Below are 144179 nucleotides of genomic sequence, written 5' to 3'. Positions count from 1 at the left end.
CATCCGCCATCGGGATTGTCATTATGCATCTACCGTCCGGATCAGTCACTGTGGCATCCGCCATCATGATCGTCATTATGCATCTGCCGTCCGGATCTATCACTGTGACATCCGCAATCATGATCGTCATTATGTATCTACCGTCCGGATCCGTCACTGTGGCATCTGCCATCATGACCGTCATTATGCATCTACCGTCCGGATCCGTCACTGTGGCATCCGCCATCATGATCGTCATTGTGCATCTACCGTCCGGATCTATCACTGTGGCATCCACCATCATGATCGTCATTATGCATCTACCATCCGGATCCATCACTGTGGCATCCGCCATCGGGATTGTCATTATGCATCTACCGTCCGGATCAGTCACTGTGGCATTCGCCATCGGGATCATTATGCATCTGACATCAGCATCTGTCACTGTGGCATCCGTCATCCAGACACGAAATTGTGGTTTCTGCCATCCGTATCTGTGACTGTGATATGCAACAACCGGATCAGTCATTGTGGCATCTGAATGAGAACAAACAGATGCTGGATGCACTACAATATGGCTAGTAACAATCACTAAACGTACAAGGTGCCACTAGATGCATAGAAGTAATACTGCTAACCACATGCAAAAGATGCCTGACGAAGCCGCAGTGCGGCCGCGATACGCGTGGGGCTCTCCTGTGCTCTGCTCCTTTGCCTCCCGCCCCCTTATTGGGTGTCTTCTCAATCGGTACCTCACTTTGGTAATCCCATTCAGGACATTTCATCCATATGAGAGGTTCACCTCTAGTTTCCTTTTTGGGGAGATTCTCTTGCACGTGGTTGCATTTTATATACATAATTTTTCATCTTGGCCACCACAGCCCTCCTTTTGTTGCCAGTGAGAATTGGGGAGGGGGATTGCTCAGTGCCTTCACAGATCTAGTTTCCTCTCAAGCTGGTCAGCTGCTGTCTCTGGGGACGCCCTCGACAGCTATATATGCATTTATATATACATAGAGATATGGTTATTTGATTGAGAGGTGTGTATTATACGAGGTTATTTTGCATATCTGTATCTTTTGCACATAAGGTAATATTTCCAGTTGTCCCCAATTGGACACGAGCACGGACAGTTGGTTTTGTCTTTAATCCTTGAGTGCTTTTTTGTGAGATTATTAAAATGATGTTTATAGATATATATGTGCACTAGTCATTTGGCATGTGGTTCATTGTGGCATCTGTCATCCATTTCCTTAGTTGTGGCATCCATTTCCGTCTTTCCATTTCTTAAAGAAATTATTAATCGTACCTGTAGCCAAAAGGTAAAGGTGTACTGTATTGCGAGGGAATATTCACGATATGTCATAAATGTATGGTCGATGCTGGTCCCACCACTGGGACGGTTAGGGGGATCAATGAGTGGAACAGGCTGCCACGGGAGGTGGTGAGTTCTCCTTCAATAGAAGTCTTCAAACAGAGGCTGGACAGACATGTCTGGGATGATTTAGCGAATCCTGCTTTGAGCAGGGGGTTGGACCCGATGGCCCAGGAGGTCCCTTCCAAATCTACCATTCTATGATTCTAAAATTATGTTAAAACCAGGGCGCACCGCTATTGCAGCTTGTGCTGTTTCTGGAGGCCAAGATGCTGGTGTGAACGGAGCTTGATTCCAGCTGTGCCATCTCTGTATCTCATTAGCTCTCCTGCTTGAGTCTCACACTTCTGCCTTCAGTTTCTGGCACGGGAAATAGCTGCCTGATCGTCGCCGCCTGATCGTTGCCGCTGTCCACCAGACTAGCCTTCATGGGGTTATTTTCTACGTCATCAAGTCTTCATTCTGGCAGCTCTCCCTGGCAATCGCACTGCAGACACATAAATGATGAGAAATATGACCTGGTGTCACTGAGGGAGGAAGTAGCTAGTTTCTTTTCCCGTGAAAATCAGAACATAACTGGATGAGAAAAAATAAGACAAGTACTCGATAACAAAAAAATTGGCAATTTTATTGTTGCATCATACATAGTTTTCTGTAAAGCTCTGTCACTTTGTACCATTAAGGTTAGCATTACATGCAAAGGCTGAAAATTAGTGACTCACACGACATTGGTCCCACGGTCACGGAAGTAGTCAGTGGCCACCAGTCGGGAGCCTCGCGAACCACCTCCCGCCAACCTTAGATCCTTTTCTAAAATAGTAGGTCCAGGGCGACGTCAGGCGTAGGAACCACCGGACAAGCGATATTGGCGGAGGATGAAGATGCAGATGAGGCCGGACTCCGGGCCCAGACGTCTCACCTGTACAGACACATTCTAACAATGGCGGATTGTTTGTATATTTGGGTGTGAATAGGTGAGGGGAAACCTCATTGTCATGCGTGGGACATGAATCTCACAGGGACTTGTGTATGGAATGCAAAAACCTGAGCACCGGCCCTCGGGGTGCGGAGGAAGGGGCCAGGGATGAAAACTGCTGCTCGTATGGGGGGATTTCAGGGGGACGGGTATGAAGACCACTTTTATTTTACCATTGTAAATGAATAGTATTTTCCTTCAGCTCATCAGGGTCCTCAGGGATGACATAAAAAATAGCCATACGTCACCTGTCGCATCACCCGCTGCTCTGCCATCAGTTTACATTTCACGTAAGCGCTGCAGTAAATCACTGGGCTAGGCATGTATGGCACGTAATCACTGCAGCCAATCACTGGGCTCAGCAATATGTCACATAACCACTGCAGCTGATCATCGGGCTCAGCTTATATGTAATGTAAACGCTGCAACCAATCATTGGGCTCAGCATATACAGTGGGGAAAAAAGTATTTAGTCAGTCAGCAATAGTGCAAGTTCCACCACTTAAAAAGATGAGAGGCGTCTGTAATTTACATCATAGGTAGACCTCAACTATGGGAGACAAACTGAGAAAAAAAAATCCAGAAAATCACATTGTCTGTTTTTTTTTTCATTTTATTTGCATATTATGGTGGAAAATAAGTATTTGGTCAGAAACAAGCAATCAAGATTTCTGGCACTCACAGACCTGTAACTTCTTCTTTAAGAGTCTCCTCTTTCCTCCACTCATTACCTGTAGTAATGGCACCTGTTTAAACTTGTTATCAGTATAAAAAGACACCTGTGCACACCCTCAAACAGTCTGACTCCAAACTCCACTATGGTGAAGACCAAAGAGCTGTCTAAGGACACCAGAAACAAAACTGTAGCCCTGCATCAGGCTGGGAAGACTGAATCTGCAATAGCCAACCAGCTTGGAGTGAAGAAATCAACTGTGGGAGCAATAATTAGAAAATGGAAGACATACAAGACCACTGATAATCTCCCTCGATCTGGTGCTCCACGCAAAATCCCACCCCGTGGGGTCAGAATGATCACAAGAACGGTGAGCAAAAATCCCAGAACCACGCGGGGGGACATAGTGAATGAACTGCAGAGAGCTGGGACCAATGTAACAAGGCCTACCATAAGTAACACACTACGCCACCATGGACTCAGATCCTGCAGTGCCAGACGTGTCCCACTGCTTAAGCCTGTAGATGTCCGGGCCCGTCTGAAGTTTGCTAGAGAGCATTTGGATGATCTAGAGGAGTTTTGGGAGAATGTCCTATGGTCTGATGAAACCAAACTGGAACTGTTTGGTAGAAACACAACTTGTCGTGTTTGGAGGAAAAAGAATACTGAGTTGCATCCATCAAACACCATACCTACTGTAAAGCATGGTGGTGGAAACATCATGCTTTGGGGCTGTTTCTCTGCAAAGGGGCCAGGACGACTGATCCGGGTACATGAAAGAATGAATGGGGCCATGTATCGTGAGATTTTGAGTGCAAACCTCCTTCCATCAGCAAGGGCATTGAAGATGAAACGTGGCTGGGTCTTTCAACATGACAATGATCCAAAGCACACCGCCAGGGCAACGAAGGAGTGGCTTCGTAAGAAGCATTTCAAGGTCCTGGAGTGGCCTAGCCAGTCTCCAGATCTCAACCCTATAGAAAACCTTTGGAGGGAGTTGAAAGTCCATGTTGCCAAGCGAAAAGCCAAAAACATCACTGCTCTAGAGGAGATCTGCATGGAGGAATGGGCCAACATACCAACAACAGTGTGTGGCAACCTTGTGAAGACTTACAGAAAACGTTTGACCTCTGTCATTGCCAACAAAGGATATATCACAAAGTATTGAGATGAAATTTTGTTTCCGACCAAATACTTATTTTCCACCATAATATGCAAATAAAATGAAAAAAAAAACAGACAATGTGATTTTCTGGATTTTTTTTTCTCAGTTTGTCTCCCATAGTTGAGGTCTACCTATGATGTAAATTACAGATGCCTCTCATCTTTTTAAGTGGTGGAACTTGCACTATTGCTGACTGACTAAATACTTTTTTTCCCCACTGTATGGCATGTAAACACTGCAGCCAATCATCGGGCTCAGCTTATATGGCATGTAAATTCTGCAGCCAATCATCGGACTCAGCTTATATGGCATGTAAATGCTGCAGCCAATCATCGAACTCAGAATATATGGCACATAAACGCTGCAGCCAATATCAGGCTCAGCATATATGGCATGTAAACACTGTAGCCAATCATCGGGCTCAGCATATATGGCACGTAAACGCTGCAGCCAATCATCAGGCTCAGCATATATGGCATGTAAACGCTGCAGCCAATCATCAGGCTCAGCATATATGGCACGTAAATGCTGCAGCCAATCATCGGGCTCAGCATATATGGCACGTAAATGCTGCAGCCAATCATCAGGCTCAGCATATATGGCATATAAACACTGCAATCAATCATCAGGCTCAGCATATATGGCACGTAAATGCTGCAGCCAATCATCGGGCTCAGCAGATATGGCACGTAAACGCTGCAGTCAATCATCAGGCTCAGCAAATATGGCATGTAAACACTGCAGCCAATCATCGGGCTCAACTTATATGGCATGTAAATGCTGCAGCCAGTCATCGGACTCAGAAAATAAGGCATATAAACACTGCAGCCAATCATCGGGCTCAGCATATATGGCATGTAAATGCTGCAGCCAATCATCAAGCTCAGCATATATGGCACGTAAATGCTGCAGCCAATCATCGGGCTCAGCATATATGGCACGCAAACGCTGCAGCCAATCATCAGGCTTAGCATATATGGCACGTAAATGCTGCAGCCAATCATCGGGCTCAGCATATATTGCACGTAAACGCTGCAGCCAATCATCGGGCTCAGCATATATGGCACGTAAACGCTGCAGCCAATCATCAGGCTCAGCATATATGTCACGTAAATGCTGCATATATATGTAAACACTGCAGCCAATCATCGGGCTCAGAATATATGGCATGTAAACACTGCAGCCAATCATCGGGCTCAGCATATATGGCACGTAAACGCTGCAGCCAATCATCGGGCTCAGCATATATGGCACGTAAACGCTGCAGCCAATCATCGGGCTCAGCATATATGGCACGTAAACGCTGCAGCCAATCATCAGGCTCAGCATATATGGCACGTAAACGCTGCAGCCAATCATCGGGCTCAGCATATATGGCACGTAAACGCTGCAGCCAATCATTGGGCTCAGCATATATGGCATGTAAACACAGCTGAACGTTCACATATCAGTATTTGTAGCCAAAACCAGCAGTGGGTGATGAATCCAGAAGTGGTGACGGGTTTCTCTTAGACTTTTCCTCTGATTGTTCCTCTCCTGTTTTGGCTACAGACACTGATGTAAAATACTGACCAAATACTGACTGTGTGAACGTGTCCTAATATTAATGCTTTATCCTTTAGTATCAGATCACTGGTGGTCTCACGTCCGGTACCCCAGGCAATCAGCAAACTTATTTGATCTGCAAGCACAGCAACCCTTCTTAGTAACTGTGGCAGTAAATTAACATTTCCTCAAAACGAGGATGAAATGTGGTCAATTCTCAGCCATTTTCCTGCAAGAATAGGTCTCCCGTGGATCCGGCCTTGGGCTCTGTGCACACTGTGGTATTTGAGGCATTCAAAAACAGAATTTTTCAAGTGGAAACCACTTCAGGAAATGCTTCTTTCTTGGTATGTTGATCACACGACAGCTTTTTCAAGGGGATTCTGCCTCGGAAACCGCCTGAAAAACCTATCGGATATTGCAGAAAAGAATGAACATCTGCTTCTGTGTATGTAAAAATGCCTTGGTGTCCAAATATTCAGACTTAGGAAGACCTTTTACCCAATTCAGGTACAGTGACCGGGCCAAGGAGCAGTGTGGGCTTTTCACTTCCCTGAAGCCGTTTTTGAAGATTTTTCTTTCCTCCGAAACCTTCTTTGCATCCTTTTGATTGGATGCTGCCTTGTCTGGAGAGGATCCCATCAGGATCTGTGACATGAACGTTCTTTTCGTTCCACCAGGTGTTTTTCAAAACCTCTTAATATAGAAAAAAAAGCCAAAATAGAAATGAAGAGGAAAGGTTTTCCAAGCTTTTTTTAAAAAGTTTTTTGGGCAGATCCTCTCCCGAGTCCTCGAGGGCGTGCGCACACTTCAGGAAACCGCCGGCGTACTTTGTCGTAAAGAGGCTTCACGACCATCACTTATCGGAGCGGCCCCCCGTCACTGGCGTCTTTTCTATTACTGAATCCTGAAGCAATTCACAGAGAGAAAGACGGAACGTACGGACAGAAATGTTTTTACAATCACGGGCACGAGGTTCATTTTTGTGGCGATTTTGCAGCAATTTTTCATGTGGTTTCCAGGTAAAGAGTATTTCAAGGAGTCTCTCCAAATCTCCCTCAAAAACCGTTTTTCCGGAGTTTTGGAGTTTCCGTCCAGTTTCTGCTCTGAAAACTCAGCCAATAGACTGTGCACAAAGACTAAGGGCGACGTCATTTACACTCAGACGACCCGACGAGTATTTCTAGAAAAAGACACTTTAGGATACTCGGGTGTTTTTTCTTCCTGAAGGGTCCTGTTTTGTTTTCAGTAACTGTGTTTTTTCAACTTTTTATTTATATATACATTATATCTGTATAGGAGGACGAAAACAAAAAGCACTGGGAGCCAAACTGTGGTATATCCCTCAGATCTGGACGATACGGTCACTGTGGCGTGTCATCACCCACACGTAGGCACCTAAAGCCCCAAAAACTGATGTGGTCACGTTATCTCACCGGTGACAATGAGACCCCGCGCTGCACATCAGGTCACTATTAGACCCCGCTCTGCACATCAGGTCACTATGAGACCCCACATTGCACATCAGGTCACGATGAGACCCCACGTTGCACATCAGGTCACGATGAGACCCCACATTGCACATCAGGTCACGATGAGACCCCACATTGCACATCAGGTCACGATGAGACCCCGCGCTGCACATCAGGTCACGATGAGACCCCACGTTGCACATCAGGTCACGATGAGACCCCACATTGCACATCAGGTCACGATGAGACCCCACATTGCACATCAGGTCACGATGAGACCCCACATTGCACATCAGGTCACGATGAGACCCCACATTGCACATCAGGTCACGATGAGACCCCGCGCTGCACATCAGGTCACGATGAGACCCCACATTGCACATCAGGTCACGATGAGACCCCACGTTGCACATCAGGTCACGATGAGACCCCACATTGCACATCAGGTCACGATGAGACCCCACATTGCACATCAGGTCACGATGAGACCCCGCGCTGCACATCAGGTCACGATGAGACCCCACGTTGCACATCAGGTCACGATGAGACCCCACATTGCACATCAGGTCACGATGAGACCCCACATTGCACATCAGGTCACGATGAGACCCCACGTTGCACATCAGGTCACGATGAGACCCCACATTGCACATCAGGTCACGATGAGACCCCACATTGCACATCAGGTCACGATGAGACCCCGCGCTGCACATCAGGTCACGATGAGACCCCACGTTGCACATCAGGTCACGATGAGACCCCAAGCTGCATATCAGGACACTGGGAGACCCTGCGCTGCACATCCGGTCACTATGAGACCCCACATTGCACATCAGGTCACGATGAGACCCCAAGTTGCACATCAGGTCATGATGAGACCCCACATTGCACATCAGGTCACGATGAGACCCCACGTTGCACATCAGGTCACGATGAGACCCCACATTGCACATCAGGTCACGATGAGACCCCACATTGCACATCAGGTCACGATGAGACCCCGCGCTGCACATCAGGTCACGATGAGACCCCACGTTGCACATCAGGTCACGATGAGACCCCACATTGCACATCAGGTCACGATGAGACCCCACATTGCACATCAGGTCACGATGAGACCCCACGTTGCACATCAGGTCACGATGAGACCCCACATTGCACATCAGGTCACGATGAGACCCCACATTGCACATCAGGTCACGATGAGACCCCGCGCTGCACATCAGGTCACGATGAGACCCCACGTTGCACATCAGGTCACGATGAGACCCCAAGCTGCATATCAGGACACTGGGAGACCCTGCGCTGCACATCCGGTCACTATGAGACCCCACATTGCACATCAGGTCACGATGAGACCCCAAGTTGCACATCAGGTCATGATGAGACCCCACGTTGCACATCAGGTCATGATAAGACCCCACGTTGCACATCCGGTCAAGATGAGACCCCACGTTGCACATCAGGTCACTATGAGTCCCCACGTTGCACATCCGGTCACGATGAGACCCCGAGCTACACATCAGGACACGGGGAGACCCTGCGCTGCACATCTGGACACTATGAGATCCTGTGCTGCACATCAGGTCACTGAGACCCCGCTCTGCACATCTGGACACTGAGACCCCGCGCTGCACATCAGGTCACTGAGACCCCGCGCTGCACATCTGGAAACTGAGACCCCGCTCTGCACATCTGGACACTGAGACCCTGCGCTGCACATTAGGTCACTATGAGACTCCGCGCTGCACATCTGGCCACGTTGCCGCCATTAGGCTATGTGCCCACGTTGCAGAAATGTCCGCATTTCCACAGCTCCCTGCTGCGGGTAAAACGCATGTGGAATTCGCATGCGTTTTCCAGCAAAACACAAGCATTTTTATCTTGCAGAATTCTTGAGCTTTCTAAGCAGCTTGGAAAAGTGATTGACAGGTTGGTCACACAAGCAGAGTGCTTGACAAGTGTGACCAACTTTTTACTATTGATGCGGCCTATGCTGCATCAATAGTAAAAGAATGTTCAAAATAATAAAAAAAAAATTAAAAATGTTTATTCTCACCTTCTGACGGCCCCCGATGTCCTCAGTGACGCTCCCGGTGTGTTCCGTTCCCAGGCGTGCTTTGCGTGAACGACCTTTGTGACGTCTCGCTTGCGAGACCGCAACGTCATCAGAGGTTATTCGCACAATGCATCCCTGGGAACGGAAGTTGCCGGCAGCGTCGCTGAGAGCCGGGACGACTCCGGGGGCCGACAGAGGGCGAGTATATCACTATTTTTTACAGGATTATGGCACCCAGGAGGAGTCTCCTCTCCCCCAGACCCTGGGTGCCATCCGCACATGAAGCGCTCACTTTACGCCTGGTGGGGCATAGCCACATGTGTAACGTGAGCGTCTCAGTGCAATCCTATGGCGGTGGAATCCCCGCGTTTCCGCAGCATTGGCTCAGCAACTGCAGAATCCCATAGGATTGCATGGGGGGGTGCGGTTTTTTTGTTTCCGCTGTGGGAAAAACGCGGAGGAAACGCTTAATAAACGCACCATGTGCACACGGCCTTGCAGGTCAGGATCCCCGCGATCCGGCCGTCGCTGTGCTCGGCACCGTACAGACAGGCGACTGTGAACATCTGATAATCCAGCGCTGACGCCGGATTACCGGATTTTGTCACTTTATCGCCGCTCCCGCGTATCACCCCAGTGATTGCGATGTTTTGGCGAATGAGTCCGATCAATAACGGAACGATGATTTATCGCTGACGGATCGTGACGTCACATGAAAGGCGCACGCCGTGTTCTCGCTCAGGTTCTGGTAGGAATTAGGCCTGGCCCCACGGTCTCCCTCCGGGAGGTAGGAGGAGCCGTGCCCTTGGTCACGTCCCACAGCTCTGAGGACACTCCGCGTCCCGGACGCCACCACCTGAAGATTTGGTTTCGTGACGTCACTCCTGGCGCAAGCTGCCGCCATTTTGTAGCCCCTCCCCTTCCCTCTCCTCCTCTTTCTGTGGAAGAGCCGCCGCCAGGTAGGCAGCCGTGATCCCGCCCTCATTCACAGACGACGATTGCTATTGGCCGCCTGGTCCCTCTTTCTCGTCGTCCTATTGGCCACCTACTCAGTGGAAGCCCCGCCCTTCCTCTTCTTGCCGCGCGCTGAGGCCTCCGCTCTAGTCCATTGGCCGGCACGGGTCAGCTGCTGCAGAGCTGATTGGTCGAGCTGTAGCTCCGCCTTTCCCCTAAGTCGGGCTGTTGCTATTCGTCGCCGGGAGTTCACGTACAGTCGGCGGCAGTCGCGGTTGGAGCGAGTGTGAGGCGAGCCTCCGTTCTCCCGGCAGGCCCTCCTCCTCCTTCCGCTCGGTTACGCGTTCTCCCGCCAGTGACGGAGCTCGTTATTCCTTTGGTCCTACTATGCTGAAGCAGCCGCAGTCCTCTCAGGCCACCCGCAAACCTGCCACCACAGCAGCGGCCATGGCTGTGTCCACGCCAGGAGGCGGCTCTCCCGGGAGCCCCAACGGCAGCCTCCCCCCGGCCGGGAGCCGGAGCCAGGAGAGGCCTGGAGCGGGCAGGTAAGAGCCGCCAGTGCCGGTAACGGAAAAGGCTGCGGGTGAGTGACGCGCGCCCCGGCCAATAGCGCGGGAGATGGGGCGTGTCCGGGCGTCACGTGGTGCGAGCTGAGGCTTCCCCGTTACCGGCTGTACGCATGCGCCGACATCCTCGGGCCTCCGTCACGGATCCCGGTCCCGATCGCCGCCGGTGCGGAGGCCTGGGCTGCTGGGGGGCTCTGCCTGCACCGGGTCGGATCGGCCGCACATTACCGGTACATTATACCAACCCCATAATGAAGCCTGATTCCAGGGGCTCTGTAGTGGATCCCGTGCTGGATTGTTTGCAGCCTGCAGTGTAAAGCATGGCGCCCCCCCCCCCCCTTTCTAGCCATCCGGATCCTGTCTGTGCTGCAGTCCAGGTGGATTAGGAGAAGGCGGATCCAAGACTTTACCAGCGATCCTCCATCCTTTACACTGCAGGCTGCATCCTGAGGACAGGGACAGTGAGTTGGGTGGGGTCCAGCAGACGGTGTCCGGGGGGCTTCCAGTAGTGTGGACCTTGATTTAGTAAGCCGGTGGGCCCTCGACTGCTGCAGGGTCACCCCCGGGCTGACGTCACCTGTACGTGGGCCTCAGCGGTCATCAGCCCACACTGTCCGCCATAGTTCCCTGCAGATCACTAGCTCTCACCTGCGCTACTGACCGGTGGATGATGGGGGCAGGAGATCTCCAGGAGTTGGCGCATCGTACCCACGTGTGCTGGGTTGGGGGCACTAATCTCAGACGTTTCTCTCCGGCCTCCTCCTCTTCTCTCCCGGTGCATTGTGCTGTTATTGACTCTCTTCTTCTGATTGCAGGGGTCGGAGCATAGTGAAGGGGCTTCAGCCTCCGGTGAGTCGCAGGGAAATGATTGCAGCTGCTTATGTCCTGGTGTCCATGTCTGATCACAGATTCCGGCAATCGTCCTTTATTTTATTATCTCAGTTGGTAACTGCAAGAATGAATGGGACAAATCTGCCAAGTGTGCGTGTACCTGATGTTAAGGAGAAAGCGTCAGTACCAACACACCCCCCCCCCCCCCCCCCCCCCCCGAGACGTCCACATGGGGGCACAGGGCGTAGAAAGCTGAATAAAATGACAACTTGATCTCTGCAATCTGATGTCTTGTTCAGAGAAATTCACAATTTTATTAATATGTAAATTACTCTCTGGAGGCGGAGTCTTGGGGAGATCTTTGACCAGCCCATAGATCTTACCACCTAATTTACATAATAGAAAATTGTGGATTTTTCTCTTGCAGATTTATATCTCCAGCATGTCAACACGTTTATGCTGCAGATTCCACCCAGTAATGAGTGGGGAAGAATCTGCACCAGAACTGTATGAAACACTGCGTTTTCCCCCTCCAAGAGACGCACAAATTTCTGCAGCAAAAGCTAAACGTGTGCGCAACCTCCTAAAGCTCCTTCACATATCCTGAGATCTCCGACACTGGAAAACCCAGTACAGGTGCTGTCAGTATGTACTATACATGTGGCATCAGTGTGCTCCTACGGGAATAGAAATGACAATGTTTAGGTGTTAGCTGTGCAAAGAGATAGAAAGATGTCCATGAGATCTATAATTAATGCCGTGCATGCGTAATTTACTGTACATGTATTTAGCTCGAGAGTCACGTGGGGTGCCCCTATTTTTAATAACCAGCTAAGGGAAAGCAGCCAGCTGAGGGTTGGTTTTAATGTTATCCACTACTTGCATAGCCCCTTCTTATTCTCCACTCCTGGCGCTGCTAAAATAAAAAGCTTATACACCTCTCCTGTGCTAGTGTCAGCACTTGCGTTTCTGGTGCACCTATGTGGTTATGACACAAGTCCGGTGCCCAATCAGCGCTGGTGTCACTGGCCCCACCTTCGGACAAATTGAGTATCAAGATGAAGTCATGGTTGTGGCTGCCATCAATTCTCCATTTGTCCCAAGTGGGGGCCAGTGATGCCAGCGCTGATTTGGCACCGAGCTCGCGTGTCAACAACCACACAACTGCCAACACCGCTGGGACGGGCTGTGAGTATAAGGGTTTTTTTTTATAATTGGTGTCAAACATTTTAGATCAAGAAGGGGTCGCCCTAATAGTAGGCAAACCCCCTTGATAGTCTGGGAAAGGGCCAATAACCATGGAGCTTTCAAGCCTATTGGTATCGGCTCCCAGCTGTCTCCTTTACCTTGGCTGGTTATTAAGAGTGGGAGACCATAAAAAAGACGTGGGGTCCCCTCTTTTAACCAGCAAAGGTACAGTAGACGACTGTGGGCTGGTATCAATCTGACAAGTTTCATGGTTATTGTCCCCTTTCCAGCCCTTGGCTGCCCCAGAAATGGCGCATTCGTTGCATACATAACTTTTGGCGCTTTGCCTCTGCTCTTCCAGATTGCCTTGGGGATTGTGGGGTAGATGTGAGCTGCTGTTGCTGACCTCAGTCCCTGGCGTTAGTAATGGAGAGGCATCTGTCAAATGGCCATTGCTAACCCCCTAGTCAAAATGAGCACACAAGTCTGCAAAAATCACTCCCATCAAATCTCCCTCTATCAACCATTTAAAAAAAAAAAAATCCACACTGGTCCGGCATAATCTAAATGGAGGTCCCACGACGAGCGCTGTTCAGTGAACGCAGCTCCATACACTGGAGCATCAGTCACCACTGCCTGTTCTTGCGCTGCACACTGTGAGATCCCGGCTGCTGTGACGTCGGTAAGGTTATCGCAGTTTACAGCCACCGGATCTCGCGAGGGCGCATGAGAGCTGGTATGATGAGTGGTGAGGTCAGCGCTCATTATTCCGACTCTTGACCTGACAGCTGTGAACTCCTATAACCTTACTGACGTCAGGGGCCAGGATCAAGACGACCGGGATCGTCGTGGGACCTCTGTTTGAATTATATTAATTTTTTTTTTTTTTTTTTATTTATTTTTTTTGTGAAAGAGGAAAATTTTGTTGCAGAAATTTTTTACAAATCAAGGACTCTTGTGTCTGTTTCTTTTGACTACGGGCCTATTAATGGGGGAGGCTGACAGATGCTTCTCCATTATTAACCCCAGGGCTTGATGTCAGTGACAGCTGTTGATATCGGCCCCAGAAACCCATTACCCTGATTACCAATGCAGCAGGGCAGTCAAATGGATGTTCCATTTCTGGGCTGGTCTTATTAGGCAGGGGAGAGGCGGATATCCATGGACCTTCCCAGCCTATTAATAGCAGCCTGCAGCTCTGTTTTCCCTTTGCTGGTTATTGAAAATGAGGGACCCCTTTTTTTTTTTTTTCCTTCTTAATACATGTGCAGTAAAATACACACGGCACTAATCTTTCTATCTTGATTTTATTTTTTTTCCACATCTTTACAACCTAAACATCTGTCACTTGTATTCTGCATTCTGTTTCGGTACGCGTTACACGGATGATACTTTTGTCGTGTGCAGGATATATTTACGTCCATGCTGTCTTGGGGTGGGAGTGGGACACGGACGTGTGCGGGCCCATAGACTAATGGATGTGCGGGTATCGGTGTTTGCAGTACGTGTGAAAACTGTTAGCACAAGTACTGGAAGCACAGACATGTGAAGGAGCCAATAACGGATTGCAGATGTCAAGGTATAAATTTTTTTTCACTTTTCTGTGACCTGTGCCCATATAGATGACTCAGGAGGGACAATCCTACTGACTGATTCCCTTTAATGGGTGCTGGGGCAGCGCGTGTAGATACCATCACCATACTGGGTTCACAAGGCTTCTCTGGTGCCGTCCTCAGGCTATGACTAATCGGCGTTTCCGCTTTTTCTCTGCAGGTCTTCGAAGGCATTTATAATAACTCCAGGATGCTGCATTTTTTAACTGCTGTAGTGGTAAGTAATGTGGGTAGAGGGGTAAGTGACCGTAGTCGGCCTGGATGGCACCAGCACTGCTTCCATGTGATGCTGCAAAGTCCAAGGGGGACATGCCCCTCGGCCGCACGTGGCTATCTCGCCCCCTGTATGCTCACTGCTCTGTGTATAATGCTGTGATGTTCCCAAACCTACAGATGCATTATAATAAAATACTTTTTCTTTTTTCTTTAGGGCTCGACGTGTGATGTGAAGGTGAAGAACGGGACCACGTACCAAGGCATCTTCAAAACCTTGAGCTCTAAGGTAAGAGGACCTGGTGATTCTTGTTGCGTGAGCAAGAAGGCGGCCATCAATACACAATTTACTTACAGCTTTCTCCCCCACAGTTTGAGCTGGCCATCGACGCTGTGCACAAAAAGACGAGCGAGCAGGTGCCAGGGCCGAAGCGCGAGGAGATTGTGGACACCATGATTTTCAAGCACTCGGACGTGATGCTGATCCACTTCCACAATGTGGATTTTAGCTACGCTACGAAAGGTAGGAGCTGCCTGTTCACACAAGATCCGCTCATCCTGAGCCTAAGGCGAAGTGCCCACGTTGCAGAAATGCTGCGAAATTGAACGCAGCATTTTCGCAACTCCCTGCCGCTGGAAAAATGCATGTGGAATTCGCATGCTTTTTCCTGCAAAACGCAAGCGTTTTTGGCTTGCAGAATGTTTGCACTTTCTAAGCAATTTGAAGCATCGCTTGTAAAGTGACAGGTTGGTCACACAAGCATAGTGCTTGACAAGTGTGACCAACTTTTTACTATTGATGCTGCCTATCCAGCATGAATAGTAAAAGATAGGATGTTAAAAATGATAAAAATAAAATGGGGATATACTCGCCTTCTGGCGGCCCCCAGAGTCGTCCCGCCCCTCAGCGACGCTGTCGGCAACTTCTGTTCCCAGGGATGCCTTGCGACATTGACCTCTGATGTAGCATCTTGCGAGACCACTATGTCAGCAGAGGTCATTCGCGTAATGCATCCCTGGGAACGGAAGATGCTGGCAGCGTGGCTGAGAGGCGGGATGACTCTGGGGGCCGCCAGAAGGCGAGTATTCTATATTATTTTTTTTTTTTTTTTTTTTTTCAGGGATATGGTACCCTGGGTACCATTCGCATATGAAGCGCTCACTTTACTCATGGTGGGCATAGGGTTTCAATGCAATCTTATGGTGGTGGAATCGCAGCGATTCCGCAGAAATAATGAACATGCTGCTGATTTTACTACTATGCGATTCCGCAGCGGTAAAATCCACAGCATTAGCACAGCAACTGCAGAATCCCATAGGATTGCATGGGGATGCGTTTTATTAGCGTTTCCGCTGCGGCAAAAATGCGGCGGAAACGCAGAAAAAAAACGCAACGTGAGCACATAGCCTAATGGTGCTCTATTACAGGCATGTCCTCCCCAGTAAGCAGGAGGCATCTGACTGTTTGTGAACTGCTCTTTCATGTCCATAGCTCGTTGCAATCATGGATGCGTCCTCTTCAGTTCAGTAGCTTCCAGAAAAGGTTTGACTTTCTTCCTGTTGTGATCATCCTTTGCAGATAAGTTCACGGATTCTGCCATCGCCATGAACTCCAAGGTGAATGGGGAACACAAAGACAAGGTTCTGATGCGCTGGGACGGAGGAGAAAACAGCGACGACTACGACCTCGACTCTGATGTAGTAAGTGCTTTGTTATAGGCACAAGACGCTCTGACTACCGGGGAGTCTTGGTCTACAACGAGACAACAAGAAAAGGGATGTCCCCTGACAACTAGCTAGCAAGCGGCACTCTGTAGGCGGCCATTGCCCTCTCTCCGAGCGGCAGCTTTTAAAATAAAATTTTATGTAGTGGAAAGAGCAGGGTCCTCTGCAGCACAGAGTATTTGAGGAGATGAGTAAGACACAAATGTAAACGTTCTTCCTCCTTTGCAGTCCAATGGCTGGGATGCCAACGAGATGTTCAAGATTAATGAGGACATTTATGGGGTGAAGACGACGTATGACAGCAGTCTGTCCTCATACACGTGAGTTGTGGTGCTTGTGTAGGTGGCTCCCGTCGCCTTCGTACCTCGTGTACTACCTCCACCCTCATCTTACAGAGTACCTCTAGAAAAAGACAACTCTGAGGAGTTCAGGCAGCGGGAGGCACGGGCAACTCTCCTGGCCCGAGAGATCGAGTCCAGCCCACAGTACAGAGCGCGGATCGCCATTGAGAACGACGAATGCCGGACAGAGGAGGAGAAGCACAGCGCGGTGCAGAGGCCCAGCTCCGACCGAGACAGCCCCAGCTTCGGCTCCAGGTCAGTGTGATCGTCTGCAGCATGGGGGCAAATATGGTGGCCTCTGTGATCTAAGCGTTGGTCAGTGCTGTGGTCTCTTTTATGTTCATGATCGATTCTTATTTTTCCTCTACCAGGGATGGCAAGTACAATCCTCTACCACAGCGGGTCCGAGATGGATCACGAGGAGCCCTACGAACAAACTCCTCCAGAGGAGGCAGGTCTGGGATGGGGATGACGTCCCGTGCACCCCCTCAGCATTATCCTGATGCGAGCTCCAGCCCCATCCCTGAGCAGCGGGGCATAAATGGTGGTAAGACCTAACAAATGGATACAGAATGGGATGTGCACATGGAGTGTTTCTTCACGCAGATTTACGTATTTGTCCCACACTGAAATCCGTGTGCTAATCATATAGATGCGAATACCGTGCAGAATGCACAGTGGTAGCCACATGGGCAAGTGCCCCATTGATTTTGGCAAACCCACATGGGCCCAGACTGCAGCCACACACCCAAAATGAGGTCACTGCAACCGCAGAATGTTTCCTGAATTGTCTTCTCTTTTGTAGGGCCCTCAAGGATGTCCCCCAAATCACAGCGTCCTATCCCCCGATCCACCAAGCCTATGTCCTCTCCGTCCAGCCGCCCTATAGAAGTTTCTACCTCCCCATCAGGTTCATGTTTTGCTTATGAGCTGTATTACATTGTTGCGTTTTATAATGATTCCTGATTGCTAAATTTTTTTTTTTTTTTTTTTCTTGACCAGGTTCCTCCCGTGTCTACACCCCCCTGTCTCCAAAATCTGCCTCCTCTGTTAGCTCCATGGATTCCTCTTCTCAGTCTTCAACCCCAGACCCTCGGCCTGCAGCGGAGACTAGTATCTCCACCAAACCCGCATCTCCGAAGAACATTGCTCCCGTCTTGGAAGGTGAGGAAAGCTTGCCGGCTCGTGAACCGGGGAGGTCTCCTCGACCTCGTGTGTGGGGCTGGAGAAGAAAGTGATAATGGAGGCGGCTATGGTGTGATATTCTACATGACCATGTATAGCCCATAGATTATATCGCACACCTGATGACACTGTGACACACCTGTGTAGATAGTATATGCCTGTATTTTATGCCTTTTTGGTGCTGTGCCAGAGTCACTTTGCCACTGTTTGATCTGTATTACAGTTTTTATATGTAGATTATGAAGCAAATAAAACCTGAAATTGTTTTTCTTCTGCCACCCGAGTACTGATCCGCGGCTCCTGGGCAACATACAAAGAGCAAATGTGGTCAGTATACAAGTTTCCAGAAATCCGGATGGCTTTCTGGTGACTTGTAGGGACCCCCAACTTTCAGCGCTACTAAATTTGCTTTTCTTATATTGCAGTGTAGTCTTGTTACTGTGGTGGGCTGAAATCCGTCCAAAAGAACTAATTCTTTCCACAAACTTGTACCCATGTCTATTTGCGGTACCAGACACAGCCTGTACACGGCAGTGGTGCTGTTTGGGGAAAGAAAAGGGGGTGAATTGTGTGTGAAGGTAATCACCTGGTTGAGATGGTATTAAGCACAGGAGGTGGTCTATAACAACCGACAGGTGGCACTCTATTGTAGAGATGCAGTTGGCGCTTGTAGCTCACCGCCTGTGTCTGGGGGTTACAGCCCCCTCTAGTAATTGCTAGAGACTAGTCAGGCTGACGTCCAGGTGCGGTAATTGTTGGTCTCCAAGAATCCCGACTTGTTGCTTTCGTTTTTCCGCTGAGCTTTCAGTCTGGGAGGAGAATAGCGCTGGGCCGAGCACTTTGCCCCCTCGATACAGCATGGCTCTTCTCAATACTTAAAGGGCATTTAAGCTGACTAAATACAGCGCTTATTTGCAAAGAATGAATGTAGGGTATCCCAATGACCGGGGGCTGTCAATTTTGGGATTCTTCAGGTGTAATTTTTATTTTTTTGCCAGATAGCGGTGTTAAAGATAGAATTTCTCTGACCTCATTCTTCCTGTCTAATGCGTTCATGGTTTGTGTTAGGTAAAGATGCTCAAGTGACCGTGAAAGAGCCGAGCCGGGCGATGGAGCTGAGCTCCCCGTGTGAGATTGCCAAGCCGCCATGTAAAGGTCTGTGCACAGTGCCTTGCACGGCCGTTCCCCGGCGCTGTGGGTTTCTGTACTGATCTTTCTTCCTCCCTGCAGTGCTTCAGACTGAGCAGAAGAGGAACCAGCTGGATGAACTGCGCAAATTTGGAGCCGAATTTCGGGTAAGTTATTTTTGCATGGGAAGGAGGTGAGATGTGAAGCTGAGGAGACCACATGTCTGACAGATGTTGCTCCTACCTCCGGGGCCGGTGTCGTAATGTGATCGCCATCTTTATGTCTACGCAACTTACAGACCATGCTGTGACTTATTTCTTTGCCAAGCCGACACTCTGAATAATGTCCTTTCCTCTTCAGCTTCAGGCGACTCCATGTCCAGACGCTTCAATAGATTCTTTCTCCTCAAGACAAAGGGAACAACTAGAAAGTAAAATGGCCCCACTGGATCCTGTTCACTTGGAGATCCCTGAATCGCGCGACCTGGGGCACAAAATCCCCGAGTCGGTTGAAGAGACCAAGGAGGAGCAGCGTATATGTGAGAGTAACGAGCGCCAAGAAGAGGCAGCCAGTCCTGCCATCAAAGCAGACGCTGAGGAGAAAGAGGAGCAAGTGGTGTGCGAGTACGTATACCGGGGGTAAGGTCCAGGACAGCAGGGTGAGGAGCCGCGGCAGAGCTGCAGGCGTGTAGTCCGTGTGCCGTCTAGAACCGTGCCACTTGGCAGCAGCCATACTGAGAACCTTCACTTTCATTTTATTAGGTTTTCTGTCTTTTTAATTCATGGTGTTTTTTACTTTTTTAGCCAAGTGAAAAAATCCACTCTGAATCCCAACGCAAAGGAGTTTAATCCCACCAAGATCCTCCTGGCAGTGGTGAGTACGGCGCTCCGCTATCTTCTATTGGTGCACATGATCGATGGCCACGGGCCCCCCCCCATTTTAGTGTCTGGTGGATATGTGATAAGTTGTGATTTTGGGACCCCCTAACTTTTCATTCTTCAGCCCTGATGACAAGTCTTCCTCACGTATTTCTTCCAGAACAAAGCGACTAGCACGCCTACATCGCCCGGTCCCCGAAGCCATTCCTCCACTACCACCATCCCAATGCTGACGGCCGGCCAGAGCGGGGTGTACAGCCCGTACATCTCCTACATCAATCCGCTTCACATGAGCCCGGCCGTGCAGGTGAGACCCCTGCTCTATAACTGGCCCTTCTGTCAGCACAGGACTAATCTGCAGGAGTTTAATGATCTCTTCTGTCTTCAGGCTCCTCAGATGTATCCGTACGCCGTATCTAACTCTGTGCCAGGCCAGCAAGGAAAATTCAGAACAAAAGGTAAGCGGTCCTCGCCTGCGACAGCCTTTCCCGGTGGTGCCCTGCTCCGCCGCACCTCGTCTCTCATCTGGCTTTTGTCTCACAGGTCCTCCTCAGCGATCTGACCAGCAGAACTCTGCCACCTCCCTCATGCAGGCAGCGGCTGCGGCCGGACCTCCCCTGGTGGCTGCTACACCCTATCCTTCCTATATCTCCTATAGCCCCCAGCAGTTCCCCGGACAGCCCACCATGATGCAGCCCATGGCTCACTACCCCTCACAGGTGAGGGGGACAGAAAACGTGCACGTGTATTGATGCTGCTTTCTTCATGTTTCATTAAAAAAAATTTTCTTTAACCCCCTTTTTCAGCCTGTATTTGCTCAGATGCTGCAGGGAAATCCTCGCATGATCGCATCTGGGAGTCATCCACAAGCCTTAGTTTCTTCCTCCAACCCGCAGTACCAACCCACAGAGCAGCCCACCCCGCAGACACTATATGGTGAGCGACAGGACCTGGAGTTTGGGGGTTCAGCTGCCTCGTTCCATGTCTGATACCTGTCAAATGCTTGTCGTTCCAGCAACTGTGCACCAGTCGTACTCCCACCACGCACCTCAGCTGCACCCCCAGCCGGCCAGCACCCCTACCCAAAGCCCGCAGCAGTCTCAGCATGCCAATCCCAGCCCTGTGCAGGTGAGTATTGGCGCATCCTCCATCTCCACAGCCCATCAGATGAATATTGGTGTCTGAGCCTGGTTTCCTTCTCTCTAGCACCAGGCTGGCCAACCTCCACACCTCGGCAGCGCTCAACCCCAGCAGAATCTGTACCACACAGCTGCCTTGACGGGAACGCCACCCTCCATGACTCCTGGACCCACAGCACAGTCCCCGCAGAACAGCTACCCACAGCAGGCCGTGTATGCCATCCATGCCCACCAGCAGCTGCAGCACGGCTATGCAAACATGTCTCACGTCGCCCAGGTAATGCAAGGACCCTGCAGAGTTAAAGGGTTTATCCAGAATGGGAATAGCCCTCCAAATACCTGTTTTTGTCTCCAGGCACATTTACAGACTGGAGTTACTGGAGCACCTCCCCACCCCGGAGCTCCTCACCCATCACATCCCGGTGCCCCCCACCCTACACCCGTCATGCTCCTGCATCCCTCACAGACACACGGTGGCCCCCCACAAGCGGCAGTTTCACAGACCGGGGTATCTACCCCTTCTCCATATACCTATATACCACATCCCCAAGGTGAGTAGAGCGAGAAGAGCTGGAACGCCCCCCAGCGTCTTGGAGCCGGACAGTCTTGTATCTTGGGGATTCTGCTCAGTTTAGGACGCATGTGTCTCCATGGTAACAGACTACAGACAGGCGTTATGTAGTCAGATCTGGCAGGCTTTGTCCATCACTCCTTGTTGGCCCCAGGGATGGAGTGACAGCAGGACCAGACTGTAGTCTGTTACTGTGGAAACACAGAAGTCTTCATAAAAGCTGTATACCTTTTTTTTTTTTTTTTTTTTCTTTTTTTTTTTCTTTTACCACTAAAACACACTGGTGATGGGCTCTTAGCTCCGACCTTCTTGTAATTCCTGTGGAAATTATGATTAACGATATTTGTTATATATTAATATAATTGTATTTTTCTTCCAGTTCAGTCTCATCCGTCCCAGCAGCTTCCATTTCATCCTCCCGGTAACTGATCTTCCTAAGCTGTGACTCCGACTTCCACAGTCATAACCCTATAGCCAGTCCTGCCTCCGGGGCCCGGCACGGAGACCTCCTGACGCGGTGATTCTGAGGGCCCTGCGGGGGTCTGCGCACCCAGGTCGTGCGACAAAGGAGGGGACGACTGCAGCCACATGGAGGGTTCACCAGAGGCGGATGGTGGAGGCAGTCCGTCCCCTTATTGGCACCGGGAGAATGTTTTAGTTTTTGGTTATTAATTCAGCGGAGGGGGGAGGCGCAGCCCCTCTCTCCATAGAGACTGGAAAAAAAAGACAAGATTTTATTTTTTATTTATAACTATAAAAATCGGGCAGTTTTGAGATGGTCCACTTTCATCTCCCACCCTTATCCTTCATCTCCCCCAGTTCTCCCCCCCCCCCCCCCCCTCCCCTTAACTTGAACGGCGTGATGGACTACTTTTACTTTTTATTGAATAAAATATTTAAAAAAAAAAAAAATTTAAAAAGCCGTACAAAAAAAATACAAAATACAAAAAACACCAAAAATAAAGTTTTAAACTAAAACTCTTGATCTGGTGGATGATTATTCCAGTAGGCGAGTGATGGAGAGTAGCTGGCGTCACTCTGCGCCCCTTGGTCCTTGCTGTGGGGGGGGGGGTCTGTACATGCAGAAGGTGCCACCAGCAAGGACTAGATTCGGCCAGCCGCCTGCGCAGACTTTTCTGGTTTATGAGCGTTATGGGGCAACGTCATCAGCCTAAAGGTGCCAGAACTGTGGTGTTACTGCATCGGGGAGAAAGCCTCATGGCGTACACCACATCGTGTTACTGACCATGGCGGCACAACTCCGGTGCAGTGTACCAAACTCATTAAGCTCGGTGACAAATCTGTCCTATCAAAGAATTCCACCATATTGGTTAATCTTCCCCTACGTCCTCTATTAAAGTGGGGTGGTCTCAGGCCCCTATTATGGTGTGATGTCCCCAAAGCCTAATATTACACGTGCAGTAAGAATGCACTTCAAACTCCTTCATCCCCAGGCCATTTTTGTGTTTTTTTTTTTTGTTCCCCTTCTTCCCAGAGCCATAACTTTTTATTTTTCCATCAATATGGCCATGTCAGGGCTTGTTTTTTTTGCAGGACAAGTTCTACTTTTGAACAACACCATTGGTTTTAACATATTGTGTATTAAATAATTAGGAAAAAATTCCAGGTGCGGTGATATTGCAAAAAAAGTGCAATTCCGCAATTGTGTTTTGGAATTTTTTTTTTTTTTTTTTACCATGTTCACTAAATGCTAAAACTGACCTGCCATTATAATTGTCCAGGTCATTACGAGTTCATAGACACCAAACTAGTTTTTTTTTTGTTTTTTTTTTTGCCGCGAAAACGCAAAAAAACAGCATCCCATGCATTCCTATGGGATTCCTCAATGCTGTGCTAATGCTGATTTTCCCGTGGCGGAATCGCATCGCAGAAAAATACGCAGCATGCTCATTATTTTTGTGGAATCGCGGCGATTCCGCCCACATAGGAATGCATTTTTCTGCTTTCTTCCTGCATGTGGCTGTGCCCAGCATGTGAAAAGTAAGCAGAACATTTGCGGATGGTGCCTAGGGGGTGGAGGAGAGGAGACCATATCCCTGTAAAAAATAGAATTAAAAAAAAAAAAATTGGTGTTCTATTCACCTTCCGGCGTCCCGCGCAGCTTTCCCGGGCCTCAGCGATGCTTGCGAGACCTTTGACGTTGCGGTCTCACGATACTGTAGTCCCTATTCCTCGCGAGATCGCTACGGTATCGCGAGACCATGACATCAAAGGTCTCGCAAGGCATTACTGGGAACGGGAGCATCGCTGAGGCGTGGGACGCCGGTAGGTGAATATAACCCTATTAATTTTATTTTTTTTTACATTCTATCTTTTACTATTGATGCCGCATAGGCAGCCTCAATTGTAAAAAGTTGGTCACATTCGTCAAACAATCAGTTCTCCAAGCGATGCTACAGATCGTTTGGAAAACGCTAGCATTCTGCAAGCTAATTACGCTTGCAAAACGCTAGCTTTTCCGTGGGAATTTAAAATGCCATTTTTCCCACAGAATGGAATCCGGAATTCTCGCAGAAGTTATCGTGGGAATTCCGCAACGTGTGCACATAGCCTAAGTGGTGAAAAAAAAATTCCAAAATTTGTTAAAAAAAAAAACCCATTGCGTCATTTCCAATTCCTGTAACATCTTCATTTTTTGTGATCTCGGGTTGGGTGAGGACTCATTTTTTTTTTTAGTTCTGAGCTGATGTTCTTAATCATACCATTTTGGTGCAGATAAGATCTTTTGATCGCCCGTAACTGCATTTTAATGTAATGTTGTGACCAAAAAAAAACGTATTTCTGGCGTTTTGACTCTTTTCTATGCCGTTTACAAATCGGGTTAATTATTTACATTGATCGGGCGACTCAATGTGGTGATGCCAAATGTGTTTTGACGTTTTTTTTTTTTCTTGTTTTTGAATGAGGCTAAGGAGGCAATTTGAACTTTTTATATTAACCCCCTTTCGCCATCTGACCTACTGTACCATCCAGGTGACCATACACAACTTGACCAAGGACGGGATAGTACGTCAGCGATGGGCCGTGCGCATGGGAGGTGTGCGGCCAGGTGTCAGCTGCTTCTCACAGCTGACACCCGGCAATAGGGGCCAGGAGCCGTCGCAGACCACTCCCGGCTCTTTAACACCCCCCCCCCCCAATGTGATGTAGGGTCCTGATCACTGCCATGGTGACCCAATGTCTTCATGACTAGATCAGGGTTACCAGAGTGAGAAACTTCCTGTCATTCGCACTGTTGATCAGGAAGTCTCTCAGGTCAGTGTACACTGCTGGCGGCCTCTATAGCATGAGGATGCTGCATGCCATATAAGCGATTATCCCGCAAAACAATGATTGTCCCATAGTGGGACAAAGTAAAAAAAACAAATTTTAAAAATATTATAAAAATCAATTTTTTTATCGCTATAGACATTTGAATCCAAAAAAATCTAAACAATAAAAGTACACATTTGGTATGGCTGTGTCCATAATAACCTGACCTATAAACCCATCCCACTAGTTAACCCCTTTAGTGAACATCATAAAAAAACAATGCTTTATCATCATACCGCCGAACAAAAAGTGGAATAACGTGCGCTCAAAAAGACGCATATAAATATCCATGGTACCGCTGAAAACGTCAACTTGTCCCGCAAAAAAACGAGCCGTCATCAGCGAAAAAAGTGATAGCACTCAGAATAAAGCGATGCGAAAATAATTATATAAAATAGATTTTATTGTATAAAAGTGCCAAAACATAAAAAGATAAAATGGGGTCACGTGTGAGGAGTTCTGCTGTTCTGGCCCCTCATGGGCGCTACCAGTGGGTCATATCTGCAAACCATAACAGTAAAATCTGGCACTCCTTGCCTTCTGAGCTCTGCCATGCACCCAAACAGTGGTTTACCCCCACATATGGGGTATCAGCGTACTCAGGACAAATTGCACAACAACTATTGTCCAATTTCACCTGTTACCCTTGGGAAAATAAAAAAAAAAATGGATCCAAAGTAAATTTTGTGAAAAAAAAGTTAAATTTTTTTTTTTTTTTTAAACATTCCAAAAATTCCTGTGAAGCACCGGACAGGTTAATAAACTTCTTGAATGTGCTTTTGAGCACCTTGAGGGGTGCAGTTTTTAGAATTCTTCAATAGTCGCCGTGGAAGATTAGAGGCTGCCCTAACCTGATCGGCTCTGCTACATACAGGTGATGATCAGATCACTTGTATGTATCAGAAATGCTCACTTGTTATGAGCTGTTCAAAAACAGCTGACATGTGCCGGGAAAGATGCCGGCTCACCGCCGGAACCCACGTCAAAGGGAGGGAGTGTGACATCGGCGCACTATGATGCCCAATGTTGGAAAGGGGTTAAATGGTGAAGGAAAAATTCCAAAATTTTTTTCTTATGGAGGACTTAGTACTATTTTCATTAAAAAAAAAAAAGTAAAAGCCGTCCCACCACGATGAGGTATAATCCCTGGGCGGCCCCGTCCTGTCCCGAGGAGCGCGTCCTGCTGCTATTATGGCTTTTAGGCTTTTCTTTATCTAAATTCACCTGGCATTTTTTATGCTAATTAAAAGCTGTGTTTTACATCACCGGCAAAAGCCGAGATATCGGAAATCTCATGCACGCGGTTGGTAGTGGGGTTTTTTTCCTGACTGTATTGGAAGCCTGCAGCCGGTCACTTGTGCTTTCACCCATAGAAAGCAATGAGCGCAAACACGCCGGGATCCGGCTTTGGGGCTGAAAACTCAAACGGGCACTAAACTGTATCCGCACACGAGAGACAAATGGACCCGGAAAACACGGCAGGGTTTATTTTTATGGTCAGGTTTTGTCTGCAGCAATAACGCACTGTGAATACAGCCTTAAAAGTAAAACTATTCCCCCCCACAGGCTGTTGCTTCCTGATAGGGAACGTCGGTCTACTGACTGCGGCCACGTGGGCTAACGAAATTTGGACTTTGATTTTTGAGTATTTTACTCAAATGCAACTTTTCATAAAGTTGGAAATGAATATGAATAAAAAACTGATGCTGCGTCCGCTCCACACAGGGTAGTCCGAGCGTCGGGACCAATATGAGGAGACGGGGCAGCTCTGGACTTGGTGCTAATGGAGGTTCCCCTAAATAGGGGTACGGGAGACCGGGCCTAGAATATAGCTACAACGAGAACGCTGTTCATACACATGGACCCAAACTATGCTGTCGTGTGTGATCGCGGCCTAAATATGAGGCTGCTGGGTGTAAGAGACTGTCAGATGTGCTGGATGAGGCAGTCTATCTTCTGAGACCTGTACACTCGCCCCCGCCATGTTCTGAGACCTGAACTCTCACGCTCGCCATGTACCTGTACACTCGCCCCCCGCCATGTTCTAAGACCTGCACACTCACCCCGCCATATTCTGAGACCTGAACACTCACGCCCTCCATGTTCTGAGACCTGTACACTCACGCCCTCAATGTTCTGAGACCTGTACACTTGTGCCCGCCATGTTCTGAGAACTGTACACTCTCGCCCGCCATGTTCTGAGACCTCTACACTCGTGCCCGCCATGTTCTGAGACCTCTACACATGCCCGCCATGTTCTGAGACCTCTACACTCGTGCCCGCCATGTTCTGAGACCTGTACACTCGCCCCGCCATGTTCTGAGACCTGTACACTCGCACCTGCCATGTTCTGAGACCTGTACACTCACGCCTGCCATGTTCTGAGACCTGTACACACGCCCCCGCCATGTTCTGAGACCTGTACACACGCCCCCGCCATGTTCTGAGACCTGTACACTCACGGCCGCCATGTTCTGAGACCTGTACACTCACGGCCGCCATGTTCTGAGACCTGTACACTCACCCCCGCCATGTTCTGAGACCTGTACACTCACGCCCGCCATGTTCTGAGACCTGTACACTCGCGCCTGCCATGTTCTGAGACCTGTACACTCGCCCCGCCATGTTCTGAGACCTGTACACTCGCCCCCGCCATGTTCTGAGACCTGTACACTCTCCCCCGCCATGTTCTGAGACTTGTACACTCGCCCCCGGCATGTTCTGAGACTTGTACACTCGCCCCCGTCATGTTCTGAGACGTGTACACTCGCCCCGCCATGTTCTGAGACTTGTACACTCGCCCCCGCCATGTTCTGAGACGTGTACACTCGCCCCGCCATGTTCTGAGACTTGTACACTCGCCCCCGTCATGTTCTGAGACGTGTACACTCGCCCCGCCATGTTCTGAGACGTGTACACTCGCCCCATGTTCTGAGACTTGTACTCTCGCCCCCGTCATGTTCTGAGACGTGTACACTCGCCCCGCCATGTTCTGAGACTTGTACACTCGCCCCCGCCATGTTCTGAGACGTGTACACTCGCGCCAGCCATGTTCTGAGACCTGTACACTCGCGCCCGCCATGTTCTGAGACCTGTACACTTGCGCCCGCCATGTTCTGAGACCTGTACACTCTCCCCCGCCATGTTCTGAGACTTGTACACTCGCCCCCATGTTTTGAGACCTGTACACTCGCCCCCGCCATGTTCTGAGATCTGTACACTCGCCCCCGCCATGTTCTGAGACCTGTACACTCGCCCCCGCCATGTTCTGAGATCTGTACACTCGCCCTCGCCATGTTCTGAGATCTGTACACTCGCCCCCGCCATGTTCTGAGACCTGTACACTCGCCCCCGCCATGTTCTGAGACCTGTACACTCGCCCCCGCCATGTTCTGAGACGTGTACACTCGCGCCCGCCATGTTCTGAGACCCGTACACTCGCCCCTGCCATGTTCTGAGACTTCAAGAAAGGCACATCCAGCCCATAAACGGCAGCGCTTCCCAGGACTCACATCCAAAGATGATATTCCATATTTTTTTTATTTCATAGGTTAAAAAAAGAGATACAACGCGTTTCGGATACAGTGTATATCCTTCATCAGGTATCATAAAAACACAGTACAAATCCTAATAGTATAAAATTCAGTTACACTTATATATAGTAGCAATCTTTTAACCCAGTCTCAGAAACTTGATTTAGGGTGTGGAGCAAGTTCAGGAACACACCCACTGATTGATCCAACCTTGACAACATGGATGCAAGACAGAAAAGAAAAAAAAAAAAAACCCAAAAGGAAAAAAAACCCAGAGAGAAAGAAAAAAAAAAAAAGCAACGTTCAAACTCTCTCTGATATCAGTCAATCCATTTGGATATAATGTTCCCGGACAATATATCCAAAACGTTTCTTTCCGGTTTAAAAGAGCATTCCTATTTGCAACACCAGAGGGGATCTGCTCCACCGGAGTTACTTTTATGTTAAAAATTTTGTTATGTTTAATTAGTAGATGCCTTGAGAGACTGTGTTTTAAAAAGCCGTTTTTTGCTCTATTTCTGTGACCATTAATGCGGGACCGCAGTGTCTGCACAGTGCGTCCCACATATTGCAAACCGCAACTGCATGTGATTACATACACAACAAAATCACTGTTACAGCTGAGTCTTTGTGAAATCTCAAAGACCTCACCAGTACTATTACATTTGATGGTTTTAGCCCCGTGATCTAGGATCCCACAGGTACAACATTTTTTAGAGGAGCATTTAAAAACTGCGGTTCCTTGAGAAACACCACATAAAATTTGATCCGTACTTTTTTTTTTTATAGTTTTTTCCTTTTGAATCCAACTGTTTTTTTAATTTACTGGGGGCCACCAAATTTTTCAAAGTTTTCCCCCTTCTATATGTAATCCCTGGTTTATCAGGGAGATGTTTTCCCAAAACAGGGTCACGCTTCAAGATATACCAATATTTTGAAAGCACAGTTCTTATTACTTTATTTCCTCTATTGAATGTGGTCACAAAATTCAATTTCCAGCAATCATCACTTTTTTCTTTACCAATGGTCAGATTATCCCCCTTCCTATTAAACATTCCTCCTGTGTTTTTACTTTGTTATCCCTATATGCACTAATTATCACGTTTTTTGGGTATCTTTTTTCCTTAAATTTTCTTTTTAGAATTTTAGACTGAGCTACATAATCAGATTCTCTCGTACAATTCTTTCTTATATGAAAAAATTGGCTGTGGGGTATATTAACCTTCCACTTCTTGTAATGTGCACTGTTAAAATCTAAAAAGCCGTTTGAATCCACCTTTTTGAAGTGGGTTTTTGTAATAATTTTTTTCCCTCTATGGCTGATCTCTAGATCAAGAAACACCATTTTTTCTTTATTGATTTGTGATGTAAAGGTAATCCCCCAGGTGTTATTATTGAGCTCCTTTAACTGTACCGCTTCCTCCTCTGTCCCCTTCCATATAATAATCAGATCATCAATGAAGCCCTTATAAAGCCTTATTTTGTCATTGAAAAACAGGCTTAGAGAGTGACGATGAGGACTCGAATCGCCCCATGAATAAGTTTGCGAAACTTGGTGCGACCCGAGTCCCCATCGCGGTGCCGAGCAACTGTAGATACAGTATGCCTTCAAAAATGAACACATTGTGTTCAAGAATGAATTTGAGACCCTTTAACAGAAAATCTCTTGGTTCAGGGAGCATCTCTGTCTCTGCTAAATAAAAACCCACCGCATTTACCCCCATTTCGTGATCTATGTTGGAATATAATGAATTTACATCCAACGAGATAAAGGAATAGTTTTCTTCCCATTCAATATCCCTCAGTTCCTCGATTAATTGTGTGGAATCTCTCAAATATGAAGGAAGAGACTTTACCAGATCTTGTAAAAACAAGTCAATATAGTGAGAAAGGTGACAAGTCAAAGACCCAATTCCTGATATAATCGGTCTGCCAGGTGGTTTTTCAGGGTTCTTATGCAGTTTTGGTAAATGATAAAATAACGCCATGGTTGGCGCAGGATTTGTTAAAAACTTTTTTTCTGTTTTATTAAGAATATTTCTCTCATAGGCTTCCTTGAACATATGGTGATAGTCCCGGACAAAGCATTGTGTGGGATCTTCTTTTAAAATTTTGTAATATCTCATATCAGACAATATGTTCAAAGCTTCCTCAATATAGTCAGATCTGTTTTGCACAACTAATCCCCCCCCCTTTATCAGCTTGTCTTATTACTATATCTGTGTTTTTTCTCAAATTCTCCAATGCCACTTTTTCTCTTTTAGAGATATTGTTCTCCTTTTTTACCTTGTTTTTTTTCCCAATTCCATGCTTTTCAATTTTATTTTTATTATTATTTTCCCACTTCCTAAATTCTTCAGATACTAATGAAAAAAAAGAGTCTATATTTGGTCCTCTGTGTTGATGAGGATTAAATAGAGATTTTGGGTGTACCTCCTTGTGGATATATTCACTTTCTTTCTTTGTCTCTGTTGGGATCGGTATTTTTTTGAGATCCCCAATGTCCCCATTTTTTTCAGTCAACAAGAAATGCCTTTTAAGAGTAAGTTTGCGAGTGTGTGCATTTAAATCGAGAAAAAGATCAAATGCATTCATATCTTGAGCAGGGCAGAAATTTAGTCCCCTACTTCAAATTTCCATTTCTGAAAAGGATAAAATGTGGGATGATAAATTAAATATTTTAACCAGAGGCAGATTTGATTGTTTATTAGTTTCTGGGTTCCTTGTTTTTTTATATATTCTCAGATTTCTGTTAGATCCCTTTCCTCTTTTTCCTCTTGCTCTACTTTTCTTTTTTTTGACCTTGATGTTACAGCCGGTGCGAAGTAATTTGTAATGTGATTCTTTTGTATTGGATTTAAAATTTGGGCTGTTTGTGAGGAGCTGATTAGTGGTGGTAAAATTATTTCTGAAACACTTGGACGTGTGGGACCTATCTCTAAAAAAGAGATGTTGGATATTACTGAGGATGGAGATGGTGTAGGCGCTTGTATTACTGTGGTGAATGTAGATGAGGATTCTGTATTGTCATGGATAGTTAGTTCATTGATATCAAATTCAACATTTCCAACCTGTGGGGAGCAGTTGGAAATTCCAGTGGGGGAAGTCCTGGATTGGGGGGAGGTAATGTTGGAGCATTTTTCATTACAATGATCCTGGGCTCTAGTGGAATTGTTTTTTCAATGGGTGGAGGTTTTTTCTTTTGTACATTTCTATTGAGTATAGTATGAGGATTTTCAGGGGTAGACGTATTAAGAGGTAACTTAATTTGAGAGATAGTGGTTTCAACATCATGTATATTTTTTATATTTGAATTGGTTATAATCCTTGTTTGTTTTACACCCAATTCTTGTTGGACCAGGGCTTCTGTTCTTAAATTGCCAAGGTTTTTCTTTGTAGGTTCATTGATACCTATCAGGTTTTTATTCCTGATTGGTTCCTTTGACATTGGTTTAGTTTTAAAAGTGTCCCTGCAAAATTTTTTTATTTTTACATCTACTAGTTCATTTTCAAATACTTTTGAGTTTCCTAGTAATGTCATCATTCACCAAATTAAAAAAATGTAAACTTTTGAACCTTTCAAGTTCAAGTAATTTTTTCTCACAGATCATTGCGGCTTTGCTGGCTAGCTCAGAACACTTTTCCACTAACAAACTCATAAGACTATAAGAACAATCATTTAAAATATTATTCCACTTATTGGTAAAATTACTGTCATCTAGAAAAGTACTATTAAAATGTATCTTCAAACCATTTGGAACTATTTTTTGATCAATACAAATACCTAGAAATTCTGCATCGATCTGATGTCTTATTTCCATCTTCATACTATCTCGCAAACTTATTCATGGGGCGATTCAAGTCCTCATCGTCACTCTCTAAGCCTGTTTTCAATGACAAAATAAGGCTTTATAAGCGCTTCATTGATGATCTGATTATTATATGGAAGGGGACAGAGGAGGAAGCGGTACAGTTAATAAAGGAGCTCAATAATAACACCTGGGGGATTACCTTTACATCACAAATCAATAAAGAAAAAATGGTGATAAAAACCAGGGATTACATATAGAAGGGGGAAAACTTTGAAAATTTTGGTGGCCCCCAGTAAATTAAAAAAACAGTTGGATTTAAAAGGAAAAAACTATAAAAAAAAAGAGTGGATCAAATTTTATGTGGTGTTTCTCAAGGAACCGGAGTTTTTAAATGCTCCTCTAACATAAAAGTAGCTCCGGTGGAGCAGATACCCTCTGGTGTTGCAAATAGGAATGCTCTTTTAAACCGGAAAGAAACGTTTTGGATATATTGTCCAGGAACATTATATCCAAATGGATTGACTGATATCATAGAGAGAGTTTGAATGTTGCTTTTTTTTTTTTTTCTCTCTGGGTTTTTTTTCCTTTTGGGTTTGTTTTTTTTTCTTTTCTGTCTTGCATCCATGTTGTCAAGGTTGGATCAATAAGTGGGTGTGTTCCTGAACTTGGTCCACACCCTAAATCAAGTTTCTGAGACTGGGTTAAAAGGTTGCTACTATATATAAGTGTAACTGAATTTTATACTATTAGGATTTGTACTGTGTTTTTATGATACCTGATGAAGGATGTTCTGAGACCTGTACACTCGCGCCCGCCATGTTCTGAGACCTGTACACTCGACCCCGCCATGTTCTGAGACCTGTACACTCGCCCCCGCCATGTTCTAAGACCTGTACACTCCACCCCGCCATGTTCTAAGACCTGTACACTCGACCCCGCCATGTTCTAAGACCTGTACACTCGCGCCCGCCATGTTCTGAGACCTGTACACTCGCGCCCGCCATGTTCTGAGACCTGTACACTCGACCCCGCCATGTTCTGAGACCTGTACACTCGACCCCGCCATGTTCTAAGACCTGTACACTCGACCCCGACATGTTCTGAGACCTGTACACTCGACCCTGCCATGTTCTAAGACCTGTACACTCGACCCCGACATGTTCTGAGACCTGTACACTCGAGCCCGCCATGTTCTGAGACCTGTACACTCGACCCCGCCATGTTCTAAGACCTGTACACTCGACCCCGACATGTTCTGAGACCTGTACACTCGACCCCGCCATGTTCTAAGACCTGTACACTCGACCCCGACATGTTCTGAGACCTGTACACTTGCGCCCACCATGTTCTGAGACCTGTACACTCGACCCCGCCATGTTCTAAGACCTGTACACTCGACCCCGACATGTTCTGAGACCTGTACACTCGCGCTCGCCATGTTCTGAGACCTGTACACTCGAGCCCGCCATGTTCTGAGACCTGTACACTTGCGCCCGCCATGTTCTAAGACCTGTACACTCGACCCCGCCATATTCTAAGACCTGTACACTCGACCCCGACATGTTCTGAGACCTGTACACTCGCGCCCGCCATGTTCTGAGACCTGTACACTCGAGCCCGCCATGTTCTGAGACCTGTACACTCGAGCCCGCCATGTTCTCAGACCTGTACACTCGACCCCGCCATGTTCTAAGACCTGTACACTCGACCCCGACATGTTCTGAGACCTGTACACTCGACCCCGCCATGTTCTAAGACCTGTACACTCGACCCCGACATGTTCTGAGACCTGTACACTTGCGCCCGCCATGTTCTGAGACCTGTACACTCGACCCCGCCATGTTCTAAGACCTGTACACTCGACCCCGACATGTTCGGAGACCTGTACACTCGCGCTCGCCATGTTCTGAGACCTGTACACTCGAGCCCGCCATGTTCTGAGACCTGTACACTCGCGCCCGCCATGTTCTAAGACCTGTACACTCGACCCCGCCATGTTCTAAGACCTGTACACTCGACCCCGACATGTTCTGAGACCTGTAGACTCGCGCCCGCCATGTTCTCAGACCTGTACACTCGACCCCGCCATGTTCTAAGACCTGTACACTCGACCCCGACATGTTCTGAGACCTGTACACTCGCGCCCGCCATGTTCTGAGACCTGTACACTCGAGCCCGCCATGTTCTGAGACCTGTACACTCGCGCCTGCCATGTTCTAAGACCTGTACACTCGACCCCGCCATGTTCTAAGACCTGTACACTCGACCCCGACATGTTCTGAGACCTGTACACTCGCGCCCGCCATGTTCTGAGACCTGTACACTCGACCCCGCCATGTTCTAAGACCTGTACACTCGACCCCGACATGTTCTGAGACCTGTACACTCGACCCCGCCATGTTCTGAGACCTGTACACTCGCGCCCGCCATGTTCTGAGACCTGTACACTCGCGCCCACTCGCTGCGATATTCCTACTCGCATGCCCGTCCCATCTTGTGACCCATGACGGCAAGATCAGACTATACACCGTGGTCTTGGGGCTCAGTCGGCCGTATGAATCAGACCACAGTGCGCGGACTGTCCGACAGCTCTCCCAAGCGTGACTGCTGTAAAGAAATACATGAAGTTGTCCCGCTGGGGTGGGGAGAGCTGCCGGCCAGTCCGTGCATTACAACGTCACTTACAGTGAAGTGGGCATCGCAGTCTGTGAAGTCGGCCCAGTCTTGCACCAGACCATCTAATGCGGCCTCGTTCACAGGAGGCACATTGTCTCTGCTGAGGATCAGAAAACATGGCTTCTTTCTTCAATAAGCAGCGCCACCCCTGACCCTGGTGTAGTATTGCAGCTCTGTGCATTCAAAGTGATTGGTAATAAGCTGCAAACCCGGACAGAACCTGTGCACAGGAGGGGCGCTGTTTTTTTTTTGGACATTGCTTATTGTGGGCTTTGTATAGATATGGGGCTCCGCTCATAGTGATGACACATAGCAACAATTATAAGGATAAATCAATATGTGACACACCGGCCCTTATCTAGTAATATTTCTAAGGGAACAAATTATTGTCCACAGTAACCAATCAGATCTACTCTGTCATTTTAAAGTAAGCTTTGGGAAGGTGTAAGCTGCAAACTAATTGGTTGATGCTGACAGTGCTGTTTCATTGGTTTCTAAGGAAATGTATTGCACATAAGAAGAACCAATCAGATCTCCTCTTTCAGTTTAGACCACGCTTTGGGGTTGCTACAAGCTCCCCTCTGATTGGTTGTTACTGACAGCGCAGTTGTTATCACTGATGGACCAGTCTTCTATTGGCTTATTATATACAGACTACATCCCTGACCGTAAAACAAACATCGCTTTGAGGGAGGAGGCAGGTGCCGTGCAACTATTAATTCTGAAAAGAGACATTGCCACCGCCAAGATGGCGTCTGATGTCAACCTCCCAGCTGCGGCCATATTTCTAGTGGACTGACTCGATGTATTTCCGGTTCCGGCTCGTCACTTCCGCAGTCTACCAAGATGGCGGCGCGTGTGGTGCTGTCGGCGTGCAGATCTGCCGGTGAGGAGGTGACCGGGTATAATCAAGCCCCGGGGAAGGGGCGAGGGCCGGGCGCCCCCTGGTGGCCGCTGACGGTCCTGTGACTGTAGGAGTCACGTGTGGTGCAGCAGTGACCCCTCCTGTGACCTCTGACCCCAGAGTCTGACCTCTGCTCTGTGCCCCTGGATTAACCTCTTCGGTTGCTAAGATTAAATGCGTTTCTGCCGCTGTCACCGCCCACTTGTCTGCCAGGCTCCGCCCAGAGCACATACATGGCGGCGTATCCCCGCGTCCCGCCTTGCTGGATCCTCACCTCTCTCCTCTTCTCTCCGCAGTTTTCTGTCGGCTCCACAGTTCGCGCATCGCGGTGAGTAAATGGCGGCGAGGACGAGCCGCGAGGCTCCAGGGCTCTCAGCACCTCTGCTTGCCGCCATCGTCTGCACCTGTGACGAACCCTCAGCTGTGAGCGGTTGTGGGTCAGGCGCTGATGACGGCAAGCAGAGAATCCTGGGGGTGACGACGACACAGCAGAGATTAGTGACCGCGGTCTCCTTACAGACGTGGACCAGCCCCGCCGCCCGCTACTGCCCCCTGCTGTACAGGAGCTACGCGGTGGAGGCAAAGAAGACCTACTCCCGGGAGAAGCCGCACATCAACATCGGAACCATAGGGCACGTCGATCACGGCAAGACCACGCTGACGGCCGCCATTACCAAGAGTGAGTGATCGGGGAGGGGACGCGACGCCCCACAGCTCATGAGGCTCCGACCCCTCAGACACCACGTTCCTACCCGACCCTGCCAGCTTTATTGAGGCTGCTCCTTCTTGGTACTAATGGCTGTCTTGCCTCTTCCCCTTATGTCCATAAAAAAAGCTGTTTCTGGCCCCTCCTCTTTGTCTATAAGAAGCTCTCCTGGCCACTCCCCTCTTTTAATAAGTCTACCCTCCTTGCTCCTCCCTTTTATTAAGGCCGCGCCCCTTTGTATCTAAAAGGCTGGCCTTTCTCCTTTATTGATGAAAGGCTGCTCTCTTGGCCACACCCCTCTATATAAAAAGACCTCTCTCCTGGCCACACCCCTTTGTATATAAAAGGCTATCCCTCCAGGCCACTCTTTTTGTCCATAAAAAGCTGTTGTCCTGGCCCCTCCTCCTTGACTATGAAAGGCTGCTCTCCTGGCCACTCCCCTCTGTCTATAAAAGACTATCCCTCCAGGCCACTCCTTTTTTGACCGGCCCCTTCCTCCTTCACTATGAAAGGTTGCTCTCCTGGCCACACCCCTTTGTATATAAAAAGCTCTCTTGGCCACTCTCCTCTGTCTATAAAAGGCTATTCCTCCAGGCCACTCCTTTTTTGTCCTGGCCCCTCCACCTTGATTGTGAAAGGCTGCTCATCTTTATTGATGGAAGTCTGCTCTCCTCCCAGTTGTCTAAAATCTCTCATGACCTCTCTTTGTCTATAAAGGCTGCTGTCTCTCCTCTGTCTGCGCTCACATCCCCTCCTACCTTACTGAGGCCACGCCCCCTCTTCAGGCTCCTCCCGTTTTGTCCCTGTGGCTTTCTGCTGAGTTTGGGTTGATACAGAGCTGCAGTGTAAAGCATGGTGGCCATTTCTGGAGTTTGAGTCTCTGAACAGAGGATCTGAGACAGCAGTAGACAATGTGAGCGCCACCACTGGACCCTGCGTTGCCCATACTTTACACTGCTCTCTAGTGACGCTGATGTCTCTTTTTTTTCTTCTATATTCCAGTTCTGGCCGAGGCCGGAGGGGCGCAGTTTAAGAAATATGAAGAAATTGACAACGCCCCTGAAGAGAAGGCGCGAGGTATCACCATAAACGCATCACACGTGGAGTACACCACCGCCAATCGCCACTACGCACACACGGACTGCCCGGGGCATGCGGACTACGTTAAGGTGGGTGCTGCATGTGGTGCAGAGCTGGTTGGGGGTTGCTGTGTGCGCAGTGCAGGGCGGGTCAGGGTTGCTGCGTGCGCGATGCAGAGCGGGGTCGGGGTTGCTGCGTGCGAGATGCTGAGCAGGGCGGGGTCGGGGTTGCTGCGTGCGCGATGCTGAGCAGGGCGGGGTCGGGGTTGCTGCGTGCGCGATGCTGAGCAGGTCGGGGACGGGGTTGCTGCGTGCGCGATGCTGAGCAGGTCGGGGTTGCTGTGTGCGCGATGCTGAGCAGGTCGGGGTTGCTGCGTCGGGGTTGCTGCGCGCGCGGTGCAGGGCGGGTCGGGGTTGCTCCGTGCGCGGTGCTGGGCGGGTCGGGGTTGCTCCGTGCGCGGTGCTGGGCGGGTCGGGGTTGCTGCGCGCGCGCGGGGTGCTGGGCGGGTCGGGGTTGCTGCGCGCGCGCGGGGTGCTGGGCGGGTCGGGGTTGCTGCGCGCGCGCGGGGTGCTGGGCGGGTCGGGGTTGCTGCGCGCGTGCTGAGCAGGGCGGGTCGGGGTTGCTGCGCGCGTGCTGAGCAGGGCGGGTCGGGGTTGCTGCGCGCGTGCTGAGCAGGGCGGGTCGGGGTTGCTGCGCGCGTGCTGAGCAGGGCGGGTCGGGGTTGCTGCGCGCGTGCTGAGCAGGGCGGGTCGGGGTTGCTGCGCGCGTGCTGGGCGGGTCGGGGTTGCGGCGCGCGCGCGGTGCTGGGCAGTATTGCGGTGCAGGGCGGGGTCGGGGTTGCTGCGCGCGCGGTGCAGGGTGGGTCGGGGTTGCTGCGCGCGGTGCGGGGCAGTGTTGCGGTGCAGGGTGGGTCAGGGTTGCTGCGTGCGCGGTGCTGGGCGGGTCGGGGTTGCTACGCGCTCGGTGCGGGGTGTGAGTGGTGTTGCTGCGCACGTGGGGCAGGCCGGGGTGCACATCGCTCTCCAGGTTACAAGACGACGTTCCTCTCCGCAGAACATGATCACAGGGACGTCCCAGATGGACGGCTGCATCCTGGTCGTGGCCGCCACAGACGGACAGATGCCGCAGACTCGGGAGCACCTGCTGCTGGCCAAACAGGTAAGACTGCGCTCGGGGAGGTGTCATTCTCGGGGCACCCGGCCTCCTTCTCTGGCCATTATTAACCCCCCGCCGTCCTGCCGCAGATCGGGGTGAAGCACATTGTTGTCTACATCAACAAGGCCGATGCCGTGGATGACAAGGAGATGCTGGACCTGGTGGAGCTGGAGATCCGAGAGCTGCTTTCTGAGTTTGGCTACGATGGTGAGAGCACCCCGGTCGTGGTTGGATCGGCTCTGTGTGCTCTCGAGGTAAGAACCTGTGAGGAGGGTCTGAGATCTGCAGGGTTAATCTGCGGTTCAGTGGTGATTGCTAGATGTGCTTAAAGGGAAACTCGTAAGAGGATAGAATTCTCTATTAGGGGCACATGTACTCGTTTGGTGATGCTCTGCTCCTCGGTTTGTTCCTCAGGGCCCACATGGCTTCATCAGACGTGTAATGAGCTGGTTGTATGTACAAACTCAGGGACTGAGGGTCTGCTGGTGGGCACTGTGCTTTACACTGCAGCTTCTCTTTATGGGCCTGTTCACAGACATGTCTGCAGTGTGTTCCTATTGTACAAAACTTTTACTCTAGCAAACATGTTGGTGTATAATATTACTATAGCGCCATTTATCCCATGGCGCTTTACATGTGAGGAGGGGTGTACATAATAAGAAAACAAAATACAACAAATCACTTATTAAGCCGGATAAGCAAAACGGGAATCAGAGTATTTTAGGCTAAAATATTAAATTTTATTAACAAAATGTATTTAAAATGTAAACAGAGCATCACTGCTAGAAGCCTCCTGAGGAAGCTGCGGCGTAACGTGCGTCTGGGCGGCAGGCCAGGGCAGCCAACACTACACAGAATGTGAGTTATTACACAGTACTGGCACTTTATTATTGTGTTTACTGAAGCATTTACTTAGCAGCAGCACTATATACACTTAGCACTTTATCCCGTTTCCTCACTAGAGGTTTATTTTCCTTTAGTGGGTTAAATAGGGGGTTGGTTATGCTTATGTATGATACATGCCATTGGTAACAAGATTTTTTTTAAGGTGCTTTTTCTGTTGTGTCCTTATGCCCTGTGTTTCCTGCATTAGCAGTGATGCTCTGTTTTCATTTTAAATATATTTTGTTAATAAAATTTAATATTTTGGCCTAAAATACTCTGATTCCAGTCTTGCTTAATAAGGGATTTGTTGTATTCTGTTGATATTTCGGTTGTGCCTACTCATTTTCATTCCAGTGTATAGGGAATTTTTTGTAAATAATAAAAAACAAGTACACGACTGGTCCAGGAGGAGAGGACCCTGCCCGCGAGGGCTCACAATCTACAAGGGATGGGTGAGGATACAGTAGGCGAGGGTAGAGCTGGTCATGCAGCGGTTTGGTCGATCGGTGGTTACTGCAGGTTGTAGGCTTGTCGGAAGAGGTCGGTCTTCAGGATCTTTTTGAAGGTTTCAATGGTAGGTGAGAGTCTGATATGTTGTGGTAGAGAGTTCCAGAGTAGAGGGGATGCGCGAGAGAAGTCTTGTATGTGATTGTGGGAAGAGGAGATAAGAGGGGAGTACAGAAGGGAGATCTTGCGAGGATCGGCGGTTTCGTGCAGGTAAGTACCGGGAGACGAGGTCACAGATGTATGGAGGACTCAGGTTGTGGATGGCTTTGTATGTCATGGTTAGGGCTTTGAACTGGAGTCTCTGGGTAATGAGGAGCCAATGAAGGGATTGACAGAGGGGAGAGGCTGGGGAATAGCGGGGGGACAGGTGGATGATTGACAGTGGGGAGAGACCGGGGAATAGCGGGGGGGGGGGGGAAGAGGTGGATGATTGACAGAAGGGAGAGGCCGGGGAATAGCGGGGGGACAGGTGGATGATTGACAGAAGGGAGAGGCCGGGGAATAGCGGGGGGACAGGTGGATGATTGACAGAAGGGAGAGGCCGGGGAATAGCGGGGGGACAGGTGGATGATTGACAGAAGGGAGAGGCCGGGGAATAGCGGGGGGACAGGTGGATGATTGACAGAAGGGAGAGGCCGGGGAATAGCGGGGGGACAGGTGGATGACTGACAGAGGGGAGAGGCTGGGGAATAGCGGGGGGACAGGTGGATGATTGACAGGGGAGAGACTGGGGAATAGCGGGGGGGGGGGACTGGTGGATGATTGACAGAGGGGAGAGGCCGGGGAATAGCAGGGGGACAGGTGGATGATTGACAGAGGGGAGAGGCTGGGGAATAGCGGGGGGACAGGTGGATGATTGACAGGGGAGAGGCCGGGGAATAGCGGGGGGAGGGAGAGGTGGATGATTGACAGAGGGGAGAGGCTGGGGAATAGCGGGGGGGGGACAGGTGGATGATTGGCAGAGGGGAGAGGCTGGGGAATAGCAGGGGGGGACAGGTGGATGATTGACAGAGGGGAGAGACTGGGGACTGGTGGATGATTGACAGAGGGGAGAGGCCGGGGAATAGCAGGGGGACAGGTGGATGATAGAGGGAAGAGACTGGGGAATAGTGGGGGGCGGGGAGGTGGATGATTGACAGAGGGGAGAGGCCGGGGAACAGCGGGGGGGGGAGGGGTGGATGACTGACAGAGGGGAGAGGCTGGGGAATAGTGGGGGGACAGGTGGATGATTGACAGAGGGGAGAGGCTGGGGAATAGCGGGGGGGGGAGAGGTGGATGATTGACAGAGGGGAGAGACCGGGTAATAGCGGGGGGGGGGGGGGGGGGGAGAGGCCGGGGAATAGTGGGGGGGACAGGTGGCTTAGTCGGTCAGCAGAGTTTAGGATAGATTGGAACAGATCTGAGGAGTTGAGATGGATGGAAGGAGAGACGACCAGTTCATTACTCATTACTAGGTGTCAGCATTAGGGGGTTAGTAGAAAGTGTAGGACTATTGGGGCGAGAGTGAAGACAATCAGAACCATTGTTTGCAGTGTGTCCAGTTCCCCCTTCTGGTCTAGTTCTTTGCCATACACATAAGTGCTGCACTTAGATGCTGCTCTGCAGACTGTCCGGCCCTCGCACGGATCTGTGGGCAAAAGAAGTAATAACATTACAGCAGTATATAGCAGAATCTCATTAACCCTTTATGGATTCTGGCATTTTTACTTTTTCTTCACTTTTTCCATGAGTCGTAACTTTATTACTACTTTTGTCTACACATCTGTGCGAGGGCTTCTTTTGTGCAGGACGAGATAGTTTTGACTGACACCATTCATTGTACCATGAAAGGTGCTGAAAAATGGGGGGGGGGGGAACAATCCAACTGCGGTGAAATGGTGAAAAAAAAAATTGCACACATCGCCATTTTTTTTTTTCTGGTGTTCATTCTGTTGCATCAATTACCCAACATGAGTCCCCATCAGTGCGATCACAGCGATCGTAAACGTAGGTTTTTTATATGGTAATTGTTAACAAATCAAATTTATTTATTTTTTTATACAAAGTTTGACAACATTTGCTGAGAACCGTAACTTTATTTCCCCGGAGTTGGGCCAACACCTGTTTTTTTTTTTTTTTTTTTCCCACAGTGCTGTTCTTTCTATTGATTTGCTATTGGGGTACATTCAGTATTTTTATTCCTTTATTGGATTTTTTAATTTTAATAAACGGCAGCAACAACAAGTCTTTTTTTTTTTTTTTTTTTTTTTTTTTTCTGTAATTAAAATTTGGTTTAAATTTCTGTATTTTCAGCACAGTTCTTCAGACACCACAAAACCCGTTATTTTTATTAATATTTTTAGTTTGTGTTTTTTTTTTGTTATTTTGTTGAATTTATCAGAGAATTTATTACTCGAAAAGGAAGCACCGAGACCTGCGGATAAGGGATGAGGAAGGTGTTTTGTTTTTTATTAATAAATCAGCCCTTTTCCGCCTCATCCGCTGGATGGGAGAGCTGTGATGGATCACTGAATATTCTGGATTCTTGGACAGTGGTGGGAAGTCTGTATAATGGAGAGTTCCTCAGTGAATTGAGCCGCAGCTTTTATTTTCCAGAACCGCAATACGGACATCGGCTTGGACTCGATCATGAAGCTTCTGGACGCTGTAGACAGTTACATTCCCATCCCTGAGCGGGACCTGGACAAACCCTTCCTGCTGCCGGTGGAGTCCGTCTACTCGATTCCAGGTACGTGTCATGGCCCGCCTGTGCCGTCTGTGGCGGGCTTCAGTAGGGGCCTTCATACCGATTCCTCCACTCTTTGCCTCTCTTTCAGGCCGTGGCACAGTGGTGACCGGGACCCTGGAGCGCGGCACAATCAAGAAGGGCGATGACTGCGAGTTTGTGGGGCGCAGTAAGCACCTGAAGTCGGTGGTGACAGGTGGGTGCTCTTCCAATCACCAATTAGGCCATTTTAAAGGGTTTTTGGGGGCTCTTTTTGCCTATTAAAGTGATGGTCCTGTTTTCTTTTCGGTGGCAGAGAGGCGGCCATGTTTGTCCCATCACTCCACATGGAATGAATAGGAGATATAGATAAGGTCTGGCCGTATGGCCTGGTTCGTCAGTCGGACCCCAACAGTCATGCCTGCATTATGGGATAACTTCTCTGTGGCCTCACCTGATGTTTTTTTTCTGGTACAGGCATTGAGATGTTCCATAAGAGCCTGGACCGGGCGGAGGCTGGAGATAACCTCGGGGCTCTGGTCAGAGGGTTGAAGCGAGAAGACGTCCGGCGAGGGATGGTGATGTGCAAGCCCGGCTCCATCAGGCCTCACCAGAAGGTCCAGGCTCAGGTACGGGGCAATATGTTGGCTGAGTAATAACTAGTCCTGGGAGTAGTGCTAACGCGTCTTGTGCTTTCTTCAGGTCTATATCCTCAGCAAAGAAGAAGGTGGACGCCACAAGCCATTTGTCAGCAACTTCCTGCCTGTGATGTTCTCTCTGACGTGGGACATGTCCTGCCGGATCACGCTGCCGGAGGGCAAGGTCAGTCCTTATTCTCGGCGACCCCAACCCCCCCGTAATACATACCCATCATCCACTCCGTGCACAGGACTATGGACTGTCTTGTGCCAGATTAGCGGGATTTCCAGACCGCTAGATGCCAGATTACCAGAATTTTAACTAACTCCTCTCCTGCTGTGTAACACCCTACTGATGTTAACTTTTCCCCTTCCAGGAGATGGTAATGCCCGGGGAGGACTCCAGCCTAATAATGACTCTGCGGCAGCCCATGGTCCTGGAGAAAGGACAGCGTTTCACCCTGAGAGACGGGAACAAGACCATCGGCACTGGGATTGTGACCGACATCTTAGAGATGACAAAACAGGACGAGGAAGGCTGGGTCTCATGAAGACCCTCACTATAAACTGATATCTGGGGGGAGGGGGGAGTCCTAACAGGAAGATGAACCAAACAGAGGAGCGCGTAATCCTCCTGCTCAATAAACGCTGCCGCCGGTCACGAGGCCGCAGGGTCATTACTGTGTCCCGGTGGATTGATTTGGGGGCTTCTGACACTCAAGTTCCCACGTCTCCCACTCTTTGCCATTGTTACGGATGTTTTTCATTATCATGTGACCATCACGGTCAGATCACGCTTTGTGTTTTCCCTCGAGCGCAGGTTCTGGGTGATCTGTACATTCTTCCCATACGTTACTGTGTTTTCTTTTGTAATTAAAATATATTTGGTCCGAGAACAGAAAATCAAAGTAATTATTGAATATAAGAACAGAAGGGGGCTGAGCACAACATGGCTAAGATATGGTCATCCTCCAGTCACAGCCAAAGCTGCATCCAGTTCAGAGTCCTGCTGTGCTCCCGTTATTGCTCAGGCTGGTCGCAGGAGCAGCAGTGCTTCTCACATCACCACATAAGGATTCCGGTCGAGTCCTGGTATTTCTTATGGGTTCTGTCATTTTACGGGTCCGGGATCGCCGGATGTTATTAGTAGAGCAGAGGCGCCGTCATCATCGCCGCCGGACACTTCCCTGAGAAGTTCTTGTCCCATAAAAGGGTTAAATATTGGGGAAGTGCTCAAACTTCTGCACCCGGGGCTTGTTCTTGCTCTCCGGAGCAGGCGAGGCGCCGTTTCCTGGAATCTGAGGCAACAACTGAGTCTAAAAAAGAGAGAAAAATGGTCAAACAGCGCCGACGTCCACTAGTCCAGCTTCTGGCGAGGGTCTCACCTGTCTCCGCCTTGTTTTGCCTTTCCTCTTCTCCGGCTCCTCGCGGGCGGGGTTTAGGTAAGCGCTTTCTAAGAGTTGCTCACAAGTGAGGCGATCATCGGGATTCATGCGGAGACAGCCCTGCGGGGGGGAAGAGCCAGACACGTGCATTATATACTCCTGCCACTAGGTGGCGCCACCATCTGCAGGATTCTGCCTGACCTCACGTTTGTATGTCATCACTTTGCTAAAAAAAAGAAAACACAATTTCCCAGAATTCTCCTCTGTACCTTCATGAATGTCATCGCCAGGGGCGGAATATTTGGGAATTTTTGTTCCAATGTTTCCTTTAGGAGAAGAAAATATGGAATTATAACGACCAAAAAAGCTTTGCCACAAAGTCACATGACAGGAAGCGGGTACCCACCACGTCACCGGGGTCTGGTTCAGGGATACTGGCACCATGGAAAAACTGGTTACTGTGGAAGACGTACTGGTGTCTCGGTATTAGTTTTCCTGGAGGAAAACAGGAAGAGTGTAAATCGAATCTGTAGAGTTACTATCATAACCCCTGACACAAAGCTCCAAATCCTCTGCGGAGACGACGTAACTCCAGCAGCCACCACTAGGGGGAGCTCACTCAATGCGATCTCTGCTGTATAAAGACAGGAGGTGAGCTCCCCCTGGTGGCAGCAGACAGAATGTCGTATTGTAAATGATCACATGCAGTTACACCTTCCAAAGAAAATGACTGGCTTCCTCCGCAGCCCCACGGTCCGGCCCCATTGTGTATACACACGACGTGTTCTCACCCAGGGTCCGAATGATGAGGTAGAGTTGGTCCATATCTGATTTCCCCGGCCACATGGGCTGACCGGACAGCAGCTCGGCAAATACGCATCCTATAGCCCACACATCCACAGCGGCTCCATACTGTGTATCCCCAACCAGCAGCTCTGGGGCCCGATACCAACGAGTGGCCACATAGTCTGTGTAATCGTCACCAGGCCGAGCTGTAAAGACGAGAGAGAATTCATCAGAGATTCCGAGGAGCCACAACTACTATGTGCACTTATAATACAGAGATACCTGATAAGATCCTGTCTGCAGCCACCACTATGGGGAGCTCCCTGTATACAGAGATACATTATAAGATCCTGTCTGCAGTCTCCACTAGGGGGAGCTCCCTGTATACAGAGATACATTATAAGATCCTGTCTGCAGTCTCCACTAGGGGGAGCTCCCTGTATACAGAGATACATTATAAGATCCTGTCTACAGCCACCACTAGGGGGAGCTCCCTGTATACAGAGATACATGATAAGATCCTGTCTGCAGTCACCACTAGAGGGAGCTCCCTGTATACAGAGATACATGATAAGATCCTGTCTGCAGTCACCACTAGGGGGAGCTCCCTGTATACAGAGATACATGATAAGATTCTGTCTGCAGTCACCACTAGGGGGAGCTCCCTGTATACAGAGATACAATGATAAGATCCTGTCTGCAGCCACCACTAGGGGGAGATCCCTGTATACAGAGATACATGATAAGATCCTGTCTGCAGTCTCCACTAGGGGGAGCTCCCTGTATACAGAGATACATTATAAGATCATGTCTGCAGTCTCCACTAGGGGGAGCTCCCTGTATACAGAGATACATTATAAGATCCTGTCTACAGCCACCACTAGGGGGAGCTCCCTGTATACAGAGATACATGATAAGATCCTGTCAGCAGTCACCACTAGAGGGAGCTCCCTGTATACAGAGATACATGATAAGATCCTGTCTGCAGTCACCACTAGGGGGAGCTCTCTGTATACAGAGATACTATGATAAGATCCTGTCTGCAGTCATCACTAGGGGGAGCTCCCTGTATACAGAGACACAGGATAAGATCCTGTCTGCAGTCACCACTAGAGGGAGCTCCCTGTATACAGAGATACATGATAAGATCCTGTCTGCAGTCAACACTAGGGGGAGCTCTCTGTATACAGAGATACATGATAATATCCTGTCTGCAGTCTCCACTAGGGGGAGCTCCCTGTATACAGAGATACATGATAAGATCCTGTCTGCAGTCACCACTAGAGGGAGCTCCCTGTATACAGAGATACATGATAAGATTCTGTCTGCAATCACCACTAGAGGGAGCTCCCTGTATACAGAGATACATGATAAGATTCTGTCTGCAGTCACCACTAGGGGGAGCTCCCTGTATACAGAGATACAATAAGATCCTGTCTGCAGTCACCACTAGGGGGAGCTCCCTGTATACAGAGATACATGATAAGATTCTGTCTGCAGTCACCACTAGGGGGAGCTCCCTGTATACAGAGATACAATGATAAGATCCTGTCTGCAGTCACCACTAGGGGGAGCTCCCTGTATACAGAGATACAATGATAAGATCCTGTCTGCAGTCACCACTAGGGGGAGCTCCCTGTATACAGAGATACATGATAAGAATCTGTCTGCAGTCACCACTAGGGGGAGCTCCCTGTATACAGAGATACAATGATAAGATCCTGTCTGCAGTCACCACTAGGGGGTGCTCCCTGTATACAGAGATGCATGATAAGATCCTGTCTGCAGTCACCACTAGGGGGAGCTCCCTGCATACAGAGATACAATGATAAGATCCTGTCTGCAGCCACCACTAGGGGGAGCCGGCTGTGAATTTAGACAGTTTTCATTGCGCGTGTTCATGAATTGATGCTCCCTCTAGTGGTGGCAGAGAGGGTTACAGCAATCATTGTGCCATACTTACTCAATATTCGAGCGAAGCCGAAATCACACAGTTTTATGACCCCCTGCTTGGTGAGCAGAATATTCTCCGGTTTTACATCTCGGTGAATGCACTGAAGAAGAATATAGAATTAAAGGGGATTTCTATATGGGCCCTCAGCTCGCGGCCCTACATCATGTCATATCACACAGTGGAGGTCCCGTGGCTCCTTACACTGTTCTTGTGGCAGAAGTTCACGGCCTGCAGGATCTGCTGCACAATGGTTTTTGTCATCATCTCGGGAACTCTGAAACAGAAGTCATGGAAGGGTTAACGTGAGATCCTCGTATAATGCTCCAGCACTATTATAAGAGCAAGACTTTATGGATACTGGCCCTTTAAGACAACAGGTACCAAATCATCACACACAGACTATGGGCAGCCGGCGCTGTGCTGACGGTCCCACCCTCCGGGCAGCAGTCACGCCGTCATGGACGTACCCGTTGGGGTGTTTCTCCAGCTCGTTGAGGACGGTGTGGTCACAATACTCGAACACCAGGTGCAGCTTCCTCTTCCTCCGGAAAACCTCCAGCAGGTTCACCAGGTTACTGTGCTTCAGCTGCTGCACTAGGCGAGATCATGGCGGTGAAATTCTGTATATTCACATTGATTTCCCCCTATCTAGAACCAAATTGTGTCCTGGAAACCATCAGCATGGACACTGTGCTGTGGAAACCATCAGCATGGAGACTGTGCTGTGGAAACCATCAGCATGGAGGCTGTATAGACTCCCCTGAAATGATCAGCACAATATACCATGTACGTTCCTGTCACAGAGCAGACTCACCTTTAACATCCGTATCTCACGTAGCGCAATCTTTTTAATTACGGGGTCGTCCTCAGACTCCACAAACTTCTTGATGGCCACCACTTGTCCGGTCTCCTTATTCCGACACTTAAAGACGACTCCGTAGGATCCTTCACCGATCTTGGCCAATTTCTCATACTTCTCCATCCCAGGATGTAAGGTTATTCTGTGATCATATAGTGAGAATAGTGAGTGCAGCTCTGGAGTATAATACAGGAGGTAACTCAGGATCAGTAATGTAATGTATGTACACAGTGACTGCACCAGCAGAATAGTGAGTGCAGCTCTGGGGTATAATACAGGAGGTAACTCAGGATCAGTAATGTAATGTATGTACACAGTGACTGCACCAGCAGAATAGTGAGTGCAGCTCTGGGGTATAATACAAGATGTAACTCAGGATCAGTAATGTAATGTATGTACACAGTGACTGCACCAGCAGAATAGTGAGCGCAGCTCTGGAGTATAATACAGGAGGTAACTCAGGATCAGTAATGTAATGTATGTACATAGTGACTGCACCAGCAGAATAGTGAGCTCAGCTCTGGAGTATAATACAGGATGTAACTCAGGATCAGTAATGTAATGTAATTTATGTACACAGTGACTGCACCAGCAGAATAGTGAGCGCAGCTCAGGGGTATAATACAGGATGTAACTCAGGATCAGTAATGTAATGTATGTACACAGTGACTGCACCAGCAGAATAGTGAGTGCAGCTCTTGGGTATAATACAAGATGTAACTCAGGATCAGTAATGTAATGTATGTACACAGTGACTGCACCAGCAGAATAGTGAGCGCAGCTCTGGAGTATAATACAGGAGGTAACTCAGGATCAGTAATGTAATGTATGTACATAGTGACTGCACCAGCAGAATAGTGAGCTCAGCTCTGGTGTATAATACAGGAGGTAACTCAGGATCAGTAATGTAATGTATGTACACAGTGACTGCACCAGCAGAATAGTAAGCGCAGCTCTGGAGTATGATACAGGATGTAACTCAGGATCAGTAATGTAATGTATGTACACAGTGACTGCACCAGCAGAATAGTAAGTGCAGCTCTGGGGTATAATACAGGAGGTAACTCCAGATCAGTAATGCAATGTATGTACACAGTGAATGCACCAGTAGAATAGTGAGTGCAGCTCTGGAGTATAATACAGGATGTAACTCAGGATCAGTAATGTAATGTATGTACACAGTGACTGCACCAACAGAATAGTGAGTGCAGCTCTGGGGTATAATACAGGATGTAACTCAGGATCAGTAATGTAATGTATGTACACAGTGACTGCGCCAGCAGAATAGTGAGTGCAGCTCTGGGGTATAATACAGGATGTAACTCAGGATCAGTAATGTATGTGTACAGTGACTGCACCAGCAGAATAGTGAGTGCAGCTCCTGGGGTATAATACAGGGTGTAACTCAGGATCAGTAATGTAATGTATGTACACAATGTCTGCACCAGCAGAATAGTGAGTGCAGCTCTGGGGTATAATACAGGAGGTAACTCAGGATCAGTAATGTAATGTATGTACACAGTGACTGCACCAGCAGAATAGTGAGTGCAGCTCTGGGGTATAATACAAGATGTAACTCAGGATCAGTAATGTAATGTATGTACACAGTGACTGCACCAGCAGAATAGTGAGCGCAGCTCTGGAGTATAATACAGGAGGTAACTCAGGATCAGTAATGTAATGTATGTACATAGTGACTGCACCAGCAGAATAGTGAGCTCAGCTCTGGAGTATAATACAGGATGTAACTCAGGATCAGTAATGTAATGTATGTACACAGTGACTGCACCAGCAGAATAGTGAGCGCAGCTCAGGGGTATAATACAGGATGTAACTCAGGATCAGTAATGTAATGTATGTACACAGTGACTGCACCAGCAGAATAGTGAGCGCAGCTCTGGAGTATAATACAGGAGGTAACTCAGGATCAGTAATGTAATGTATGTACACAGTGACTGCACCAGCAGAATAGTGAGCGCAGCTCTGGGGTATAATACAGGATGTAACTCAGGATCAGTAATGTAATGTATGTACACAGTGACTTCACCAGCAGAATAGTGAGTGCGGCTCTGGGGTATAATACAGGAGGTAACTCAGGATCAGTAATGTAATGTATGTACACAGTGACTGCACCAGCAGAATAGTGAGCGCAGCTCTGGGGTATAATACAGGATGTAACTCAGGATCAGTAATGTAATGTATGTACACAGTGACTGCACCAGCAGAATAGTGAGCTCAGCTCTGGAGTATAATACAGGAGGTAACTCAGGATCAGTAATGTAATGTATGTACACAGTGACTGCACCAGCAGAATAGTGAGTGCAGCTCTGGGGTATAATACAAGATGTAACTCAGGATCAGTAATGTAATGTATGTACACAGTGACTGCACCAGCAGAATAGTGAGTGCAGCTCTGGGGTATAATACAAGATGTAACTCAGGATCAGTAATGTAATGTATGTACACAGTGACTGCACCAGCAGAATAGTGAGCGCAGCTCTGGAGTATAATACAGGAGGTAACTCAGGATCAGTAATGTAATGTATGTACATAGTGACTGCACCAGCAGAATAGTGAGCTCAGCTCTGGAGTATAATACAGGAGGTAACTCAGGATCAGTAATGTAATGTATGTACATAGTGACTGCACCAGCAGAATAGTGAGCGCAGCTCTGGAGTATAATACAGGATGTAACTCAGGATCAGTAATGTAATGTATGTACACAGTGACTGCACCAGCAGAATAGTGAGCGCAGCTCTGGGGTATAATACATGAGGTAACTCAGGATCAGTAATGTAATGTACACTCACTGGCCACTTTATTAGGTACACCTGTCCAACTGTGTGTTAAGACTTAATTTCTAATCAGCCAATCACATGGCGGCAACTCAGTGCATTTAAGCATGTAGACATGGTCAAGACAATCTCCTGCAGTTCAAACCGAGCATCAGTATGGGGAAGAAAGGTGATTTGAGTGCCTTTGAACGTGGCATGATTGTTGGTGCCAGAAGGGCTGGTCTGAGAATTTCAGAAACTGCTGATCTACTGGGATTTTCACGCACAACCATCTCTAGGGTTTACAGAGAATGGTCCGAAAAAGAAAAAAAATCCAGTGAGCGGCAGTTCTGTGGCCGGAAATGCCTTGTTGATGCCAGAGGTCAGAGGAGAATGGGCATACTGGTTCGAGCTGATAGAAAGGCAACAGTGACTCAAATTGCCACCCGTTACAACCAAGGTAGGCAGAAGAGCATCTCTGAACGCACAGTGCGTCGAACTTTGAGGCAGATGGGCTACAGCAGCAGAAGACCACACCGGGTACCACTCCTCTCAGCTAAGAACAGGAAACTGAGGCTACAATTTGCACAAGCTCATCGAAATTGGACAGTAGAAGATTGGAAAAACGTTGCCTGGTCTGATGAGTCTCGATTTCTGCTGCGACATTCGGATGGTAGGGTCAGAATTTGGTGTAAACAACATGAAAGCATGGATCCATCCTGCCTTGTATCAACGGTTCAGGCTGGTGGTGGTGGTGTCATGGTGTGGGGAATTTTTTCTGGGCACTCTTTGGGCCCCTTGGTACCAATTGAGCATCGTTGCAACGCCACAGCCTACCTGAGTATTGTTGCTGACCATGTCCATCCCTTTATGACCACAATGTACCCAACATCTGATGGCTACTTTCAGCAGGATAATGCGCCATGTCATAAAGCTCGAATCATCTCAGATTGGTTTCTTGAACATGACAATGAGTTTACTGTACTCAAATGGCCTCCTCAGTCACCAGATCTCAATCCAATAGAGCATCTTTGGGATGTGGTGGAACGGGAGATTCGCATCAGGGATGTGCAGCCGACAAATCTGCGCCAACTGTGTGATGCCATCATGTCAATATGGTCCAAAATCTCTGAGGAATGCTTCCAGCACCTTGTTGAATCTCTGCCACGAAGAATTGAGGCAGTTCTGAAGGCAAAAGGGGGTCCAACCCGTTACTAGCATGGTGTACCTAATAAAGTGGCCAGTGAGTGTATGTACACAGTGACTGCACCAGCAGTATAGTGAGCGCAGCTCTGGGGTATAGTACAGGATGTAACTCAGGATCAGTAATGTAATGTATGTACACAGTGAATGCACCAGTAGAATAGTGAGTGCAGCTCTGGGGTATAATACAGGAGGTAACTCCGGATCAGTAATGTAATGTATGTACACAGTGAATGCACCAGTAGAATAGTGAGTGCAGCTCTGGAGTATAATACAGGATGTAACTCAGGATCAGTAATGTAATGTATGTACACAGTGACTGCACCAACAGAATAGTGAGTGCAGCTCTGGGGTATAATACAGGATGTAACTCAGGATCAGTAATGTAATGTATGTACACAGTGACTGCGCCAGCAGAATAGTGAGTGCAGCTCTGGGGTATAATACAGGATGTAACTCAGGATCAGTAATGTATGTGTACAGTGACTGCACCAGCAGAATAGTGAGTGCAGCTCCTGGGGTATAATACAGGGTGTAACTCAGGATCAGTAATGTAATGTATGTACACAGTGACTGCACCAGCAGAATAGTGAGTGCGGCTCTGGGGTATAATACAGGAGGTAACTCAGGATCAGTAATGTAATGTATGTACACAGTGACTGCACCAGCAGAATAGTGAGCGCAGCTCTGGGGTATAATACAGGATGTAACTCAGGATCAGTAATGTAATGTATGTACACAGTGACTGCACCAGCAGAATAGTGAGTGCAGCTCTGGAGTATAATACAGGAGGTAACTCAGGATCAGTAATGTAATGTATGTACACAGTGACTGCACCAGCAGAATAGTGAGTGCAGCTCTGGGGTATAATACAAGATGTAACTCAGGATCAGTAATGTAATGTGTGTACACAGTGACTGCACCAGCAGAATAGTGAGTGCAGCTCTGGGGTATAATACAAGATGTAACTCAGGATCAGTAATGTAATGTATGTACACAGTGACTGCACCAGCAGAATAGTGAGCGCAGCTCTGGAGTATAATACAGGAGGTAACTCAGGATCAGTAATGTAATGTATGTACATAGTGACTGCACCAGCAGAATAGTGAGCTCAGCTCTGGAGTATAATACAGGAGGTAACTCAGGATCAGTAATGTAATGTATGTACACAGTGACTGCACCAGCAGAATAGTGAGCGCAGCTCTGGAGTATAATACAGGATGTAACTCAGGATCAGTAATGTAATGTATGTACACAGTGACTGCACCAGCAGAATAGTGAGCGCAGCTCTGGGGTATAGTACAGGATGTAACTCAGGATCAGTAATGTAATGTATGTACACAGTGACTGCACCAGCAGAATAGTGAGTGCAGCTCTGGGGTATAATACAGGAGGTAACTCCGGATCAGTAATGTAATGTATGTACACAGTGAATGCACCAGTAGAATAGTGAGTGCAGCTCTGGAGTATAATACAGGATGTAACTCAGGATCAGTAATGTAATGTATGTACACAGTGACTGCACCAACAGAATAGTGAGTGCAGCTCTGGGGTATAATACAGGATGTAACTCGGGATCAGTAATGTAATGTATGTACACAGTGACTGCGCCAGCAGAATAGTGAGTGCAGCTCTGGGGTATAATACAGGATGTAACTCAGGATCAGTAATGTATGTGTACAGTGACTGCACCAGCAGAATAGTGAGTGCAGCTCCTGGGGTATAATACAGGGTGTAACTCAGGATCAGTAATGTAATGTATGTACACAGTGACTGCACCAGCAGAATAGTGAGTGCGGCTCTGGGGTATAATACAGGAGGTAACTCAGGATCAGTAATGTAATGTATGTACACAGTGACTGCACCAGCAGAATAGTGAGCGCAGCTCTGGGGTATAATACAGGATGTAACTCAGGATCAGTAATGTAATGTATGTACACAGTGACTGCACCAGCAGAATAGTGAGTGCAGCTCTGGAGTATAATACAGGAGGTAACTCAGGATCAGTAATGTAATGTATGTACACAGTGACTGCACCAGCAGAATAGTGAGTGCAGCTCTGGGGTATAATACAAGATGTAACTCAGGATCAGTAATGTAATGTGTGTACACAGTGACTGCACCAGCAGAATAGTGAGTGCAGCTCTGGGGTATAATACAAGATGTAACTCAGGATCAGTAATGTAATGTATGTACACAGTGACTGCACCAGCAGAATAGTGAGCGCAGCTCTGGAGTATAATACAGGAGGTAACTCAGGATCAGTAATGTAATGTATGTACATAGTGACTGCACCAGCAGAATAGTGAGCTCAGCTCTGGAGTATAATACAGGAGGTAACTCAGGATCAGTAATGTAATGTATGTACACAGTGACTGCACCAGCAGAATAGTGAGCGCAGCTCTGGAGTATAATACAGGATGTAACTCAGGATCAGTAATGTAATGTATGTACACAGTGACTGCACCAGCAGAATAGTGAGCGCAGCTCTGGGGTATAGTACAGGATGTAACTCAGGATCAGTAATGTAATGTATGTACACAGTGACTGCACCAGCAGAATAGTGAGTGCAGCTCTGGGGTATAATACAGGAGGTAACTCCGGATCAGTAATGTAATGTATGTACACAGTGAATGCACCAGTAGAATAGTGAGTGCAGCTCTGGAGTATAATACAGGATGTAACTCAGGATCAGTAATGTAATGTATGTACACAGTGACTGCACCAACAGAATAGTGAGTGCAGCTCTGGGGTATAATACAGGATGTAACTCAGGATCAGTAATGTAATGTATGTACACAGTGACTGCGCCAGCAGAATAGTGAGTGCAGCTCTGGGGTATAATACAGGATGTAACTCAGGATCAATAATGTATGTGTACAGTGACTGCACCAGCAGAATAGTGAGTGCAGCTCCTGGGGTATAATACAGGGTGTAACTCAGGATCAGTAATGTAATGTATGTACACAGTGACTGCACCAGCAGAATAGTGAGTGCGGCTCTGGGGTATAATACAGGAGGTAACTCAGGATCAGTAATGTAATGTATGTACACAGTGACTGCACCAGCAGAATAGTGAGCGCAGCTCTGGGGTATAATACAGGATGTAACTCAGGATCAGTAATGTAATGTATGTACACAGTGACTGCACCAGCAGAATAGTGAGTGCAGCTCTGGAGTATAATACAGGAGGTAACTCAGGATCAGTAATGTAATGTATGTACACAGTGACTGCACCAGCAGAATAGTGAGTGCAGCTCTGGGGTATAATACAAGATGTAACTCAGGATCAGTAATGTAATGTGTGTACACAGTGACTGCACCAGCAGAATAGTGAGTGCAGCTCTGGGGTATAATACAAGATGTAACTCAGGATCAGTAATGTAATGTATGTACACAGTGACTGCACCAGCAGAATAGTGAGCGCAGCTCTGGAGTATAATACAGGAGGTAACTCAGGATCAGTAATGTAATGTATGTACATAGTGACTGCACCAGCAGAATAGTGAGCTCAGCTCTGGAGTATAATACAGGAGGTAACTCAGGATCAGTAATGTAATGTATGTACACAGTGACTGCACCAGCAGAATAGTGAGCGCAGCTCTGGAGTATAATACAGGATGTAACTCAGGATCAGTAATGTAATGTATGTACACAGTGACTGCACCAGCAGAATAGTGAGCGCAGCTCTGGGGTATAGTACAGGATGTAACTCAGGATCAGTAATGTAATGTATGTACACAGTGACTGCACCAGCAGAATAGTGAGTGCAGCTCTGGGGTATAATACAGGAGGTAACTCCGGATCAGTAATGTAATGTATGTACACAGTGAATGCACCAGTAGAATAGTGAGTGCAGCTCTGGAGTATAATACAGGATGTAACTCAGGATCAGTAATGTAATGTATGTACACAGTGACTGCACCAACAGAATAGTGAGTGCAGCTCTGGGGTATAATACAGGATGTAACTCAGGATCAGTAATGTAATGTATGTACACAGTGACTGCGCCAGCAGAATAGTGAGTGCAGCTCTGGGGTATAATACAGGATGTAACTCAGGATCAGTAATGTATGTGTACAGTGACTGCACCAGCAGAATAGTGAGTGCAGCTCCTGGGGTATAATACAGGGTGTAACTCAGGATCAGTAATGTAATGTATGTACACAGTGACAGCACCAGCAGAATAGTGAGTGCGGCTCTGGGGTATAATACAGGAGGTAACTCAGGATCAGTAATGTAATGTATGTACACAGTGACTGCACCAGCAGAATAGTGAGCGCAGCTCTGGGGTATAATACAGGATGTAACTCAGGATCAGTAATGTAATGTATGTACACAGTGACTGCACCAGCAGAATAGTGAGTGCAGCTCTGGAGTATAATACAGGAGGTAACTCAGGATCAGTAATGTAATGTATGTACACAGTGACTGCACCAGCAGAATAGTGAGTGCAGCTCTGGGGTATAATACAAGATGTAACTCAGGATCAGTAATGTAATGTGTGTACACAGTGACTGCACCAGCAGAATAGTGAGTGCAGCTCTGGGGTATAATACAAGATGTAACTCAGGATCAGTAATGTAATGTATGTACACAGTGACTGCACCAGCAGAATAGTGAGCGCAGCTCTGGAGTATAATACAGGAGGTAACTCAGGATCAGTAATGTAATGTATGTACATAGTGACTGCACCAGCAGAATAGTGAGCTCAGCTCTGGAGTATAATACAGGAGGTAACTCAGGATCAGTAATGTAATGTATGTACACAGTGACTGCACCAGCAGAATAGTGAGCGCAGCTCTGGAGTATAATACAGGATGTAACTCAGGATCAGTAATGTAATGTATGTACACAGTGACTGCACCAGCAGAATAGTGAGCGCAGCTCTGGGGTATAATACAGGAGGTAACTCAGGATCAGTAATGTAATGTATGTACACAGTGACTGCACCAGTAGAATAGTGAGTGCAGCTCTGGAGTATAATACAGGATGTAACTCAGGATCAGTAATGTAATGTATGTACACAGTGACTGCACCAACAGAATAGTGAGTGCTGCTCTGGGGTATAATACAGGATGTAACTCAGGATCAGTAATGTAATGTATGTACACAGTGACTGCGCCAGTAGAATAGTGAGTGCAGCTCTGGGGTATAATACAGGATGTAACTCAGGATCAGTAATGTATGTGTACAGTGACTGCACCAGCAGAATAGTGAGTGCAGCTCCTGGGGTATAATACAGGGTGTAACTCAGGATCAGTAATGTAATGTATGTACACAATGTCTGCACCAGCAGAATAGTGAGTGCAGCTCTGGGGTATAATACAGGAGGTAACTCAGGATCAGTAATGTAATGTATGTACACAGTGAATGCACCAGCAGAATAGTGAGTGCAGCTCTGGGGTATAATACAAGATGTAACTCAGGATCAGTAATGTAATGTATGTACACAGTGACTGCACCAGCAGAATAGTGAGCGCAGCTCTGGAGTATAATACAGGAGGTAACTCAGGATCAGTAATGTAATTTATGTACATAGTGACTGCACCAGCAGAATAGTGAGCTCAGCTCTGGAGTATAATACAGGATGTAACTCAGGATCAGTAATGTAATGTATGTACACAGTGACTGCACCAGCAGAATAGTGAGTGCAGCTCTGGAGTATAATACAGGAGGTAACTCAGGATCAGTAATGTAATGTATGTACACAGTGACTGCACCAGCAGAATAGTGAGTGCAGCTCTGGAGTATAATCCAGGATGTAACTCAGGATCAGTAATGTAATGTATATACACAGTGACTGCACCAGCAGAATAGTGAGTGCAGCTCTGGAGTATAATACAGGATGTAACTCAGGATCAGTAATGTAATGTATATACACAGTGACTGCACCAGCAGAATAGTGAGTGCAGCTCTGGAGTATAATACAGGATGTAACTCAGGATCAGTAATGTAATGTATATACACAGTGACTGCACCAGCAGAATAGTGAGTGCAGCTCTGGAGTATAATCCAGGATGTAACTCAGGATCAGTAATGTAATGTATGTACACAGTGACTGCACCAGCAGAATAGTGAGTGCAGCTCTGGGGTATAATACAGGATGTAACTCAGGATCAGTAATGTAATGTATGTACACAGTGACTGCACCAGCAGAATAGTGAGTGCAGCTCTGGGGAATAATACAGGATGTAACTCAGGATCAGTAATGTAATGTAAATACACAGTGACAGCACCAGCAGAATAGTGAGTGCAGCTCTGGAGTATAATACAGGATGTAACTCAGGATCAGTAATGTATGTACACAGTGACTGCACCAGCAGAATAGTGAGTGCAGCTCTGGGGTATAATACAGGGTGTAACTCAGGATCAGTAATGTAATGTATGTACACAGTGACTGCTCCAGCAGAATAGTGAGTGCAGCTCTGGGGTATAATACAGGGTGTAACTCAGGATCAGTAATGTATGTACACAGTGACTGCACCAGCAGAATAGTGAGTGCAGCTCTGGGGTATAATACAGGGTGTAACTCAGGATCAGTAATGTAATGTATGTACACAGTGACTGCACCAGCAGAATAGTGAGTGCAGCTCTGGGGTATAATACAGGGTGTAACTCAGGATCAGTAATGTAATGTATGCACACAGTGACTGCACCAGCAGAATAGTGAGTGCAGCTCTGGAGTATAATACAGGATGTAACTCAGGATCAGTAATGTATGTACACAGTGACTGCACCAGCAGAATAGTGAGTGCAGCTCTGGGGTATAATACAGGGTGTAACTCAGGATCAGTAATGTAATGTATGTACACAGTGACTGCACCAGCAGAATAGTGAGTGCAGCTCTGGGGTATAATACAGGGTGTAACTCAGGATCAGTAATGTAATGTATGTACACAGTGACTGCACCAGAAGAATAGTGAGTACAGCTCTGGAGTATAATACAGGAGGTAACTCAGGATCAGTAATGTAATGTATGTACACAGTGACTGCACCAGCAGAATAGTGAGTGCAGCTCTGGAGTATAATACAGGAGGTAACTCAGGATCAGTAATGTAATGTATGTACACAGTGACTGCACCAGCAGAATAGTGAGTGCAGCTCTGGGGTATAATACAGGGTGTAACTCAGGATCAGTAATGTATGTACACAGTGACTGCACCAGCAGAATAGTGAGTGCAGCTCTGGGGTATAATACAGGGTGTAACTCAGGATCAGTAATGTAATGTATGTCCACAGTGACTGCACCAGCAGAATAGTGAGTGCAGTTCTGCAGTATAATACAGGATGTAACTCAGGATCAGTAATGTATGTACACAGTGACTCCACCAGCAGAATAGTGAGTGCAGCTCTGGAGTGTAATACAGGATGTAACTCAGGATCAGTAATGTAATGTATGTACCCAGTGACTGCACCAGCAGAATAGTGAGTGCAGCTCTGGAGTATAATACAGAAGGTAACTCAGGATTAGTAATGTAATGTATGTACACAGTGACTGCACCAGCAGAATAGTGAGTGCAGCTCTGGGGTATAATACAGGATGTAACTCAGGATCAGTAATGTAATGTATGGACACAGTGACTGCACCAGCAGAATAGTGAGTGCAGCTCTGGGGTATAATACAGGATGTAACTCAGGATCAGTAATGTAAATCAGTAATGTAATGTATGTACACAGTGACTGCACCAGCAGAATAGTGAGTGCAGCTCTGGAGTATAATACAGGATGTAACTCAGGATCAGTAATGTAATGTATATACACAGTGACTGCACCAGCAGAATAGTGAGTGCAGCTCTGGGGTATAATACAGGGTGTAATTCAGGATCGGTAATGTAATGTATGTACACAGTGACTGCTCCAGCAGAATAGTGAGTGCAGCTCTGGGGTATAATACAGGGTGTAACTCAGGATCAGTAATGTATGTACACAGTGACTGCACCAGCAGAATAGTGAGTGCAGCTCTGGGGTATAATACAGGGTGTAACTCATAATCAGTAATGTAATGTATGTACACAGTGACTGCTCCAGCAGAATAGTGAGTGCAGCTCTGGAGTATAATACAGGATGTAACTCAGGATCAGTAATGTATGTACACAGTGACTGCACCAGCAGAATAGTGAGTGCAGCTCTGGGGTATAATACAGGGTGTAACTCAGGATCAGTAATGTAATGTATGTACACAGTGACTGCACCAGCAGAATAGTGAGTGCAGCTCTGGGGTATAATACAGGGTGTAACTCAGGATCAGTAATGTAATGTATGCACACAGTGACTGCACCAGCAGAATAGTGAGTGCAGCTCTGGAGTGTAATACAGGATGTAACTCAGGATCAGTAATGTAATGTATGTACCCAGTGACTGCACCAGCAGAATAGTGAGTGCAGCTCTGGAGTATAATACAGGATGTAACTCAGGATCAGTAATGTAATGTATGGACACAGTGACTGCACCAGCAGAATAGTGAGTGCAGCTCTGGGGTATAATACAGGATGTAACTCAGGATCAGTAATGTAATGTATGTACACAGTGACTGCACCAGCAGAATAGTGAGTGCAGCTCTGGGGTATAATACAGGATGTAACTCAGGATCAGTAATGTAATGTATGTACACAGTGACTGCACCAGCAGAATAGTGAGTGCAGCTCTGGGGTATAATACAGGATGTAACTCAGGATCAGTAATGTAATGTATGGACACAGTGACTGCACCAGCAGAATAGTGAGTGCAGCTCTGGGGTATAATACAGGATGTAACTCAGGATCAGTAATGTAATGTATGTACACAGTGACTGCACCAGCAGAATAGTGAGTGCAGCTCTGGGGTATAATACAGGATGTAACTCAGGATCAGTAATGTAATGTATGGACACAGTGACTGCACCAGCAGAATAGTGAGTGCAGCTCTGGGGTATAATACAGGATGTAACTCAGGATCAGTAATGTAATGTATGTACACAGTGACTGCACCAGCAGAATAGTGAGTGCAGCTCTGGGGTATAATACAGGATGTAACTCAGGATCAGTAATGTAATGTATGTACACAGTGACTGCGCCAGCAGAATAGTGAGTGCAGCTCTGGGGTATAATACAGGATGTAACTCAGGATCTGTAATGTAATGTATGTACACAGTGATTGCACCAGCAGAATAGTGAGTGCAGCTCTGGGGTATAATACAGGATGTAACTCAGGATCAGTAATGTAAATCAGTAATGTAATGTATGTACACAGTGACTGCGCCAGCAGAATTGTGAGTGCAGCTCTGGGGTATAATACAGGATGTAACTCAGGATCAGTAATGTAATGTATGTACACAGTGACTGCGCCAGCAGAATAGTGAGTGGAGCTCTGGGGTATAATACAGGATGTAACTCAGGATCAGTAATGTAATGTATGTACACAGTGACTGCGCCAGCAGAATAGTGAGTGCAGCTCTGGAGTATAATACAGGAGGTAACTCAGGATCAGTAATGTAATGTATGTACACAGTGACTGCACCAGCAGAATAGTGAGTGCAGCTCTGGAGTATAATCCAGGATGTAACTCAGGATCAGTAATGTAATGTATATACATTGTGACTGCACCAGCAGAATAGTGAGTGCAGCTCTGGAGTATAATACAGGATGTAACTCAGGATCAGTAATGTAATGTATATACACAGTGACTGCACCAGCAGAATAGTGAAAAAAAACCAGGGGAAGAGTCTTGAGGAGATCATTTGCATATTCCCAGTGCCTTCTGGGATAAGTGAAGAGTCTCCGCGAGCTCAACGATCACTGGGTTTTGGCCGTTGCAGCTGAAAAGAGGAAATCGGAAAACCAGGGGAAGAGTCTTGAGGAGATCATTTGCATATTCCCAGTGCCTTCTGGGATAAGTGAAGAGTCTCCGCGAGCTCAACGATCACTGGGTTTTGGCCGTTGCAGCTGAAAAGAGGAAATCGGAAAACCAGGGGAAGAGTCTTGAGGAGATCATTTGCATATTCCCAGTGCCTTCTGGGATAAGTGAAGAGTCTCCGCGAGCTCAACGATCACTGGGTTTTGGCCGTTGCAGCTGAAAAGAGGAAATCGGAAAACCAGGGGAAGAGTCTTGAGGAGATCATTTGCATATTCCCAGTGCCTTCTGGGATAAGTGAAGAGTCTCCGCGAGCTCAACGATCACTGGGTTTTGGCCGTTGCAGCTGAAAAGAGGAAATCGGAAAACCAGGGGAAGAGTCTTGAGGAGATCATTTGCATATTCCCAGTGCCTTCTGGGATAAGTGAAGAGTCTCCGCGAGCTCAACGATCACTGGGTTTTGGCCGTTGCAGCTGAAAAGAGGAAATCGGAAAACCAGGGGAAGAGTCTTGAGGAAATCGGAAAAACCGCTCGCCTATCGGCGCGCGAATTTGGGCTCATCCTTCATCGTTTTTAAGAAATCTCAAGATGGAAGAGGCCAGGAGCCATTTGGTGAGCTGCATTTCTTGCTACATGTTCACAGACTTACCAGTGGAAAAGCCAAACTTCACATGCCACAAATGCAAGCTTGTGTCCCTGTTGGAGGAAAAGTTGCAAAATCTCGAAGAGAGGTTGGCTACGTTGAAGATCATTAAGGAAGGTGAAGAGTTCTTGGACAGAGCAGAATTATCTCTTCATGTTACAGAAAGAGAAGAAATTCGAAGTGCACCTGAAGAAACAGAGGAATGGAGACATGTGACCCAGAGAAGCAGGAGGATCAGGAGGCAGTCAGCACCCATACTGCTCAGAAACCAGTACCAGGCTCTCACGCAGGAAAACAATGAAGAAATACATCAGGATAAGACTTTGCCAACAAACAGCAACCTTGTACGCCTTCAGAGTCCTCCTGGATGGAGAAAGAAAAATGTTGTGAAGAAGAAACGGAGAGTGGTGGTCATGGGGGATTCCCTGTTGAGAGGAACAGAGGCCGCTATCTGCAGACCGGATATAACTTCAAGAGAAATGTGTTGTCTTCCAGGTGCAAAAATTAAAGATGTGTCTGACAGGATATCAGGACTCTTCAGACCTACAGATGACTACCCATTCCTGCTACTACATGTGGGGACAAATGACACTGCAAGAAACGACCTGGAAACCATCTGCAGAGACTTTGAAGACTTAGGCAAGAAAGTGAAAGAACTGGGAGCGCAGGTGGTCTTCTCTTCCATCCTCCCAGTGGATGGCCATGGAACTAGGAGGTGGAATAAGATTCTGCAGGTGAACAACTGGCTACGTCGATGGTGCCGTCAGCAACGATTTGGATTTCTGGATCACGGAGTGAACTACTTATACGATGGACTACTTGCTAGAGATGGGGTGCACCTTACGAAGACTGGAAAGCATGTATTTGGAAGTCGCCTTGCTACACTTGTAAGGAGAGCTTTAAACTAGAACAACATGGGAAGGGAAGCAAAAGACCAGAAAAAGCCATACACCTGACAAATGCTATTGAGAACTCTGCTATTAGAAGTGGAAAGGAAGAACAAAGACGAAAGAATCTAATTAATAAAAATATTGGAGAAAGAGAAACCAATCACAAACTAAAATGTTTCTATACTAATGCACAAAGCATGGGCAACAAACAAGGAGAATTGGAACTACTAACACAGGAAAAGAAATATGATGTCATTGGAATCACTGAAACTTGGTGGGACAATACACATGATTGGAATACAAGACTAGAAGGATACAACTTATTTGCAAGAAACAGACTTGATAAACGAGGAGGGGGTGTCGCATTGTATGTTAGAAACGCGTATATCTGCACAGAGATTGAAGCTTCAGAGACTGGGAGTTCTGTGGAAACTGTTTGGGTAAGAATACAAGGACAGAACAATGGAAAGGACACCATTGTAGGCATTTACTACAGGCCGCCTGTGCAAGCTGAAGATATGGATGAACTCTTTATGCATCAAATGGCCAAGTTCTCCAAAAAATATGACATAGTTGTCATGGGAGATTTCAACTATCCAGACATTTGTTGGGAATCTCTCTCAGGCAAAACTAACAGGTCAAGGAAATTCTTATCCTCTCTTGCTGACAACTTTATCTTCCAAAAGGTAAGGGAGAAAACAAGGGGAACTGCTACCTTGGATCTAATCCTTATAAACAGGGAGGAAATGGTTGAGGAGGTAAAAGTGGCTGGGACCCTAGGAGGTAGCGACCATGCTATTTTAGAATTTTGGATAACTAGAGGCGGAAGACCTGTGAAGACTCAGACGTCAAGGTTAGATTTCAGAAAGGCAGATTTTAAGGGATTCAGAAAGAGAATTGGAGGGATCCAATGGCTGGATATCCTTAAAGACAAAAATGTCCAGGAAGGATGGGAAATCTTGAAAAATGAAATTCTCAAAGCACAGTTGTTAACAATTCCGAAAAGAGGGAAGAATAGGAAGCAGTTAAGGAAACCAGGATGGATGAACACAGAACTTAAGCACATGCTAAAAAGGAAGAAAAAAATGTTTATAAAATGGAAAGAGGGAGGCATATCTAAAGAAGAATATAATGCTGTCTGCAGAACCTGCAGGGCACAAATCAGATTAGCTAAAGCTGAAAATGAATTGAGGCTTGCAAGAGATGTCAAAAGCAATAATAAAGGATTTTGGGGATATGTCAAAAGTAAAAGAAAAGTCAAAGATGCTATAGGATTTTTACAGGATGAAAATGATGAAATGGTAAGACAGGATGTTGAGAAGGCTGAACTTTTAAATTCCTATTTTGCATCTGTTTTCTCTCAGAAAGGAAATGTAACATCAACTGTTATTCACTGTCCTATTAAGGGAATAGAAGAATCCAGGATATCTATAAACAGAAAGATAGTGAGGAAACACTTAGCTAGCCTAAATGAATTCAAGTCTCCAGGTCCAGATGAATTACACCCCAGAGTACTGAAGGAGATAGCAGAAGAAATTTTTGAACCCCTCTCTATAATCTTTGAAAATTCTTGGAGAACAGGAGAAGTGCCAGAAGACTGGAGAAGAGCAAATGTTGTTCCTATCTTCAAAAAGGGGAAGAAGGTGGACCCAGGTAACTATAGGCCGGTGAGTCTGACTTCTATACCAGGAAAGATCTTTGAACAAATTATTAAACAACATGTATGTCAATACCTGGATAAGAATGAAGTGATTAAACAGAGTCAGCATGGGTTTGTAACTAATAAGTCATGTCAGACTAACTTAATTTCCTTCTATGACGGTATCACTGATTGGGTGGATCAAGGAAATGCTGTAGATATAGTATATCTTGACTTCAGCAAAGCATTTGACAAAGTCTCTCATACAATCCTTATTGAAAAAATGATTAAGTATGGAATGGACAAGGCAACTGTTAGGTGGATTCATAACTGGCTTAGTGATCGGACCCAAAGAGTGGTCGTAAATGGCTGCACATCCAGTTGGAAGAATGTCTCAAGTGGGGTACCACAGGGCTCTGTCCTGGGCCCTGTATTGTTCAACATCTTTATCAACGATTTAGATGAAGGAATTGAGGGTAAACTGATTAAATTTGCTGATGACACAAAGCTAGGAGGGATAGCTAATACTAGAGAAGAGAGAGAGAGGATTCAAAAAGATTTAAATAAACTGGAGAAGTGGGCAGCAACTAACAGAATGGTTTTTAACAGGGAGAAATGCAAAGTACTACATCTGGGCAATAAAAATGGAAAAAGCATATATAGAATGGGAGGAAAAGGGCTAAGTGACAGCACATGTGAAAAAGACTTGGGCATACTAATAGATCACAGACTGAATATGAGTCAACAGTGTGATGCAGCAGCAAAAAAGGCAAATGCAATTCTAGGATGTATTAACAGAAGCATACAGTCTAGATCACGTGAAGTCATTATTTCCCTCTACTCCTCTTTGGTCAGACCTCATCTGGAATATTGTGTCCAGTTTTGGGCACCACATTTTAAAAAAGACATCAACAAACTGGAGCAAGTTCAGAAAAGAGCGACCAGAATGGTGACCGGTCTGCAAACCCTGTCTTATGAAGAAAGGTTGCAGGATTTGGGAATGTTTAGTTTGCAAAAGAGAAGACTGAGAGGAGACTTAATAGCTGTCTACAAATATCTAAAGGGCTGTCACATTGTAGAAGGATCAACTTTATTCTCATTTGCACAAGGAAAGACTAGAAGCAATGGGATGAAACTGAATGGGAGGAGACACAGATTAGATATTAGAAAAAACTTTTTGACAGTTAGAGTGATCAATGAGTGGAACAGGCTGCCACGAGAAGTGGTGAGTTCTCCTTCAATGGAAGTCTTCAAACAGAGGCTGGACAGACATCTGACTGGGATGATTTAGCGAATCCTGCTTTGAGCAGGGGGTTGGACCAGATGGCCCAGGAGGTCCCTTCCAACTCTACAATTCTATGATTCTATGATTCTATGAGTGCAGCTCTGGAGTATAATACAGGATGTAACTCAGGATCAGTAATGTAATGTATATACACAGTGACTGCACCAGCAGAATAGTGAGTGCAGCTCTGGAGTATAATCCAGGATGTAACTCAGGATCAGTAATGTAATGTATGTACACAGTGACTGCACCAGCAGAATAGTGAGTGCAGCTCTGGGGTATAATACAGGATGTAACTCAGGATCAGTAATGTAATGTATGTACACAGTGACTGCACCAGCAGAATAGTGAGTGCAGCTCTGGGGAATAATACAGGATGTAACTCAGGATCAGTAATGTAATGTAAATACACAGTGACTGCACCAGCAGAATAGTGAGTGCAGCTCTGGAGTATAATACAGGATGTAACTCAGGATCAGTAATGTATGTACACAGTGACTGCACCAGCAGAATAGTGAGTGCAGCTCTGGGGTATAATACAGGGTGTAACTCAGGATCAGTAATGTAATGTATGTACACAGTGACTGCTCCAGCAGAATAGTGAGTGCAGCTCTGGGGTATAATACAGGGTGTAACTCAGGATCAGTAATGTATGTACACAGTGACTGCACCAGCAGAATAGTGAGTGCAGCTCTGGGGTATAATACAGGGTGTAACTCAGGATCAGTAATGTAATGTATGTACACAGTGACTGCACCAGCAGAATAGTGAGTGCAGCTCTGGGGTATAATACAGGGTGTAACTCAGGATCAGTAATGTAATGTATGCACACAGTGACTGCACCAGCAGAATTGTGAGTGCAGCTCTGGGGTATAATACAGGGTGTAACTCAGGATCAGTAATGTAATGTATGTACACAGTGACTGCACCAGCAGAATAGTGAGTGCAGCTCTGGGGTATAATACAGGGTGTAACTCAGGATCAGTAATGTAATGTATGTACACAGTGACTGCACCAGAAGAATAGTGAGTGCAGCTCTGGAGTATAATACAGGAGGTAACTCAGGATCAGTAATGTAATGTATGTACACAGTGACTGCACCAGCAGAATAGTGAGTGCAGCTCTGGAGTATAATACAGGAGGTAACTCAGGATCAGTAATGTAATGTATGTACACAGTGACTGCACCAGCAGAATAGTGAGTGCAGCTCTGGGGTATAATACAGGGTGTAACTCAGGATCAGTAATGTATGTACACAGTGACTGCACCAGCAGAATAGTGAGTGCAGCTCTGGGGTATAATACAGGGTGTAACTCAGGATCAGTAATGTAATGTATGTCCACAGTGACTGCACCAGCAGAATAGTGAGTGCATTTCTGCAGTATAATACAGGATGTAACTCAGGATCAGTAATGTATGTACACAGTGACTCCACCAGCAGAATAGTGAGTGCAGCTCTGGAGTGTAATACAGGATGTAACTCAGGATCAGTAATGTAATGTATGTACCCAGTGACTGCACCAGCAGAATAGTGAGTGCAGCTCTGGAGTATAATACAGAAGGTAACTCAGGATCAGTAATGTAATGTATGTACACAGTGACTGCACCAGCAGAATAGTGAGTGCAGCTCTGGGGTATAATACAGGATGTAACTCAGGATCAGTAATGTAATGTATGGACACAGTGACTGCACCAGCAGAATAGTGAGTGCAGCTCTGGGGTATAATACAGGATGTAACTCAGGATCAGTAATGTAAATCAGTAATGTAATGTATGTACACAGTGACTGCACCAGCAGAATAGTGAGTGCAGCTCTGGAGTATAATACAGGATGTAACTCAGGATCAGTAATGTAATGTATATACACAGTGACTGCACCAGCAGAATAGTGAGTGCAGCTCTGGGGTATAATACAGGGTGTAATTCAGGATCGGTAATGTAATGTATGTACACAGTGACTGCTCCAGCAGAATAGTGAGTGCAGCTCTGGGGTATAATACAGGGTGTAACTCAGGATCAGTAATGTATGTACACAGTGACTGCACCAGCAGAATAGTGAGTGCAGCTCTGGGGTATAATACAGGGTGTAACTCATAATCAGTAATGTAATGTATGTACACAGTGACTGCTCCAGCAGAATAGTGAGTGCAGCTCTGGAGTATAATACAGGATGTAACTCAGGATCAGTAATGTATGTACACAGTGACTGCACCAGCAGAATAGTGAGTGCAGCTCTGGGGTATAATACAGGGTGTAACTCAGGATCAGTAATGTAATGTATGTACACAGTGACTGCACCAGCAGAATAGTGAGTGCAGCTCTGGGGTATAATACAGGGTGTAACTCAGGATCAGTAATGTAATGTATGCACACAGTGACTGCACCAGCAGAATAGTGAGTGCAGCTCTGGAGTATAATACAGGATGTAACTCAGGATCAGTAATGTATGTACACAGTGACTGCACCAGCAGAATAGTGAGTGCAGCTCTGGGGTATAATACAGGGTGTAACTCAGGATCAGTAATGTAATGTATGTACACAGTGACTGCACCAGCAGAATAGTGAGCGCAGCTCTGGAGTATAATACAGGAGGTAACTCAGGATCAGTAATGTAATGTATGTACATAGTGACTGCATCAGCAGAATAGTGAGCTCAGCTCTGGAGTATAATACAGGAGGTAACTCAGGATCAGTAATGTAATGTATGTACACAGTGACTGCACCAGCAGAATAGTGAGCGCAGCTCTGGAGTATAATACAGGATGTAACTCAGGATCAGTAATGTAATGTATGTACACAGTGACTGCACCAGCAGAATAGTGAGCGCAGCTCTGGGGTATAATACAGGAGGTAACTCAGGATCAGTAATGTAATGTATGTACACAGTGACTGCACCAGCAGAATAGTGAGCGCAGCTCTGGGGTATAATACAGGAGGTAACTCCAGATCAGTAATGTAATGTATGTACACAGTGAATGCACCAGTAGAATAGTGAGTGCAGCTCTGGAGTATAATACAGGATGTAACTCAGGATCAGTAATGTAATGTATGTACACAGTGACTGCACCAACAGAATAGTGAGTGCAGCTCTGGGGTATAATACAGGAGGTAACTCCGGATCAGTAATGTAATGTATGTACACAGTGAATGCACCAGTAGAATAGTGAGTGCAGCTCTGGAGTATAATACAGGATGTAACTCAGGATCAGTAATGTAATGTATGTACACAGTGACTGCACCAACAGAATAGTGAGTGCAGCTCTGGGGTATAATACAGGATGTAACTCAGGATCAGTAATGTAATGTATGTACTGTCATGTCGGACGCTGTTCACACCACAGCATCCGGCAGGCAGAGGTAGTTCCACCTCCAGCCACTATAGCCTCAGTGGCGCCGGCCTGATCTTCAGGCTCTCGGGGGTTAATCCTGCTGGAGACCAGGTTGGAAGGTTAGTCACGCCCACGGTCTTTAAATAGTCATGCTGGCCTATGGGCGTCGCCGATTATAGCTTGTGTTTCATACCAAGTGGTTCCGGTCTGGAGTGGAGGTGTTGCAGAGAGAGAGATTCATATCTGGTGTCGTATGATCCGTCGTTATCCTTTCTCCTTCCCATATTTGTGTTTAGTTGTGCCCTGTTCACATTACTGTTTATTCCTGTGTGGGTGCGGCGCAGTGCAGTTTAAGTTCTCCCTGTCTGTCATTATTTGTGTGGGGGCTTTGGTGGTGACTTCTCACTGGGTGGAGGGTGGAGGGTTAAGTGCAGGGCTGAGCAGGAGATAAGGAAAGGTCGGAGGCTCAGGCATTTGCACCTTCAGCAAAAACCCTGGGTTGAGGGTCAGACAGGGTTTCCCCTAGTAAAGGGACACCACAGGGGCCCGGGTCTTTCAGCCTTAGTTGAACTAAGCCCCCGTGACATTATAATCGGCCCACATTTTTTCAGGAGTCCATGGATCCATTAGATTCCATAACCCGCCAGTTGGCGGCGCTGTCCATACAGGTCTCCGAGTTGAATGGGGCAGTTCAGCAGCAGGGCCTGGTAGTAGCAAAGGTGCAAACGGCATCTGCAGGTATCGGTGCAGAGCCGAAGTTTCCGCTGCCAGAACGATTTTCAGGCGATTGCAGCAAATTTGTCGTATTTCGGGAGGCCTGCAAATTATACTTCCGCATGCGGCCAATATCCTCAGGTAATGAGGCCCAGCGAGTAGGGCTGGTGTTGTCATTACTGAGTGGTGACCCCCAAGCATGGGCATTTTCCTTACCACCTGACTCTGCTACATTTCATTCGGTCGATAATGTTTTTTCTGCCCTCGGACTCATTTACGATGACCCTGACCGACTGGCTCTAGCGGAATCTAAAATCCGCGCCCTCCGCCAGGGGGAGCGCTTGGCAGAGGACTATTGTTCGGAATTTCGCCGCTGGGCCGTAGACACACAGTGGAATGACCCAGCACTGCGGAGCCAGTTTATTCATGGGGTATCAGGGAGGGTGAAACAAGCCCTCCTGATGTATGAGTCTCCGGCATCATTGGAGTCTGCCATGAGTTTGGTGATACGTATTGATCGCCGTTTTCGTCAGGGGGCACAGGAGACGCTACCTCTGGGGGAAAGCAGAGGTGCAAGTGTGGTTGAAGTAGATGAGTCCCCTGAACCTATGCAGATTGCTGGCGTGGCACAGGTTCAGCCTCGCGCTCCGGGATTCCGGAAGTCCGGAGCATGTTTCTACTGTGGTAAAGGAGGTCATTATGTTAACGTTTGCCCGGTACTACCTAAGAGGGTCACACCGGCGGAAAACTGTTAAGCTCAGAGGGTATGGAGGAGACCCAACTGAGCGTATGCATATCCTCCATGATGGTATCTCAATGTATGCTCCCTGCCAAGGTTATTATCGCCGGCAGAGAGCTACCTATATCAGTGTTTGTGGATAGCGGTTCCGCCACCAATCTCATAGATGAGGAGTTTGCACACACCGCCGGGTTTAAGATTGAAAAACTTCCTCACCCCATACAGGTGGTGACCATTAATGCTGTTCCCCTCCCTCAAGGGGAGATTACTGAGTTTGTGGCAGAGGTGAAACTCCACATTGGGGTCCTACATTCTGAGTCGGTTACATGTAGGGTCCTCCGTAATCTCCCGGCACAAATGGTCCTGGGTTTTCCATGGTTGTCCAGGCACAACCCGGTAATTGATTGGAAAACTCAGGACATAGTCCAATGGAGTGGTTTCTGCCAAGACAATTGCTTGGCCACATGTGTGTCCGCCGTGACGCCCAGCCTGCCGGAGGCTTTGCAGGATTTCGCTGATGTTTTCTCTGAGAAGGGTTGCTCAGAACTGCCTCCACATCGAGCCTATGACTGTGCTATTAGGTTAAAACCCGGGGCCAAATTACCTAAGGCCAGGATGTTTAATATTTCTGGTCCTGAGAGACAAGCTCTGAAAGACTACATCGCGGAGAGTCTGAGCAAAGGTCACATCCGGCCTTCGTCCTCGCCTGTAGCCGCGGGGTTTTTCTTCATTAAGAAGAAAGATGGGGGGTTACGCCCGTGTCTGGATTTCCGAGAGTTAAACCAGATTACTATCCGTGATCCCTACCCAATGCCGTTGATCCCGGATTTGTTCAACCAGGTAGCGGGGGCAAAATGGTTTTCCAAGCTGGACCTCAGGGGGGCGTATAACCTCATAAGGGTCCGTCAGGGGGATGAGTGGAAGACGGCGTTTAACACTCCTGAGGGTCATTTTGAGAGTCTGGTTATGCCGTTTGGGTTGACCACCGCGCCTGCCGTTTTCCAACATTTTATTAATGATGTCTTTGCTCATGTCCTGGGGAGATTTGTGATTGTATACCTGGATGATATCCTCATTTATTCTAGCGATCGGGACACTCATTTGGAGCATGTCAGGCAGGTGTTACAGTTGCTCCGGGAGAACCAGCTCTATGCTAAGCTGGAAAAATGTTTATTTTTAGTCCAGGAGTTGCCCTTTTTGGGATATATTGTGTCCGCAGCCGGTTTTAAAATGGACACCGCTAAGGTGCAAGCGGTGCTGCAATGGGAGAGGCCGGAGAGTCTGAAAGCACTCCAGCGGTTCCTGGGGTTTGCGAATTATTATAGGAAATTTATAAAACACTTTTCGACTGTCGCCAAACCGCTCACGGACATGACAAAAAAGGGTGCCGATCTGGCGAACTGGCCTGAGGTGGCTATACGTGCATTTGAGCGTCTGAAGAATAGTTTTGCTTCAGCCCCCATTCTGGTGCAACCAGACGTGTCTAAACCTTTTGTGGTAGAGGTTGATGCGTCGGAGGTGGGAGTGGGGGCAGTACTGTCTCAAGGCTCGTCCTTGAGCGAGATGCATCCATGCGCCTACTTCTCCAAGAAGTTGTCGCCGGCCGAACGGAATTATGATATCGGCAACAGGGAGTTGTTGGCCATCAAACTGGCTTTTGAGGAATGGCGACACTTCTTGGAGGGGGCGGCTCACCAGGTCACAGTTATCACCGACCATAAGAATCTGCTCTACCTGGAGTCGGCCAAGCGTCTGTCTCCTAGGCAGGCTCGCTGGGCATTGTTTTTTACTCGTTTCAATTTTCTTGTGACGTACCGTCCCGGGGCTAAAAACACCAAGGCGGATGCTTTGTCTAGGTGTTTTCCGGGGGGAGAACCTCGGGAAGAGCCGGTACCCATCCTCCAGAAAGGGGTAGTGGTCTCGGCTCTCACGACTGAGGTAGAGGCGGAGATTGCCGAGGCCCAAGAGGAGGTACCACCAGGACTTCCCGCCAACAAATCATTTGTACCCCTGCATCTTCGGCCTAAGGTGTTGAAGGAACACCACGATTCGGTACTGGCTGGTCACCCAGGGGTGAAGGGCACCTTAGAGCTGGTATCGCGTCGTTTCTGGTGGCCCAAAATCCGGCAGGACGTGGTCTCGTACGTGGCAGCTTGCATCACGTGCGCTAGGGCTAAGTCACCCCGAACCCGTCCTGCTGGCACGCTACAGCCTCTGGGGGTACCCAATAGGCCATGGACAGAAATCTCCATGGATTTTATCACTGACTTGCCAGCCTCGGCAGGGAACACGGTCATCCTGGTGGTGGTTGACCGTTTTTCAAAGATGGCGCATTTTGTGGCGTTGTCCTCTTTGCCCAATGCTAAGACGTTGGCTCAGGTATTTGTGAAGGAGGTGGTCAGACTCCACGGAGTACCGTCTGACATAGTATCTGATAGGGGTACGCAATTTGTGGCGAGGTTTTGGAAAGCTTTTTGCTCAAGGTTGGGGATCAAGTTGTCACATTCATCGGCGTTTCATCCACAGTCTAATGGACAAACTGAGCGCATGAACCAAAATCTTGAACAGTATTTACGATGCTTTGTGTCCGACAACCAGGAGGAGTGGTCTACTTTCCTTCCTCTGGCCGAATTCGCATTAAATAATCACCGCCAAGAGTCATCAGGAGAGTCTCCATTCTTTTGTGTGTACGGTCAACATCCTCAGTTTTGTACCTTACGTCAGGGTGACTCCGGGGGGGGGTGTCCCGGAGGAGGATCAGCTAGGAGCCCAATTGTCATCAGTCTGGAGGCGGGTGAAACAGCGTTTGTTGAGCATGAGTGCCAGGTACAAACGGGTGGCTGACAGTAGACGCGTGCCAGGTCCGGACCTGTGTGTGGGTGAATGGGTGTGGTTAGCTACGAAGAACATAAAACTCAAAATCCCATCTTTAAAACTGGGTCCAAGGTTTATTGGGCCTTTTAGGATTTCTGCCATCATTAACCCAGTGGCTTATCGGTTGGAACTTCCCACAGTGTACAAGATACACAACGTGTTTCACAGGGCTTTATTGAAAAAGGTGGTAGGCTCTGTGGACACAACGCCGATGCCACCTCCAGTCATGGTGGATGGCGAGTTAGAGTTCGAGGTCGCCAAGGTAGTGGACTCTCGAGTAGTACGCCGTACTCTTCAGTATTTGGTGCACTGGCGGGGGTATGGTCCAGAGGAAAGGTCTTGGGTTCCAGCCTCAGACATGCATGCGGATCGGCTGGTCAGTTCTTTTCACCGTCGTCATCCGGACAAGCCGGGTCCTATGAGTCTTGAGGGCCCTGGGGTCCCTCGTAGAAGACGGGGTACTGTCATGTCGGACGCTGTTCACACCACAGCATCCGGCAGGCAGAGGTAGTTCCACCTCCAGCCACTATAGCCTCAGTGGCGCCGGCCTGATCTTCAGGCTCTCGGGGGTTAATCCTGCTGGAGACCAGGTTGGCTGGTTAGTCACGCCCACGGTCGCCGATTATAGCTTGTGTTTCATACCAAGTGGTTCCGGTCTGGAGTGGAGGTGTTCAAGAGAGAGAGATTCATATCTGGTGTCGTATGATCCGTCGTTATCCTTTCTCCTTCCCATATTTGTGTTTAGTTGTGCCCTGTTCACATTACTGTTTATTCCTGTGTGTGTGCGGCGCAGTGCAGTTTAAGTTCTCCCTGTCTGTCATTATTTGTGTGGGGGCTTTGGTGGTGACTTCTCACTGGGTGGAGGGTTAAGTGCAGGGCTGAGCAGGAGATAAGGAAAGGTCGGAGGCTCAGGCATTTGCACCTTCAGCAAAAACCCTGGGTTGAGGGTCAGACAGGGTTTCCCCTAGTAAAGGGACACCACAGGGGCCCCGGGTATTTCTGCCTTAGTTGAACTAAGCCCCCGTGACATGTACACAGTGACTTCACCAGCAGAATAGTGAGTGCGGCTCTGGGGTATAATACAGGATGTAACTCAGGATCAGTAATGTAATGTATGTACACAGTGACTGCACCAGCAGAACAGTGAGTGCAGCTCTGGGGTATAATACAAGATGTAACTCAGGATCAGTAATGTAATGTATGTACACAGTGACTGCACCAGCAGAATAGTGAGTGCGGCTCTGGGGTATAATACAGGATGTAACTCAGGATCAGTAATGTAATGTATGTACACAGTGACTGCACCAGCAGAACAGTGAGTGCAGCTCTGGGGTATAATACAAGATGTAACTCAGGATCAGTAATGTAATGTATGTACACAGTGACTGCACCAGCAGAATAGTGAGTGCGGCTCTGGGGTATAATACAGGAGGTAACTCAGGATCAGTAATGTAATGTATGTACACAGTGACTGCACCAGCAGAACAGTGAGTGCAGCTCTGGGGTATAATACAAGATGTAACTCAGGATCAGTAATGTAATGTGTGTACACAGTGACTGCACCAGCAGAATAGTGAGCGCAGCTCTGGGGTATAATACAGGATGTAACTCAGGATCAGTAATGTAATGTATGTACACAGTGACTGCACCAGCAGAATAGTGAGTGCAGCTCTGGGGTATAATACAAGATGTAACTCAGGATCAGTAATGTAATGTATGTACACAGTGACTGCACCAGCAGAATAGTGAGTGCAGCTATGGAGTATAATACAGGAGGTAACTCAGGATCAGTAATGTAATGTATGTACATAGTGACTGCACCAGCAGAATAGTGAGCTCAGCTCTGGAGTATAATACAGGAGGTAACTCAGGATCAGTAATGTAATGTATGTACACAGTGACTGCACCAGCAGAATAGTGAGCGCAGCTCTGGAGTATAATACAGGATGTAACTCAGGATCAGTAATGTAATGTATGTACACAGTGACTGCACCAGCAGAATAGTGAGCGCAGCTCTGGAGTATAATACAGGAGGTAACTCAGGATCAGTAATGTAATGTATGTACATAGTGACTGCACCAGCAGAATAGTGAGCTCAGCTCTGGAGTATAATACAGGAGGTAACTCAGGATCAGTAATGTAATGTATGTACATAGTGACTGCACCAGCAGAATAGTGAGCTCAGCTCTGGAGTATAATACAGGATGTAACTCAGGATCAGTAATGTAATGTATGTACACAGTGACTGCACCAGCAGAATAGTGAGCGCAGCTCTGGAGTATAATACAGGATGTAACTCAGGATCAGTAATGTAATGTATGTACACAGTGACTGCACCAGTTGAATAGTGAGTGCAGCTCTGGAGTATAATACAGGATGTAACTCAGGATCAGTAATGTAATGTATGTACACAGTGACTGCACCAGCAGAATAGTGAGTGCAGCTCTGGGGTATAATATAGGATGTAACTCAGGATCAGTAATGTAATGTATATACACAGTGACTGCACCAGCAGAATAGTGAGTGCAGCTCTGGAGTATAGTACAGGATGTAACTCAGGATCAGTAATGTATGTACACAGTGACTGCACCAGCAGAATAGTGAGTGCAGCTCTGGGTTATAATACAGGGTGCAACTCCGGATCAGTAATGTATGTACACAGTGACAGCACCAGCAGAATAGTGAGTGCAGCTCTGGAGTATAATACAGGAGGTAACTCAGGATCAGTAATGTAATGTATGTACACAGTGACTGCACCAGCAGAATAGTGAGTGCAGCTCTGGAGTATAATCCAGGATGTAACTCAGGATCAGTAATGTATATACACAGTGACTGCACCAGCAGAATAGTGAGTGCAGCTCTGGAGTATAATACAGGATGTAACTCAGGATCAGTAATGTAATGTATATACACAGTGACTGCACCAGCAGAATAGTGAGTGCAGCTCTGGAGTATAATCCAGGATGTAACTCAGGATCAGTAATGTAATGTATATACACAGTGACTGCACCAGCAGAATAGTGAGTGCAGCTCTGGAGTATAATCCAGGATGTAACTCAGGATCAGTAATGTAATGTATATACACAGTGACTGCACCAGCAGAATAGTGAGTGCAGCTCTGGGGTATAATACAGGGTGTAACTCAGGATCAGTAATGTAATGTATGTACACAGTGACTGCACCAGCAGAATAGTGAGTGCAGCTCTGGAGTGTAATGCTCCATGTGTTAGTACAGTACAGGTAATGTAAAATGATGGTTTTTGGGATTAATCCAAACCAGGAGATTTCAGACTTTGGTGTTGGCCGTTGTCCGGAGCTGCGCTCTTGCTGCGGACACAGTGGTGATGGATCAGCGCCCGGTGTCGGTCATCACGTCCCTGCGCTGATTCTCTCCGATAACCTCTAGTGAATATTTAGCAGCTCAGCGCCGGCGGACGGGAATATACAGATGGGTGATGATTGATTATGCGGACACGTCACTGCCAGGCGGGTGGGGTATAATGTAATAACCTCCCGCTCTCCGGGGTCCGGTATATATCACCGTTATGCTCGGTGGTCCGCGCTCACCATTCTATGTACCCGCTGGTCCTAGGAGCTTACAATCTACCCCGCAGCGGACATGTTTTACCCTTCGGGGGGCTCAGTTATGGTTTTGCTGCCCTGAACCTAATGCACAGGAAGATCTGACCGGTAATCGGAGGGAACAGTGAATACGTCACCGCAGAGTGGAGCGACCTCCGGGGGGTGAAGATTCCCGGGATCCGGCGTCACCGGCTGCATTTCCGAAGCTGCGGACAGTGAAGTCTTCCGGTGGGAATCGGAGTCTATGGGTTGCCGGGGGCGACCATTCACACGGGGTGACGAGGCCCGGCCTCCTGCTGTTTGTTTGCGGTCACTGCAGGCGTTGCCATGGTGACAGCAGGGCGCTGCAGGCCCGGAGCCTGTCTGTAGCACTACAACCACCCTCATGTCACCGCTGTCGTTACTGCACGTCACCACTGTTCTGTGTCCTGTCATGGGTCACACTCTGTGGGTGTCTGCAGGCTGCTCATTACATGAGGTGCAGTCCTCCATTACAAGAGCTCTCCTAACAACAACTACAAGTTCCAGAAATCTACACAAACGTAGTGAGACCGCAGAGGCCACATCACCATATGACATATTGCTACAGTGACTCGGATTACAGTTACCTAGAGTGGGCTCCATTATGGCCCAGACACCCCCCGGTGTATAACCTCCGGCCCCTGGCCACCCCGGGTGTATAACCTCCGGCCCCTGGTGTATTACCTCCGGCTCCTGGCCACCCCGGGTGTATAACCTCCGGCCCCTGGCCACCCCTGGTGTATAACCTCCGGCCCCTGGCCACCCCGGGTGTATAACCTCCGGCCCCTGGCCACCCCGGGTGTATAACCTCCGGCCCCCGGCCACCTGGGTGTATAACCTCCGGCCCCTGGCCACCCCGGGTGTATAACCTCCGGCCCCTGGCCACCCCTGGTGTATAACCTCCGGCCCCTGGCCACCCCTGGTGTATAACCTCCGGCCCCCCGGCCACCTGGGTGTATAACCTCCGGCCCCCCGGCCACCTGGGTGTATAACCTCCGGCCCCCCGGCCACCTGGGTGTATAACCTCCGGCCCCTGGCCACCCCGGGTGTATAACCTCCGGCCCCTGGCCACCCCGGGTGTATAACCTCCGGCCCCTGGCCACCCCGGGTGTATAACCTCCGGCCCCTGGCCACCCCGGGTGTATAACCTCCGGCCCCTGGCCACCCCGGGTGTATAACCTCCGGCCCCTGGCCACCCCGGGTGTATAACCTCCGGCCCCTGGCCACCCCGGGTGTATAACCTCCGGCCCCTGGCCACCCCGAGTGTATAACCTCCGGCCCCTGGCCACCCCGAGCCCGGGTGTATAACCTCCGGCCCCTGGACACCCCGGGTGTATAACCTCCGGCTCCCGGCCACCCCCGGTGTATAACCTCCGGCTCCCGGCCACCCCCGGTGTATAACCTCCTGCCCCTGGCCACCCCTGGTGTATAACCTCCAGCCCCTGGCCTGGACACCCCCGGGTGTATAACCTCCGGCCCCCGGCCACCCCGGGTGTATAACCTCCGGCCCCCGGCCATCCCGGGTGTATAACCTCCTGCGCCCCGTCATGCCGTCTGCTTATACTAACGAGATGGATCCCCCAGTGGTGCTGCCATCCCTGATACCAGTGTGGTTCTGTAATAGCAACCATCGGGGTAATAAGTCCGTCCATGACATTTCTTCCTGCTGGATCTTCCCCCATCATCTGTGAGCGATATTGAGAAGTGTAAGGAACTAAAGCAAAAGACTCCATAACATTACCGATCAGGGGGCCGAGTGCCGATTGGCAGAGGGAATAATAATAATAATAATAAATTTTATTTTTATAGCGCCGACATATTCCGCAGCACTTTACATTTCGGAGGGGATTTGTACAGACAATAGACATTACAGCATAACAATAATCACATAGATTATAACAGATACCAAGAGGAATGAGGGCCCTGCTCGCAAGCTTACAGTCTATGAGGAAAGAGGGAGACACGAAAGGTGGGTGGTAACAGTTGCCCTGATTGTATGGACCAGCCATAATGTTAAGTGTGTAACAGTACAGACACAGAGGGCTAATGGATGCATAAAGCATGTGGGAACATGATGCTGGGAACCTGGTTATGGTAAAACTTTTGGCTCTGCCACACAGGGATAGATTAGGTTAATGTGTTGAGGCGATAGGCCAGTCTGAATAAATGCGTTTTCAGGACACGCTTAAAATTGTGGGGATTGGGGACTAATCGTATTGACCTGGGAAGTGCATTCCAAAGAATTGGCGCGGCACGTGTAAAGTCTTGGAGACGGGAGTGGGAGGTTCTGACTATTGAGGATACTAACCTCAGGTCATCAGCAGAACGGAGGGCGCGGGTAGGGTGGTATACTGAAACAAGGGAGGAGATGTAGGGTGGTGCTGAGCCATGGAGGGCTTTGTGGGTGAGGGTAATAAGTTTATACTGAATTCTGGAGTGGGTGGGTAGCCAGTGTAATGACTGGCACAAGGTAGAGGCATCGGTGTAACGATTGGTGAGGAATATGATCCTGGCTGCAGCATTCAAGACAGATTGGAGAGGGGAGAGTTTGGTAAGAGGGAGACCGATTAGAAGAGAGTTACAATAGTCGAGACGAGAATGAATAAGAGAAACAGTAAGAGTTTTTGCAGAGTCAAAAGTAAGAAAAGGTCGAATTCTAGAAATGTTTTTGAGGTGCAGATGACAAGAGCGAGCCAGTGATCGAATGTGGGGGGCAAAGGAAAGCTCGGAATCAAGTATGACCCCAAGACAGCGGGCATGTTGCTGGGGAGTAATAGTGGAACCACACACGGAAATGGCAATGTCGGGTGTAGGTACATTAGTAGCGGGAGGAAACACAAGGAGTTCAGTCTTTGACAGGTTCAGTTTCAGATATAGTGAGGACATGATATTAGACACAGCGTTTAGACAATCGCCAGTGTTTTCTAGAAAGGCAGGCGTGATGTCAGGAGAAGAAGCGTATAATTGGGTGTCATCAGCATAGAGATGGTACTGGAAACCAAATCTACTGATTGTTTGACCAATAGGGGCAGTGTACAAGGAGAAGAGGAGGGGGCCTAGAACCGATCCTTGAGGAACCCCAACAGTAAGGGGAAGGTGAGAGGAGGAGGAACCGGCAAAAGATACAGTAAAGGAGCGGTCGGAGAGATAGGAGGAGAACCAGGAGAGAACGGTGTCCTTGAGGCCAATGGAATGGAGCATAGTGAGGAGGAGCTGATGATCCACAGTGTCGAATGCTGCAGAGAGATCCAAGAGAATTAGCATGGAGTAATGACCATTTGATTTAGCTGTTAGCAGATCATTAGAGACTTTAGTGAGGGCAGTTTCAGTGGAGTGTAAAGAGCGGAAACCGGATTGGAGAGGGTCGAGAACAGAGTTTTCTGAGAGATAGCGGATAAGACGGGAGTGGACCAGGCGTTCCAGGAGTTTAGAGATGAAGGGAAGATTAGAGACAGGTCTATAGTTAGCGGCACAGTTTTGGTCGAGGGATGGTTTTTTAAGTAGTGGATGTATGATGGCATGCTTAAATGAGGAGGGAAAAATACCAGAAGAGAGAGAGAGGTTAAATATTTTAGTTAGGTGAGGGGTGACAGCAGGGGAAAGGGACTGGAGGAGATGTGACGGAAATGGGTCACTGGTGCAAGTAGTTGGGCGAGAAGATGCAAGGAGCCTGCTTACTTCTTCTTCTGTGACTGGTTCAAAATCAGAGAGTGAGTTAGATGCAGTGGGGGAGGGAGGACAGTGCATGGTATGAGGGGATTTGGAGATAATTTCCTGTCGGATCTGGTCAATTTTTTCTTTGAAGTAATTGGCCAGATCGTCAGCTCGGAGCTCCGTGGTTGGGGCCTGTACTCTTGGATTGAGTAGAGAATGAAAAGTGTCAAAGAGACGTTTCGGGTTATTGGACAGTGAGATGATGAGGGTGTTGAAATAGGTTTGTTTGGAGAGGTGAAGGGCAGTGTTGTATGTTCTAAGCATAAACTTAAAATGGATGAAATCTTTGTGTAGATTGGATTTGCTCCACAGACGTTCGGCGCACCTGGAGCACCGCTGCAGGAAACGTGTTTGCACCGTGTGCCAGGGTTGTCGCCGTCTGCGTTGTGGTGTTCTATTTATAGGGGGTGCAAATTCATCCAGGGCACTTTGAAGTGTTTCATTGTAATGCTTCAATGCAGAATCAGGACATGAGAGGGAGGAGATAGGGGCCAATGAAGACTGCAAGTTCTTCAGAAGTTTCTGGGTGTTAATGGCCTGTATGTTTCTATAAGTCTGGACAGTGGGGGTGACCTGAGCAGCATGGCAGTTCTTTATAGAGAATGAAAGAAGGTTGTGGTCAGAGAGCGGGAGAGGGGAGTTTGCAAAATCATCCACTGCACAAAGCCGAGAGAAGACCAAGTCGAGGGAGTTTCCGTCTTCATGCGTTGGAGAATTAGTAAGCTGCGAAAGGCCAAATGAGGAGGTTAGAGATAAAAGGTGAGTAGCAGATGGGGAGAGGGGAAGAGCAATGGGGATGTTGAAATCTCCCATGATGAGGGTAGGGATGTCACAGGAGAGAAAATGTGGAAGCCAAGTGGCAAAATGATCCAGGAACTGATGGGAGGGGCCGGGAGGACGATACACCACCGCCACTCGCATGGAGAAGGGGGTGTAGAGTCTGACGGCATGGACCTCAAAAGAAGGGAAGACAAGTGAGGGTACTTGAGGGATAACCTGAAAGGTACATTTTGGTGATAGGAGCAGACCAACGCCTCCACCAGCTCTATTGTCTGATCTTGGGGTATGAGAGAAGTGTAGCCCCCCGTATGAAAGAGCAGCAGCAGCGGTAGTATCTGACTGCTGGATCCAGGTTTCAGTAAGAGCCAGGAGGTTAAGAGAATTAGAAAGGAAGAAGTCATGAATGAAGGAGAGTTTGTTACACACTGAGCGAGAATTCCAAAGTGCACAATTAAGAGAGACAGATGGCATGCAGGGAATATTAATAAGATTAGAGGGGTTTCTGAGTGTAGCAGTGGGGGGGTTTGACTTTCTATAACATGGGGGACAAGGGTTGGGAGCAATGTCTCCTGCAACTAGGAGAAGGAGGATAGAAAGAGTGAGCAGATGGTTAAGTGATTTGTGAGAGCGTCTCTGGTGTTGAATGGTGGGACTGGCTGGATCTGTGCAATTTAGGGAAGACAAGTCACCAACACTCTGCAGACCCCATAACTGCAGAGTCCAGACCTCTTATGGTATCAGCACAGACACTGCGCCCCCATGGGAAGCTTCATGGCCAACTGCATGCAGCCGTACATCACCAAGCACAATGCGGAGCGTCGGATGGAGTGGTGTAAAGCCGCCACTACTGGACTCTGGAGGAGACGTGTTCTGTGGAGTGATGGATCGCACTATTCTATCTGGCGTCTGATGGAGGAGTCTGGGTTTGGTGACTCCAGGAGGACGTTACCCCCTGACTGTACTATGCCCCCTGTACAGATGGTGGAGGGTGATAATGCTGTGGGCTGTTATCAGGGGTCGTCATTGGCTGAGCTCCTTAGTCCAGTGAAGAGAAATCTTCATCTTCAGCACACGACATTGTGGACAAGTGTAGCTTCAACTTTGTGAGAACAGTTTGGGGAAGACCCTTATCTGTCCCCCATGACTGTGCCCAGGGCACAAGCTCCATACCGACAAGGAGGGGGAGTCTGGTGACCGGCTGGACTGAGCCCGGACATCGGCCTCATCATAAAACAGAGATTGCGAGAAAATCTTGTAAAAAACCTTCCCAGAAGAGCTGAACCATTATATCGGCAGAGGGGTGACTCCATATTAATGTCTATATGTAGGAAAGGAGGACAGAAAATCTCCTGGAGGGAGATGTGGGGGTCACAGATGTAATGTATAATAATTAGATCTGTCTCTTTAAGCAAGCCAGACTTATGGGACTTGGGGGGTGGAGACAAGAGGGATGAGAAGGGAAGTTTCAGGTTCACTTCTGTGTAGCATGGGAATGCAAGTGTTATGCTGTGTGCTGAAGGACGAAGAATAAAACATATCTAAAGTTTAATACCTTGAATTCTTCATAACGTGTGGATATTACAACTGGCGACGAGGATGGGATATAATCACCTACTGCTGTGAGTACGGACTCTATTTTACCGCTTCACACGCCAGCACCACTGAGAGACTCTGTCATGGCTGACTACTTGCACACATTCCCACAGTTTGATATGACTGATGTCATTAATCTCTCCCATAACTGGAGAAAATGGCTAAACAGATTTGAGAATTTCCTAGAAGCCATGGACATAAAGGAGGAGAAAAGAAAGAGAGCTTTGCTCCTGCATTGTGCAGGCACAGGAGTCTATGACATATACAGTACGTTACCTGCAGCAGAAACAGACACATACAGCAACTGCACTAAAGCTCTCACTGGCTACTTCAACCCCAAACAGAACATCAGATATGAAAGATATAAATTCAGGATTGCCAAGCAGCTTCCAGAAGAGTCCATAGACACTTATGTCACACGGCTGAAAGAGTTAGCACATGGATGTGCCTTTACAGATGTAGATGATGAAATCCTAACTCAAATAATTGTCACCGGCTCGTCTAATAACCTAAGGCGTAAGGCTCTGCAGCAGGATATCTCTCTACATGATTTGCTCAAAATGGCCCGTGCTATAGAAATAGCAGATCATCAGGCTACCGTAATGGAGAATGGGGATAAATTACATGTGCATAATCTCAAACAGAAAAATTTACCAGACAAACAAGCCCAGAAACAGAAGAAATGTTATAGATGTGGACAGGATTTCCCTCACCACCAGAACAAATGTCCAGCTATGGGACAAACCTGCAGTAAATGTGGAAAAGGGAATCATTTTGCAGCTGTTTGCAAATCAGCACACTACAAGCCTCCGCTGCCTATGACAAAATCTGCAGATTTAAAAGTGATAAATCAGGACACAGAAGAAATGTCTGCGACTGAGAACTATGTGTTCACTACCTCTGTCACTGGTTCAGTACAGTCTCCCTGTGTTACACTCTCAATCTGCAACACTGACATTACCTTTACAATAGATACAGGAGCTTCAGTGGATATCATAGATGGCACTACATATGAACAATTGAAAACAAGGCCAGTCTTACAACAAGTGCAGACTAAAATCTTTCCTTATGGATCTAAAACACCTCTAGCTATAATGGGACAATTTGATGCTGAAATTAGATATAAAGAAAACAGGCAGAAAACCACTTTCCACACATTACAAGGATCGGGAGGATGTCTTCTCAGCTATCACACTGCCTTGGAGCTAGGGCTCATCCAGATTATTCATACCATAACTGACCCTGCGGATACGGATGTACAAACTATGGTGAACAGCTTTCCCTCCCTATTTAGTGGTTTGGGAAAACTAAAGGACTCTCAAGTACACCTTCATGTGGATGACAATGTTCGTCCAGTAGCCCAGCCTCACAGGCGTATTCCATTTCACCTGAGACAGAAGGTAGAAAAGGAACTCCAATTGCTCATGGATGAGGACGTTATTGAAACTGTTACTGGTCCCACTCCGTGGGTCTCTCCACTTGTGGTAGTTCCAAAACCAAAGACTCCTGATCAAGTGAGACTGTGTGTTGACATGCGCCTGCCCAACACCGCTATACAGAGGGAAAGACATATCTCACCTACAATTGATGACATTATTCATTTATTAAATGGAGCCACCGTCTTCTCAAAGCTCGACCTCAATAAGGGATATCATCAATTAGAACTGAGTCCAGAATCCCGATATTTGACCACATTTTCCACCCATGTGGGCCTCAGAAGATACAAAAGATTGACTTTTGGAGTCTGCTCAGCAGCAGAAATTTTTCAGGATGCAATAAGGAGTGTCATTCAACACATCCCAAATGCCTTTAATTACAGTGATGACATATTGGTTTTTGGTAAAACTCAAGCTGAGCATAATCGTGCTCTATATGCTATCTTCGAATGCCTGCTTTCTGCTGGACTCACTTTAAACAAAGAGAAGTGCGAGTTTGACAAGGGTTCATTTGAATTCTATGGTCACATCTTCTCGGCAAAAGGAGTACAACCAGACCCCAAGAAAGTGGAAGCTATCAGAACAGCCTCAATTCCACAGGATGCTAGTGAAGTGCGTTCTTTCCTTGGAATGGCAAGTTACTGTGCTAGATATATTCCGAATTTTTCAACAATCAGCAATCCACTACGGGAACTTACAAAACAAAGTTGTATTTTTCAATGGTCTCAAGACTGTCAGGCCTCTTCTGAAACAATTCAAAATGAACTCTGCTCGACAACCACTATGGCTTATTTTGATCCAGCTCTTCGAACTGAACTGATTGTGGACGCCAGTCCCGTGGGACTGGGTGCTATTCTAGCGCAATACAAGGATAACAATCAAAATCCTCACATCATTTCTTATGCAAGTAAGAGCTTAACAAACACTGAAAGAAAATATTCTCAACCTGAAAAAGAAAGCTTGGCAGTTGTCTGGGGATGTGAACACTTTCACTTATTTCTCTATGGAGCTCCCTTCACCATTGTCACAGATCATCAAGCACTTCTTACAATTTTTGGAAATCCCAGAGCTAAAATGCCTGCACGAATTGAACGATGGGGCCTACGTCTACAGGACTACAACTATAAAATTGTTCACAAACCTGGAAAATACAGCAATCCGGCTGATTATCTTTCAAGACATCCTACTAATGATGATATACCTGTGCATTCCTCCATTGAAGAATACCTACGTTTTGTTACAGATCATGCCGTGCCAAAAGCACTTTCTCTTGATCAATTTATAAATGAAACAACAAAAGACAAGACACTCTGTGCCCTAATACAAATCATCCAAAATCGAAGGTGGCATGAAATTCAAAAAGAAAAATTTCCTGATTCTGAGATTGATCTGAAAGAGTTAAAACTATTCTCAAACGTACATGAGGAATTATCAGTCACTGAAGAACACCTCATTCTTCGAGGTACCAAACTAGTCGTACCTAAGACTTTGCGTAACTTAGTCATACAGATAGCACATGAAGGTCATTTAGGAATTGTTGGCACAAAGAAGTTACTCAGAGAAAAAGTGTGGTTCCCAAATATGGATCACTTGGTGGAAGAAAAGATTAGACGCTGTTCTACTTGTCAATTAATCACTCCATCATCAACCTTAGAGCCATTACAAATGTCTCCGTTACCCACTGCTGTCTGGGAGGAAGTGGCAGTCGATATATATGGACCATTGCCAAATGGCCAATACATTCTCGTAACAATTGATGAATATTCTCGATACCCTGTCATTTCATTTATCTCTTCAACATCTGCTAATAATGTTATACCAGAGCTGGACGACATTTTCTCGGCATATGGTATTCCAAGAGTGGTCAAAACAGACAATGGACCTCCATTCAATGGACATGTGTTTACACAATTTTCTGAATACTTGGGATTCAATCACAGGAAAATCACACCTTGCTGGCCGCAAGCCAATGGAATTGTGGAACGTTTTATGCGCACTCTGGGGAAACGTATCAAGGCAGCGAGTCTGGAGCACATCCCACTGAAACAGTCATTATACAAATTCCTGCGTAATTACCGCAATACGCTACACTCCACTACTAATGCTGCTCCAGCTCGTTTAATGTTCAGCAGAACCCTGCGTATACGTCTCCCTGATGTGACCAGCCATCCCCGACCGAGTGACTCCTCAGTGAGATCCACAGATTTCTCCAACAAACAAGCCATGAAACGTTATGCAGACAGAAGGCGAAGGACACAGTCAAGTGCCATCGAAAGAGGGGATGTCGTGGTGGTACGTCAAAGACCAACCAACAAGACCTCACCTGTATATGGTCCTACAAAATATTATGTTACCAAAAGGAAAGGCAGCATGATCACAGCTGAACGAGATGGACACTCCATAACGCGAAATTCTTCATATTTTAAAGTCATACCGCAGAATGATGACAATGAACTCTCTTTGGTGGAAGATTTGGTATCCGATGGTGGAGAGGACCAACAAGAGGTAGCTGGTCCATCAACAATGAACTCTCTCAATGAGCCCAGACGTTATCCTACACGAGAGAGAAGAGCTCCATCGAGGCTTATTGAAGAAGTGTAACTACAGTTTTGTTTGTTTTTGTTTTTTTTTGTTGTTTGTTTCTCTGGTTTTAGAATTGAACAAATAAGACAAAACGGACATATGATTTCTTTGGACGTTTTCATGTTGTTGCATTTATCAGTAATATAGATTATTTATAAAAAAAAAAAATAAAAAAAAGGGGATGATGTAATGTATAATAATTAGATCTGTCTCTTTAAGCAAGCCAGACTTATGGGACTTGGGGGGTGGAGACAAGAGGGATGAGAAGGGAAGTTTCAGTTTCACTTCTGGTAGCATGGGGAATGCAAGTGTTATGCTGTGTGCTGGAGGACGAAGAATAAAACATATCTAAAGTTTAATACCTTGAATTCTTCATAACGTGTGGACATTACAACATACTTTTCCCAATATTGTGTATATAATATAAATGTGATCCAGATCCGCCAACATCGCTGAAAGTGCACTGGTTCGGTGGGTGTGTATAGGGTGTCTTATTTTACAAGGAGAAATATAGTATTTAAGGAAGGACTGTCCTAATAGTGGACAACCCCTTTTAAGGGTATGTTTGGGTCGCCCTCACACCCAGGGCTGTGGGGTACCGGGCCCGGTGGATCTCAATGGGAGTTGTCACGGTAGCTGTGGCCCTTGGCGCCCATTGTAAATGTTCAGTGTCAACGAATAAGTCGTGACGCCACCTGTGGTGTTCGGTAATATAGATGTAAAGGTACTGTCACACTTCGCGATGTACCAGCGATCCTGACCAGCGATATTACGCGGTCAGGATCGCTGGTACATCGCTAAGTGGTCGCTAGTGAGCTGCCACACAGGCAGATCTCACCAGCAACATCGCAGGGGTCGGGGGTCACTACTTACCTGTCAGACGAGGCGATCCTGACGTCCTCCCACCCGCGTCCACGCGTCGCTCGTCGTCACAGCAGGAAGCGCCGCTGGAAGCGGACGACGAGAAACGGCTCAGGACGTTCTCGCACGATCAGCGATAACCAGCGGGGGAGCTGTCGGAGGTAAGTATCAGACATAGCGATATCGCTATAACGTCACAAAAACCAGTGACGTTATAGCGATATTGCTAGCGATATCGCTTAGTGTGACAGGCCCTTTAGGCCGACGCTGCAGACAGTTCATCTGGGACAGATGGTGTGGTGCAGCAATGATGGTATAGCCCTCCACAGGCAGGGCTGGAGTCCCAGGGCAGAGTAGATATGGTGACACTTAGGTGGTGTGGTGTCAGGCACAGGGGAGGTAGCAGTGCCGGGCAGGTTGACGCAGGGATAAGTGGAGGACACCAGGGCATGTAGTTCAAAAGCTTTACTCACAGTCTGTCGTACAAACAGGTGCCTGCCTCCGTGCCGTGTCCTCCGGGTCAGGGACTCAGTCAACCTCCAGGCAAGATGGAATACTCCTTTCCAACACTCCGCCAACTTGTGCCTTTCTGAACGTCTCCTCTTATTGCGCCTTTAGGTGAAGTACTCCTAGTACTGAGTTACACTGGAGATCCTCCTGTCCGATGTTCCTTTGAACTCTACTTGTACGGCAGACAGCTGTAGCCTGCTTCGGGGACTCCTTGCTACTAAGTCCCGGCTCACTATCCAGTTGCTGTTGTGCCCCCAAGTCTTGTGTGGGAATAAAGTGGTCACTACTTCTATTCCTCCGCTGTCTGCTGCAGGACCATTAGTATCCATACAACCTCGGGGACCGGGCCCTGGCCTTGCGCTTAGAACTTCTAGGAAGGGTTCTCTTCTAACCCACGTCCTCTGTTCTCTTTCATTCCTCACGTTCCGTACTAATCCTTCTTTCTATGGAGAGTCAGGCTTTCAGTCTATGTTGCTCTCTTTCTCACTTTCCCGTGCCAGCAGACCCAGGTCACTGGGATCTGCTGCAGCACTTCCATCCATCTATCCCTCTCTAGGGATCTTCTCTCTACAACCAACTACTGACTGACCAACTTAAACTCTTCCCGCTCTTTTACGTACTATAACTCCACCCACCTCCCAGCACATTTCGTGTTCCAAGCAGGGAGCCACCAATGGGTGCTTTGCTATACTCCAAGCAGCGAGCCGCCGACGGTGCTTTGCTACACTACTCTGTGGTGTGGGGTGCAGGTGTTGGAGCGTGGTCAGGAGTCTCCACCTTACCTGGATGGTGGGATACCACACCTCAGGAGGAGGTGCAGTACCTCTGTGGCGACTGAGCCCCGGGGGCGCCACATGTTCACAATTCGAATTTTGTTTACGTAGGTTTTGAAGCAAATCCATTCCAAAAGCCTCTCCAAATATTCACTGATGGGGATTATCTAGCAGAGCTTCTTGAAAATCCATATAAAAAAATTCAGCATAAAATATTCATTATTATTAATATTTTATGTATTATTATAGCGCCAATTATTCCATGACACATAACATGTGAGGAGGGGAATACAATAAAAAACAATACACAAGTCACTGACTGGAACAGGAGGAGAAAGGACCCTGCCTGCGACTTCAAGGTAGATTGAAGGGGTGCAAGAGTGTTAGAAGGGAGGTCACAGAGTAGGAGGTTGCAGTAGTGGAGGTGGGAAATGATGAGGGCATGCGCTAGTATTTTCGCAGATTCTTGGTTAACCCCTTAACGTCCAGAGATATTTTTGGTTTTGCATTTTCATTTTTTGCTCTCCTTCTTCCCAGAGCCATAACTTTTTTATTTTTCAGTCAATATGGCCATGTGAGGGCTTGTTTTTTTTTGCGGGACGAGTTCTCCTTTTAAATGACACCATTGGTTTTACCATGTCATGTACTCAAAAATGGGAAAAAAATTCCAAGTGCGGTGAAATTGCAAAAAAAGTGCAATCCCTCACTTGTTTTTCGTTTTGCTTTTTTTTTACTAGGTTCACTAAATGCTAAAACGGACCTGCCATTATGATTCTCCAGGTCATTACGAGTTCATAGACGCCAAACATGTCTAGGTTCTTTTTTACCTAAGTGGTGAAAAAAAAATTCCAAACTTAAAAAAAAAAAAAAAAAATTGCGCCATTTTCTGATACCCGTAGCGTCTCCATTTTTCGTCATCTGCGGTTGGGCGAGGGCTTATTTTTTGCATGTCGCGCTATCGCTTTTAATGATACCTTTTTGGTGCAGATACGTTCTTTTGATAGCCCGTTATTGCACTTTAATGCAATGTCAGGACCAAAAAAACGTAATTGTGGCATTTTGACTTTTTTTTTTTTTCTCGCTATGCTGTTTAGCGATCAGGTTAATCCTTTTTTATTGATAGATCTGGTGATTTTGAATGCGGCGATACAAAAATATTTGTAGGTTTGATTTTTTTTTATTGTTTTATTTTGAATGGGGCGAAAGGGGGTGCTTTGAAAATTTATACTTAATTTTTTTTATATTTTTTAAAAACTTTTTTTTAATTTTTACTCTTGGCATGCTTCAATAGTCTCCATGGAAGAGTAGAAGCTGCCATAACCCGATCGGCTCTGCTACATACAGTCAATGATCAGATCATCTGTATGTAGCAGAATACCTCACTTGCTATGAGAACCGACCACCGGGGGGCGCTCATAGCAATCCGGCAGTGACAACCATAGAGGTCTTTAGGAGACCTCTGGTTGTCATGCCAACCCATCGGTGACCCGCGATCACGTGATCATGGGGTCACCGATGGGCAGATTTCCAGCATGATTGCTGGAAGCGCATGTTAAATACCGCTGTCAGAGTTTGAGATTCCACCCGCGGCTGTTCCGGGCACATGTCATGAGCTTGCGGGACTGGGGAGAGTGGGCAGCTCTGTTAAGGGGATTGAGTGAGATGGGGGAAAGATGATAAATTCTGCCATGTTAAGTTTTAGAAATCTAGCAGAGAATAAAGATGAAATATCAGACAGGCATTGTGGGATATCAGGTCCAGAGAGGTCTGTGTGTCATCAGCATAGAGGTGATACTGAAAGCCATGAGCTGTCCCAGGCCAAAGGTGTAGATGGAGAAGAGCAGGGGACCTAGAACTGAACCTTGGATGATACCAACAGATAGGAAGCGAGGTGAGGAGGTGGTGTGTGAGTGGGAGACACTGAATATCCGGTATGTTTGGTATGAGGAGATCCAAGATAGGGTCAAGTCTGTGATGCTAAGAGATGAGGGGGTCTGCAGTAAGAGGGAATGGTCCATTGTCATAGGCAGAAGACAGGTCCAGGAGGAGGAGGACAGAGTAGAGTCACTTGGCTTTGGTGGTTAGTAGGTCATTGGTGACTCTAGTCAGGACAATTTCAGTGGATTGATGCGGTCCGAAGCCAGATTATAAGCAGTCAAAGAGGGAGCAGGAGGAGAGGTGAGAAGACAGTTCAAAATGGACGTGTTGTTCAAGCAGTTTTGAGACATAGAGGAGAAGTGATATGGGGCAATAGCTATACACAGAGGATGGGTCAAGGGAGGGCTTTTTGAGGGTGGGTGTGATCGAGGCACATTTGAAATATGAAGGGAAGACACCAGTTGCTAGTGACGGGTTGAAGAGATGGGTTAGAGTTGGGATGAAGGCTGTGGTGAGGTTTGGGATGAGGTGGGACGGGATCGGGTCAAGTGCACAGGTGGTTAGATGTGATCTGGAGAGCAGAAAGGAAAGGTGATCTTTCGTCATGGCAGAGAAGCTGGTTTTGGAGGAGGAGGACTGAGTAGCTAAGAGGAGGGGCTGTTGGACTGTAGGCAAAAGCTTTTACCCATAGAGTCATTTTGCTGAATTTGAGGAAACCATTCAAAATTTTCCTCAAAACTTGTAGTTTTTGATTAAAAGAAAGACCTGCACTTGAGAAGGATTTAAAGAAGAGTTTTTCCAGATTTATTAACCATCCTAGTTTGCTTAATATTTCTATGGCTCCGGAGAGTTGATTTTTTATCACACCTTGAGATTGATCATCGAGATCATAGTGATAAGGAATAAAAGATTCCTTTGTCCTCTTATGTGAGTAGCCACATCTTCCACCACCTTTGTAAATACGAATCGAGCTATGGAGATCCCAAAAAGAAGGGGGCAGAACTGAAGGTGTAAAATGGAGTGGAATAAAAATCTTCTTTTCTTGTCCCCAGACTCAACCAAAAGATCATCCAGTACTGATCCAAAGAGGAAAATTCCCTCACATGGAATGTAGCACTGGCGAGTGGCGCCCTTTAGAACCTGCGTCACGTAGCCGAATATCATAAAGTGACACATCTGCCAGGAAAAAAGATGCTTTTCTCAGAAGAGGCATAGGGGAAAGTTAATTATCTCCAGAAGTTTTAGAGCCCGTTTACGCAAACTGACCGGCAGCACTAAACGACCGCCAGTCTGTAAACCCTTACCGCTCGGTGGTCCTTTAATAGCTCGTATACACAGGCAGCCCTCAGCAGAAGACCGGCGCTGAGTGATCTGTAATAACACGTAAAGTAAGGGTCTCAGACTCGCCTGACTTTATGGGCCGCCCATAGCAAAAAGGTGAACTGGAAGGGCGGCATTCCTTGTAGGACGAGATGACATTTTCAGTGATAACATATTGTTTTTTTCTATACACCTGTTGATCGTTTTTTTTCAACGTTTTTATCTTGATTTTTGTTTTACTCTTTTAAATGGCATTCATGGTATGGGTCACGGTCGTTTTATAACTTGGGTAATTATGTTTGCGTCGATAACAATCCTGCACTATTTTTGTTTACTTTAGTTTCTGCATAAAATAGCATTTTTCTTGTCCCCCCAAAATTTTCATACTTTATTTTGAATTTTTTTTGTTACATTTTCACTATACGCATTTCCTTTTTGTGTACCCCAATTGGCAGCATACAGTAATTTTGTCTTACAATTAGAACCATATAGTAATTTTGACCAACATCTTTTAGTATTGTCCCCATCTTGTGGTGGTTTCCTCATCTTGTAGTAATGTAATCTTGTAGTAATCCTTCTCACTTGACCTCCGCTCCATCGGAGATGTGTCCACTTCTCCTCTGCAGCCTGGGTGCTACATGGCAGGGACGTCACATGCTGCCCGTGCTGGCCTCTGATTGGCTGGTGTCTGGTATTGGCATGGCGGTGCAGAGAGCTGGTGTGTGCTCCACGATACATTCAGTTGCCTACACGTCCAAGGATGCATGTTAAGCTGAAAAGATTCACCAACGTCGGCGGCCTTCAGGACAGGGCCATGATCATCATTGGAGCTCCGCTGCCTGTGGGCCGCATAAGGGAGCCTCAGGGGCCACATGAGACTCGTGTGTTTAAGACCTCTGACATATAGGTTGTAATGGCTCTCGGCAGGGCAACTCCTTTCACAGGTCGATGCACCGCCAAGAATGATTACCAAGGAGATCTCCAAACACTACCATGAAGACCAAGGAGATCTCCAAACAATACCATGAAGACCAAGGAGATCTCCAAACACCACCATGAAGACCAAGGAGATCTCCAAACAATACCATGAAGACCAAGGAGATCTCCAAACACCACCATGAAGACCAAGGAGGAGATCTCCACACAACACCATGAAGAGCAGGGAGATTTTCACACAACACCACGAAGACCAAGGAGATCTCCACACAACACCATTGAGACCAAGGAGATCTCCAAACAAGTCAGGGATAAAGTTGTTGAAAAGTACAAGTAAGGGTTGTGTTATAAAAAAATATCCCAATCTCTGATGATTCCCCCGTAGCACCATCAAATCCATTATCATCAAATGGAAAGAACATGGTACCACAACAAACCTGCCAAGAGAGGGCCGCCTACCAAATTTTTCTGTCTGGGTAAAGAGGGCATTAATTGGAGAAGTAGCACTGAAACCAAAGATAACCCTGAAGGAGCTGCAGAGTTCCCAAGCAGAGGCCAGAGTATCTGTCCATACGACCACATTAAGCCTTACACTCCATCGAGGTGGCCTTTATGGAAGAGAGGGCAGAAAAAAAAGCCTTTACTTACACACAAGAATTGTAAGGCTCGTTTTGAGATTGCCAAAAGACACGTGAGAGATTCCAAAAATGTATGAAGGAAGGTGCTGTGGTCAGATGAGACCAAAATTTAACTTTTTGGCCACCAAGGTACGGTATTCTGGCACCAAACCAACTCAGCTTATCATCCCAAGAACACCCTCCCCACAGTGACACATGGTGGTGGCAGAATCGTGATGTGGGAATGTTTTTTGGCAGCAGGGACAGGGAAAATGGTCCGAGTCAAGGGGAAGATTGATGGTGTGAAATGCAGGGATATTCTTGAGCAAAACCTGATTCTGTCTGTCAGTGATTTGAGACTGGGACAGAGGTTCACCTTCCAGTAAGACAATGACCCGAAGCAAACCGCTAAAGCAATACTCAAGTGTTTTAAAGAGAAACCTTTTAAAGTTTTGGAGTGGTTTCATTAAAGCCCAGACCTTAATCCAATGGAGAATCTGTGGTCAGACTTGAAGATTGCTGTTCACCAGAGGAAACCATCTAACTTGAAGGAGCTGGAGCGGTTTTGCCTTGAGGAATGGGCAAATATCCCAGTGGCAAGATGTGGAAAGCTCATTGAGGCTTATCCAAAGCGACTTGCAGCTGTAATAGCCACAAAAGGAGGCTGTACAAAGTACTGACTTTATGGGAGTGGATAGTTAAGACAAAATAACTGAAATCTTCAGTGTGCTTATTTATTGTTTGCTTCACAATAAAAAGAAAAACAATTGTTCACATTTATTGGCACGTTCTCTACATGAACCGATGCAAACCGTAAAAGAAACCCTCCAGGTTGTGAGGTAGCAAAACACGAAAAATGCCACGGGGGTGAATACTTTTACAAGCCACTGTACACAGTGTATCTAAAAATCTACGAGGAACTCCAGCTTCAAAAACAAGATGGCAACACCAAGCCGTTAATACTTCATCTGTAATAAATCATCAAAACATCTTTGGGAGTGTTGAACTTACAGTTGAAACCACAGGCTATATATAAAAAGACACATCTGCAGGTTTTTGTCAATATCTGACATGAAATCATAATAAACTTTTCCCTTTTAGGTCAATTAGGACTATCATAATTATTAATATTTGACAAATGCCAGAATAATGAGAGAGAGAGAATGTCTTAAGGCATTTTTATTACTTACTACAAAGTCAAAAATTCACATCCATTTCATTAGTATTTGGTGCCATTGCCCTTCAACTGAATGACTTGGGTTAGACGTTTGGGATCTCCTTCCACAAGCTTCTCATAATAGTTGGTCGGAATTTGGGCCCATTCCTGCTGACAACACTGGCGTAACTGATCCAGTTCTGTAGGTCGCCTTGCTTGCACCGGCCTTTTCATCTTCGCCCATAAATTTTCAATAGGATTGAGATCAGGGCTTTGTGATGGCCGCTCCAAAACATTTACTTTGTGTCACGCGGCGGCTGCCGCGCGCTCCTCTCTCTGCCTCCTCCCGGCCGCAGCTTACCCTTCCTCCGGCATCCCGCTTCCCTCTGCGCCGCCGTCCTCGGTCCTCCCCGGCTCCTCTTCCCTGTCCGGCGGTCCCCTTCGTCCGGTCTTCCGGACCGCGCCGGGTGCGCGCTCCCGCCCCTCCTGCTCGGCGGGCGCGCGCGCGCACATACTGTGCCTGGGCACGCGCGCTCCTCCTCCTCCTCCTGAGGACGCGCGCCTGCTCCTCCTCCACCTTAGGTCACGACCCGGAAGTCCTCCTACTAGCCCCTATATCTGGCCGCCTCTTCCTGCCAGCGGTGCCTGAGTATCACTGCTTTTCCTTAGTGATTTTGGCCGCCCTCTATGCTCGCTATCGCGTCCTGTCCATCCGTGGCTCGTTCACCTCTCCTTTTTCCTCTTTCCTAGGTCCTGTGTCTCCCAGCCGTGCCCGCCTGTCCAGTGTCTCCCAGCCGTGCCCGCCTGTCCAGTGTCTCCCAGCCGTGCCCGCCTGTCCAGTGTCTCCCAGCCGTGCCCGCCTGTCCTGTGTCTCCCAGCCGTGCCCGCCTGTCCTGTGTCTCCCAGCCGTGCCGCCTGTCCTGTGTCTCCAAGCCGGTACCGTCAGTCCTGTACCCCCAACCCGGCTCTAGTAGTCTGTCTGTCGTTACTCTCCAGGGTACCAGCTGCCGTGGTAATAGTTACCCGCGGGCTTGCCCCAAACGCTCCCTGTATAGGGGGTGGTCCACCTGGTCAGCTCGCCCCCGGGAGGTTCGTTGCCACGGTCTAGCGGGTCCACCCCAGGTGTACCTTACAGAATACTCAGGCCATGGATTCCGCTGGTACCCCGACCCCGACCCAAAAGGAACTTTTGTTCCTTCGTGAGAATCAGGCGAGGATCATGTCGTTCCTCAAGTCGATGGAGTCCAGACTTTCATCTCTGCAAACCTCCGATCCGGGGATTGCCTCCCAGATCTCCGGCTTACAGCAGGAGCTTGCTCAGCAGCGCGACACCCAGGCCCATATTTTAAACTACATAGCTTCTGTAGATAACCGCCTTCTAGCTCTACAGACGGCGGCCGCTGTCCCTGTGCCTGCGGCAGCTTCCCAGTCCTCGCCCCGCTTGGCTAAACCCCCACGCTATAGTGGGGATCCCAAGCTCTGTCGGGGGTTCATTAACCAGTGTCAGTTGCACTTCGAGCTGGCACCCCTGCAGTATCCCTCCGACCGGGCCAAGGTGGCCTTTATGATTTCCCACTTAGAGGGTGAGGCATTGGCTTGGGTGAATCCTTTGTGGGAGCGAGATGACCCGATAGTCTCCCAGCTCACAACCTTCTTGGAGACATTCCGCAAGGTCTTTGATGAGCCCGGGCGTCTGGTCTCCGCTACCGAGTCCTTATTCTGCCTTCGCCAGGGTGCTCTCTCTGTGGGACAGTACGCCATCCAGTTCCGTACGTTGTCTTCTGAACTAGGATGGAACAATGAGGCGTTAGTAGGGGCTTTTTGGCGTGGCTTGTCGCCCCGAATCAAGGATGAGTTGGCAGGCAGGGATACACCTACTTCTTTGGAAGATCTCATCTCGCTGGCAACGCGAATTGACTTGCGTTTCCGCGAGCGTTCCCGCGAGGCCGTCAGGGAGAGAAGACCCACTCGGTTCTCTCCCCCGATGCGCAGTCCTCCCCGCGCCCGGCCTTCCACCTCGGCGTCAGCCCCTGAACCCATGCAGGTTGACCGACTCAGGCCCGCAGAGCTACGCCGCCAGGAGAGACTCACTCATGGTCTCTGTCTCTATTGTGGCAGTGCCTCCCACCTTCTACGTTCCTGCCCTGTGAGGCCGGGAAACTCCTCCGCCTAGGACAGGTAAGAGAGGCCTCCCTAGGTGCCTGCGACACCTCTCTACCTTTGACCCTTCCTGTTTTGTTTATCCAGGGATCCAAACGTTTCTCGGAGCTAGCCTATATTGACTCAGGGGCTGCTGGTAATTTCATCCAACTCGAGGCGGTGAAGAGATTGGGGATACCTGTTAGGTCCTTGGAGGTTCCCCGGCAGTTAGCCTCAGTCGACGGGATTCCCTTGCGCGAGACCGTAACGTTGGTCACTGAAGAGCTGGAATTACAGATCGGGGTCCTGCACCGTGAGAGAATAACCTTCTTCGTGCTGCCATCTCTATCCCACACCTTGCTCCTGGGCCTTCCGTGGTTGAGGATGCATGAACCTGTCCTAGATTGGCGGACCGGAGACATCCTTCGCTGGGGCTGCGTTTGCCAGACTAGATGTCTTCGTCCAGTACAACCCCTCAAATGCTCGTCTCCTGTCTCGGGTCCTGCGGATTTGCCCTCGGTCTATTGGGCTTTTTCAGATGTCTTTGATAAGAAAGAGGCAGAGGCTCTTCCACCGCATCGGCAATATGATTGCCCCATCGAGCTTGTTCCCGGCTCGACTCCGCCCCGGGGGCGAATCTATCCCTTGAGTCCACTCGAGTCCCAGGCCATGTCGGAATATGTACAAGAGAATTTGGCCAAAGGCTTCATCCGAAAGTCTTCTTCTCCCGCTGGGGCTGGCTTCTTTTTTGTTAAGAAAAAGGACGGGTCTCTCCGCCCCTGTATTGACTATCGAGGTCTTAACCAGATTACCATCAAGAACAGATATCCTCTGCCTTTCATCCCCGAGCTGTTCGACCGGCTGCGAGGTGCGCGAATCTTCTCTAAATTGGATCTCAGAGGAGCCTATAATCTCGTCCGTATTCGCTCCGGAGATGAATGGAAGACCGCCTTCAACACCAGGGATGGACACTACGAGTACCTCGTCATGCCCTTCGGCTTGTGCAACGCTCCCGCAGTTTTTCAAGAATTCGTGAACGACATCTTCCGAGACCTTCTGTACTCCAGTGTGTTTGTATACCTTGAAGATATCCTGATCTACTCTCCCGATCTGTCCACCCACAGAAGAGATGTCCGCCGAGTGTTGTTCCGATTGAGGGAGAATCGTCTGTACGCCAAATTGGAGAAGTGCGTCTTTGAACAGTCCTCCCTTCCATTTTTGGGATATATCATCTCCGACTTCGGCCTGCGTATGGATCCGGCGAAGGTGTCTGCCGTGCTCAACTGGCCACGTCCCCAAGGGGTGAAAGCCGTTCAGCGATTTCTCGGCTTCGCAAATTATTATCGGCAGTTCATCCCTCATTTTTCCTCATTGGCCGGCTCTATCTCATCTTTGATTCGTAAAGGAGCCAACCCGCACGTCTGGACCCCTGAAGCAGAGGAGGCCTTCCTATCTCTAAAACGAGCTTTTACCACGGCTTCCGTACTCCATCGTCCTGAGGCCAACAAACCGTTCGTCCTCGAAGTGGATGCATCAGCAACTGGAGCCGGAGCGGTTTTGTCTCAAAAATCTTCTTCAGGTAAACTCGTCACGTGCGGCTTCTTTTCCAAGTCCTTTTCCACCCCAGAGCGGAATTATTCCATAGGGGACCGAGAACTGCTGGCCATCAAGTTAGCTCTAGAAGAGTGGAGATACTTATTGGAGGGCGCCGCACATCCCTTCACAATCTTCACAGATCATAAGAATCTAGCTTATCTTCGGTCTGCGCAGAGACTCAACCCACGCCAGGCCAGGTGGTCTCTGTTCTTCGCTCGATTCGATTTTGATCTACATTTTCGCCCAGGCAACAAGAACCTCAAAGCTGACGCCTTGTCCAGATCCTTCCTTCCCTCAGATGTCGAAGAAGAACCCACGCATATCTTGGATCCATCCCGGCTCATCACGGTGGCACCACTTTCTCTTCTCTCACCTCCACCTGGCAAGACTTTTGTGCCGGAGAAGGACCGAGGACGAATCCTTCACTGGGGACATGCTTCCAAGCTGGCTGGCCATCTCGGGATTAAGAAGACACTTCACCTGGTAGCCCGCTACTACTGGTGGCCGACTCTTCCCCAGGATGTCCGGGATTTCGTCGCCTCCTGTCTCTCCTGTGCCAAGATCAAGGTGCCTAGGCAGTTACCTTCTGGGCTTCTACACCCGCTTCCTATACCCTCGTCCCCCTGGCAACACATTGCCATGGACTTTATTACGGACCTACCCCACTCTGCCAACTGTACAGTCGTCCTAGTGGTGGTTGATAGGTTTTCTAAGATGGCACACTTCGTTCCCCTTTCCGGCTTACCATCAGCTCCAGCCTTGGCGAAGATCTTTGTTCAGCACATCTTCCGTCTTCATGGACTGCCCCAACATATTGTTTCTGACAGAGGAGTCCAATTTACCTCTCGCTTCTGGAGAGCCCTATGCAGATCAATGGATGTCACTCTCGACTTCTCCTCATCTTACCACCCCCAGTCCAACGGTCAGGCTGAACGGACAAATCAGTGCTTGGTGAACTACCTCCGGCATTTTTCCAATGTCCACCAGAACGACTGGGCTGAACTTCTCCCGTGGGCTGAGTTCGCCTATAATAACCACGCCAGCGAGTCTTCAGGCAAGTCCCCTTTCTTTATCGTCTATGGGCAACATCCTGGTGTACCTCTACCGGTTCCTCCTGTCTCGGGTGTACCGGCGGCTGACCTTCTGACCGGGGAATTCTCCAGGATCTGGCAGGAGACCAAGGCCGCTCTCGAGTTGGTACGTAACAGAGTTAAGAGACACGCCGACAAAAGACGCCTGGATGCTCCGCCATATCACCCTGGTGATAAAGTTTGGCTGGCCTCCAAGTTTATTCGCCTCAAGGTCCCTTCCCATAAACTGGGTCCCCGTTATATTGGACCTTTTGAGATCTTGTCCCGTATTAACGATGTCTCCTATAAACTACGGCTTCCTGCCTCTCTCCGTATCCCTAATGCCTTTCATGTGTCCTTGCTAAAACCAGTCGTCTTCAATTGTTTCCTTTCTAAAGCCCCTCACTCACCTCCGCCTGTCTCCGCAGACGATGTATTTGAGGTTAAAGATATTTTGGCCATGAGAAAGCAAAAGGGGAGAACCTTTTTCTTGGTTGATTGGAAGGGCTTTGGTCCCGAGGAGAGGTCCTGGGAGCCCCAAGAGAACATCCAGGCCCCTCGAATCTTGGCCAAATTCTTTTCCAGACTGCGGAGGGGGGCGCGTAAGGAGGGGGGTACTGTCACGCGGCGGCTGCCGCGCGCCCCTCTCTCTGCCTCCTCCCGTCCGCAGCTTACCCTTCCTCCGGCATCCCGCTTCCCTCTGCGCCGCCGTCCTCGGTCCTCCCCGGCTCCTCTTCCCTGTCCGGCGGTCCCCTTCGTCCGGTCTTCCGGACCGCGCCGGGTGCGCGCTCCCGCCCCTCCTGCTCGGCGGGCGCGCGCACATACTGTGCCTGGGCACGCGCGCTCCTCCTCCTCCTCCTGAGGACGCGCGCCTGCTCCTCCTCCACCTTAGGTCACGACCCGGAAGTCCTCCTACTAGCCCCTATATCTGGCCGCCTCTTCCTGCCAGCGGTGCCTGAGTATCACTGCTTTTCCTTAGTGATTTTGGCCGCCCTCTATGCTCGCTATCGCGTCCTGTCCATCCGTGGCTCGTTCACCTCTCCTTTTTCCTCTTTCCTAGGTCCTGTGTCTCCCAGCCGTGCCCGCCTGTCCAGTGTCTCCCAGCCGTGCCCGCCTGTCCAGTGTCTCCCAGCCGTGCCCGCCTGTCCAGTGTCTCCCAGCCGTGCCCGCCTGTCCTGTGTCTCCCAGCCGTGCCCGCCTGTCCTGTGTCTCCCAGCCGTGCCCGCCTGTCCTGTGTCTCCCAGCCGTGCCGCCTGTCCTGTGTCTCCAAGCCGGTACCGTCAGTCCTGTACCCCCAACCCGGCTCTAGTAGTCTGTCTGTCGTTACTCTCCAGGGTACCAGCTGCCGTGGTAATAGTTACCCGCGGGCTTGCCCCAAACGCTCCCTGTATAGGGGGTGGTCCACCTGGTCAGCTCGCCCCCGGGAGGTTCGTTGCCACGGTCTAGCGGGTCCACCCCAGGTGTACCTTACACTTTGTTACCCTTAAGCCACTTTGTTACCATTTTTTTTTGTTTTTTTTAAACTGTAATTTTTATAAAATTTTGTAATATTAAGAATATATATATTCCATCCTACGAATATCGGCCATTCTATTCAGTAAATCGTGATGAGAGGGAGGGGAGGTCCGCTTCCAATTGAGAGCAATCAAACATCTTGCTGCATTTAAAATATGTAGGCTTAACCTAGCCAAGTTCTTACCCAACCCAAGGAGGAACGTTTAACCAATAGGTAGCAGGATCTAGATCAACCTCCACATACAAAACCTCTTGTATCAAATCTTTCACCTCTGTCCAAAAATCAATTATCTTTAGGCAAGACCGGAAGATATGGTATTGGGAGCCAATGCAGAGCTGCAACGCCAACATGAATTTGAAATTCGAGGGTTCATCCTGTGGAGGAGAACCTGATACCAAAAAGTGCACATGGAAGACTTGGCAGCCTTTTCCCAGATGCCCTGCCAGCACTGAGGTGACAGTCCCCTCCCAAGAATAGACAGGGGAGATAAGATCTTGATTGACTTGTTTGTCCGTAGTTATGAATTCCGGGGAATAGGGGCAAGCCATAATTTTTCTATTTCTGTCTATTTATTAAAGGCCCAAAGTGAAGCCCATGAAGGAATCCTTCGTAGATTAGCCGCCCAATTGTATTTAATAATATCCGGAACGGACAGGTGACTGTCACGATCCATTTTTTCATCTGTGGCAGATCTTGCTTTGCATATTAAACCTTTTATCCTTTCAGGCCATCGGGGGTTAATATCAGTTTTTCCCATCGGTGGCCGCTGGTGTAATTGAATGGCTGGTCGGTTTGCTATGCAGGTGGTTGACCACTCCCACCTTCCTTTTGATACCAACCGTGGTGAAGACTGGAGCTACCTGGTGCAGTGGTGGTTCAGCTTATCAGGAGCAGTGGTGGCTCTGCTGAAAGCTGAGTTCAGGAGCCTTACTCTGCTGTACGGTGCATTGCAGCAGATAAAGCTAAGTTTTGTTTATTAGTTGATTTAACCCCGAGGTGTCTGTTTTATCTTTTCTTTGTTTTTTGGTGCAGTTGACTTTTTTCCCTGTCTCACCTCCTGGGGAGGGGGTGGGGGTTTAGCTCAGGGCTAGACAGGAGATAGGGACAGGTCGGTGACGTGGGCCTCACTACCATCAACTGTACCCCCGGGTTAAGGAAAGTCAGGGCACCCCCTTAGCCTGAGGGGCAGTTCAGGGGCCCAGGTTCCTCGTCCCCTGTTTTCCCACTACTGTCCCGTGACAGTCACCCTGTGAGTTATGAGAGATAAGGACACGCTTGGAGATCCTGTGACGTCTACCATTCTAAATGAACCTCATTATAACATCCTGGAGATATCTAAGTTCTCACATAGAGACCTTAACAGGAAGAGTCTCAAAATAATAGAGCAACTTGGGGAGGAGAGACATTTTAACTGAAGCTATATGACCTAACAACGAGAGCGAGCGTGGAATCCATTGCCACTTTATTCTCATTTGCACAAGGAAAGACTAGAAGCAATGGGATGAAACTGAATGGGAGGAGACACAGATTAGATATTAGAAAAAACTTTTTGACAGTTAGAGTGATCAATGAGTGGAACAGGCTGCCAAGAGAAGTGGTGAGTTCTCCTTCAATGGAAGTCTTCAAACAGAGGCTGGACAGACATCTCACTGGGATGATTTAGCGAATCCTGCTTTGAGCAGGGGGTTGGACCAGATGGCCCAGGAGGTCCCTTCCAACTCTACGATTCTATGATTCTAAGGTAGTGAGGCTGATTACCAAGCACCTGTGCAGGATGATGATGACTGGGTGACTGGAATTGCTGACTGGATAGTATGCTTCAGGTCATTGTCCATTTGGAAGACCCATTTCCACCCAAGCTTTAACTTCCTGGCTAATTTGTTGAGATGAGTGAAGTGCACCAGTCCCTCCTGCAGCAATACAACCCCACAACATGATGCCTCCCCCATGTTTCACAGGTGGGATGGTGTTCTTAAGCTTCCAAACTTTTTCCTTTTTCCTCCAAATGTAGCAATGGTCATTATGCTCAAAAAGTTCAATTTTAGTTTCATCGGACCACAGGACATGTCTCCAAAAAATATGGTCTTTGTTCCAGTGTGCATTTGCAAACATTAATCTGGCGCTTTTATTTTTCTTTTGGAATAATGGCTTCTTCCTGGCAGAGTAGCCTTTCAGCCCATATTGATACAGTACTCATTTCATTGTGGATATTGACACAATCTTACCAGCTTCCGCTATTTATCTTCACAAGGTCTTTTGCTTTTGTCCTTGGGTTGATATACATATGTTGGACCAAAGCACGTTCATCTCTGGGACACAGAACCCATCTCCTTCCTGAGCAGTATGATGGCTGGACATTCCCATCTTGTTTGTACTTGTGTATAATTTTTTGTACAGATAAACGAGGCACCTTCAGGTATCTTGGAAATGTACCCAAGGATGAGCCAGACTTGTGCAAGTCCACAAGATAGGTTGGCTGATTTCTTTAGCCTTTCCCATGATGCTACACAAAGAAGCAGTGTGTTTCAGGTGTGCATTAAAATACATCCACAGGTGTGTCTCTAATTAACGCAGATGTTTCCAAAAATCAGAAGTTTCCTAACACATGACATCATATGGGCAGTCCAGAAATGTTTAAATTTTAAATATATTGTGGCACTACTGAGTAGGTGCACAAAAAGAAGGTATGTGATATGTGAAGGATTTTATTTGCAGTCACAAGTATTAGATGTTTCGGCTATGACAATAAGCCTTCATCAGTACACAAGACTGCTCATGTTCAAAGAATCATTGAATATTTGAATGAAGCACCACTAATAAGAAAAATATGGGCCAAAATATCCACAAAGATCTGGAGATCTGGGCGGAAAATTAGAAGGATGAACATCAGTATAATATCCTCAGTATATGTGTATTATAAAGTGGAATCCCTTGAAAGGTCAATCTCACACATGGGATTAATATATTTATATCAGCTATTGGAAGGTGACAGCTTTGGTAGTGAGTGGATAGCGGTCGTTGGTGGGTGGTGGCGCTGTGTGGCCTGGAAGAACGCGGTATCCACCGCCACTTTCCCATGATGCTACACAAAGAAGCAGTGTGTTTCAGGTGTGCATTAAAATACATCCACAGGTGTGTCTCTAACGCAGATGTTTCCAAAAATCAGAAGCTTCCTAACACATGACATCATATGGGCGGTCCAGAATTGTTTAACGGCATAGTAATCTTAGTGTATGGAGACTTTTGACTAATAAAAATGCCTTAAAACATTCTCTCTCTCATTATTCTGGCATTTGGCAAATATTAATAATTATGGTAATCCTAATTGACCTAAAACGGGAAAGGTTTTTTCTGATTTCATGTCAGATATTGAGAAAAACCTGCAAATGTGTCTTTTTATATAGTGGATTCAACTGTATATACTGTATGGCTAAATCCTCTCAACCTATCATGTAATACAAGTAGGAGATGAGCAGCGCCCCTGCTGCCATGACTAGTGCATAGAGAGTAAAGCATGGCGGCATGATGACGACTTCTAGGGGGAAACCTATTGTGCGCCTGAGGCTGTGCTCATCGATCTATTATAACACAGTTATAGGGTATGTACCCCCTTAATCAAGACATAAAGGAGTTAATACTCCCTAGGCCGAGCCACCCCAACTGGCAGTTCATTAATGGAAATTTATGGATTAAGCGGGACAAGATCACAGCAGGGGCACTGTCATGGGAACATAAATGTCTGTGTGGTGCCAGCGAAAGCGGCTAGCACTTTTTTACTTCCGTGCAACCTGATATATCCACTGCCGCGTGGAGTGGACATCCTGAGGAGGCCGCATCTGCAAGAGAAAAGGAAAGGAGCCGAGACCCCTGCACATCACTACACTGTGCGTTTTTACGTATGTGTATATATATGTAATGTGTCACACAAACACGCACCTTTAGCAGCATATTACAGGTATTTGCGAATATCTCCCTTCCCTTCTTCGCCATCTTCTCCTTCATCAGGGAGACTTGTTCCTATCTTATCCAACTCCTCAAATAACTAAAGAAAATAAACAATTACAAAACTAGCAGTATTATAGTAGTTATATTCTTGCACATAGGAGCAGTATTATAGTAGTTATATTCTTGTACATAGGGGGCAGTATTATAGTAGTTATATTCTTGTACATAGGAGGCAGTATTATAGTAGTTATATTCTTGTACATAGGGGGCAGTATTATAGTAGTTATATTCTTGTACATAGGGAACAGTATTATAGTAGTTATATTCTTGTACATAGGGGGCAGTATTATAGTGGTTATATTCTTGTACATAGGGGGCAGTATTATAGTAGTTATATTCTTGCACATAGGAGCAGTATTATAGTAGTTATATTCTTGTACATAGGGGGCAGTATTATAGTAGTTATATTCTTCTACATAGGAGCAGTATTATAGTAGTTATATTCTTGTACATAGGGGGCAGTATTATAGTAGTTATATTCTTGTACATAGGAGCAGTATTATAGTAGTTATATTCTTGTACATAGGGGCAGTATTATAGTAGTTATATTCTTGTACATAGGGGGCAGTATTATAGTAGTTATATTCTTGTACATAGGAGCAGTATTATAGTAGTTATATTCTTGTACATAGGAGCAGTATTATAGTAGTTATATTCTTGTATATAGGGGCAGTATTATAGTAGTTATATTCTTGCACATAGGGGCAGTATTATAGTAGTTATATTCTTGTTCATAGGAGCAGTATTATAGTAGTTATATTCTTGTATGTAGGGGCAGTATTATAGTAGTTATATTCTTGTACATAGGGGGCAGTATTATAGTAGTAATATTCTTGTACATAGGAGCAGTATTATAGTAGTTATATTCTTGTATATAGGGGCAGTATTATAGTAGTTATATTCTTGTACATAGGGGGCAGTATTATAGTAGTTATATTCTTGTACATAGGAGCAGTATTATAGTAGTTATATTCTTGTACATAGGAGCAGTATTATAGTAGTTATATTCTTGTATATAGGGGCAGTATTATAGTAGTTATATTCTTGTACATACGGGCAGTATTATAGTAGTTATATTCTTGTACATAGGGGGCAGTATTATAGTAGTTATATTCTTGTACATAGGAGCAGTATTATAGTAGTTATATTCTTGTACATAGGAGCAGTATTATAGTAGTTATATTCTTGTACATAGGGGGCAGTATTATAGTAGTTATATTCTTGTACAGTTGTGGTCAAAAGTATTGACACCTCTGCAATTCTGTCAGATAATACTCAGTTTCTTCCTGAAAATGATTGCAAACACAAATTCGTTGGTATTATTATCTTCATTTAATTTGTCTTAAATGAAAAAACACAAAAGAGAATGAAGCAAAAAGCAAAACATTGATCATTTCACACAAAACTCCAAAAATGGGCCAGACAAAAGTATTGGCACCCTCAGCCTAATACTTGATTGCACAAACCTTTAGCCAAAATAACTGCGACCAACCGCTTCCGGTAACCATCAATGAGTTTCTTACAATGCTCTGCTGGAATTTTAGACCATTCTTCTTTGGCAAACTGCTCCAGGTCCCTGATATTAGAAGGGTGCCTTCTTCAAACTGCCATTTTTAGATCTCTCCACAGGTGTTCTATGGGATTCAGGTCTGGACTCATTGCTGGCCACCTTAGAAGTCTCCAGTGCTTTCTCTCAAACCATTTTCTAGTGCTTTTTGAAGTGTGGTTTGGGTCATTGTCCTGCTGGAAGACCCATGACCTCTGAGGGAGACCCAGCTTTCTCACACTGGCCCTACATTATGCTGCAAAATTTGTTGGTAGTCTTCAGACTTCATAATGCCATGCACACGGTCAAGCAGTCCAGTGCCAGAGGCAGCAAAGCATCCCCAAAACATTAGGGAACCTCCGCCATGTTTGACTGTAGGGACCGTGTTCTTTTCTTTGAATGCCTTTTTTTTTCTCCTGTAAACTCTATGTTGATGCCTTTGCCCAAAAAGCTCTACTTTTGTCTCATCTAACCAGAGAACATTCTTCCAAAACGTTTTAGGCTTTTTCAGGTAAGTTTTGGCAAACTCCAGCCTGGCTTTTTTATGTCTCGGGGTAAGAAGTGGGGTCTTCCTGGGTCTCCTACCATACAGTCACTTTTCATTCAGCCGCCGACGGATAGTACGGGTTGACACTGTTGTACCCTCGGACTGCAGGGCAGCTTGAACTTGTTTGGATGTTAGTCGAGGTTCTTTATCCAACATCCGCACAATCTTGCGTTGAAATCTCTTGTCAATTTTTCTTTTCCGTCCACATCTAGGGAGGTTAGCCACAGTGCCATGGGCTTTAAACTTCTTGATGACAAAGCGCACGGTAGACACAGGAACATTCAGGTCTTTGGAGATGGACTTGTAGCCTTGAGAATGCTCATGCTTCCTCACAATTTGGTTTCTCAAGTCCTCAGACAGTTCTTTGGTCTTCTTTCTTTTCTCCATGCTCAATGTGGTACACACAAGGACACAGGACAGAGGTTGAGTCAACTTTAATCCATGTCAACTGGCTGGAAGTGTGATTCAGTTATTGCCAACACCTGTTAGGTGCCACAGGTAAGTTACAGGTGCTGTTAATTACACAAATTAGAGAAGCATCACATGATTTTTCGAACAGTGCCAATACTTTTGTCCACCCTCTTTTTTATGTTTGGTGTGGAATTATATCCAATTTGGCTTTAGGACAATTCTTTTTGTGTTTTTTCATTTAAGACAAATTAAATGAAGATAATAATACCAAAGAATTTGTGTTTGCAATCATTTTCAGGAAGAAACTGAGTATTCTGACAGAATTGCAGGGGTGTCAATACTTTTGGCCACAACTGTACATAGGAGCAGTATTATAGTAGTTATACTCTTATACATAGGGGTAGTATTATAGTAGTTATATTCTTGTACAAAGGGGCAGTATTATAGTAGTTTTAATCTTGTACATAGGGGCAGTATTATAGCAGTTATATTCTTGTACATAGGGGGCAGTATTATAGCAGTTATATTCTTGTACATAGGAGCAGTATTATAGTAGTTATATTCTTGTACATAGGGAGCAGTATTATAGTAGTTATATTCTTGTACATAGGGGCAGTATTATAGTAGTTATATTCTTGTACATAGGAGCAGTATTATAGTAGTTATATTCTTGTACATAGGGAGCAGTATTATAGTAGTTATATTCTTGTACATAGGGAGCAGTATTATAGCAGTTATATTCTTGTACATAGGAGCAGTATTATAGTAGTTATATTCTTGTACATAGGGAGCAGTATTATAGTAGTTATATTCTTGTACATAGGGGCAGTATTATAGTAGTTATATTCTTGTACATAGGGCAGTATTATAGTAGTTATATTCTTGTACATAGGGCAGTATTATAGTAGTTATATTCTTGTATATAGGAGCAGTATTATAGTATATTCTTGTACATAGGGGGCAGTATTACAGTAGTTATATTCTTGTATATAGGGGGCAGTATTATAGTAGTTATATTCTTGTACATAGGAGCAGTATTATCGTAGTTATGTTCTCGTACATAGGGGCAGTATTATAGTAGTTATATTCTTGTACATAGGGGCAGTATTATAGTAGTTATATTCTTGTACATAGGAGCAGTATTATAGTAGTTATATTCTTGTACATAGGGGCAATATTATAGTAGTTATATTCTTGCACATATGGGGCAGTATTATAGTAGTTATATTCTTGTACGGGGGGCAGTATTATAGTAGTTATATTCTTGTACATAGGGGCAGTATTATAGTAGTTATATTCTTGTACATAGGAGCAGTATTATAGTAGTTATATTCTTGTACATAGGGGCGGTATTATAGTAGTTATATTCTTGTACATAGGGGCAGTATTATAGTAGTTATATTCTTGTACATAGGGGCAGTATTATAGTAGTTATATTCTTGTACACAGGGGCAGTATTATAGCAGTTACATTCTTGTACATAGGGGCAGTATTATAGCAGTTATATTCTTGTATATAGTGGGCAGTATTATAGTAGTTATAGTCTTGTACATAGGAGCAGTATTATAGTAGTTATATTCTTGTACATAAGAGGAGTATTATAGTAGTTATACTCTTGTACAGTTGTGGCCAAAAGTATTGACACCCCTGCAATTCTGTCAGATAATACTCAGTTTCTTCCTGAAAATGATTGCAAACACAAATTCTTTGGTATTATCTTCATGTAATTTGTCTTAAATGAAAAAAACACAAAAGAGAATGAAGCAAAAAGCAAAACATTGATCATTTCACACAAAACTCCAAAAATGGGCCAGACAAAAGTATTGGCACCCTCAGCTTAATACTTGGTTGCACAACCTTTAGCCAAAATAACTGCGACCAACCGCTTCCGGTAGCTATCAATGCGTTTCTTACAATGCTCTGCTGGAATTTTAGACCATTCTTCTTTGGCAAACTGCTCCAGGTCCCTGATATTTGAAGGGTGCCTTCTCCAAACTGCCATTTTTAGATCTCTCCACAGGTGTTCTATGGGATTCAGGTCTGGACTCATTGCTGGCCACCTTAGAAGTCTCCAGTGCTTTCTCTCAAACCATTTTCTAGTGCTTTTTGAAGTGTGTTTTGGGTCATTGTCCTGCTGGAAGACCCATGACCTCTGAGGGAGACCCAGCTTTCTCACACTGGGCCTACATTATGCTGCAAAATTTGTTGGTAGTCTTCAGACTTCATAATGCCATGCACACGGTCAAGCAGTCCAGTGCCAGAGGCAGCAAAGCAACCCCAAAACATCAGGGAACCTCCGCCACGTTTGACTGTAGGGACTGTGTTCTTTTCTTTGAATGCCTCTTTTTTTCTCCTGTAAACTCTATGTTGATGCCTTTGCACAAAAAGCTCTACTTTTGTCTCATCTGACCAGAGAACATTCTTCCAAAATGTTTTAGGCTTTTTCAGGTAAGTTTTGGCAAACTCCAGCCTGGCTTTTTTATGTCTCGGGGTAAGAAGTGGGGTCTTCCTGGGTCTCCTACCATACAGTCCCTTTTCATTCAGACGCTGACGGATAGTACAGGTTGACACTGTTGTACCCTCGGACTGCAGGGCAGCTTGAACTTGTTTGGATGTTAGTCGAGGTTCTTTATCCAACATCCGCACAATCTTGCGTTGAAATCTCTTGTCAATTTTTCTTTTCCGTCCACATCTAGGGAGGTTAGCCACAGGGCCATGGGCTTTAAACTTCTTGATGACACTGCGCACGGTAGACACAGGAACATTCAGGTCTTTGGAGATGGACTTGTAGCCTTGAGATTGCTCATGCTTCCTCACAATTTGGTTTCTCAAGTCCTCAGACAGTTCTTTGGTCTTCTTTCTTTTCTCCATGCTCAATGTGGTACACACAAGGACACAGGACAGAGGTTGAGTCAACTTTAATCCATGTCAACTGGCTGCAAGTGTGATTTATATATATATATTTATATAGATATATTCTTGTACATAGGGGCAGTATTATAATTCTCAGAATTCCCGGCGCTATTAGACACAAAGGTCATGTGTTTATATGCATTTACATTTTGCATACACATTAATTTACTTTTTCAGCTCAGATCTAGTTTCTCGATGTTAGACACATACCTGCATGTTAAACTGGAAGGCTTTCTTTGCTTCTTCCACCATGCCCTTCTTCGCCTCGGCATTCAGTTCCAGTGTGTTGAGTCGGGCCCTGTAGAGTTGCTTGAACTTATGGGCATTGGTGACGTCATCAAACATGTAGAACTGGATCCCTTCCCCGGTGCTGGGCAGGTGCAGGGCTCGCTGTGCCACCTTCTTCAGGACTTGTCCTCCTGACAGATCCCCCATGTACCTGGTGTAGGTGTGAGCCACCAGCAGTTCTGGCTTGTTAAGACTTAAGTGGTGGATCCGGTCTATGTAAGCTTGCGTGGCCTCGGAGCACTGGATCGTGTCCTTCCAATCTTCACCATAGAAGTAGGTGACATCTTTCTGTAGCGCCTCCGCCCTGTGCAGCTCCTGAGGGAAATATAGCGGAGCGATGGCCGGGTTCTCCTTGTTTCGTTCAAGCTCCTCTTCCAGCACAGAATACGTGTAGTACAGAGCAGCCGTGGCGAGCTGTATACAAGATGCAGACAAGGGGGTGTGAACAATTTATAGGCTATCAATTCATCTGTTACCAATACACCTGAGATGAAACAACCTGATTGAAATATATGTGTGTGTGTATATATATATATAATACAATTAGACTTACCGGTAATTCGGTTTCTAGAAACCTTCCACGACAGCATAGGAGGAGGTCGTCTCCACACCCTAATGGGGGGACAGGAAGCACGAGAGGTTAAAAGGTCCCTCCCACCTCCCTCTCACCAGTGACTTATAACTGATTACCATAGCACCGGTTACCTTAAGATTCTCAGAATTTTGTCCAAGAATACAGGGAGGGAAATAGTGGTGTCGTGGAAGGTTTCTAGAAACCGAATTACCGTTAAGTCTAATTCTATTTTCTTTAGCAACCTTCCACGACAGCATAGGAGGCATAACAACCTATACTGCACTGGGGGGGGACAACGGCCTGAAGAACTTTTCGGCCAAAGACTAAATCCCTGTTAGATACAAGATCTAATCTGTAGTGTTTGGTAAAGGTATGTAAGGAGGACCAGGTTGCTGCCTTACAAATCTGCTCTGAAGATGCGCCTGCCCTCTCAGCCCATGAAGTAGAGGTAGACCGGGTAGACCGCGTTGAATGCGCCTTGATCCCTGCAGGGGGAGTGATGTTTTGAGCCAGGTAAGCTTCAGAGATAGCTCTTCTAATCCAGTTGGCAATGGTGTTCTTTGCCACCTTTTTTCCCTTGTTTGGGCCAGAAGTATGGATAGATAGGTTGTGATCGACTCTATAGGGTTTGGTACACTCCAAGTAGTGGAGAACTATACGTCTTACATCCAGCGTGTGAAACACCTCCTCTTTAGAGTTTGCTGGGTCCTGGCAGAATGAAGGAAGGATTATATTCTGCGACCTGTGGAAGTCAAACACAACCTTCAGTAGAAAGGATGGATCAGGAGAGAGCACTATGGAGTCGTCTCTAACCGTTAGGTAGGGTTCCCTAACCGAGAGAGCTTGGAGCTTTCCCACTCGCCTTGCTGAAGTTATTGCTATAAGGAAGGCCACCTTACAGGTGAGGAGCTGGGAAGTACAGGATGACAAGGGCTCGAAGGGAGATTGAGTGAGTCCCGTAAGTACCACATTCAAGTCCCATGTTGGGACAGCTATTAGTTTCTTTGGATAAAGTCTAGTAGCCAATGTCATGAATCTTCTTATCCACCTGTGGTTGGCCAAGTCACAGTCGAACATAGAACTTAATGCTGACACCTGTACTTCCAGTGTGCTAGGTTTTAGACCCAGTTCCAGCCCCCTCTGCAGGAAGTCCAGGATACGGGAAATGTTGGGCCTTTCTGGGTCAGGCCAGTCTGGTAGATACCATGAAGAGAACTTCCATATTTTATTATTTATAGCGATAGTGACTGGTTTCCGAGACTTCTGGAGAGTCTTTATTACCGCTTCCGATAGACCCCTGGCCCTCAGGATCTGGGCTTCAGTAGCCAGGCCGCCAGCTTCATTCCCCAGAGGTTTGGGTGATGTAGAGGGCCCTGCAAGAGAAGGTCGTCTTCCGTGGGTAGGATGAATGGCCCCTCCACCCGCAGTTCCGTTATCAGAGAGTACCAGCTCCTCTTTGGCCATAGCACAGCTACTAGGATGGTTGGAGTTTGATCCTCCCGAATCTTCCTCAGGGTTGCGGCAAGGATTGGAACTGGCGGGAAGGCGTATGCTAGATGGAACCTCCACCTGTGGGCAAAGGCATCTACTCCCAGGGACCTGTCCCTGGGGTTGAGTGAGAAGTAGTTTTCCACTTCTCCTGAGGCTAATAAATCCACCTCGGGGAGGCCCCACCTGTCGACTAGCTTCTGGAAGATTATTTTGTTCAGGGTCCATTCGCCAGACTGGATGATTTTTCTGCTTAGGAAATCCGCCTGCAGATTGGTGGTACCCTTCAGGTAAATTGCTGTCAAAGAACGGAGGTGCTTTTCGGCCCAGGAAAATATTCGGTTTGAAAGACCCTCCAGGCTGCTGGATCTCGTACCCCCTTGGTGTCTGAGATGGGCTACTCTTGTTACATTGTCCAAGTTGACCCTGATATGCTGGCCCTGGACCAGGTGCTTTGCTGCCAGCAGAGCCTCCTCCACCGCCTTCAGCTCCCTGAAGTTTGAGGATCATGCACTCACTTCCTGGCTCCACAAACCCTGGAATGGGTGTCGAAACACTACAGCTCCCCAGCCTCTTTTGCTGGCATCTGTCGTTACCGTGACTAATGGGTTCTGAGACCAGCTAATTCCCTTGCACAATTTTTTGTGGTCTATCCACCATGCCAGCGAAGCTCTCACTGCCCCTGGGGTCTAGACCTTCCTGTTCAGACAGGTGTGATCCCGGTTCCAGTTTTTTAGAATGTGGGACTGGAGCGTTCTGGAGTGAGCCTGTGCCCAAGGCACCGATTGGATACAGGAGGTCATAGACCCTAGTATGGACGTAGCTGACCTGAGGGTCGGGGATCTCTGTTCCCTGAACTTTGAGACCCTTGATATTATGGATCTCTGGTGTTCCTCCGGGAGGAAGGACATTTGATTTTTTGAATCCAGTCGGATTCCTAAGAATTTCACCTCCTGGGAAGGTTGGATTTGCGACTTCTTTATGTTCGGGATCCATCCTAACGACTGGAGAATGTCCAGAGTCTGAGTCACCTGTAGCTCCAGAGTACAGTAGGAGGCTGCTATTATTGGTAGGTCGTCCAGGTAGGGTACAATACATATTCCCTGGCTTCTGATGTGGGACACAGCCTCTGTCATGATGCTGGAGAATACTCGAGGAGCAGATGATATCCCAAATGGAAGCACGTGGTACTGGAAGTGTTTTATTTCTGCACCCTGATGGATCGCGAACCTCAGATACTTCCTGTGGGAAGGATGGATGGGGATGTGGAAATAGGTATCCTTCAGATCTATAGTAGCGATAAAGTAATCCTGCCCTATCAGAGGAATGGAGGTCCTTAACGACTCCATCTTGAATTTGTGGTACGCAATGTGCTGGTTGAGGCCCTTTAGATTTATTATTATCTTCGACTCTCCTGTGTTTTTTTTTTTTACTAGGAACAATCTGGAATAATGCCCTCTTCCTTGTTCCTCCACAGGGACCTGAGAGATGGCTTTTGATAGCAGAAGCTGCTGAATGCCGGAGTTTAGAGCTGGGATCTCCCAAGATGGTAGGGAGGTGACTCTCATACCCCGCGGGGGATAGGATTCGAGTTCCAGCAGTAGGCCCTCTCTGATCACACTGAGGACCCAGGGGCTGTTGGAAATCAACTGCCAGGCAAGAAAGAATCTCGAAAGCCTTCCCCCCACCGGGATCGAGTCATTGTATTTCTTGGGGCTGCTGTTGTTGCTGCTGGGGGACCAGGATGTTCCTGCCTCTCCCTTTAGCATAGCTCCATCTTCCCGTCTTTCCCTTCCCTCGTGGTTGGGATGACTGATTCTGGGGGGCTCGAAAAAAACGTTTCCTTGTGGTTCTCTGCTCGGAAAGCACTTTCTTTTTGTCTGTGGCTTTTTCCAGAATTTCGTCCAAGGCAGGGCCGAAGACACATTCACCTTTAAAGGGTAAAAGAGCATAGTTTAACCTTGGATGTAATGTCTCCGCTCCACATCTTAAGCCAGAGGGCTCGTCTGGCAGAGTTTGATTGTACCATGGCTCTGGCAGAAGTACGGATCATCTCCACTGATGCATCTGCCAGGAAGCCCGTAGCTCTCTGCAAGATAGGGAGTGAGTTAAGGAGGTCACCCCTTGGGGTACCGTGCGAAATATGGTTCTGTAGTTCCTCAATCCATTGAAAGAGGGACCTAGAGACACAAGTGGACGCAATTCCTGATTTAAAGGTGGCCGCAGAGGTTTCCCATGTTTTCCTCAGGAGGCTTTCAGCTTTACGGTCCATTGGGTCTCTAAGCTGAGATGCATCGTCAAATGGTAGAACCGTCTTCTTTACCACCCTTGCCACCTGGACATCAACCTTCGGGATGTCCCATTTAAACTCCTCTCCTTCCAGAGGAAATCTATGACGGAGCTCTGAAGGGGCTGAGTAGCATTTCTCAGGGTATTCCCATTCCTGGGAGATCATGTCTGATATGCTTTTATGAACTGGAAAGCCTGCTCATTTAGGCCCTTCATATCCCCCAAACATGCGATCCTGTGCTGTTTGCGTGACAGGTTCCTCTTCTAGGCCCATAGTGGCGCGTACTGCGCTATTCAACTCCTCCACGTATTCTGTGGAAAGGAGATACCTTCTAACGTCAGGTGCCCTAGAGGTCCCTGGTTGCTCCCAATTTTCGGAGCTCGAGTTGAATGACCTCTCCAACTCAGATTCTGAATCCTCCACCTGCATCCTCCGCTTTTTTGAAGGTGGTGAGCCCATAATTGGAGGGGGTGGAGGTGGCGGAGGGGGGGACAGGGCGGCTAAAGAGTTCTGAACATGATGGGTGACCAAGCTGCGGATCTCGTCAATTAATGACGGGTGCTCAGCCCTGACCACTTTATCCGTGCATGCCTGACATAACTTTTTCTCCCAATTAGAGGGAAGCTTCGTACTGCATATGGCACACTTTGCCGATTTGCTGGAGGTATTGGTGCTTTTATGGGCAGACTTTTCTCCCTATAAAAAAAGAGGGGGAGAAGCATTTTGAGGACCTCTAGCCCGGATAGCACCACTAGGACCCACCCCAGATAACACTCACTGTGGCTGGGGCAGCGCTGGGCTCTGCAGATGCAGGGCAGGAAGAACCGTCCATGACAGCAGGGGATTTGTCTTACCTGTCGGCGTCTTCCGGCGGGTTAATAACGGGTTAGCTCTGCCCTCAGCGAGTCAGTTTGATTCCCTCTCCTCCTCCCTGGGTCCTGGAGCAGGCACAGCAGGCGCCGGCGAGCTCCGTGTGCTGGCAGCAGAATGGGGGCCGCCATGACAGCTCCACATACCCCGGAAGTGACCCTTTCGCCTGACGTCACTTCCGGGTCTCGCCAGCACGCAGGGCAGGAGGAGATACCGGAGAGCTGCGGGAGGCCTCCGGCAGGGATCACTGGCCCGCTTTACTCCCCAAAGGGGAGCGCGGTAGGGCCAGGAACGGTCCCGGATTCAAAAAGAAGGCGGGAGCAGAACGGAGGAGGGAAGGCTGCGCCACCGACCACCACTGCTCGGCTCTGGAACTTTTCCTCAGGTATGCTATAGCAGCCGGCCAGACAGCACACCAGACCTCTCCATGCCCCATGGGGGACAGGAAAGACACTGGTGAGAGGGAGGTGGGAGGGACCTTTTAACCTCTTGTGCTTCCTGTCCCCCAGTAGGGTGTGGAGACAACCTCCTCCTATGCTGTCGTGGAAGGTTGCTAGAGAAATATATAATATATATATATATATATATATATATATATATATATATATATATATATATATATATATATATATATATATATATATATATATATATACACACACAGTACAGACCAAAAGTTTGGACACACCTTCTCATTCAAAGAGTTTTCTTTATTTTCATGACTATGAAAATTGTAGATTCACTCTGAAGGCATCAAAACTATGAATTAACACATGTGGAATTATATAATTAACAAAAAAGTGTGAAACAACTGAAAATATGTCATGTATTCTAGGCTCTTCAAAGTAGCCACCTTTTGCTTTGATTACTGCTTTGCACACTCTTGGCATTCTCTTGATGAGCTTCAAGAGGTAGTCACCGGAAATGGTTTTCTCTTCACAGGTGTGCCCTGTCAGGTTTAATAAGTGAGATTTCTTGCCTTATAAATGGGGTTAGGACCATCAGTTGTGTTGTGTAGAAGTCTGGTGGATACACAGCTGATAGTCCTACTGAATAGACTGTTAGAATTTGTATTATAATTCACCGCACACTCAGAGGGGTTTCTTTATGCAAATAAGTGCTTATTTTTATTATATACAAAACATGTGGGAGCCAAACAAGTATATATAGCATGAAGTAGAAGCGATATAATTTAATACGACGTTTCGGCTCAATCCGAGCCTTTATCACTTTTATCGCTGTAAATAAAGAGAAATACATCAGAAAATGAGAAAATAAACACAAGAGAATTACAACACCATACAAAAAAACAAAAATAATCCCAATAAACAACAATAGTAAAACAATATATACAGAGCATATACAAATATACAATATGGTACATGTAGAACACTCAAGTAAAGAAGGTTCAGTGAACCAACTCCATCTTAGGTACAATAGGAGAAAAGGTGATTACCTGAATTGAAATTCGGATCTTTGAATAAGGAAGAACAGAACTCCCAAGAGAATAGCCCAAGAAAGATGGCTGAAAGGAATTGTCAAAATCGTAGTTTAGTAGATTCACATGTGTAGACACCATGATGTCTCTATAAGGTCATAAAGCAGGCCATCTACACAAGGGGAATACAATGTTTTGCTGTTATATAAAGGTGGATGTGTTCCTTATGACAGATAATATAGTGTTCAGGATGTCCGTAATACCGCAATATACTGTGCACGGAGCAGGCATAGTTGTATGTAGTTTTTAAATGGTATATATATGCTATACGATATGACTGTTGGTTACATAGGTGTCCCTAGATAGTATCATATATCTCAGTGTACTTTGCATGAAAAGGTTGCTGTAACTAAATAGTATGTGCTGGTGTGCACACTCTCAGATGATTATTATTAATTTTTATTTTTATTTGTTTTCCCTATTTTTCGACGGTTTTCTTTTTCTTTTTTAGGATTCACTATTTGTCTAGATGTCCTAACCATAATTATGCAATTTTTACTAATTATCTGTTCTTGATCAATAGTACATTTACCTAGTCTGTATCCTATGTAATCCATACATCATGACAACATTATACCGCTTTCCTTCTGATAGGGAAAATAGCGATTTTTTCCTCCTATCACCAGGGCAACCGCTGTATGTGTACAGCTTAATAGTATAGTCCTTAGACATGCGCAGTGCTCCTATTGGGACAGCGCGACGTCACTTCCGGTTCAGAGGTTCACTTCCGGTCTGACGCTACCACCCGGTCCCTATTTAAATACCACTTCACCCTGATTGTATTAGCATGACGCCACTGCAGCGAGGCGTGGGAGCGCCGCTATCTAGCACCACTGCACCAGGTACTGTATACATGGCCATCTTTAGTGGCACTTTTCAGGGACGCTTTTTTAATTGACTATCATCTGAGAGTGTGCACACCAGCACATACTATTTAGTTACAGCAACCTTTTCATGCAAAGTACACTGAGATATATGATACTATCTAGGGACACCTATGTAACCAACAGTCATATCGTATAGCATATATATACCATTTAAAAACTACATACAACTATGCCTGCTCCGTGCACAGTATATTGCGGTATTACGGACATCCTGAACACTATATTATCTGTCATAAGGAACACATCCACCTTTATATAACAGCAAAACATTGTATTCCCCTTGTGTAGATGGCCTGCTTTATGACCTTATAGAGACATCATGGTGTCTACACATGTGAATCTACTAAACTACGATTTTGACAATTCCTTTCAGCCATCTTTCTTGGGCTATTCTCTTGGGAGTTCTGTTCTTCCTTATTCAAAGATCCGAATTTCAATTCAGGTAATCACCTTTTCTCCTATTGTACCTAAGATGGAGTTGGTTCACTGAACCTTCTTTACTTGAGTGTTCTACATGTACCATATTGTATATTTGTATATGCTCTGTATATATTGTTTTACTATTGTTGTTTATTGGGATTATTTTTGTTTTTTTGTATGGTGTTGTAATTCTCTTGTGTTTATTTTCTCATTTTCTGATGTATTTCTCTTTATTTACAGCGATAAAAGTGATAAAGGCTCGGATTGAGCCGAAACGTCGTATTAAATTATATCGCTTCTACTTCGTGCTATATATACTTGTTTGGCTCCCACATGTTTTGTATATAATAAAAATAAGCACTTATTTGCATAAAGAAACCCCTCTGAGTGTGCGGTGAATTATATTATTATTGGTAATAGGACCTACAGGTCTGTTACACCTGCACCTCGCTATTGGACTTGAGTGCACGCTAACCTCCTGGTTACGTTTGCTATATTGGCGTTTGCACCAGTCACTCCCCTATCTCCATATGTCTACGGACACATTTGCATATGATTTGGCTACGAGCACCAATATTTTGGCTCAAGTTACTAGCTCCAACGAGTTTTTGAGAACTCCAGTCCAAGAGCTTAGGACCCGTGACTATGAAAAAGCAAAACGTAGATTGATCTCGTATGATTTACATTGTACTACACTGGCAGAGTACCACAGACAGAATAAGATTCCAAGGGGGCTTAGGAGTAATCTCCACCCTACTCTCTTCTCTGACAATTCAGAGTATTGTGAAAAGTATAAAAAGATACTTAATAAATGTTCATTAGACATTATTATATTGACGGTGGAATATCTGCAGAGGGCCATAGTGGAAACTAAACAAAATATACAGGCCATTGAAGCGCAACTCTCCACCTCTATCTCCTCAACGGAGTGGACATCTCTCAAAACCAAAACCGAGAAAGCCCTGTCCGAACATCTAAAGTCTCTACAGGAACGTAAGAGGCAGAAATTTCAGCGTGATTCAGACGACTATTCTATGAACAGAGTATACAAATGGAACGATACATCCGCTACTACGGGTCCCTGGCGCAGACCTTATTACCAACGAAGAAATGGGTCCTTCAGTTCCGGAAGCGACTCCTCCACAAACTCTGGCAGACAACGTTTTTTAGGAAGAAGCCGCAGGGGGAACCAGCGTACCACAGACCCACCAGGCGAGGCAGGAGAAAGGATGGCAACCCGCTCACAGGTGAGACAACAGATATAGCATCGGAACTGGTGATCAACATTTCAGACTATCTCCTCTCCCCGTCAGAACTCTCCGTGCTACAGAAGGGACTTTCTTTTTGTCCCACTCCCATGTGGAACTCGTTCCAACTCGAAAAAGACCTCAAGCGATTTTATCGAACTATTAGACTTAAGACCCATTTTGGCTTGTCTCCTAACCCTATGGGTGAGGGGACAACATTATCTTGCGATATTCAGGTTCCTAAATTGTCTATTTCTGCACTTGGTCTTCGCAACCCGAGTAAATTCTGTCCTCCTAGCACATACCATGCGGCGGAGACATTCATTTCGCTGGTGGACCGTGAGGTCAAACTACTCTCTCATCAGGCACAACTCGGTCTCTTCAAAACTCACTCTAATCTGTCACTTACTGAAAAACAAGCTCTCAATTCTATTCACAATAACAAGAACATCGTAATCAAACCGGCTGATAAAGGCGGTGCTTTAGTGGTTATGAACTACACTGATTATAATAAGGAAGTGAATAGGCAGTTATCTGACACTAATACCTATAGGATTATCCCTAGGGATCCGGTTTCCACCATTACTCACAAAATCAAGGAACTGACCAAAACTTATCTGGACAGTCATACAATTGACCAAAAAACTGCCAATTTTCTGATTAACCCTCATCCGATTACACCGGTTTTTTATATTCTACCTAAGATACATAAGTCCTTACAAAATCCACCAGGCAGACCGATTGTAGCTTCTACGGATTCAGTTCTATCTCCATTATCCATTTTCCTTGAGAAAATATTCACACCTCTAGTCAAACAGACAAGGTCTTTCCTCTTGGACACAGGGCATTTCTTGGAAGTCATTCAAAAATTGGGTAATGTACCACCAGGCAGTATCCTTACCACCCTAGATGTCAATAGCCTATACACATCGATCACCCACGATAAAGGAATGGAAGCCGCAAGATTCTTGCTTAATTCTTCAGACCTGTCCACAGACTCCATGGAATTCTGTATAGCCCTACTTAAACTAGTATTGCATGAAAACTACTTTCTATATGAGGACACCTACTATGTACAGAGGTGCGGGACTGCAATGGGCGCGAACATAGCGCCGGCTTACGCTAATGCCTACATGAACCTGTTCGAGATTAATCATGTTTTCTCCAATAATCTTTTTTCACAAAATGCTATAGAATATCATCGCTATATCGATGATATCTTCTTTGTCTGGACAGGTACGATATCATCCTTACAGGATTTCCATCTGTATCTCAACTCCATTTATCCAGAACTACAATTCACGCTACATTTCAGTATGGAATCAGTTCCTTTTTTGGACACGAGAGTTTTACAGGATAGTGAGGGTACTCTCTCAACGGACCTATATTGTAAACCTACCGATAGTAACAGTCTTTTACATTACTCGAGTTGTCACCCAAGAGCCACTAAGAACAGTCTACCACGTTCACAGTTCAACAGGGTAGCACGTATTGTATCGGATCAGGATGTCCGCAATGAGAGGCTCGACACAATGGCTAGGAAATTTAGGGACAGACGGTATCCATCCAAATTGCTGGAGATCGAAAAACAACGGGTACTAACACCCCCTTCCCCTCCACCTACAAGATATCCTAGAGAAAGGATCCCCTTTGTTCACACTTTTCATCCGCTGATGCCTAAAGTTTACTCTATTATTAAGAAACACTGGCCTCTCCTTTATAAAGCTTACCCGGACATCGGTTCTTTTGAGGCCCCTGTATTGATCTGTACTAAACGTCCCACCAATGTCCGTGACAAGGTGGTAAGGGCTGACATAGGCAGTAAAGTTTCTACTACTACCCAGAGGTTACTCGCCCCTCGCCGTTGTGGCACATTTCCCTGCCTCAACTGTGCAGCCTGTTCGAATGTGATCAGGTCAGACAATATCACTCACCCTAGGACAGGCAAGTCTTTTCCGATACGTGGCTATTATACGTGCGATTCAAACTTCGTGGTTTATTTGGTGAAATGCCCATGTGGCCTCCTCTATGTAGGGGAAACAACCCAACACGTCAAAGACCGTATTGCCAGCCATAAGTCAACGATTAGATGTCAAAAAAACTGGTTACCCCTGCCTGAGCACTTTACTAAATACCGACACTCAGTTGCACAGTTGAAATACCAGGTAATTGAGCATGTACCCCGTCCGAGGAGGGGTGGTGACCATATTAAATTATTAAGAGAGAGGGAAACATACTGGATATATAAGCTTGATACTCTGACCCCTAGAGGGCTGAATAGAGAAATAGACTGGCTTATATAATGACTAACAACCTTTTTCTGTTATTTTTGCAGACTCGTTAGTACACTTTAACCCTAGGTGAGTTTGCTCCGCCCACTGGACTCTGTCTTAGATTGAGATGTTTGCCCCTGTGTATGTGTATATATGTATATATATGTAATTTTTTTGTGTATATATATATATATATATATATATATATATATATTGATACACTTATGTCTACATGTCCATACATAAGGTATTGTACATGAGTTAACAATGTTTTGCTGATTTTCATTATTTTCCATCTACCTCTTTTTATTTTTATTTTTACTTTACATTTTTTTACTTTTTTACTATTATTTTTATTTTTATTTGTTTTCCCTATTTTTCTACGGTTTTCTTTTTCTTTTTTAGGATTCACTATTTGTCTAGATGTCCTAACCATAATTATGCAATTTTTACTAATTATCTGTTCTTGATCAATAGTACATTTACCTAGTCTGTATCCTATGTAATCCATACATAATGACAACATTATACCGCTTTCCTTCTGATAGGAGGAAAAAATCGCTATTTTCCCTATCACCAGGGCAACCGCTGTATGTGTACAGCTTAATAGTATAGTCCTTAGACATGCGCAGTGCTCCTATTGGGACAGCGCGACGTCACTTCCGGTTCAGAGGTTCACTTCCGGTCTGACGCTACCACCCGGTCCCTATTTAAATACCACTTCACCCTGATTGTATTAGCATGACGCCACTGCAGCTAGGCGTGGGAGCGCCGCTATCTAGCACCACTGCACCAGGTACTGTACACATGGCCATCTTTAGTGGCACTTTTCAGGGACGCTTTTTTAATTGACTATCATCTGAGAGTGTGCACACCAGCACATACTATTTAGTTACAGCAACCTTTTCATGCAAAGTACACTGAGATATATGATACTATCTAGGGACACCTATGTAACCAACAGTCATATCGTATAGCATATATATACCATTTAAAAACTACATACAACTATGCCTGCTCCGTGCACAGTATATTGCGGTATTACGGACATCCTGAACACTATATTATCTGTCATAAGGAACACATCCACCTTTATATAACAGCAAAACATTGTATTCCCCTTGTGTAGATGGCCTGCTTTATGACCTTATAGAGACATCATGGTGTCTACACATGTGAATCTACTAAACTACGATTTTGACAATTCCTTTCAGCCATCTTTCTTGGGCTATTCTCTTGGGAGTTCTGTTCTTCCTTATTCAAAGATCCGAATTTCAATTCAGGTAATCACCTTTTCTCCTATTGTACCTAAGATGGAGTTGGTTCACTGAACCTTCTTTACTTGAGTGTTCTACATGTACCATATTGTATATTTGTATATGCTCTGTATATATTGTTTTACTATTGTTGTTTATTGGGATTATCTTTGTTTTTTTGTATGGTGTTGTAATTCTCTTGTGTTTATTTTCTCATTTTCTGATGTATTTCTCTTTATTTACAGCGATAAAAGTGATAAAGGCTCGGATTGAGCCGAAACGTCGTATTAAATTATATCGCTTCTACTTTGTGCTATATATACTTGTTTGGCTCCCACATGTTTTGTATATAATAAAAATAAGCACTTATTTGCATAAAGAAACCCCTCTGAGTGTGCGGTGAATTATATTATTATTGGTAATAGGACCTACAGGTCTGTTACACCTGCACCTCGCTATTGGACTTGAGTGCACGCTAACCTCCTGGTTAGAATTTGTATTATGGCAAGAAAAAAGCAGCTAAGTAAAGAAAAACGAGTGGCCATCATTACTTTAAGAAATGAAGGTCAGTCAGTCCGAAAAATTGGGAAAACTTTTAAAGTGTCCCCAAGTGCAGTGTCAAAAACCATCAAGTGCTACAAAGAAAATGGCTCACATGAGGACTGCCCCAGGAAAGGAAGACCAAGAGTCACCTCTGCTGCGGAGGATAAGTTCATCCGAGTCACCAGCCTCAGAAATCGCAGGTTAACAGCAGCTCAGATTAGAGACCAGGTCAATGCCACACAGAGTTCTAGCAGCAGACACATCTCTACAACAACTGTTAAGAGGAGACTTTGTGCAGCAGGCCTTCATTGTAAAATAGTTGCTAGGAAATCACTGCTAAGGACAGGCAACAAGCAGAAGAGACTTGTTTGGGCCAAAAACACAAGGAATGGACATTAGACCAGTGGAAATCTGTGCTTTGGTCTGATGAGTCCAAATTTGAGATCTTTGGTTCCAACCATCGTGTCTTTGTGCGATGCAGAAAAGGTGAACGGATGGACTCTACGTGCCTGGTTCCCACCGTGAAGCATGGAGGAGGTGGTGTGATGTGTGGAGGTGCTTTGCTGGTGACACTGTTGGGGATTTATTCAAAATTGAAGGCATACTGAACCAGCATGGCTACCATAGCATCTTGCAGCGGCATGCTATTCCATCCAGTTTGCGTTTAGTTGGACCATCATTTATTTTTCAACAGGCCAATGACCCCAAACACACCTCCAGGCTGTGTAAGGGCTATTTGACCAAGAAGGAGAGTGATGGGGAATGATCTGGCCTCCACAGTCACCAGACCTGAACCCGATTGAGATGGTTTGGGGTGAGCTGGACCGCAGAGTGAAGGCAAAAGGGCCAACAAGTGCTAAGCATCTCTGGGAACTCCTTCAAGACTGTTGGAAGAGCATTTCCGGTGACTACCTCTTGAAGCTCATCAAGAGAATGACAAGAGTGTGCAAAGCAGTAATCAAAGCAAAAGGTGGCTACTTTGAAGAACCTAGAATAGAAGACATATTTTCAGTTGTTTCACACCTTTTTGTTAATTATATAATTCCACGTGTGTAAATTCATAGTTTTGATGCCTTCAAAGTGAATCTACAATTTTCATAGTCATGAAAATAAAGAAAACTCTTTGAATGAGAAGGTGTGTCCAAACTTTTGGTCTGCACTGTATATACACTCACTGGCCACTTTATTAGGTACACCTGTCCAACTGTGTGTTAAGACTTAATTTCTAATCAGCCAATCACATGGCGGCAACTCAGTGCATTTAAGCATGTAGACATGGTCAAGACAATCTCCTGCAGTTCAAACCGAGCATCAGTATGGGGAAGAAAGGTGATTTGAGTGCCTTTGAACATGGCATGATTGTTGGTGCCAGAAGGGCTGGTCTGAGTATTTCAGAAACTGCTGATCTTCTGGGATTTTCACGCACAACCATCTCTAGGGTTTACAGAGAATGGTCCGAAAAAGAAAAAAAATCCAGTGAGCGGCAGTTCTGTGGCCGGAAATGCCTTGTTGATGCCAGAGGTCAGAGGAGAATGGGCAGACTGGTTCGAGCTGATAGAAAGGCAACAGTGACTCAAATTGCCACCCGTTACAACCAAGGTAGGCAGAAGAGCATCTCTGAACGCACAGTGCGTCGAACTTTGAGGCAGATGGGCTACAGCAGCAGAAGACCACACCGGGTACCACTCCTCTCAGCTAAGAACAGGAAACTGAGGCTACAATTTGCACAAGCTCATCGAAATTGGACAGTAGAAGATTGGAAAAACGTTGCCTGGTCTGATGAGTCTCGATTTCTGCTGCGACATTCGGATGGTAGGGTCAGAATTTGGCGTAAACAACATGAAAGCATGGATCCATCCTGCCTTGTATCAACGGTTCAGGCTGGTGGTGGTGGTGTCATGGTGTGGGGAATTTTTTCTTGGCACTCTTTGGGCCCCTTGGTACCAATTGAGCATCGTTGCAACGCCACAGCCTACCTGAGTATTGTTGCTGACCATGTCCATCCCTTTATGACCACAATGTACCCAACATCTGATGGCTACTTTCAGCAGGATAATGCGCCATGTCATAAAGCTCGAATCATCTCAGATTGGTTTCTTGAACATGACAATGAGTTCACTGTACTCAAATGGCCTCCTCAGTCACCAGATCTCAATCCAATAGAGCATCTTTGGGATGTGGTGGAACGGGAGATTCGCATCAGGGATGTGCAGCCGACAAATCTGCGCCAACTGTGTGATGCCATCATGTCAATATGGTCCAAAATCTCTGAGGAATGCTTCCAGCACCTTGTTGAATCTCTGCCACGAAGAATTGAGGCAGTTCTGAAGGCAAAAGGGGGTCCAACCCGTTACTAGCATGGTGTACCTAATAAAGTGGCCAGTGAGTGTATATAGGGTCACTTAGAAATTTCCTTATTTTTGAAAGAAAAGCACAGTTTTTTTCCAATGAAGCTAACATTAAATGATTCAGAAATACACTCTATACATTGTTAATTTGGTAAATGACTATTCTAGCTGCAAACGTCTGGTACGTAATGCAATATTTTCATAGGTGAATAGAGGCCCATTTCCAACAACCATCACTCCAGTGTTCTTATGGTACTTTGTGTTTGCTAACTGTGTAAGAAGGCTAATGGATGATTAGAATACCCTTGAAAACCCTTGTGCAAGTATGTTAGCACAGCTGAAAACAGTTTGGCTGATTAAAGAAACTATAAACCTGACCTTCCTTTGAGCTAGTTGAGAATCTGGAGCATTACATTTGTTGGTTCCATTAAACTCTCAAAATGGCCAGAAAAAAAGAACTTTCATGTGAAACTCGACAGCCTATTCTTGTTCTTAGAAATTAAGGCTATCCCATGCGAGAAATTGCCAAGAAACTAAATATTTCCTACAACGGTGTGTACCACTCCCTTCCAAGGAGAGCACAAACAGGCTCTAACCAGAGTAGAAAGAGATGTGAGAGGCCCCGCTGCACAACTGAGCAACAAGACAAGTTCATTAGAGTCTGTAGTTTGAGAAATCGACACCTCACAGGTCCTCAACTGGCAGCTTCATTAAATAGTACATGCAAAACACCAGTGTCAACATCTACAGTGAAGAGGCGACTCCGGGATGCTGGCCTTCAGGGCAGAGTGGCAAAGAAAAAGCCATATCTGAGACTGGCTAATAAAAGGAAAAGATCAATATGGGCAAAAGAACACAGACATTGGACAGAGGAAGATTGGAAAAAAGTGTTATGGACCGACGAATCCAAGTTTGAGGTGTTTGGATCACACAGAAGAACATTTGTGAGACGCAGAACAACTGAAAAGATGCCGGAAGAGTGCCTGACGCCATCTGTCAAGCATGGTGGAGGTAATGTGATGGTCTGGGGTTGCTTTGATTCTGGTAAAGTGGGAGATTTGTACAAGGTAAAAGGGATTCTGAATAAGGAAGGCTATCACTCCATTTTGCAACGCCATGCCATACCCTGTGGACAGTGCTTGATTGGAGCCAATTTCATCCTACAACAGGACAATGACCCAAAGCACACCTCCAAATTATGCAAGAACTATTTAGGGAAGAAGCCGGCAGCTGGTATTCTATCTGTAATGGAGTGGCCAGCGCAGTCACCAGATCTCAACCCCATTGAGCTGTTGTGGGAGCAGCTTGACCGTATGGTGCGCAAAAAGTGCCCATCAAGCAAAACCGACTTGTGGGAGGGGCTTCTGGAAGCATGGGGTGAAATGTCTCCAGATTACCTCAGCAAATTAACTGCTAGAATGCCAAAGGTCTGCAATGCTGGAATTGCTGCAAAGGAAGCATTCTGTGATGAAAGCAAAAGAGAAAATTATTATTACAAATAAAAATCTTTTTTTCGAACCTTGTCAATGTCTGGACGAGACTCTAAATTCATTTGGCAACTTACTTGATTAATAAAAGTATGAGATTTCATGGATAACACAAAATTGTCTGGGTCACCCCAAACTTTTGAACGGTAGTGTATATACAAGAAAAATTTGGGTGGGTACACCCAGGGGTAATAATAATCCTCACAACCAGAACAAAGTACATATACACATAAATCACATATTAAACGTTTTATCCTATTATGCACACACAAGAAGTTGCTCCATTAATTGTAGTATAGTAAGAGAGGACAAGTCTTCAGCATATCAGAAAGTCAATGGTAGAGGAGCCACAGTAAAACACACCATAGCACAAATAAACCCCTACTCTTATAGGCAAAGTTGCAGTCAGGAGACAGGGTATGTAAAGATGACGACGCATTTCCAAGTGAAACGCGCGTCGGGTGTGATGGATCCCTCAAATTCTTATATCCTCAGGTAACTATAACTCTTGGACCTAAGTTTACTATATGACTACCTCTGTTATGCTACCACAGCAGATATACTTGCATATCTTATTTTGCTTTCACCATTTTGCCTTATATATTATACATAGGGATGAGCAAGAAGTGAAATACTCGGACTCGCTGTACTCGTTACGAGTACCTACTAATACTCGGGTACTCGTAACGAGTAGCGAGTCCAATGTAAGTCTATGGGAAATAGGAGTAATGGGCGGAGAATGTGTGCGGGCGGAGACTGTGTGTGCGTGGAGAATGTGTGTGCAGAATATGTGCGGGGGTTTGTGGGGCTGTGTGTGTGTGCGGGGCTGTGCCAGGCTCTGCGGCCTCTGCCAGTGCTGTGCGGGGCCTGTGCGGGGGTATGCGGGCTGTGTCAGCATCGTCCGATTGGACTTTTTGTCCCATCCGGCTATGCCTGCTACAGTGACAGCATTAGCGGATGATGGGAAAGTAGTATTCCCATCATCCGGCTAATGTGAATGTAAAAAAAAAAAAAAAAAAAGACATACAGAACATACAACATTTAACAGACTACATACTCACACCTAATTCCCCAAAGCCATCGATCACCTGTTGAAAAAATTAAAATAATAAAGCAACCTATACTCACCTTTCAACCGTAATCCCATTAATAACAAGGGTCCCACGTCGATTCCCCATGGAGAGCAGCCGCATCAGCTGATGCGACCGCTCTCCAGGGGCTCCAGCAATACAGTGACGCTGCGCAGCCAGCTAATCACAGTAATGCCACAACTTAGAAGGCAGCGGCTTTACTGTGATTGGCTAACACATGCCGGGTGGGAGATCCAAATATTGCGAGGCGATTAGTGAAATTTACTCACTCGCCGAGTACCGAATCCTAACGAGTATACTCGCTCATCCCTAATTATACATCTTTACATACACTATCTCCTGACTGCAAAGTTGCATTTTACAGTAAAAGCCATAGTCTGTAAACAACTGACAACACAGCAAAGGGATCTAATTGCTGAAAGTTATCAGTCAGGAGAAAGGGAAAACACATTTTCAAGACATTGAATCTATCATAGTTAAAGGGAACCTGTCAGCAGGATCGTGTACAGTAACCTACAGACAGTGTCAGGTCAGCGCCGTTATACTGATTACACTGATACCTTGGTTGATGAAATCCGTCTTATGGTTGTTCTTTAATCTTTATTTTCAGTTTTGTGTTAATGATATCCTCGTGCCCTAAGGCGGGGTTGAGGTATGTGGTGCTCTGATTATATATTCATAATGCAGACTGCTGACTGGTCACTGATCCCTCACTGCCCCGCCCCTTAGTTTGCATAATGAATATGGGTCGCCCTCCCAGGGCCGTGGGGTACTCGGAGCCGGGCCCGTTGATTTCAATGGGAAGTGTCACGGCAGCGGTGACCCGGTCCGTGACCCTGGGCGTCCATGTATAAGAGATAGTGTGGATGATGATTAAAGTTTATAAGTGGGTGATTTGTGATGCCACCTGTGGTGTTCGGCAATGAAGATGTTAAGCCGACGCTGCAGACAGATCCTCTGGGACAGATGGTGTGGTGCAGCAATGATGTTGTGGCCCTCCACAGGTAGGGCTGTAGTACCAGGGCAGTGTAGATGAAGAGCTAGTGAGGAGAGCGTAATGGTGCAGTGTAAAGCACAGAGATGTAGCAGTGCTGAGTGGGTTGGCGCAGGAATAAGCGGAGGACACCAGGGCATGTAGTTCCAAAGCTTTACTCACAGTCTGTTGTGCATACAGGTGCCCGCCTCGGTGCTGTGTCCTCCAGGTCAGGGGCTCAGCCAACCTCCAGGCAAGATGAAGTACTCCGTTCCAACACTCCGCCAACATATGTGCCTTTTCTGAACGTCTCCCTTCTAGCGCCTATTTGAAGTACTCTCAGTACTGAGTTACACTGGAGATCCTCCTTTCAGATGTTCTTAGAACTCTACTTGTACGGCAGACAGCTGTAGCCTGCTTCGGGGACACCTTGCTACTAAGTCCCGGCTCACTCACGTTGCTGTTGTGCCCCCAAGTCTTGTGTGGGAATAAAGTGGTGACTACTTCTATTCCTCCGGTGTCTGCTGCAGGACCATTAGTATCCATACAACCTCGGGGCCGGACCCCGGCCATGCGCTTAGAACTTGAGGAAGGACCCTGCTCTGACCCTAGTCCTTAGTTCTCTTCTTCTCGTTACGTTCCGTACAAATCTTTCTTTCTTATGGAGTATTAGGCTTTCTATATCTCTTTCTCGTGCCAGCAGTCTCAGGTCAATGAAGATATTGCAGCACCTCCTTCCATCCATCCCACTCAGGGGATCTTCTCCCTGACTTCTCGTCAGACTGACTGACCTAGTCCTAATCATCTCCCACTCTCTGGTGCAGACTAAGCTCCACCCGCCTCCCAGCACGTTTCGTGTTCCAAGCAGGGAGCCACCAAAGGGTGCTTTGCTACACTACTATGTTGTGTGGGATGCAGGTGTTGGAGCGTGGTCAGGTGTCTCCACCTTACCTGAATGGTGGGGTACCACACCTCAGGAGGAGGTGCAGTACCTCTGTGGCGACTGAACCTTCAAGGGCGCCACAAATATACTAATGTGCGTATTTGAAAAAAAGCAAGTCACTTAATCAAAATGTCGGCGCCTTGGGTGCCTGCGCACTCTTTCTTATTGGTTAGTGCCTATTATCTTCCTGTGGTTCAAAGTAAAAAAATCACCATCAGTATGGCGTCGTTGGGTGCACCTGCACATTAGCAACTATCGTGTTCTGATAGATGTTACTGCGCAAGTGCCACCGCCGGCACCATTTTGTTGTAGTGTACTTATTTTGGCAGCAGCAACAAGGAGCCAGCGGTTCATTATCCCTATATATAGGTGAGCGATCCCACAGACATTCATCACATCTGCATATATTATTATACAGCCGAGTTACAGTCATTCTGTTACTTATTGCAGAGGATATAGAGCAGCATGGAACCCGATATACAGGTCTCTTGTCATGTCACCGCTCCGGGGATCCACACTATTCCCAGCAAGTACAAGAAGCCGTAAGTAATGGGATATCACTCCACCTATAAATTATTCTATTCTGTCAGAATTGTCATTCAGGAATCAGAGAAAGCTGGGTGACAGCGATAATGGCGGCCATATTGAATGCTGATGGCCACTCAGCGTTCTTCCAAACGAGTGAACAGTAGGGAGGGGATGGCACCAGGCGAATTGTCCTGGCACTGGCTGACTCGGCCCGTCCGTGCTTTACACTCAGCCTTCACCCACCTTAAATAATTCTCGCTTGATCCGACCCTTGAGAAAATCCTTCATGAACTTGGTATTTTGTGCATCGTCGTGAGATTTCTTCGTTCCTTCCTTGAGAAGCTCGGATAGATCTGTAGGCCTAGAGAAGACGAGAGGAAGACCCGTTCAGACAAGATGGCTGACATCGTAAGTTACCAAGAGGACGATGGTTCTCGTTTAACCCTTTCACGACCATTTTTACGTTTTCGGGTTTTGCTCCCCTTCTTCCCAGACCCATAACTTTTTTTTTTTTATTTTTCCATAAATATGGCCGTATGAGGGCTTGCTTTTTTGCGGGACGAATTATACTTTTGAACAAGAGCAATGGTTTCACCATATAGTCTAATGGAAGTCGGGGAAAAAATTCCAACTGCAAAAAACTGCATTTCTACCATTACTTTTTTCTTTTAAAAGTTATATGCACTATCGCGCGGCCTCACGCTAAGCACCGTGGAGATCGGGTACAGGTGTCAGCTCTGTGTGAGAGCTGACACCCTGCAGCAACGCCCACGATTGGTGCTATCATTTAACCCCTCTGATGCCGCTATCAATAGTGACAGCAACATAGAGGAACATAATTCCCTGCGCGCTTCCATCAGAATAATGCGATACGATCACGTTGTACTGATGATTTCCACGGAGACCCCGGGCCGCAAGATGTAATCACATTGACCCGAAGAATAAAGCTGCCTTACCAATTTTACCACACACAGAACGGTATATAAAAAAACAAACAAAAAGCAATTCCTGAATTGCTGGGTTTTATTCATTCTGTCTCCCATAAATTGGAATAGGAAACGATCAAACAATGTCAGGGCCCAAAAATGATACCAATAAAAACATCAACTCGTCCCGCAAAAAAACAAACTATCACATCACTCTGTGGGTCAAAATATGGAAAAATTATAGCTCTCAAAACGTGGTGACGCAAAAACTAGTTTTCGCAATAAAAAGTATCTGTTAGTGTGTGACATCTGCCAAACATAAAAACCCGATATAAATCTGATATTGCTGTAATCGCACCGACCCGAAGAATAAAGCCGCCTTAACACTTTTACCGCACAAAGAATGGCGTAAAAAAATAAATAAAACCAATTCTTCATCTGCTGTTGATTTTTTCATTCTGCCTCCCAAAGATCACAATAAGGCTCGGTGCACATTTATCCTGCACTCTGCGCTGAGCGCTTACACCGGAGTTCCCATGTAAATCTCTGAAATATGTGATTCAGGCATAACCCCTGGCTGAAGATTCCCTATAATGAGGCAGATGGAGGCACTGTGGACGCCCTCTGACCTGTGATCCAGCGTTGCTTGTCTTTTTAGGATTGCATAAAAGTGCCATCGGCCACAGTTTTGTGCACTTCTGAAAAGAAGGACACTGCCGAATAGAGGCCAGACAGAGTCCAGAGTAACTCTTCCTCCTCATTATAGTGAATAGATCCATCAGGGGTTTCATCTGTCATGTCATTCGGTGATTTAGATGGAAATCCCGATGTAAGAGCTCAGCGTAGCGTGCCGGATAAATGTAATCATAAATGGTATGTAAAATGTTCCCAATAAAAGTTTCAACTCAATCCACAAAAAAAGCAAGTCCTCAATCAGGTGCGTCATCTGTTAATGGAAATATAGAGGCTTCCACGTTACTGGTAGCACAAAGGCTCTGGAAAAGCGAAATGGCTCCTCACCCGCCAAAAGAAATTCAGCAAATTCTCTGTTCCCAAATCCAAATGCCGCCCTCCCTTCTGAGCCCCAGTGTGCCTAAACCACATTTAGCGCCCACAGGTTTGGCATTTCTGTAGTGAAGAGAGCCAGCCTAACTTACAGGTGCATGTCTCCAGAAGCATGAGCTGGGCATAATGTACTGTGACGACAACATACTGGTCACTACAAAGGCAGTTTGCAATTTTCACTTAGCAGCATCCACTGCTGCCTACTTCTGGAAAACACCCATGGAGTCAAAATCATCACTACACCTGTAGATAAATTCCTAAAGGGTTAGAATTTCCAAAATGGGGGTCACTTGAGGGGGGATTCTGCTTTTCTAGCACTTAGGGGCTCTTTATATGGAATCTGCAAACTATTCTAGGAAAATCTGCATTCCGGGAGGCAAATAGCGCTCTGTCCCTCCCGAGTCTCTCCGTAAGTCTAAGTAGCACTGTACAGCCACATATGGGGTATTGCCACGTTCAGTAGAAATTGTGGGACAAATTTTGGTGCAATTTTTACCCATTTCCCAGTATGAAAATGTGAAACTTGGGGCTAACACACAATCTTGGTGGTAATAATGTAAATTATTTTATCTTCACTGCCCAATGATAGAAAAGTCTCTGACACGCCTGTGGTATCAATATAATCACTGCACCCCTAGATGAATTCATTAAGAGACTTTGTTTGTAAAATGGGGTCACTTATGAGGGGTTCTGCTGTTCTGGCACCTCAGGGGTAACATGGTACCTACAAACAAGTGCAGCAAAATCTGCACTGTAATATGGCGCTACTTCCCTTCTGAGCTTTGCACTGTGACTCAAAAGTAGTTTTCGACGACATATGGAATATCTGTAAACTCAGGAGAAGTTGCACAACAAATTTTGGGGTCCATTTTATCCTGCTACCCTTGTGAAAATACGAAATTTGGAGAAAAAAAAAGGATTTTTGCGTGAAAAATGTGATTTTTTTTTTTTTTTATTTTCATGGCTTAACGTTATAAACTTCTGTGATGCACCTGGGGGTTCAAGGTGCTCAATACACATCTACATAAGTTCTCTAAAGGGTCTAGTTTCCAAAATGGGGTCACTTGTGAGGGGTTACCTCTGTTTAGGCATATCAGGGGCTCTCCAAACGCAACATAGCGTCCGCTAATTATTCCTGCAAATTTTGCATTCAAAAAGTCAAATAACGCCCCTTCCCTTCCAAACCTTGTGGTGAGCCCAAGCAGTTGTTTTCCTCCACATATTGGGTTTCGGAATACTCAGGAGAAATTGCACAACAAATTTTATGTTGCAATTTCTCCTGTTACTCTTATGAAAGTGCAAAATTTGGAGCTAAAAAATATTTATCTGGGAAAAATGTGATTTTTTTTTTAATTTTCTCGGGTCTACGTTATAAACTTCTGTGAAGCACCTGTGGGTTCAAGGTGTTCAATACACATCTAGATAAGTTCCCTAAGGCTGAGTTCACACGTGGCGCTTTTTTCGCGTTTCCGCGACGGTTTTAACCGCGCGATTTTGCCGCGAAAACGCGAAAAATAAGCATCCCATGCATTCCTATGGGATTCCGCAATGCTGTGCTAATGCTGCGTTTTTTACCGCGGCGGAATCGCTTTGCGGTAAAAACCGCAGCATGCTCATTAATTTTGCGGAATCGCGGCGATCCCGCACCCATAGGAATGCATTGTTTTGCTTACTTTCTGCATGTGGCTGTGCACACCATGTGAGAAGTAAGCAGAACATTTGCGGATGGTACCCACGGTCCGGAGGAGAGGAGACTGTCCTCCGGGCTTTGGGTACCATATCCCTGTAAAAAATAGAATTTAACATAAAAAATAATGTTATTCTCACCTTCCAACGTCCCGCGCAACCTTCCTGCCTCTCTCCAAGCTCCCGGTCCCAGTAATCCTTTGCGAGTGATGACGTCCGTTCTCGCGAGATCGCGAAGTCTCGCGGTCATCGCGAATGACCGCGAGACGTCGCGATCCCTCGAGAACGGACGTCATCGCGGTAATTCGCGCAAAGGACTACTGGAACCGGGAGCGTGGAGAGAGGCGGGAAGGCTGCGCGGGACGTCGGAAGGTGAGAATAACAATATTTTTTTTTTTTATTATTATTTTTTTACATGCTATCTTTTACTATTGATGCCGCATAGGCGGCCTCAATAGTAAAAAGTTGGTCACACTCGTCAAACACTATGTTTGACGAGTGTGACCAACCTGTCAATCAGTTCTCAAAGCGATGCTCCAGATCGCTTGGAAAACGCTAGCAATTCTGCAAGCTATGTACGCTTGCAAAATGCTAGTTTTTCCGTGGGAAAATCGCGGGAATTTAAAATGCGATTTTCCTGTGGAATGGAATTACGGAATTCTTGCGGTAATTTCCACGAGAGTTCCGGTACGTGTGAACTTAGCCTAAGGGGTAATGTTTGGAAAATGGTGTCACTTGTTAGGAGTTTCCACTGTTTAGGCACATCAGGGGCTCTCCTAACATGACATGGCGTCCTCTAATTATTCTAGCAAACTTTACAATCAAAAAGTCAAATGGCGCTCCTTCCCTTCCCAGCCCTGCTGTGCGTCCAAGTAGTAGAGTTCCCCCTTATATGGGGTATCGACATGATCAGGAGAAATTGCACAAAAAATTGTATGGTCCATTTTCTCCTATTTCCCTTGCGAAAGTAAAATTTTTGTGAAAGAATAGTAAATGTTTATTTTTTTCCTTCCACATTCCAAAAATCCCTGTGAAGCACCTGAAGGGTTAATAAACTTCTTGAATGTGGTTTTTAGCACCTTGAGGGGTGCAGTTTTTAGAATGGTGTCACTTTTGGGCATTTTCAGACATATAGACCCCTCAAAGTCACTTCAAATGTGAGGTGGTCCCTAAAGAAAATGGTGTTGCAAATTTTGTCATAAAATTGAGAAATCGCTGGTCTACTTGTAACCCTTATAACTTTCTAACAAAAAAAATATTATGCTCATGTAGAGGTATATGTGATTGATGTTATCTAGTCACATGAAAGTGAACACAAGCCAAGAGCCAAAGCCAGAATCTTTAATGTAATGACCTTAATAACCCTAGGTGTGCCGAGACGTGTACAGGTGGACTGTTACATAATCCGAGCTCCAACCCTGCCTGTATACCCTGAGGGTCTTCATTATGGCGTATAATTATAAGAAGAGCACTCCCTTCTATATCTCCAACATATTGCAATACAGGTTAGAGCGGGACACAAGAGCTGGCAATCCAAGATGACATGGGGAATGCAGCTCACTACTAAGACGTAATCCTGTACATCGCTGCAGAACGGGTCACCGCCACATAATTTGCGCAGATCCCCCTCTCACCTCAGGAGCTGGTGGTCCTCCTCTCCGGACGCGGCTCCATAAATCCTACTGTCTTCCTGTGCGGTGGACATGGTGTCTGTGTTCCGTGTAAGGATAAAAAAAAGTTCCAGTCCTGTGTTAATAACAAAAAAGATAGAAGTCAATGAGGCAAGAGAACGTGAAGCCTAGAGGATCCAGAAGCAACGCCCCTCCGATGCAGATAGCCAGACCCCTGCCGGGTCCTGTCACCCTGTAAATGCCATCTACTGTGTGACTAAGTTGCCCCCTTACACTTACTGCATGCAACGATCCGGGTTTGGATTGGAGACCTAGTATGGCAACCACTAGTGGTAGCACAGGGTAGGTAGCGTGGTCAGTGGATAGCCAGAGGTCGGTAAACAGGAACAGCAGTATGATGTGGAGGAGCAACAGGTGAGAGCTCCACTAAAGGCTGGAAACTCAATAATTTCACAAAGTTGTGCAAGGTTGGGATTAAATAGGGTGTTCAATTTGGAATCAGAGTGGAGCCAATCAGGAAAACACAAGGTGGAGCCAGACAGTAACAACAGGTACCGGTGTGTAAAAAAAAAGCAAGGAGCTGTCCATAGAGCCGATTAGCTCAGAAGGAAGAGCTGTTCCCTGACACACAGGAATCAGTAAGTATGAGTCCTGACAAGGAGGAATGTGGCACACCATAAGAAAAAAATGAAAAAAGTTTATTCGGCAATCATGCCATGGTTAAAAACATGTACAAAACCTTACGCGTTTCAGGTGCAAAAAAACGCCCCCTTACTCATAGGATACAAATATAAAAGATTGTGAACAATATAGAACAAGAAAACACCAATCACAATACATCAGTAATTACAACATATGCGTGAACCTGTGAGAAATGCACTAAAGATTGGAGAACAGATTCAATAGAGCGAAAACAAATCGTTTCTTGAATTCGTGCCTTTAGGAAATCTCGTGTCCAACTTCAAAATCCAATACGCTTCTCTTGTAGTGAGAATTCTCTGTTTATCACCGCCACGGACAGGACAAAAAAATTTTTCAAAAGCATAAAAAGAAAAATTTGTGACATCATCATGATGAGTATTGACAAAATGCTTGGATGCACCCGAATAAGACGCATTTTTATTCTGAATGTTAGAAATATTTTCAGCAATTTGTTTTTTAATTTTTCTTGTGGTGCACCCAATATATTGCATTTGGCAAGGAACACAACAAATACAATATACTACATACTGGGTGTCGCAATTCAAAAAAAAAGAATTGATAGTGGCAGAAAAATCTCCAAAAGAACTAACTGATTTAGTTTTATCCATAGCAAATTTGCAAACGTTACACCTGCTGCTGGCACACCTGAGAAAACCTTTGGCTGATAAGCACCTGCAAAAAATAGGAATGATCAAACATAAAAAAAAAAAAATGATGTTTGAGTAGATACATGAGCGACCTGATAATGAAATTCTTCAAAGGGGAAGATCAATTGCTGTAATGGTCCAAGTGATGATTTATAGCCTTGATTGCCAATGTGTGAGGAATAGACGAGTACAGATTAACAACATCACATGTAAAAAAATAGAAATTGTCCTCCAAAAGGACATTCTCCAGAGACATTAGCACAGAGGAGGAATCTTTTAAATATCCAGGCACCCTGGAGGTCAAAGGATATATATATAATCATTAACCCACTGTTAGGGTCGGCGGAACGCACCAAATATAAATAATAGGAGGCGCGTTCGCCGCCCGGGGTCCACCGTGCGGTAGGTGACAAGACCGCTGCTGGACAACGGCAGATACGCTAGGAGTGCGATACAGCGCTCGGGTTAACGTCACCCGAGAGCCTGAGAGTGGACTCTGTTGAGTCACAGAGACGTCTGAATATACAATAGACGTGAAGGCTGAACCTGTTAGCTGCACAGGTCAGCCGACGTGTGGCGTCGCAGCCGCGAACACCAAAAGCTGCTGCTACTGAAGCGCGGCCGTAACTGAAGCCGCTAAGCGACGGTGCCGGAGGAGCCGGGCGCCGACGGACGCTAGTGTAGGTGAGGAAGGCTCAGTGGCATGTAGCTTGCCACAATCTGGAGCTGACTAACCCAACATACTGTCACCATTCGTAATATCCAAGGGAAGGGGTTTCATAATAAGTCAGTCACCAGTCCATGCATCCATCACCATACACACACAGCATAATATGCTACACTAGCGCATGGCCGAGCCGCCATGCGGGCTTTTTATAGCCATGCGCTTCCGGGACCTTCCAGTACTATAGGAAGGACCAATCAGATCCGACATAGGACCTGCACATGTGACCCCTGCTCTCCACTGAGAGGACAAGTTGCTGGCATGCCCAGTAGCACGGCACGAGGACTTAGCCTCAGGAGCAGTTCCCTGCAAAGCAGGTTGCGCTACCATTGCTGCACCAGAGGTGGCAGCAACATCCAGGCTCACAGAACGAGTCTGCAGGGAATGCCTGGTTCGCCGAGATTGCTGAGCAGGAGTCCGAGCGGTCGGAGGAGAATGTGAGACCGCAGGATGTCTGGCTCTGGATTCCCGCTGTGCAGTGCCAGGAATCCGACGCCTAACACCCACAAGCTGAGATTTTCATTCAATGACCCTATACTAGAAATTATTGGCCGCATCGGTGGAGGACAAATATTTTTTGTGAGTTTTTGGCAAACCATGGAAAACAGATATCACAGGATGATCAGGAATTAACCATTTGGCGATTTTAGAATCAAGAAAACCAGATGAAATACCATCCTGTAGAACAGAAAAAAGAGTTACCGTAATTTATATATGATGACGTAGGGTTAAATTTGAGGGATAAATAAGTAGTGGGATCATGTACAATAGTATTACCAAGACCAACATATAGCGAGGTGTCCATTACCACAATACAGCCGCCGTTATCTCACAGTCTGACCACAATATTTAGATTTTTCAGTATTTGTGTGACAGCCAAAGATTGACCAGCAGGCAAACTGGAGTGACGATAAGTGGAACTTGTTTCTTGGTCCAATAACTTTTAGGCTAGTTTCACATTAGCGTTTACAGCCGCAGCGTCGGGTTGCGCACGGCCGCCCCCTTCCGCACCTCCGCCGGTAGCTCCGCCTACGGACTCATGACGCTGCATGCGTCCTGCGTCCCCTATCTTTAGCACTGGAGACGCCGTCCGTGCGCAGTATGCGTTTGGCGGCGCATGCGTCCTTTTGACGCTGCGCCGAGCGCACCAAATTGCAACCTGTTGCGTCATGCGTCCGTAGGCGGAGCTACAGGCGGAGGCGCTGCAGGGGCGGGGCTTAGCGGTGGTCGTAAACGCTAATGTGAAACTAGCCTAAGTCTTTTTCAACCAATGACTGAAAAGTATCTAAAGACGCAGTTCTGTATGTCCAGTATGTAGTATATTGTATTTGCTGTGTTCCTTGCCAAATGCAATATATTGGGTGCACCACAAGAAAAATTACAAAACGCATAGCTGAACATATTTCTAACATTCAGAATAAAAATGCGTCTTATTCGGCTGCATCCAAGCATTTTGTCATTATTCATCATGGTGATGTCACCAATTTTTCTTATTATACTTTTGAAAAATTTCTTAGTCCTGTCCGTGGCGGTGATAAACAGAGAATTCTCACTACAAGAGAAGCGTATTGGATTTTGAAGTTGGACGCGAGATTTCCTAAAGGCACGAATTCAAGAAACGATTTGTTTTCGATCTATTGAATCTGTTCTCCAATCGTCGTGCTTTTCTCACAGGTTCACGCATATGTGGTAATTACTGATGTATTGTGATTGGTGTTTTCTTGTTCTATATTATTTACTTTCTTTTATATTTGTATCCTATGAGTAAGGGTGCACTTTTTTTTGCACCTGAAACACGTAAGGTTTTGTACATGTTTTTAACCATGGCATGATTGCCGAATAAACTTTTTTCATTTTTTCTTATGGTGTGTCACATTCCTCCTTTTATTCAACCATTGTATACATTTTATTAACATAAATTAACACGTTATAAAAACAAGTCCAGACAGAGGATCGCTCCTAAAGCAGGAATGAACAAGGGATCCATCGTGAGAAGTATAGCCTCAATAATATAAATCAGGGAAGTTCAGACAAAGTAAGAAGCCCTGTGTGTTATACTAAAATAGATGCTGATCAGGATGAAAAATAAAAAATGTATCATGAGGCAGTTACTCAGTGTGTATGTACAGGGAAACAACAGAGAGCTAGAGTCTGCACAGGCATGGAGAGATCGGACACCCACTCATAAGACCTAAACTCAGGGTGATATCCTCATGTCAGAGCCCAACAGAATGCATGTGTCCCGGCAGAGTAAAGCGCGTGCGCTGCTAAACAAAAAGTGCCATAAGGTGCCTGAACTAGTCTAATACTCACTAGGTTATATACAGTTGTGGCCAAAAGTATTGACACCCCTGCAATTCTGTCAGATAATACTCAGTTTCTTCCTGAAAATGATTGCAAACACAAATTCTTTGTTATTATTATCTTCATTTAATTTCTCTTAAATGAAAAAACACAAAAAGAATTGTCCTAAAGCCAAATTGGATATAATTCCACACCAAACATAAAAAAGAGGGTGGACAAAAGTATTGGCACTGTTCAAAAAATCCTGTGATGCTTCTCTAATTTGTGTAATTAGCAGCACCTGTAACTTACCTGTGGCACCTAACAGGTGTTGGCAATAACTAAATCACACTTGCAGCCAGGTGACATGGATTAAAGTTGACTCAACCTCTGTCCTGTGTCCTTGTGTGTACCACATTGAGCATGGAGAAAAGAAAGAAGACCAAAGAACTGTCTGAGGACTTGAGAAACCAAATTGTGAGGAAGCATGAGCAATCTCAAGGCTACAAGTCCATCTCCAAAGACCTGAATGTTCCTGTGTCTACCGTGCGCAGTGTCATGAAGAAGTGTAAAGCCCATGGCACTGTGGCTAACCTCCCTAGATGTGGCCGGAAAAGAAAAATTGACAAGAGATTTCAACGCAAGATTGTGCGGATAACCAACACAACCCAATAAATATTATTAAGGCAAAAACTCAAAATTCAATTCATACACCACAAGAAATAAGTATAAATTGCCAAATATACACATTTTATTGAATGCAATAGCATAATATACATAACTTAATGAAGAACACTAATAAAATAAGGACACTGCTATCCAAATAGGGAGCCTATATTGCACAATTGCCCAAAATAGCATATACTAATTGAATAAGTGCATAAAGAACATTATACATATGCTATATCAGTAACACATATTGGGGTTACATCCATAAAAATGCATCTGAACTGAAAAGAACTTTCCACAGTGGAAACAGGCATAAGCAATCAACAAGTTCATATGGATCCTAGGTATACATATTGTAGTACTCAGCTATTACTAAGTACCTCGACCATAGTGCATAGAATCATAGAATCGTAGAGTTGGAAGGGACCTCCTGGGCCATCTGGTCCAACCCCCTGCTCAAAGCAGGATTTGCTAAATCATCCCAGTGAGATGTCTGTCCAGCCTCTGTTTGAAGACTTCCATTGAAGGAGAACTCACCACTTCTCGTGGCAGCCTGTTCCACTCATTGATCACTCTAACTGTCAAAAAGTTTTTTCTAATATCTAATCTGTGTCTCTTCCCATTCAGTTTCATCCCATTGCTTCTAGTCTTTCCTTGTGCAAATGAGAATAAAGTTGATCCTTCTACAATGTGACAGCCCTTTAGATATTTGTAGACAGCTATTAAGTCTCCTCTCAGTCTTCTCTTTTGCAAACTAAACATTCCCAAATCCTGCAACCTTTCCTCATAAGACAGGGTTTGCAGACCGGTCACCATTCTGGTCGCTCTTTTCTGAACTTGCTCCAGTTTGTTGATGTCTTTTTTAAAATGTGGTGCCCAAAACTGGACACAAAGTGCATTAAAGTATGTACCCAAAAGAAGTATG

General features: G+C 46.4%; 4 protein-coding genes and 2 long non-coding RNA genes across 10 annotated transcripts; 4 read left to right on the top strand and 2 right to left on the bottom strand.

The window, feature by feature from the left end:
• Positions 1-10368: 10368 nt before the first annotated feature.
• Positions 10369-22554, top strand: ATXN2L (ataxin 2 like). 3 transcript variants are annotated; one of them, XM_073558662.1, is made up of 23 exons: positions 10369-10743; positions 11580-11613; positions 14557-14613; positions 14827-14898; positions 14982-15132; positions 16189-16310; positions 16563-16654; positions 16730-16930; positions 17047-17222; positions 17481-17585; positions 17678-17839; positions 18929-19015; positions 19091-19155; positions 19349-19611; positions 19792-19861; positions 20027-20173; positions 20255-20324; positions 20410-20585; positions 20673-20802; positions 20882-20994; positions 21073-21282; positions 21361-21556; positions 21956-22554. In XM_073558662.1, exons 1-23 carry the CDS (start codon positions 10586-10588, stop codon positions 22003-22005), a joined length of 2907 nt encoding a protein of 968 aa, XP_073414763.1. In that variant the 5' UTR covers positions 10369-10585; the 3' UTR covers positions 22006-22554. The 3 variants fall into 3 exon arrangements, with proteins under 3 accessions (XP_073414763.1, XP_073414761.1, XP_073414764.1); XM_073558660.1 differs by having other exon boundaries at positions 19349-19626; XM_073558663.1 differs by lacking the exon at positions 21361-21556 and having other exon boundaries at positions 19349-19626.
• A 13135-nt stretch (positions 22555-35689) lies between these two features.
• TUFM (Tu translation elongation factor, mitochondrial) lies at positions 35690-44417 on the top strand. The gene is made up of 11 exons (XM_073558655.1): positions 35690-35816; positions 36131-36162; positions 36354-36513; positions 37543-37709; positions 38674-38778; positions 38865-39029; positions 42763-42895; positions 42984-43088; positions 43349-43500; positions 43574-43693; positions 43887-44417. The coding sequence occupies exons 1-11, from the start codon at positions 35777-35779 to the stop codon at positions 44058-44060; spliced, it is 1353 nt and encodes a 450-aa protein (XP_073414756.1). The 5' UTR covers positions 35690-35776; the 3' UTR covers positions 44061-44417.
• Positions 44404-133243, bottom strand: CDKL4 (cyclin dependent kinase like 4). 3 transcript variants are annotated; one of them, XM_073558658.1, is made up of 10 exons: positions 133165-133243; positions 48449-48635; positions 48102-48223; positions 47836-47908; positions 47644-47734; positions 45686-45886; positions 45301-45389; positions 45164-45220; positions 44895-45014; positions 44404-44825 (listed from the first exon to the last, which is right to left on the bottom strand). In XM_073558658.1, exons 2-10 carry the CDS (start codon positions 48614-48616, stop codon positions 44724-44726), a joined length of 1023 nt encoding a protein of 340 aa, XP_073414759.1. In that variant the 5' UTR covers positions 48617-48635; positions 133165-133243; the 3' UTR covers positions 44404-44723. The 3 variants fall into 3 exon arrangements, with proteins under 3 accessions (XP_073414759.1, XP_073414758.1, XP_073414757.1); XM_073558657.1 differs by lacking the exon at positions 133165-133243 and adding an exon at positions 78150-78346; XM_073558656.1 differs by lacking the exon at positions 133165-133243 and adding an exon at positions 78134-78344.
• LOC141069223 (heme oxygenase 2-like) lies at positions 102990-138688 on the bottom strand. Its single transcript, XM_073558659.1, has 6 exons — positions 138509-138688; positions 138233-138344; positions 133165-133282; positions 112128-112619; positions 106432-106537; positions 102990-106331 (listed from the first exon to the last, which is right to left on the bottom strand). The coding sequence occupies exons 2-5, from the start codon at positions 138301-138303 to the stop codon at positions 106445-106447; spliced, it is 774 nt and encodes a 257-aa protein (XP_073414760.1). The 5' UTR covers positions 138304-138344; positions 138509-138688; the 3' UTR covers positions 102990-106331; positions 106432-106444.
• LOC141069224 (uncharacterized) lies at positions 119550-120610 on the top strand. The gene is made up of 2 exons (XR_012226529.1): positions 119550-119767; positions 120186-120610. It is a non-coding gene; the product is annotated as an uncharacterized lncRNA (long non-coding RNA).
• Positions 124521-125391, top strand: LOC141069225 (uncharacterized). Its single transcript, XR_012226530.1, has 2 exons — positions 124521-125035; positions 125254-125391. It is a non-coding gene; the product is annotated as an uncharacterized lncRNA (long non-coding RNA).
• Positions 138689-144179: the final 5491 nt, after the last annotated feature.

The sequence above is a fragment of the Dendrobates tinctorius genome, unplaced genomic scaffold, assembly GCF_039654945.1.
Source record: "Dendrobates tinctorius isolate UK_male_01 unplaced genomic scaffold, ASM3965494v1 ptg000257l, whole genome shotgun sequence".
NCBI lineage: Eukaryota > Metazoa > Chordata > Amphibia > Anura > Dendrobatidae > Dendrobates > Dendrobates tinctorius.
The sequence above is the reverse complement of the archived record's forward strand: the minus strand, read 5'-3'. Positions and strand labels throughout refer to the sequence as shown.

Bases quoted from the DNA above. Each gene is read 5' to 3' on its own strand.
- ATXN2L (XM_073558660.1), top strand. From the start codon at position 10,586: ATGCTGAAGCAGCCGCAGTCCTCTCAGGCCACCCGCAAACCTGCCACC. The intron at 15,133-16,188 runs GTAGGAGCTGCC...CATCCTTTGCAG, and splicing joins TTTTAGCTACGCTACGAAAG to ATAAGTTCACGGATTCTGCC. The intron at 19,016-19,090 runs GTCTGTGCACAG...TCCTCCCTGCAG, and splicing joins TGCCAAGCCGCCATGTAAAG to TGCTTCAGACTGAGCAGAAG.
- TUFM (XM_073558655.1), top strand. From the start codon at position 35,777: ATGGCGGCGCGTGTGGTGCTGTCGGCGTGCAGATCTGCCG. The intron at 35,817-36,130 runs GTGAGGAGGTGA...TTCTCTCCGCAG, and splicing joins GTCGGCGTGCAGATCTGCCG to TTTTCTGTCGGCTCCACAGT. The intron at 43,694-43,886 runs GTCAGTCCTTAT...TTCCCCTTCCAG, and splicing joins TCACGCTGCCGGAGGGCAAG to GAGATGGTAATGCCCGGGGA.
- CDKL4 (XM_073558658.1), bottom strand. From the start codon at position 48,616: ATGGAGAAGTATGAGAAATTGGCCAAGATCGGTGAAGGATCCTACGGA. The intron at 48,224-48,448 runs GTGAGTCTGCTC...CGCCTAGTGCAG, and splicing joins GTGAGATACGGATGTTAAAG to CAGCTGAAGCACAGTAACCT. The intron at 47,735-47,835 runs GTAAGGAGCCAC...ATTCTTCTTCAG, and splicing joins ACTTCTGCCACAAGAACAGT to TGCATTCACCGAGATGTAAA.
- LOC141069223 (XM_073558659.1), bottom strand. From the start codon at position 138,303: ATGTCCACCGCACAGGAAGACAGTAGGATTTATGGAGCCGCGTCCGGA. The intron at 112,620-133,164 runs GTGGGTGAAGGC...TCTTGTATACAG, and splicing joins TCAAGCGAGAATTATTTAAG to CTCGCCACGGCTGCTCTGTA. The intron at 106,538-112,127 runs GTATGTGTCTAA...TATTTTCTTTAG, and splicing joins CCTTCCAGTTTAACATGCAG to TTATTTGAGGAGTTGGATAA.